This window comes from Medicago sativa, chromosome 8 (assembly GCF_051527215.1).
Source record: "Medicago sativa cultivar Bolivia chromosome 8, Bolivia_mono, whole genome shotgun sequence".
In the NCBI taxonomy this organism is placed as follows: Eukaryota; Viridiplantae; Streptophyta; class Magnoliopsida; order Fabales; family Fabaceae; genus Medicago; species Medicago sativa.
In genome coordinates, this window is record NC_140756.1 from 33,667,785 (window position 1) to 33,802,744 (window position 134,960).

The following is a 134,960-nucleotide window of genomic DNA, read 5'->3' on the forward strand; positions in this document are numbered from 1 at the left end:
CAGAAAATGTTGAGTCTACAACAGAAAAGGCCTCTGAAGCAACTCCAGAAGCAGCTGCTTCTGAAAATGTTGTTTCAGAAAACCCCCATCAACAAACACCTGAACCACAAAAACCCACAACACCCCCACAATCACCAATAGCCATCATTGACCCCCAACTCAACAATCAAACAACAACTTCACTACAACAACCACCAACTGAAACTGAATTTCAACCTTTACCTGAACACTCTCCAGAACCAACTCCCATGGATGTTGACATCTCTCAAGTCAATGTTCAAGACTCAACCTCCACCACACACATTGATTCTGACTAGCCTTCGTCTTCAAACACACAAACACACCTTACCTTTCCAATTCCTAACCCCATTCAAGATTTAGAAATCAGTGATTCTGATCTTGAAACCCTTGATCATCCACCCACAAACATCCTGGAATCTGGATATATTAATTCTGAGCTTCTCACAATCTTGAGTCAGATGCATAATCTGGTGGATCAAAGAAGGACAATTGATCTCACAGGTGCATATGAAGACTCCTGGGCATCTCTTCAAAACCGGGCAGCTGGGGTTATTGAAGAAATCAAGGCCAAATGCATCAGAGTCAAGCAAGCTTCAGTCAGAAGGCTAATGGAGCAAGTGAATCAGAGTCTTAGAGTAAGAAGTTCTACACTGCTCCTGGCAAACCAGCCTTTCTTCTTTGAAACGGATTACTTGACCAGAGAAGCAAGGCTGTGTAAGCTTCTGAAGAAACAGATGGCACAGCAGCAGCAAGAAGCTAGAGAAAGGGAACAAGCTCTTCTTCAGAGGCAACAACAACTTGAAGAACTGTTGAAGAAGAAGATTGAAGAAATGGAAGAGATGAAGAAACAACAACAAACCAACCCTTAGTTGCACACCCTTGTGTTTTTCTTTGTTTGTTGTCTGTTTTAAAATTTCTTAGTCCTTGCTTCTGAAACCATCTTGTCTTATTTCTCTTGCTTCTGAATGCTTACTGATTCTGACTGTTTAGCTGCTTCTGACAATTGATATACATGTTCATATATTTTGCTCTGACTTATTTAGTTCACTTTCTTTTATACTCTCTCCTGTTTGAGTTTTTCTCATATCTTTTTGTCTTTTATGCTTAAATTTATTTTAATTTTTTTTTGATAATGACAAAAGGGGGAGTATATGTGACAAGTATTTAAAGGCTCTGAGCCCCATTAATGGCATTTGAAATTTTTGAAAACCTTCTATAATTTTTTTTACCTTATTGGTATAAGCTATGAACGAACGAAGGAGTATCAAAATTCAAGTAAAATTAATTGAACCATTCTTCTTATCTATAAGTTAATTCTTTCAATGATTCAATTTTGTTTTTAAGCTCTGATAATATTATTGCGCGAAAAATGAATTTAATTAACCTGGATAGAACTTAGGGGGAGCTTACAAACCTCACCTTAAAGACTATCAGACTCAGGGGGAGTTTGAGCTTACAAACCTCAGATTCTGAGCTTACAAACCTCAGAACCCCAAAGTCAACTTGTTAATTAGATTAACAACAATTGATCAATTTTAAATACTTTTGTTTGTCATCATCAAAAAGGGGGAGATTGTTGGAACAAAATGTGTTTAACAATGAACCTTAAAGGGTTTTGATGATAACAAGGTATTAAAAATTGTAAATTGGACTAGCTAATATTTGTTCAAGTGTACAGGACCATAATTATAAAGTTACATCATCATTGGTTCTGAATGAGCAAATAAAGAGCTATGGAAACAACAAAAATTTGAAGCTTGGACGCTCCTGAAGGCAACTTGCTACTGAAGAGAAAAAGCGCTCCTGAAGTCAAGCTGCTCCTGAAGAAATAGCGCTCCTGAAGTAAGCTGCTCCTGAAGAATAGTGCTTCTGAAGACAAGAGGTCCAGAAGCCACATCATCAGAAGCTGCGTCATCAGAAGCTGCAGAAGTCATATCATCAGAAGCTGCATCATCAGAAGCTGCCTCATCAGAAGCCATTTCACCAGAAGCTGAATATCAACTGGATTTGCAAAGAATCAAGAATTGAAGAATTATCAATGCAAAAGCTGTCTATTGGATTCGAAAACACAAACAAAGGATTAGTGGAGTTTGCAACGGTCATTTCAAAGGTGTTTGAAGGCGTGTGTTTGCAATTTGGACGAAAGCGTTGACATTGTACTTTGTACGAATTGTACAACCACGTTCTCCACTACTCTGTTTTGTGTCCGCGCTACAGGACAAGAAAACAGCTCCAGAATACGGTTTCGCCTGCATAGATGTTCCTTTGGATAAGGAATGGATTTCAAATTTGTTCTTCATAGGACAACAGCCAAATCAGGCAAAAGATTATTGGTGAAAGATCAAGCTTCAACAACGACTCTTTGGTGTGCTGGCAATTTCACAACGTCTCTCTCACACCTCTATATAAAGGAGTGAAGACCTAGAGAATTGGTAATGCAAGAACGCTGAACGAAAGACTCACAAGATTTTCACAAGTACCAAACCTCTGCTGAAATTGTTCTGCATTCACTTAGAATTTCTGTGTCTCAAAGTCATATCTTAGAAATTCTTAAGTCCATTGAGTCTGTATCTGATTTGTATTGTGAGCACCTCTGATTGTATATCAAGTGTTCAACCTTAAACAATTTTCTGTGTAATTTTGTTTAGTAAGGAAGTCTCTTGCAGTTGTGCTTGAGCAGGAAGTCTCTTGATTGTGTTCTTGAGCAAAGGAAGTCTCTTGCTTGTGTGCTTGAGCATTGGAAGTCTCTTGCTTGTGTGCTTGAGCATTTGTAATCAGATATTACTCATACTGAAATCTCCTTGGAAGTGCAAGGGGGACTGGACTACTTCCGGATTGTGGAAGGAACCAGTATAATTGCTTTGTGTCGTTCTTCTTCTCTCTCTCTCTGTTTTATTCCGCTGCATTTAGATTCTGATTATCACTTCAGAAGCTGTCTCGCTTAGCTTCTGATCAGTGTGTTCAGTTTTTAGGAGAAACGAAGAATTTTTCTAAAACACAATTCAACCCCCCTTCTTGTGTTTTTCTCACCTTCAAACTACCGTTGGGGACAAAAACATATTTTCCATGTGTTTTAAGAAAAAACACATGCGAAAAAGGAATTTTCTAACAATAAAATGATAAAAATAAATAATTAATTGAACGGTAAAATTGAAAGAAAAACATTACACCAAAACTCACTTTTTTATAGAAGGTCAAAATGTAATTTTTTTTTCATGGTTTCTAATATCGATTTTATTGTTGTGGATTTTTTTTTTGGAAGAAGCTAAAATGGAATTTCATTACTCATAAAAACTTACAATTCAAGCACAAAGAGTGCTTGAAAAAAGGAAAGTCAAAACAATTACGTCAACAGTCTGATAAAGGAACAAAAGCAAAATGAAGCTCATTACAAAAAGATTCCCAGACAATTAAGAGGATTAAGACACAGTTAAAAGCAGTGTTGTAGTTTGCTTTCATCCACCAGAAAGTTTGAAGCTTAATTTTGTCAAGCAGTTGTTGTAAAGAGGTCTCTTGTTGATGAAAAACCCGAGCATTTCTTTCATTCCAGATTTCCCACACACAAGAGAGCCAAATGAGATTAAAAACAATGCGGACACTTTTAGAACAGCCGCCTAGAGTTTCAAATTGGTGGAAATAATCATCTTTGTGCTGGTTGAACCATTATGAAGCCAAGCCAATGCAAAAAGCCATCCCATATTTTCCCAAAATTGTTACAGGACAAGAATAAGTGAGCAAGGTCTTCCATCGAACCACACCCACCCACACAAGGTTGAGCGTTATGCTGAAGAATGTGTCTCCTTGATAAGTTGTCCATTGTTGGTAACCGATTCCGAAACAGACGGCAAGCAAACAAGCTGACCTTAAGAGGGACCTCCTTATTCCAAATTGATTCAGGATGATCCGCCTCCCCGATATTGAGCGTCGAAATCAAGTAATGATAGGCACTTATAACATTGTAAGATTGGGAAGCATGTAAATGTCAAAGCCACCTTTCAGGAATACTAGACTGCAGAATAATATTAGTTAGCAAATCAATGCACTCACATGCCTGCTCCTCTTCCCACGCTAATAACCTATGCCTCCATCGCCAAGCATTCCCCTCCTCCCCCCATCCAAGAGCATACATTCCAGCCACCGTTGTCATTTTATTAATGGATAAATAAAAAAGGCGGCTAAAAGTATTTTTCAGCATCACACCGTTAATCCAAGGATCCCACCAAAAAAGAGTATTATTATCATCGCCTACAACTCTACAAATGTTCGTCAATCCACCTACCCACTCCAACACTAGTCCCTCGCCTAATAGTGATCAAATTATTCCACCAAGATGAATTAAACCTCCCTCCTTCCGCTATACTACCTCCCACCTCTCCATACCTCGCAACTAGAACTTTATACCGCAAACTCCTATTCTCTACTTTCATCCTCCAGCACCATTTTTCAAGCAAAGCAAAATTAAATTCCCTTAATCTCTGAACCCCCAAACCACCATTCTCTATTTTAGAACATATAATGTCCCAATTAATCCAAGAGATTTTCCTAACCCCCCCCCCCCCCCCCCCCCCCCCCAAAAAAAAAAAATAAATAAATAAATAAATAAAGATTCAATAGAAGAAATGGCACATGCTAGAGCCTTGAAGAAGGAAAGAAAATTGATCGATAGAGAAGATAAGATAGACTTCAGAGGTACTAATCAATCACCAAAAGTTTATTGCATCTTTATTATATATATTTTCCACCGATGAATATTAGAGATCATAGCAAAACCGATTATAATGTTTTTGTCCATCTGTATAAAGAGGAGTTGATTGAACTACTCGTGATGACAAAATTATTCCACTCTCATATGTAATTATCACTGAAAGTGCTCAAGTTAAATGAGCAATGCTATTTATCTAGAGAGATTTTATCAAGAATTGATCAAGAAAAGGTCTCAGCCAATTAAATTTATTATTTGCCAGAAATCAAGGGATGTAATGGTGTGTAATTAAGAAAAGATGTTAGCAAATACACTGTCATGAAATTTTCTTGAAATTACACCCATGTATAACTTTTAGGATTGAGGTTAAAAAAGTTTGGACCTAAGATAAATCAAGGTGCCAAATTGTGTTTCAAGATAAAATAATGCAAGCATTCATCCTATCCTATCCTATACTATACAAGTTAATCTCATTGATAGATCGAAATCTCATAGGGCTGCAGCAAAAGCCCTTCTTGATTTTTCAATTTGGTTGGATCATTCAGGGAACAAATTTTTCAATGAAAAAAGTAATGAAGATTGAAGACAATTTGGAATAGGAAAAGCAGTCACCATGAAAGTGCACAATTTAAGTACGTAAAGCATTCTATGATATGTTGTATAAAAAAAAATAAAAAATTCCCAGAGCCAATGACAAAGTGACACATGTACAGGAGTCAACGTTTTTTTATTAAACATAACGGAAAGAACCAAAACGATACTAAAAAAAACTTAAGGGACTCAAACGGACTTTTTATTACTCAAGGGACCAAACCGATACTACAAAGCAAGTTAAGGGACCAAAACAGCATTTTAGCCTTGTTTTTTTTTTTTGGTACAGTAGAGAGAGATAGTATTTTACATTTGAAAAAAATGAAATTTTAATGAAAAAAACCAACACATTCTCAAATTTAAGCTTGTTATCTCAGTGTGAATATCAATTTGTTTATTTTTTCCAACCCTTCATTTTCTGGTGGCATTTCACATGGGAAAAATTTAAGCTTGTTATCTCAGTGTGAATATCAATTTGTTTATTTTTTCCAACCCTTCATTTTCTGGTGGCATTTCACATGGGAAAAGTGAAAATCTTCCCATGATAGACCACATGTGATTATAGGTTAGATTTTGGGTGGCATTTCACATGGGAAAGGTCAATCCTTTCCCACCATGGGAAAGACGGATTTTTACCTACAATTGCCAGTTTAACAGGTTGCAATTGGCTTTGTTTGGTATTTGTAGTTCAGACAAAAAAAAACATTAATGATTTATTATATTAAACTGTGAACTACACCCCCCCATTTAAAAATCGAGAAATGATATTTGTACAACCAATTTTTGACAACTGTTGTGACAACCCTCTCTCTCATGCTCACATGTGTTTTTATTCTCTCTCTTCTTCATTCTCTCTCTATTCTTTTTATCCAATAAAAAGAGAGAAAAAGGGTTGTCACACAAGTTGTACAACAATTGGTTGTACAAATATCACTCCTCTAAAAATCAGTACTATCCACACTCTTCTCTCCTCCTTGTTCTTCAACCACACGAGCAACATGAAGAGAAGCTTAAAAAACATGAAAGAAAATCTCACACCTTCACTTGTTTCCTAATTGCTTGTTGAAGAGAGGCTTCTTATCTATCTTCTTAAACTTAATAAAATGAATTCACAAACACACAACACTTGGTTGTTGTTTTTTAATTAATGTCATTGGTTTTGTTATATCAAATCTTAGAATTTTTTTCTCCCAAAATTAAAAACTTGTTCTTTCTCTTCATTGAAGTATATGTACCCAGAAATTATCGGAAAACATAAATTATCGAAACTGTGATTCCCCATTCATTTTCTCAAATCTAGAAATCAAAATCAATCTTGAACTTCAAATTACAGAGTTTGACAATTCAACGGCGGTGTTATGGATCTGGAACAACACCTTTGAAGCTTTGAATTACAGATACAGATCTGAAATGTGTTCATGGCAACAAATATCTTCTTCCATTCACCACATCCGTCTTCTCCATCAATAAAGAATGAAACATCAGAATCCATTCGAGATCAATATTTGGAAAAAGAAAATGATTTATTAAGTGATTTTGAGGATTTTGGTATCAATTAGGTGGAACTGAAAAAAAAATTATATACGATTTTGAGATACACATTACAATTTGGGGGTTTAAGAGTTCACAATAAAAATAAAAATTGTGATGTAAAAATCACCTAATGGTAGCTCGTTTGACAGAGAATGGATCAGAAGAATTTAAGAAAGAAAAAGATGAATAATAACTAACAAATGATATTGAAACACAGTAAGCATATGTATTGATCTAGGCGTGGGAAAAAGAAGCAACACAGATAAACAATTTGATAGATTTTTAATTAATTAAGTTATACAGAATACCTTATTTAAATAACTAATAAAATAAATCACAACAACCAGTAAAATAAAATATCATTAAACTTTTATTATGTGGGGTCACAATTTTTGTGCAATTTTTAAAAACAAAAAGTAAACAATGGGTTACAAGTAAACAATCTCAGCCATTGAATATTTTTATTAATATATCAAGGGTCATAATTCACCTTTTCCATGGTGGGAAAGGAATCACCCTTCCCATGTGAAATGCCACCTAGATTTTGAGGTTGTATTAAATTTTAGGCTAAAGTGCAACTTTGGCCCCCTATCTTTCAAAAAGTTGCGATTTTGGCCCCATACGTTTGAAAACTACAATTTTGGTCCCCTATGTTTTAGCCCCTTTGCATATTTGGTCCTTTTGGTCAATTTTGACCAAGTCAATGCATACGTGGCATGCCACGTGTGTAATTAATTAATTAAATAAATAAAAAATCGAAAAAATCAATTTTTAAATTAAATAAATGAAAAAAATAATAAAAAAATTCTGGAAAAATGAAAAATAATAAAAAAAATATTAAAAAAATTCTGGAAAAATGAAAAATAATGAAAAAATTTAAAAATTTTCCAGATTTTAAATTAAATAAATGAAAAAAAATCCAGAAAATCAATTTTTAAATTAAATAAACGAAAAAAAATAATAAAAAATTAAAAAATAAAGAAAAAATTCGAAAAAAATAATGTCAAATTTTCCAAATTTTTTAAAAAATTCGAAAAATATACGGAATTTTTTTTCAAAAATCTGGAAAATTTGACATTATTTTTTTCGAAATTTTTTCAGAATTTTTTTTCAAATTTTTTCCAGAATCTTTTACAGAATTTTCTAATGTTGAAAATTTGACATTTTAAAGGCGCAAGGAAATGAAAAAAGTATACGCAAAAACACCGACGAGAATACAACTTAGCCATAAATTTGGTACATATTTCTTCTTTAGGGAAATGAATGTTTCCATGACATTACTTTTTCGAATAAGTGATTCTTGGAATTTTCCATGAATTTTTGTTAAATTTTTTTCATTTTTTTAATCATTTTTATTAATATTTTTATTTTTCAAGAATTTATTTCATTTTTTGTAATATTTTTTCGTTTTTTAAATTTTTTTATTTTTTCATTATTTTTCAAAACCTTTTAATATTTTTTTTATTATTTTTTTCATTTATTTAATTTAAAAATTGATTTTTTCGATTTTTTATTTATTTAATTAATTAATTACACACGTGGCATGCCACGTATGCGTTGACTTGGTCAAAATTGACCAAAAAGACCAAATATGCAAAGGGGCTAAAACATAGGGGACCAAAATTGTAGTTTTCAAACTTATGGGGTCAAAATCGCAACTTTTTGAAAGATAGGGGGCCAAAGTTGCACTTTAGTCTAAATTTTATCATATGTTTCCCACACCATAGCGCTTCTCTTTCTTCTCTCCCTCGTTGCTCCCCAGTCCCCATCCAACATCATCATCATCAACCTCAAACACCTAGAATGAAGGTTGTATCAAATAAGCATCACATTCAATTTCTGGGTTTATATTTCATTCTTTTTTCCTTATTGTTTTTATTTATTTAACTTTTTTCCTTATTGTTTTTATTTATTTAACAAATGTTGTGCTGCAAATCTTCATTTCCTATGAGATTCAACCATGGTAGAAGAAAATTCATAAAACCAGCTCCATTTCAAATTTCCACAACTCGGTTTCATTTCAAAACCACCACCCTTCTCTCTTTCTCTTATTCAAAAAAAGTTTAACCCAATTAATTTTTTTTTAATTGAAAAACACAATTCTCACCATTTTTTTCTTCTTCTTTCGATTTCTCTCTTTACCACTGGAACTGTTGATCCAAGGGAAGGTTACTCTTTTTTTCCTCTCTAATCTCGTCCATGACTTTCTCAAAGAACACTCCAACAGCGACGACGGACTCAGTGGCTAACGAGCTTGACTCGGACCGAGTAAACTCAGTTTATGACTCATTAATATGAAGAGGTCAAACATTGTGTTCTCATTTTAAGAAATCTGTGAAACCAAAGCAATTCAACTTGTTATTACCCATTAAAAAACTTGGACCTTTAAGTGAAATGTAATTATTATAAGTTTTCATATGTGAGTGTTTGAGTTTGGTGATGATTTGTGTTTACATTTATTATTGTGATAGTGAGGATGGTAGTGTCTGATGTGGCTGGGAAGGAGAGAAGGTTGCTGGGAGGAGAGAAGGTTGGTGGAAGATGGTGTAGGAGAATATTATAGTGCCGATAGACTATGATAAATGTGTGTACTTTATTTGATCAAATGGTTAAAATTGGCTTTCCCATGGTGGGAAAGTTTTACCCTTTCCCATGTGAAATGCCACCTCATTTTCTTCACACTATTTCCTTGAAACTTCAAACGAACAATAATAAAAAGTAGATAGAAACCTTAGCAACAAAGTCTACACAAAAGGTCCCCTTCCCCTATTTGTTAATCTTCTTGCTTGATACTAGCAACAAACACTATTCCATTTCCATTTAATTAGTTAGAACTTGAAATATGGCTGAGGCTGTCATTGAAGTTGTCCTCAATAATTTGAGCTCCCTTGCTCAAAAGAAGCTTGACTTATTTCTCAGTTTTGATCAAGACTTGAAGAGTCTTGCCAGCATCCTCACCACAATCAAGGCTACACTTGAAGATGCCGAGGAGAAACAATTCACCGACAGAGCTATCAAAGATTGGCTGATTAAGCTCAAAGATGCTGCTCACATCCTTGATGACGTCTTGGATGAATGTTCCACTCAAGCCCTGGAGTTGGAGCATGGAGGATTCACATGTGGACCACCACACAAGGTACAAAGCTCTTGCTTATCCTCTTTTCATCCTAAGCATGTTGCTTTCCGTTACAATATTTCTAAGAAAATGACGAGGATACGAAAGAGGTTGGATGAAATTGCTGAAGAAAGGACTAAGTTTCATTTGACTGAGATAGTGAGAGAGAAGAGAAGTGGAGTATTTGACTGGCGCCAAACCACGTCAATCATTACTCAACCTCAAGTTTATGGAAGAGATGAAGATAGGGATAAAATTATAGACTTTCTTGTTGGTGATGTTTCTGGTTTTCAGAATTTATCTGTCTATCCAATAGTTGGTCTAGGTGGACTTGGAAAAACAACACTGACCCAACTCATCTTTAATCATGAGAAGATAGTCGACCACTTTGAGCTAAGAATTTGGGTATGTGTTTCTGAAGATTTCAGTTTGAAGCGAATGATAAGATCCATCATAGAATCAGCATCTGGACAAGCAACTGCTGATTTGGAACTTGAGCCACTACAAAGAAGACTTGTAGATTTATTACAAAGAAAAAGATATTTGCTTGTTTTGGACGATGTGTGGGATGATGAACAAGGAAACTGGCAGAGGTTGAAATCTGTATTGGCATGTGGGAGAGAAGGCGCTTCAGTTTTGGTCACCACTCGCCTTCCAAAGGTTGCAGCAATCATGGGAACAAGGCCACCTCATGATTTATCAATTCTATGTGACACTGATTGTTGGGAAATGTTTAGAGAACGAGCCTTTGGAACAGATGAGGATGAACATGCAGAGCTAGTGGTCATAGGGAAGGAGATAGTAAAAAAGTGTGGGGGTGTACCTCTTGCAGCAATAGCACTAGGAAGTCTCTTGCATTTTAAAAGAGAGGAAAAGGAGTGGCGCTATGTATTGGAAAGTAATCTATGGAGTTTACAAGGTGAGAACACAGTCATGCCTGCCTTGAGATTAAGTTACTTGAATTTGCCAATAAAATTGAGACAATGTTTTGCCTTTTGTGCACTTTTTCCAAAAGATGAATTAATAAAAAAGCAATTTCTAATTGATCTATGGATGGCTAATGGTTTTATTTCATCCAATGAAATTCTAGAAGCGGAGGATATTGGCAATGAGATATGGAATGAATTATATTGGAGATCATTTTTCCAAGATATTATGACAGATGAATTTGGAAAAATTATATATTTCAAGATGCATGATCTTGTACATGATCTTGCTCAATCTATATCAGAAGAGGTTTGTTGTGTTACAAATGACAATGGTATGCCTAGTATGTCTGAACGAACCCGCCATCTTTCAAATTATAGGTTGAAATCATTCAATGAAGTCGATTCAATGCAAGTTTGTTTCTGCATGCAAGCATTCCATAACATGTTTAAGGAGCCATGATGCCACAACAAATATTCAATGTATGTTTGATTCACGTCCAAGGATCCAAGACGCCAAAGCAAAGACACTATCAATCTGGTTACCTGCTGCCAAATCATTAAAGACTTGTATAATGCAAGTGAGTGCTGATGATGACCAACTGTCACCTTATATTTTGAAATGTTATTCTTTAAGAGCGCTTGATTTTGAGAGAAGGAAAAAGCTATCATCTTCAATTGGTCGTTTGAAATATCTAAGGTACTTGAATCTTTCAAACGGTGACTTCCAAACTCTTCCAGAATCCTTATGTAAGTTGAGAAATTTGCAGATAATTAACTTAGATTACTGTCAATACCTCCAAAAGTTGCCAAATAGTTTGGTACAATTGAAAGCCCTTATACGTTTATCGCTAAGGGCTTGTCGCTCACTCTCAAACTTGCCCCCCCATATTGGAAAGATGGCTTCCCTGAGGACTTTAAGCATGTATGTTGTTGGAAAGAAAAGAGGGTTACTTTTGGCAGAATTAAAACAATTGAACCTTAAAGGAGATCTTTACATCAAGCACCTAGAGAGAGTAAAATGTGTCATGGATGCCAAAGATGCCAACATGTCGAGTAAACACTTGAACCAATTGTTGTTGTCGTGGGAGAGAAATGAAGAGTCTGTATCACAAGAAAATGTTGAGGAGATTCTTGAAGCGCTTCAACCTCTTACTCAGAAACTTCAAAGTTTTGGTGTGGGAGGATATACCGGTGAACAATTCCCACAATGGATGTCTAGTCCGTCTCTCAAATATTTAAATTCCTTGGAGCTTGTGGATTGTAAGAACTGTGTACACCTTCCACATGTAGGGAAACTACCATCTCTGAAGAAGCTAACGATATCCAACATGATGCATATAATGTATGTACAAGAGAATTCAAACGATGATGGAATTGTTGGATGTTTCATGGCACTAGAATTTTTGTTGCTGGAGAAGCTGCCCAACCTGAAAAGGTTATCATGGGAGGATAGAGAAAACATGTTTCCACGTCTTTCCACACTTCAAATAACTAAATGTCCTAAATTGTCGGGCTTGCCTTGCCTTCCATCTTTGAATGATATGCGTGTACGAGGAAAATGCAATCAAGGTTTACTAAGTTCAATTCATAAACATCAAAGTCTTGAAACCATTCGATTTGCTGATAATGAAGAGCTAGTTTACTTTCCAGATAGGATGCTACAAAACCTCACTTCTCTGAAGGTATTGGACATTTTTGAGCTCTCCAAACTTGAGAAGCTCCCAACTGAAATCGTTAGTCTTAATTCTATCCAAGAAATATATATTTACGGTAGTAATAGCCTCAAGTCATTACCAGATGAAGCTTTACAAGGATTGAACTCTCTTAAGATATTAGATATTGTGAGGTGCCCAAAGTTCAATTTGTCAGCAAGTTTCCAGTACCTAACCTGTCTTGAGAAATTGATGATTGAGAGCTCCTCAGAAATAGAAGGTTTGCACGAGGCTTTGCAACATATGACTTCCCTTCAATCGTTAATATTGTGCGATCTTCCAAACCTAGCATCCCTGCCTGACTGGTTAGGAAACCTAGGTTTGCTGCACGAATTAATTATTTCTAAGTGTCCGAAGTTGAGCTGTCTTCCAATGAGCATTCAACGCCTTACTCGTCTTAAAAGTTTGAAAATTTACGGGTGCACTGAGTTAGGGAAATGCTGTCAAAAGGAAACAGGTGAGGATTGGCAAAAAATAGCTCATGTGCAGGATATTGAAATACAGAACTGGGTAGTGCACATAATCAAAGGAGGAGGAGGAGGATATTCTTCTGCAAATTTGTTTTAGATCTTTAACAGGTACATTAATTGTATCTTTATAAATAAGGTTCATACTTACATCTAATTCATTTTACCATTTTAACATATCTTACTATTATTACTACTTAATTTAGCCCTTTTCAATATTTTGTTAATAACCAAACCGAGTTGGAAAATTAATTCACAATCTTCTGTTCGATGTAATATACCACATATTGACGATGATTTTCATGTTCAAAGTGTTTATACAAACTCAGTGATCTTGGAATTGGATGAAGTTTGTTGATTATCCTTGCCAACTGTACGCTACCGTATTGTATGATATCAATTAGGAAAAATTTCCCTATTTCATAAAAAAAATATTTAGATGAATATAGTATATATGAGATGAACATTTGTTAACTACTTTTTCATGACTCTATTGTTTTCCATGTTATTCTATGTCATTCTGATTGTTGTGACATATTATTTTGCAGCTGCATTGTGTGTACTGTCACACTTTCCATTTCCATTACCTTACTATGCTCTAAGTTGGCTCCGATCAGCGATGCTTTATATGGTTATGTAGCAAAATATTGCTATGATTAATGGTTTAAAGTTGTATTTCATTTAGTGTAAGTGTGTAACTACTCTTTCAAAATTGATGTCATTTCCCAAAATTCTTGGGGGTAGAATAAGACCAGACTCGGAATCCATCTTGATGTAAACTGAACTTTCTATACTCAGACCAGTTGAATAGATAGTTTCATGTTATAGACTAAGCTGAATATGACTAATCTTGTGATAATGATTGATCATGAATCATGATATCAGGTTTGGTATTTCTCATGTTTGAATAATGGTATAAAAAGAAATTCCTACATATTTTTGTTTTTTTGTCTACTTGCAGAATTTCAATTCCCTTATATATTAAATTGCGTGCAACTTCCCAATCGGGTTGATTTGTAAATGACGAAAGATAAAAAAAAAACATAGGAAAAACTGATCAACCACCTTAAATAGTTAAAATGATTTTAAAAGAAACATGCAAAAACATGCAAAAAAAATAAAATATTTATCTCAGTTATGTCTTTTACTTATCAGGTTGTCTTTTACTTAATTATTTATCTTCAAAAAAGTATGAATTCACAAAAGCATGCAAAAACTGTCAGTTCTGCCCAGGATTGTCTATACTGTGTCAGTTCGGATTATACATTCCAAACGTGTTCGGATTACATTTTCCGAAGGGTATTTTCAGAATAAAATAGGGCGTGTGAGTAGCCAATAGGGTGGAAAAAGTAATAGTCTAATAATGTATTAAGCATACAATAAAAGATGTCACCAACTGATGTTTGAAATCGACATATAAACACTACATATAAGAGAGTAATTTCTGCAAGTTAAGAATGTAAAAGTATTTTAAACAAGTAATCTCTGCATGCTAAGAATAATCCACTCAATTTTTTTCTATAAAAAAATATAGTATTACGAAATTAGTTCTTCCATAGATGTATGTTGGGTTCAATTTTTTTATTTTATTGAGTAGGGGGTAAAAATACTAGTCAACACAAACCCGTCTATAGAACTGATCAAAATACTGGATTATACTAATAAGTGCAGTTTTCCAATGTAAGCTGACTTTGTACATTTGAAGTTTACTCATGCCTTCAGTTTAGTTGAAGGAATTGATGATTTTGAAAACTAGTTATGTGCAAGTGAAGTGCTCAATACATTCTTCAACACTATGATTGATTGAATTTCATGTAATAGGAAACATAACTCCCAAGAACTAGTTGGACAATCAATGTTGAAAAAAGAATATTGAAATGTGTTGCAAGTGCTTCTCGATATTTAATATAGGGCATGTTTGTTTTGGATTTTTTTTGAAAAAAATCTATTTTTTTGAGTAAAAAATCACTTTTTTAGTTTTTGTTGTGTTTGTTTGAGATTTTTAAAAAATCCATTTTGCTAAAAAAATCATTTTTAGCCTCAAAATGAAAATCTATTTCAAGTAGCTTTTCCAAAATCTATTTTTTTCCTTAATGCAAGGAACTCAAGTGTAAGTGTTTCAAATCTAAAAAAAATGATTTTTATGATAGTAGACAAACAGAAATAACTTTAGATTATTTTAAAAATCTCTAAAAAAAACTCTAAGAGCCCGTTTGTTATAGCTTTTTTAAGAAAAAAATCACTTATTTTAAAAAAATAATCACTTTTAAGAGTTTTGCATCCGTTTGTTACAGCTTTTTAAAAAAATCAGAATCTAAAAAAAATCTAAAAACAGCTTCAAATGAGAAGCTGTTAAGAGCAGCTTCTCAAAAAATAGATTTTTTTTAGAGGAGAGAGAAAATATTGTTTAAAAGATTGAGCTAATTTTGTAACAAAAAATCCCTTTTATATAGTTGTATCCAAACAAACTAGATTATTTGTTTAAAAAAAGTGATTTTTATTACGGTAAACAAACGCAAAATAGATTCTGATTTTTCATAAAATCTCTAAAATATAATCTCTAAATTATTTTATGTCAAAATCACTTTTATTTTAATCCATAACAAACGGACCCTAAATTCTTTTAACTCAAAATCTATTTTTTTTAAAGTCGAAACAAACGCACCCATATACATGCCTTGGGAGGGATTCAGATTATATGCAGTAAGAAAATCCATGCAATAACACAATTTACAAGTATGGACTGTTCAATCTTGATTGCACATTTCAATTACAATCTTAGTCACGCATACTTGCTATGTATTTTGAGCCGTCACATTGTCCGACTTGTCGACTGCAAGATCAAAGTGTGAGATGCGCAATCAAGATTGGATTGCCCTGAAGTCGTAACTAAAGTTCTAACTTGCCAACCGTGTAACTGCATAAAATCACATTCCTTTACCTTTGGAGAAAGTGCATTAGACTGAGAAGCAGATAAAAACATTCTTAATTTTAGTTGTGCGTCTTTAGGAAAAATATATCTTGCACAGATGTGTATAGGTTAGAGTCAATGGGTGCTTAGAGTAACAAGAGAAGTTATCAACAGCAAAAACAAAAAGCAAAACCGAAGAGAAGCTATTACATGTGCGGTCCAACCACATTTACACGTATAAATATAATGCGAAAAGGAAAAGGAAAAGGTAAAAATTACAAGGCTTAAGATTACCATATGTTACCACCACCACAGAGTAAAAACCTACCAGACTCGATTCTACTTTTTAGCATCACCCTATCAACCAACAAGCTCTCAGCTGATGACTGGAAACTGTAGTCACGCATCTCGCCATAATTTGATCTCATAGTTGGCAACTTTGAAACACTTTTTTCAAACTTTTTTATATATTGTTGGATATCTTGTTGAACTGTAGTGGATTCAAATGGCTTCTGTGCAAAGGAGAAGCAGGGTTTAGATTCGGTTTCCTTGCTATCAGCAGTTGAACTGACTTGTCCATGACTAGCTTCCTCAGAATCAATGCTGGTTAGTGGCTGCAATGTGTCATAATGGTTATCATGGAATTGTTCTCGAGTGCCTGATTCCTGTAAAAATGTAAAAAAATTATTTTAAAAATTCATTATGGATGCCATTCAAAAAAAAAAAACATTATGGAACAAGTTTACATAAACATGCATGATTAGTTTAGAAGTTAATGGATTCAAAAACATATACATTGTTCAAGAATAACAAGATGCACTTGTTAAGTAGTAAGTAAATTACTGGCAAAATTAGAAACTGCAGGCAGAAGCATTTGAACTTGCCTCGGTTAAACGAGATGGAGTAGGTGGGCCGACCATACTAAGTGGAGGATCCTCTTGGGATGAAAAGTCCGAACTATCGAATGTCGATAGCGATACACACTCATCAAAATAAGCTTTGGCATCTTCTGCAAGACGTTTTGACATCCTTTTTCTTTCAATGCTTGACTGCAAACATGTTTTTGGTTCATTAATAATAGAATAAAAGCAAATAGAACAAAAGCATGCACCCCAGCACAGATTGTAAGAAATTGTTTACTAACTGTAACAACTACAATTCACCTGAGAGATGTGAGATAAATGAGTTAAAATATATATGATGCATACGGTCAAGTTCTGTGCATGTCTGAAAACAACAAGGATTCATTGAGAGTTAGAGGGGGAGGGGAAGGGGAAGGACAACTGGACAAGGGAGAATGCAAGACATTAACAGGTCTTTGCCCAAGTAAAGCACCGATGACATAATTACTGGCATCGCACATCAGCTTAATTGCTTATCCCAATCAGGAGCAACAATCACAGGTGCAAATATTAAGGCCTTCTTCGAAGTTTCAAAAGTTTCCATTCATTCATCGGTAATTCAAATGATCTATCATGCTGCATCAGTTGACATAGAGGCTTTGTTAAGTCCACCTTGCGTTTTTTTTTTTAATTGGGCTAAAATCCCATACGGGGAAACTCAAAAGATGAATTGGTGAACTTTGTACAGCTTTGAGAAATTCCCCAAATTCTTTCCCTATTCTCATAATACTCTCAAACATTAAATATTAATCATAAAGTGTCTTCTTACGCCCCTCCGAAAACACTTTTGGGAGAGATAATTCTCCGGTCTGCTTCCCTTTTCTCCGCAAACCCCCCTCCCAAACAAACCCCAAGGGAAACATTGACATCGACAACACTTAAAATGACATGTGACATTTGCTTTTAAATATTTTCAGATTTGTATGCTTTTAAATAATATTTTATTTATAATTTATAATACCACAAAAGTGTGTTAATTTTCTACCCGTCCATGGAAAGTTCACGTACGAACACATATTTTTTGCAAGCTATACCCCATTCTTTTTGGTTATTAACCAAGAGCCCTCCTAGGAGAATCTTTCCTCCCTACACATGTCAAGTGTAAAGAATATGATTCACGCACAACATAGAAAACACACATGCTATACATGTTGTGGAGGCATAGTATGTAAGATAGTCACCCAAAAAGTTGGAAAAGAACCATTTAAGTGAATAAAACGTGAAATTAACCTACTTTTCTTGATGGACGAGACTTTGGTATATTAGGGGTCTTGGGATATGGAAGAACTTCTCTCAAAATTCTATCCAGTTCTCGTACTCGATGTTCTTCAACTGCCAGATCTGCTCGAAGACGTCTAGCTCGCTCTTCGGCCTGTAAGTATCATAAGTTCTACTCAATAGAAAGCAATATAAAAGAACGAGAAGTCAACCATACTTCATCTACAAGTATAAATGGGAATATTACCTCTTCAAGCTTTTTGGTATACTCTCTTCTAATCTCAAATGCTAATTCTACTGTTCCAGGGTTCAGCAAGTCAGGATGAATATCAGCCATGTCGGTAACAGTAATGGCTGCAGCATTACTCTTTTGAACAGCCTATAATTTCAGAAAGCCAGAAACAAGTTGGAGAATAGCAATTGAATTTCGTTTTACAATTATTATAGAAACATTATAAAACTAGATATACATGCATAAACAAACAATAGCACCAAACTATGTGGACCTTGTGATGAGGAACTAGAAATTTTGAATACAAAAGAAGGCAAAAAACAAGACATATAATGAGTAAATGACCTGAAGTATGCATATTTCACAAATGGGTAAAAAATCAAATGATATTCATAACAAATGCACATATTGCTAAATTCATGTAAAATGCAAAGTTGTATCTAACTAATAGGCCTAGATCTGTGATATTTTCAACCATGAATATACATTGAAACCTGAATAGTTTTTTATCCGTTGATTATTAGCTAAAAGTTGGATGATTCATTCCCTGAAATCAACTGCCATGCTGCTTTTTAGGCTGATTTGTTATACTGAAAAGCCCAAGTCTAAACCATAGTTCTAAATTACAATCGGTCTTCGTGATACTAGGAATTTATATTTGCACCAAAAAATGAGATTGTTGCAGTGTGATGCAGTCTGTTGTGATCAGCTTTATTTTGATGTGCCTGTCGAGGCCATACGTTACAGGCTACAGCCCATACTTGTGATTTAAAATTATTCCACAGTAATGTGATACAGTTGCGGCATTCTACATCAGTTGATGTGATTTACAAATTACAGTTCAGAAATCAGAACCATGTGCACGAACCTACTTGATAGAAACCTAAGTATGAGAGATAAGGGGAAAAGGGGCTATTATGTAATAAAGAGTATGGTGAGGTTGTATGGTAAATGAAGAGTGGGATAGGATGCTTAGTTGGCAAGTTTGTTATGCCTAGTAGTATAAATTGTAATGGATATCGAAGATTATTACTGGGACCATTATGGTTAGGCAAAGGGAGAGTGTTCTCTTTCTTTGAAGGAGCTTTGCTCTGTGGGCATTAGAATGTTCATCCTTTTGCAGTTATCTTTTAATTACAGAAATAATACTCTGTTATTCTATTATTTGTGCATTTTAATTCCCTATTCTATATTCTGTGCATTTACCTATTATATAGGATTAAGTGGTTCTCTTTGTATTCTTTTTGTGCATAATGTGATAATCACCATCAATGTTGTCAATTGCAGATCCCAGAAAATAACGGTTTGTTCAAATTCTGCTACGCAAAAGTGCTATAGCACCGCTATAGCCCGTACATAACAATATTTTGTATTAAATAGCGTATCACGGGACAATAGAGATTTGTTCATATTCCGCTATGCAATAGTGCCACTATTTAACAACACTGATCATCAATGGTCATAACTTATATCAATTCAAATAGAGCCCGTTAACTTCAAGCTGGCAAGAAGAAAGCCATGATCTCATGAAACTTACACTTTCGAGGTCAATCTGAATCTCAGAAATAGCTCGCCTCACTTCAGAACGAACTGTTTCATATATATCACCGGCTCCTGGCTGATCCCTTTGTACTGACTGCAAAAGTGAAGACCCAAGTTCATACAAAACATTATCTACATATCATCAAGAACACTGGCTAATTTTTGGCGTATTGAGTGTAGAAGCATTAAATTTTCACCCTGTGGAATAACTTATTACGAATTCAAGCTTCCTGAATTTAGGATACTGTGATCTACATCAAAATATCACAGCAACAAGTACTTTGTCCATTTCAAACAATTGTGATTTAAAGTTTTGCATAAGAAATAAGAAGTCACCAGATACCTAGTTTTAGAGAAATACAAGTCTTTTTATGAAATTACCCTTTTCCTCCATTAATGATTCCACTTCACGGAAATTCCAGGAGGCATGGATTAAATTGATAATCCTTTTAGGTTTTTAAAGTGACATAAAGTTTTTTGAAACGAAGTGAATGTCATTTTCAAGCAAACATGGATAAGAGTATGATAACAATAAAGACTAGAAGATTTCCTATAGGGCTATAACTTACCTTCTGTTCACAAACTGCTTTGATAGTTTTCTCATTACAAGCAAATTCAGAACTTGGTGAAGAAACCGCATCATCATAGTTTTGAGTTTGCAAACCAGACTGTGAGACAAACATGAATTGAATTAAACAATCAAGTAATCATTTCATTCCTCATCTCAATCATTTTAATATTCTTCAAATACAAACTGGAAAAGCAAGGAACATACTGAAGTGGAAGTGAAACAATCTGAGACCTCAACGGCTGAATGCTGACTAGACCATCTGCGCAGATCTTTCTCTTGATCCATCACATCTTTATCAGTTCTTCCAAACAAACCACCTTTTCTATTACTTCCACCTAACTTCAGACCACTTCTATCTTTACAATCAGCTTCACTCTGCTCAAACATCAAAATTGCAAAGTAAGTAGAATTCTTTACATACTCTTGTTTCCATGTTCCTCGTGGAAACAACAAACAAGAGTGAACTTGGTTAGTGGAACTGGAAATATTTTCTACTTTTAGAGACGATCACAGCATGTTCGTTCTTTCCTTTCACTTTATTCACAGTTTGAACAAATATTCATGTACAAATATTTTAAAAAGGAAAATAAAAAAAAAATCATAAGATATTTTATCATTCTTCGAGAAAGAAAAAATAAAACCGTGAAATCTTTTCATAAAACAAACAGCCTTGAGAACTTGTTCGATTAGAGAAAATATTTCGATTTGGATCCAACTCATTAATCTTATTTTCACTCACAATTACAAAGTCATAATCTTAATTTCATTTTTTTTTTCAAGATAAAGAAAAATTGAAAATATCTTGGTGTTATAACTATATCTTTTCTAAATTTTAAAAAGAGCATAATTGGTATGCAGTGATAGTGTAAAAAAGTTGTACCCATGCATCGTATCACATCAACTTATTGGATGACCGTGTACACAAATTAAATTGTTTTAAAAAGATGAAAAAAAAACAAATTTGTCCTTTTTTCTAATTATGAGCAGATAGTCAGAGACAATAAATAAAATACAGAAAATCATGACCTCAAATGGTCTGAACTAACATTTAAAATCCCTTAAAACATAAACAAACAAAAAAAAAAATAGAAGCTAAAATCTCAGGTGGATCACACTATATACCCTGACATTTCCTCCATTTATCAACTTCATACATATATGCTACGTAGCATCGACAGTTTAGAACAAAGGTAGGTATGTCCGGAGTCTGACACATGTCAGTAACATTCAATCACTTATTTTCTTAAATTAATACCAGAGCGTTTAGAAACATTTGATACCAAATCGAAAGAAAAACATTTAAGCTTACATCACTTAGCAACTTGCTGCTTGAATCCAACCAACAAATCATTGAATTGAAAATTGTTATGAAATGGATAAAATTTATAAAATCTCATTGAAATCGAAAATCATTTCATACATAAAATCTCATATTTTTTCTTTTAAGATATAACGTGTCGCAACTCGCAAGATCTACGAAGTACCGCCTTCGTGGACCAGTACTTGAAAACCACCTGAAACCCCAATTATGATTGATGCCACCCCTCAAAAGTAGAAACTTGTTATCCTCCTTATTGTAACGTCTAAAAAAAACAACAGAAAGCATATATCTTTGTTTCAAAACCAACTTCATATTTATTTTCCCTTTATTCTGTCCAACCGGCACCAATCATATCACCATCTCAGTTGTTCAGATAAAGAGACCACGAGCTTCTACTTATAAACAACGGCCGGTGTTTGCGATAATTTTTAAGTACTGGTTCACAGTCATTTATTTACAACATTGTCTCATGTAGAAATTTTATATAAATGTCCATTTTTAAATAGGGATTCATTTTTTATTTTTTCTGTTTTTGGCATACAAAAGGGTGATAGCCCGGAAAAGAAAGAACTACAAACTAAGCTAGGAAGCAACATCCGCGCTATCACATTATGTTAAATTGTTGAGTTCGACTTTAGACGGACTTTAGTTACCTCTCGACCGAACTCTGGATTAATACCCCTCTGACAATGCTCATTAATTTGTATACAACAATTTATGGAATCAAAAATCACAATGTAATGCCACGTTTTAAAGACTAATTGAACAGAAAAAGGATGTAGTAGTACCTCAGAAGTGGAATAGTTAAAGCTCCGCCGGGAAACCGGACACTGAGAAGCAGACCGGGTCGTTCGTCGACCGGTATCAACTCGAGAAAGACTCCGACCCGGTTTATTTCGACCGGGTTCAACATTTCGCGCCACGGAACGTCCTCTGGAGCTAGAAGAAGGCGCGGAAGTTTCTAGAAACGGAACCGTTTGATTGGATTTGGAAATTTGGTCAAAGAGAGGGTTATCCCTTTTGTTAAGAAACTCAGTGTCGAAAGTGGTTGTTGTTGTTCTTGAAAACGCGCTAACGCTTCTTGACCGTCGGATTGGAGGAGCTTTTGTGGTTGAGGATCTAGTGGGAGTGGTGGTGGTGGAGGATGATGATTGGTTGTTGTTTCCTCTTCGTGAAGAGGATTTGAAGGCTGAAACAGCCATCTCACGAGAAAATGAAGGAAAATGTGGGAGAATAATGATAATAAATGTTTTTGTAGGAAATGGGTTGTAATAATGAGTTTGTTTGCATCTTCGATTCAATCGTATATCCAGCCAACCTGTTGTCTCTTGTCCAGGAAATAAATACCTAAAGTAAACTATGACATTTTTATATAGGAAAAATTTTATTCTTTTCGTAGATTTTTGACTAGAAATTTTTTTATTCACTTATTTTTAATATAAAAACTAGGGTCAGTAATGTAAATGATCTCTATAAATATTTAAAATTTCGTTTTTAATCCTTGCAATAGAAAATGGTAGTTTTTATAAAAAAATTCGTCAATATTTTTAGTTCCTGTAACATTTTCCGTCAATATTTTTAATCCTTGTAAAAAATTTATGTTTGCATTTTTTGTCCATAAATGCTAAAGGAAAAATGTTACAAGGATTAAAAAGTGTGATTTTTATTTGTAGGGATTAAAAACAAAATTCTAAAGATTTATAGAGACCATTTATTTATTTAATCATAAACAATAATTCATCTCCTACATGAAAATATGAAGAAGTTATTTGTTTTATTTTTTAACTGAAATATGTCTCAATAAACTTTTGAGGGACAACATAACATTGGCCCTTATTATTATTTAATATTATTGTATTGTTTTTATTTCGAATTATTTTAGTTGTTTTTGTGTCACCTTTTGGATTTCGATTTGGTTTAGAAATGTTTATCATTTATCATCGTGATCACATAGCAAAGGGTTAAATAACTGTTTGATTGAGTGAGATTTTGCAAGATTCTTTCTATGTAAGCAAGAAAGCTTGGTTTTGTATGACTATAAATTTACTTATTAAATATTGGTAATTAAATATATGTGTTTGTCATAATTATTTTTTTAGAAAAATGATAGAACTTTTTCCAATTTATATTTTTATGATATACTACCTCCGTCCTTAAACATAATATACTTTTGAGAAAAATAAAGAAATTAAAATACTTTTGAGAACCAAGGGCTTTAAACAACTTGGTCATATATATGCATTTTCAGTGCAAAACAATAAACAACTTGTTTCCCATTTATTATTGGAGAATTAGTTTATGACTACTTTATATTGAGTTTTTGTTTGAAAATGTTTAGTATTTTAAGATAAGTAATAGTAGTTAGTTTTTTTTTGTTGTAAATCGAGCATCGTCCACGTGCGCAACTGTCCTTAAGAGTTTTAACGTTGTTGCATGTGTAAGTAATAATAGTTAGTAAAGTACTCGTGTATGTCTCACGTGAACATCAAAATTAAAATGGCTATTATCAAATGAAGATTAGATGTTAGTCTCCCTTTCCTAGAATATTAAGTGATTTTACTAACATTAACAATGTATCTGGTTAGATAGATTGTGTTTATATTAGCATGTCTAGAGCATAGAAACATATATGATACAACTAAACTAGTTTAAGAAGTAAGAAGTAACAATACTTGAGCTTATAATTTCACAAGTTGTACCACTACCAAACTCTATGACAAACACAATTTTGAGTATTCTCATGAACACATTGATAGAAACATATATGAATAACATAGTAAATTATTGATCTAACCTCTGGACAAAGGGATTCTCAATCAGAATTTCATACAAATACAATGTTTACAGAATTTCATACAAATACAATGTTTACATAGACATTGTTACAAAGGAAAAACAGAACAGAAGACACAGTTGAAAATGACCACTTAATTAACTTCCTAATAACCACTTAATTAACTTCCCAAAACATAAACACAAGCATAACTGGTGGTTCTTTTCAAGTTTACTCAAATACAATGTTTACTCAAATCATTGTTATCTAAATAATCCTCCCTAAGCCACTTCCTCCAATTTGTTATTAACCTTTTCAAGTTTGAATGACTTAAGCTCCTCAATAAGTTCTTTCACCTTAGTGCAGGGACGGATCCAGACTTTAAATATACGTGGAGCTAAATTTTTTTTTTTGTTACGTGTAAGACACACCACCAACTTGGATGTTTGGGTAAACGAAATTGCTAGGTTGATAACGACCTTTTTTAAGGTAAGCTTTACGTACCTCATCTTGGATGTTAGGATGATAGCTTGAATTTGGAGACCTAAGTCCTGGATCCGTTTCCAACAGTTTGTAATCAACAACTTGAATACCCTCATTGGCCGAGTTAGGCGTAACTTCATTTTGTGGCTCACTATAAAAAAAAAAATCACAATCATTGGTACAAGTAAAGAACTAGCTTTAGTCATTAAATAAAGAACACTTAGCCACACCATACAGGGAGGAAAAAACAGAAACCAAAAACCCCCAGCAACAGGTTACAGGACAGCAGCACACCGGACAGCAGCTAAAAAACCCAACACTCCAAACAGTCCAGCAACAGGTTACAGGACAGCAGCACAGATACAAAGAAATCGGACACTCGGACAGCAGTGAGGCTGTCATATACTCCTAGCCCACAGAGCAAAACATTTTAAAGATTGTTTGTAATGCAATTTATGCAATCCTCACATTCGAAACTCTGTTTTATTCTATGTTTACATCTCTCAGTCTCAGTGAACTAATACTAATGTCGATAACATTTTTAATTCTCTAGATGAGAAGCAAATTTTTAGAGAAAATAAAGAAACACAAGGATCAACATTAGCGTTGGTCAATTCAGGACAAATTTTCATTGATTTGATTCAGCCAAAACCCAAAAAAAATAAACAAAAGCCCTCCCTTAAAGCCATACAAAACATGACCAAACCTGCTACAACAGCAACAGCTAGGAGCCGAAACAACACAAACTCATAATATATAATCAAAAAGATGCAGATTCAGATTATAGTATACAATGAAAAAGAAATTAGGGTTTGAAATAAAATATGAGGTTTATGATTTCCTACTCAAAATCAATATAAGGATCAAATTAAACATTCTTAGTAATTGATTGAAACCCTAACAATTTTAAAACCCCAATTTTAAAAACCTAAAACAATCAATTGGAGAATGAGGGGGGAAATTGCTTACCTTAGAGTGAGAGGTGAGAGTTGAGAAGTAGGAGAAATTTGAAATTGAGAGAGATGGAGAGCTGAGATTGAGAGAGATTACAATTTGAGAGAGGAAGGGGCGTGAGAAAGAGAGTAATACAGGAAATTGGAATAGAAAATAATGAAAGAGAGTGAGGCGTGAGCTGCTTTTGTTTAATATTAAAAAAAAAAAAAAAAAAAATGGGAAAACCATGTGGAGCTATAGTCCCACATGGCTCTCAAGTGGATCCGCCCCTGCCTTAGTGTAAGAAGAACCACCAACCTCTATAGCTTTCTTTGCAGCACCACAAAGTGCTTTCACTCTTTTCCTCATTTCTAAACACTCATCACCACCTCCCATCAATAAACCTATTGCCTTTCCTATCTCCTCCCTCTTCACCACATCATCCCCAAACTCATTCCAATTTCTCCATTCTTTTGCCCCAACTGCCACACCAATCTTCAACACATCAACCAACAACCTCTCATTGAAAAACTGTTCAGCAAACAATGGCCAAGTAGCCAATGGCAAACCTGCATTTACACTTTCCATAATAGTGTTCCACCCACAATGAGTCACCACAGCTCCAATTGCAGCATGCTCTAGTATCAGAAGCTGTGGTGCCCAACCCCATATCAAATAGCCTTTGTTGCTTTCCTTCATTCTCTTCTCAAACTCCCTCAAAAAACCACCATCACCGTCTTCGGCATCTTCGATTTTTCTAACAACCCAAATGAAATCATGGCCAGAATCTTCAAGTGCATGAGCTATTTCAACAAGTTGAAGAGTAGGGAACTTGTTCATGCTCCCAAAACTAACATACAGAACAGAATCATCTTTCTTAGAATCAAGCCACTTAAGCACCCCTTCTTCTTCTTCATCTTCTTCTTTACCATGTCCTCTACCAGCTTTATCTGAATCATCTTTGTTCATCCACAAAGAAACTGGTCCCACACTCCAACTCTTACTTCCCATGGCTATCTTGTAATAGTCCTCATAAGTACCTTCAATCTCATAATAGGTATCAAACAATGATCCATAGCTTTTTCTCTCTGAATCTTTAATCATCTTCATCAGATAAGTATAACCATTCGGTGCTCTAAGCCAATCCGGAAGTTGCAAACGCGTCATTTCCACGTTGTGAGGCAGCCCGGGAAGCAGAAAACTTTCGCTATTCGATTTAACTTTCGAATGAGGTTCAAATTGTTGAACAGAGTTCATTGCAGAATGAGCAAAGTAACTTCCACCAATACAAACCAACCTTGGAATTCCCAATTCATCAGCAACATCAACACTCCAAGGATAAAACATGTCAGTGACTATGAAATCAGGTTTCATGTCACGAAATAGTTGTGTGAATTGCTCTTGGAGAATGGAAAGTCCTTGGGAGATTTTGGAAATTATGTCTTTAGGAGTGTCGGCGTTGAAACTTTCCATTCCTTGTGGCAAACCAGGTACTTGTGGAAACTTGACAACGTGAGTTCTAATGGCCCGACCGCGACTTGAATCGCGGTCGATGGAGGTTTGAAAAATGGCTGCATTTGCTGGTGTTGTGATTATGGTTACATCCACACTATGCATAGCAAAAAGCCTTGCTATGTCTACTACGAAAATGAGGTGACTTTTTGATATAAAGGGGAGAAAAACAGCTTTTAACATTGTTTCTTCTTCAACTTTGACACCAAAGGATTCCATTAGAATCTAGTTTTTGTTTTGAGGTAGTGATAATGTTATTTTTTCCTACTAATGATGTTCGAGCCTTTTGCTACTAAAAAACAAGAGAAAGAGAATAAGAGAAATGGTCATTGGTACATTGGTTGTGCTATATATGTATATCTCCATTTGGTTGAAAAATAGTGTACCAAAACGAAGCATTACTCAATGGAACAATATAATGGAATAAGAAACAGGGTCCACGTGCAACGTGCATGAATAATTAATATTATTCTCATGGAGCCACGAGAGAAAATTATTGGTGTCATTTGGACCACGTTCATTTTGGTTGCACTATGAATCAGCATTGCACGTAATATAATAGATTATTAGAGTCCCCGTGAGCTTAACTCAGTTTGGTTGGTAAGGACATTGCATAATATATGCAGGGGTCGGGGTTCGAACCCCAGACACCCCACTTCTTCACAATTAATTGTGCGAGCTCTAGCCACTAGGCTACTAGACCAAAAAAGAAAAAAGATTATTGGACAAATAACACATGAGCGGACGAGATATTGGGTGCCTTTGTTTTAGTTTTAAAAGGATATTTTTTAGAGATTTAAAAAAAAAAAATGAAGTTATTTGTATTTGTTTACTATTTGAAAAAGTGATTTTTTTTTTTAATTAGTTCATGTGTTACCTCTTTGTATTTGAAAAAAAAATAGATTTGAGGAAAAGCAAATCTCAATAGTTTTTTATTTTAGAGTCAAAATAATATTTTTTGATAAAATGATTTTTCTAAAAATCCTAAGCAAACACTTCAAAATGACCATGTTTTTTTTTAAATAGTTTTTTTTTTAACAAAATCTGAAACAATCATTAAAAGAAATGTAAAATATCTCATGAACTTAGTTTAACCGATAGAGACAATGTATTATGATACGTAGGGTTGAAGTTTGAAACTCGAACACTCCACTTATTCACCACAATTTTTTATTTTTTTTTTACAAATTCACCACGTAAATTTTTAATCACTAAACTATTTGACCAAACAAAAAATGTAATAAATGATATATTTAGCAATTAAAATATATCCGGTCAAAGCAAATTGATGTATATAGATCAAATACATCAATTTTATTTAACTCATTTTTTCTAATATTTTGTAACGGAGTGTGTGTGTAAAGAGAGAGGATCACCGGCACTAAAACTTTAGTTTAACACCAAATCTTAATCATCTGTATTTTTAATCCAAAGGTCCATAATTTTTTGTTAAATTTCTTTGCCTGGTCTTTTCTCACTTGATTCCCAAATCGTTTCTGCCAAGAATGAAACTATGTGTATTCTCAAATGTAAAGGGTTTTCTATTCTACCAAAACCATGAAATTAATTTATATATCCATTTTATTTTTCACGATATGCTTTGGGGATATTTTAATCAACTGTTCAATCATAGTTCATGGTGAAACACCTAAAATTCAATCAATAGACATTTAATCGAAGGGGACTGCTATGGTGCAGTTGTTTTTATGACTTTTCTGGAAAAGTCGCTTATGTGGCTTAATGGAAGAGTGCCACGTGGATGTCTTTTTAAATCGGTTATTTGGAAAAACGATTTTAAAAAGCTTTTGTTTTATATAAAAAATATTTTTTAATTTCTTTTTTATTTTTATTTTCATGTTTATCCCTTAGGATTATGTTTCCGGCTCTGATACCAGATTTGGAGTGGGGTTTTCTGCGGAATTTTCTCGAACTTCTATTAACATTTGTTCGATTTTAAATAATCCTTGAAAAGGTTTTAAGAGTGTTTTAGCTCTTTGTTTTTGTATCTGAGTAAGATTTTCTAAATCTTCTGTATCTCTTAATAGATCTTCAATATATTCTATATGATATATAACAAATTCTCTAGAATTGTAAAGAGTTTGTTTAAAAACAATTCTTTCATAATACAATTCTATTTCAGAGACTATGTCTTCTAGCCTTTTCTTGAAGAGTCTTAATTCTGTTATAAGATCTAATCCAGGCATATCTAATTGTTGATTCTCCAGCGGAGGTTTTCTTGTTCTAACATTTGATCAGTTTTTATTTGTTTTAACATTTTTTCGATTTTTTCTAAACCTTGAAAGGGTTCTAAAAGTCTTTTTGCTTTTTCTTGCTGAATACTTGTAAGAGTATTCGAGTCTTCTATTTCTTCTAATAAATTAGAAATATAACCTACATGGTAGATTATTAAATCTTGTGAAGCAAAAAGAATTTGTTTTAATATAATTCTTGTATTTTGATAATTTATTTCAGAAATTATTTCTTCTAGTCTTTGCTTATAGAGTTGTAACTCTGTTTTTAGATTTAATCCAGGCATTTTGACTTTTTATAGTCTTTGATTAATCTTATTAACCTGTATTGATAGAGTTTTTATAGAATCATGCAGATCCTTAAGCTCTTTTTCTCTGCTTATTTCGAAATCCTTCCTAGGGGGTTCGAATGAAGTGTTATTTGAGGATGAGACATCATCTTCAAGTATAGTTCGAGAACTTAATGATTTATTAAAATCCTTTTGATCTTTGTTTGGTGATGTTATTCGAAGACTTTGGCTTCTAAACAATGGTTTTTCTGTTTCTTCAAACATATTCTTTTCTGCTTCTATCAAAGAAAAACTATTTCTTGTGATATCTTTAAATATTGGTGTTTCCAAAGTAATTAATGGTGTAAATAATTCATCAATATGAATTGTTTCTTTCCCTATGAATTCTATGCTATGATGTGAATTACTCAAAGCATAATTAATTCTGTAGTAAATTGTAAAAGGATGATTACCTTCCTTCATAAATGTTGAATCTTTTAGTTTATAATGAAAAACTATAGATTTATTTAAATCTATATCTTTTAGGGATAATCCCATCTGTAAATTTATATCAAATTTTATCTTTCCATATTTTAGATTACAATTTCCTTTTGCAATTACTGCTTGTTTCTTATTTCTAATTCTAGAATCTTCTAAAGCTATTTCTAACGGTGAATCAATACCTTTCATGAAGGTACTTTTGATTAGAATTTGAATGGTTGATATATGAATATAACCAATCTTTTTTCTCTCGTTCTCAGAAAATTTTCCAAGTCTTTTATCGATTTGTTGTTTATCTATAGTTGATATAACTATTTTTCCATTAGTTGTTTCAATAGGAATTGCTTCCTCTCCTACCATTATTCCGAATTTTAGAATATTTTTTCTTGACAGAAATTCCTTAAGTTTACTAAACTTTCTTTTAAAATTTTCTTCAGCAGTTAAAGACAAATCTGCTTCTTCAATTTTATTATCTATTATGCTATCAGCATGATAACTAGATGTTCCTTCAAAATATGAAACTTCAGACATATTTTATAATAATTCTTGATAAATTCATACCTGATTTTTCTTCAGAAATATGGGTTGTTTTGCTTCAGCAATCTGATCTTCTTCAGCAGTTTTTTCTGCTTGTGTTGAGTTTATCCCAACTCAGGGCGAATTCCTCCAGAGTATTACCTCAAGAATTCTCAGCTATAGTGTTTTACCACTATAGGACCACTAGTTCTAAAAACTAAGAGGCAAGCTCATATCAAACGATATAACTTATATTGCTTCAAAACATGGTGAATACAAATGAGCTTCAAGGCTCTTATTTATAGGCATAGAGACTTACAGATAGGTACTACGTCTCCATCCTTACAGCTGGCTACAGCTTACTATACGACAAAAGAAATAAAGAAAATACAGAAAAGTAGATTACATAATTGCCTTAGAGATAAGGCTTATCTCTAAATGGGTCCCATGCCCACTAACTTTCTACATTTTCTTCGTTATTTGGTGATATGTCACTATCATACAACGATTCTTTGTCGGCCACGTTTTTCATGTCCTTTGCGCACCACTTGCATTGGTGTCCTTTGTATTTTTGAAAGTGTCGGCAGCACTCCTGTTGGATTGGGTCGGGTAGACGGCCCAAGTCTGCTTCAAGCCCGCTAAAGTTTTCTTCGAACTTTAGAATTTGCTGAAGGTGTTCTTCTCTTGCTTGCTTCCTTGAGTCACTATAGACTAGAAAGCTTTCCTTTGCAGTAATTACCCTGAAGTTTGGTAATTTTACTCCAAATCTAATGAGAGTATCATAGAATTTTTCCATTTGATGCAGAAAACACTCTTGTCTTGGATCTACATCTCTTCCATCATTTGTTGGATATGAATGATTTGAAATGCCAATCTTGATTAAGTGTCTGGCTTTAATAACTTCATCGTCTTCAAACCATGGATAAGTTGAAGTAAAAGATAAAAAGAACTCTTTACCTTTTGCGAAGCTATTGTTGAACTTATAAGCGATTTCGCCTATATCTTTTGGAAGAAGTTCTAGTTCATGAATTTTTCTTCCTGCATCTTCTTGAAGATACATTGTTTTAATCATTCCACAATCATAGAATGATCTGACTAATTCTTTTCCTACGCCTGGGACTGTTACAGCTTTTACTTCTATCCCGTTGTTGCTAGGATAAAAACATTCTGTTTTTAACTCTTCTGAGTAGTTGGTTAACCATCTCCAGTTTTTGTAGTAGTCTCCAATGGTGACTTCTTTAACAAATTTGCTTTCTCCATAGATAATTCTATCTACAGATATTTTCTTCTTAGTCTCCATTTTTGATGGCTGGACTATATTGTTTGCTGTTGCAACTTCCTTGTAAACAGCGTTGTAGGCTGTTTTTGCTTCTTCAAGGGTCTCATACCCTTTGTATCTGACATTTTTGCCGTTTGTATGTAACTTTGTGGTTTCCCAGTTTTGGTAGATACCTTTCATAGGTCCATCAAAAATTACATAAGCTTTCTTTCTGCCTCCAAGTTGACTGTCAATCTTTTGGCTTGTTTGTTGATCAATGGGTTCTTTTTCTTTTCCATTTTTTCTTTCATCTTCTTCGACTTTATCAGCCCAAGATGTTTTTGGTAAATCTGCAAGGACAGTTGTTGGGGATTTCCATCCTTTTGGTTCTATTGACTCAATTGGGATGTTTGACTCTTTTGGAGCTGAGTATTTTACATAGTAGTTGAATTTTCCAGAATCTTGCCCTAGCAGATCCCAATTTTCAGTATTTTTGGATTCTGAAACTGTTGATGTTTCTTTTTTGCATAGTTTTTCAAGGTTTTGAATTGTTAATATCATCTCCCCCTCTTCAGAAAGAAGAGTTTCTAGACGATTTTTTGCAGAGGCAATTTGCTCCTGCTTTTGTCTGAGAGAATTCTGTAATGTCTTTATAGCTGCTTCCATTCTCTTGTCAATGCATCTGCAAAGCAATTCTTTTCAGATTTTATATATTCAATATATGGGTGAAACGGTTGGAGTTTCATCTGCCATCTTACAAGTCTTCCATATTTATAATTGACTCGAAGGTCATATTTCCAAAATCCAGTTACATATTTGGAATCTGTTCTTAATAAAAATCTGGTTGGAATTAATTCCATTTGCCATTTTGTTAAAACTTTAACACAACTTAATGTTTCTAATTCATGAATTGGATATCTTGTTTCGGTATCTGTAAATGATCCTGAAACATATTTACAAAGTAAAAGATCTTCATCTTTTATCTTATTTTTAATATTTTCATAAGAATAATCAATCTTAGTATCTTTTGATACTAATTTTTCTAATGAATCAGAGAGTTTGTCCAATTTCTCTTTCGAGCTACTAGACTTAGCGTACTGGGTTGCTCCAGTATCTTTCATTCCTTGTTGATGGGTTACATCACCAACATAGTTTCCCGAATCATCAAGATTCAGTATCGCTTTACCATTAGGTAGAGCTCTCATACAACCTGCCCAGGTTGTTTTATCAGCATCAATCTCAACAATTAAAAAATCATTTTCTGTTGGATTGTATAAGCTGGGTAAAACTTTAATTTTTCTTTTAATAGTTTTTACAGTTAGAGTATCTTGTTCAGTCCATGACCATGGAACTTTCTCAGATATCTTTTTCTGTAAAATCTTTCTTTCAGTTGCCAAATTTTTGAAAAATCCTTCATTGGCAATATAATTCAAACATCCTAAAAATCTTTGAATTTGTTTTCGGTCTTTCAATTCATCAGGGAAAACTTGAATCTTTTCCTGAACATGTGGAGATAAATCGAGGGTGCCATTTTCTTTAAAAATAAGGCCTAAATACTCGATTTCCTTTTTGGCTAATTGTGATTTCTTTTTTGAAATAACAATTCCCTTTTCTGAAATTCTGTTTAAAACAATTTCTACATCTTTAAGATGTTGTTCTTTAGTTCCTTTTGTAAAAACTAAAATATCATCAATATATGCCAAACATATATGTTCTAATCCTCTAAGAGCATTATCCATAAATCTTTGGTATATAGATGGTGCTTGTTTTAGTCCAAATGGAAGAACATTCCATTGATAGTGTCCTTGTGGACATGAAAAAGCTGTTAAAGGCTTAGTTCCTTCTGAAAGTCTGATTTGATAGTATCCTGATTTTGCATCAAAAGATGAAAACCAATCACATCCTTTTATTTTTTGCAAAATATAATCCTTTCGTGGTAATTTATAAGAATCTCCGATTGTAGCATCATTGAGTTTCTTATAATTTATCACCATTCTAGCTTTTCCTCTTTTTATTTCATTGTGATTTGTCACATAAAAAGCGGGTGCTGAATGTGGACTTGCAGATGGAGTAATTAACTTCTTTTCTTGAAGTTCTTTTATATCCTTTTGAAATTTTAATTTATCTTGTACTGAATAAGGCATTTTATACTTTACATTAATCTCCTTATTAGGATCTCGTAATTTGATGGTAACAAGTTCATGATTTGTATTTTTCAGATTATCCAAAGGATCTTCTGAACATACAGCATCAAGTTTTTGTTCTATTTCTTCAAGATTTAAAAATAATTTACCTTCTTTCCAAATACTCTTTAGGTTTATAAGATTTTCAGAAATTAATTGAATAATCTCATTTCTAGTTATAATTTTTGTTGTTATAACTTTTGTCTTTTCTTTGGGGTTTGCTAAATTTTTCCAAAGTAAAGAAATAGTTTTAACATTTTGCACAAACGGTGCATATAACTTTAAAAAGTTATTTCCAATGATTAAATCTAATCCTGAATCATGGAGATAAATTGTTGGTATGAAGAATTCATGACCTTCTATAGTAATTGAGATATTTTTCAAAACAAACCATATTTGATGTTTTGACTTATCTGCAACAATTATTTCTTTGGGTTTTCCTAATCTTTCCCAATTTCTTGATATGTTTCGTTTTCCAAAACATAATGTTGCGCCTGTATCTAAATAGGCTAAAATCTCCTTCTTACGAAGTTTTATTTTGATAAAGGTAGCACTAGGGTTTCCTTTACTCAAAATCTTGGTTTTGCTCATCTTCGGAATCTGTACAAAGTTCATAGAAGCTTTGTTGCTCCCAATCAGAATCTGAGTCTGATTCTACGGGTTCATAACCTATTCTATAGATCATGTTTAAAACTTGTTTCTTTTCTTTAGAAACTTTCTTTGGACATTCATTAGCATAATGTCCTGTTTCATGGCATAGCCAACATGTGCAAGATTTTTTACCTTTAGGACAGGTTTTATTTTTTCTAGGGTACTCCCTTTTTCTTCTATAGAATCTTTTCTTCCTATGTTTCTTTTTATCATAGGAAAATCTTTTAAATTTCTTTCTTCTAGGATATTTTCTTCTTTTCCTAGTTTTTTCACAACCATATGCTCCAATTTTTCCTTGGATTCTATCGCAGCACAAACCTATTCGTGCATCTCGTTTTGATTGTTTCTTTAGGCATTGTTCTTGCATCCAATTTCTAAGGATAGAAATTCTAGCTCCTAAAGTATCTTTAACCGTTCCTGAGGATACTGCACTGTTAAATTCGTTTTGAATTATTTGGGACATAGACATAGGTAATTTTTGGTAAAATAATTCGACAACCTTTTGGTTTTCTCTAGTGTCTTTATTTAAATCATAATATAATTGTGAAAATTCACAAATATAATTTTCTATGTAACAAGGATTACATATGGATAAATTCATTATTCTCCATAATTTTTCAGTGTTAAAGGCGGTATTTGAGTCTACCGTATCTTGCCATCCTTTGAATTCATTTAAAAGCCATTCAAAGATTTTATTGATCATTCCCATACTGTTTTCTGCAGTTTGTTCTTCTTCAGGTTTTTCGGCCAGAAATTTATATGCATTACCTTCTGTTCTACACAAAAGATAATTAAAAATTTGTTTTGGGCTTAGACCTTTTAAGTCACTATCTAACTGTATCTGGATAGTATTTTTATTATACCAACTTCTTATGGCTTGGACAAGATTGTCAACACAATCAATATTTAAAATTCCACTTCCATCGTTTACACTATGTTTGGGAATATAACTCATAGGAATTTTTTGGTATTTAGCTTGGGCAAATTCCCTATGGAATTCTGCATTCCAATTATAAGAGGGTCCTCTTTTTGTTCCTGAGCTTTCGCCCATTTCTAATTGTTCTATTTTTACGAAATTTCCATCGTCTTTTGAATCATCATCAGAACTAAAGTCGTAGACAAAATCTTCTAGATCTTTAGGTTCAGGTTCTTCCTTAATGGAATCTTTTTCACTTATGTCTAAAGTAGCCATAAGTTGATCTAATTTTTCGAGTTGATACTCTATGTTTTCTTCTATACTCATCTTTTATAATTAGCAAATAAGGTTTTTTCTTCGATTTTGATTTTTTCCTTATTCTTCCCCCCTTCTTGAAGAGAAAGATGTTGTTTACAACAGTTTTTTATTAGATAATTAATCATATCAGTAATATTGTTTAACTGAGGATTAAAAGAATGATATATATGAGGATATTTATGGTTCTCATTTTTATTGTAACACGGAAAATCTTTTTCCATATTTACCCAAGTTTCATGGGGTCTTTCTAATCCTTGCTCATAATCTTTTGTAAACAAATTATTTTGTTTATAGATTTGAGGTAAAGTTTCAAGAAAAGAAATTTGTCTTTCAAATCTCTCATTTAATTTCTTGGTTTCGTCAAGCAAAGCTTTGACTCTGGTTGTGAGGGTATTATTTTCTTCACTCATCTAGCTAATTCTTTAAGTTTATTTCTTAAATCTTGAGCTAATCCTTTATATTCATTATATAAAAAATGATCTATATTTTCATGGCTTTCATATAAATATTTGTCTAAAAAATATTCAGCCGTTGTATCACACCACCTAATTTGTGCTTTAACTAGTGTAATATCTTGATAGTTTGGACATAGGATAAAGGGTTGTAAAATACACTTCCCTGTTGGTCCTTTAATAAATTCCATTTCTATTTAGACTTTTAAAGCCGGTTTTCCACAAACTGATTTAAAATTTTTGACTTTATTGGAAAAGTCATTTGAGTGACTGTACCGTAGAATTCACCTTAATCGAAAATACTCCTATATTCACTACGTCATCTTCAATTGGGATCTTCATCACAAATTGTTTTAGAGTGTGTGTTTGGATGATGTAATTGGGAAAATTTAAAGAATTTATAATTTTAGGCAATTTAACTCCATCAATTAAATTGGCATCATTTCTAAATTTTCTTGTTTGGATGGAGTAATAAAAAATTTCATTATCATATTTTTGGGAAACTTTTATAAATTTTAATTTTTTTGGCCAAATTTCAAAATTGAAAATAGGATCAATTTGCAAATTTCAAAATTTTTAGGGGTAAATTTGTAATTTGCAAAAAAAAGGGGTCAATTTGCAATTTTTTGGAAATTTATTGGGGTCAACTTGAAAATTTTGGAAAATTTGAGGACCAAAATGCAAAATTTGAAAAATTATAAGAATGAAGAAATTTGAAATTCTTAACTTTTAGGTATCATTTGAAATTATCTAAATTTAACTTGAACAAAATACTTCATAAAATTCTCCATATTATTATTATCCAAACAATGAAATTCATTTAAAAATATTTGAATTCCCTTATCCAAACGCACTCATGTACTCCAATCCATACAAGAAATTAACCAAGATGAAAAGGACTAAAGGAGATACATACAAGAATAACATCAAAGGGTGTGTGGAGATAATTAATCTACAAATTTTCGAGATGGAAATGAGGAGTATCACGATGCCAATCATGGTTTTCAATTTGAGTTTTCAATGATCGAAAACAATACTAGTGTGCGACTCACAAAAAGGATCCCCAAGAAATACAAATGTGGATTAGATTTAAAATATAGACGGTTAAGATTTGGTATCAAGTTTGACACTTGGTCTTTCTATCCCATTCTCAAACCACCCACGCTAAAGCTCACTCACACCCTCTTGAATGTCACGTAAATCTCTGAACCAACACGACGCCTTTGCACCCCACCCCACCTCCCCCCTTTGTCCCCGTACTTGCTCATATTTTGCCGCCAAAACTTTGTACCATAACCCTCCCCAAACCACCAACTTCATTCTCAATTCTCATAACAAATTATGTCCTAACAAATCTAATTAATTTTGCGAGCATCTTCACTCCCACGGTTTTTTTAAAGAGATTCGATATGATACTTGTGGGTGCCTTGAAGAAGGAAAACAAATAATCCAAAAGAGACAACAAGACAAATTTGATTAAAACAAGACGACCACCCATTGAAAGATTTATTTGAATTTTTTACTATTTACTTTTTATTTATTTGAGTTTATCTACTAAAAAAAAGGTTTTGTGAGACTTTTAGAGATAATTTATAAAAATTGGTTCATGACATTTTTTTCTTAAGCTTTTTTCAGCTTATTTTTATATATTTTCTAAGATGAGTAGTGTTAGCAACACTCTCTCTAAGACTCACTCTCTTATTAGATTAACTCATTGTTGATCTACACATTAGAAATAGAACCCACACAAAGTAGTGAAATATACATTAATTTCATCCAATAAAAAGTGAGTGTTGCTACTTGCTAGCATTCCTTGTCTTAAGATAGCTTATGAAAATACCTATCATATAAAAAAGGGTTAAATATGTTTTTGGTCCCTATAAAATTGGGACTTTTTAAGTTTAGTCCTTACTTAATTTTAATAGTTCTTTTAGTCCCTAAAAAAAGTTATGCACTCAATATTAGTCCCTACTAAATTTAAATATGTTTAATTTATGCTTAAACTTTTAAGTTTTTGAATACTTTTTTGCATGCGTGTTAAGAATGTTACTAAAAGTTCCTCCACAAAAAATTATCGCAAAATTTGATTTCTATGTCCAAATTTTGTTACTTTTATCTTTAACTTTTGCCGTTTTAAAAAATTCGTATTAAATTCCTTTCACGTTGAAAAATTCTAAATTTTAGTGAATGAATCTTTCATATTGTTCTAAACTTGTCTCAAAAAAATCGTTAAAAAATTCAAGAGTTTAAGAATAAATAAACAAACTTTGTTTTAGCAAGGACTAAAATTATAAGTAATTTTTTTTTTTGTAGGAACTAAAAGACCTATTAAAATTAAGTAAGGATTAAGTTTAGAAATTACCAATTTTATAGGGATCAAAAACATATTTAACCCTATAAAAAATCTAAATTTATTATATCAGTGTAAAAAGTTGTTCTTACTCCCTCCGTTCCTTTTTAAGTGTCACTTTTGGAGAATTTTTTTGTTCCTATTTAAGTGTCACTTTACATAGTTCAATGCAACATTAAATGTTATTTTACTAATATTACCCTTATTTATTATCGTGGAGAGAGAAATATATGTAATGAGACATTAAATAAATAAGGTTATTATAGTAAAAATAGAAATTATTGTATCAAAAGTAGCAACATTTATTGATTGTCTTGATTTGTGTAAAATGTCAAAATGTGACAATTAAAAAGGAACGGAGGTAGTACTAGTTTATAAGCTTGTTTGTTTGAAAGGGTCACTTAAATTCAACTCCAACTAAATTACTAAAACCTTCAAAACGACGTCGAAGCTCTGAACTTCTCCGATGGCCGGAAACTCCTTACCGCCGGTGAACCTCACCGACAATGGCCGACCAGTACTCTTACCGAACGAAATCGAATGCTTCTTCCTCTCCGGCGTAGACCTTCTCTGTGAAGACGAACCCAATTCATGGTTTCCTCATCTCAAATCCGGTCTCCTCATTCTCACCACTCACCGCCTCCTCTGGCTCCCCGACACCGCCGTAGCATCCTCCTCCTCCGCCTCCGCAGTCCATCTTTCTTCGATCTCCCACATTTTCCCTAACAAGAAGTCTCTGAAATCCGTATTCGCCTCGAGAAGGATCCGTTTTCAGGTGTCACCGGAGACGGGATCGAGATCAGTGGTTGTGACGATTGTGGTGAGGGGGAAAGGGGATTGTGATGCTTTTGTGGCGAAGTTTTGGGAGAATTGGAGAGGTAGAGCGTGGGAGGAGTCGGAGAAGGTTGCCAGTTCGAGTTCGAATGCGGTGGCCGGGGGAGGTTCGGCGTCGAGCGGGATTTATTCGAGTGATGGGACGGTGAGGATGGTGGGGGTGTCGGGGATTTTGAGGAAAGAGCAGGAAATGTGGGAGAGTACTGATAAAAGTTTGCAGGATGCTTTTCAGGATTTGAATGCTCTTATGGTAATGTTTTTGTGTCTATTTTTTTTCTTTTTCTGGTAATAGATTTTGTTAATTTGATGCTTATTTTTAAACCATCCAATTCAAGCTGGGTGCTTGAAATGCAAAGGCTCGTGTGTTTTATGTGATATGAAAGTAGCACTTAAGTTGAAGCATAGCAGAGTTGAGAATGTTGTGTTGGATGTGTGGTAAGACTAGGCCGGATAGGATTAAAAATGACAACATTAGCGATAGAGTTGGAGTAGTACCTAAAGTAGAAAAGATGGTGCAAACTAGGCTTAGGTGGTTTGGGCATGTCGAGAGAAGGGTTGTAGATTCTGTAGTAAGGAGAGTAGATCAGATTGAGGATAGTCAAATCACTAGAGGCAGAAGAAGACCTAGAAAATCTATAGGTGAAACTATCAAGGAAGATTTAGAGATTAATGAGTTGGATAGAAATATGGTATATGATAGAACATTATGACTGCTTTTGATCCATTTAGCCGTCTCCACTTAGTGGGATAAGACTTGGTTGTTGTTTTGTTAATTTGTTGGTCCTTTCGCAAAAAATGAAGTTTATGTTTGAGGTTTTGGTGGAAGGAGAAAATTTTGATGTACTGAATTGAGATCAATTGTATGTAGCACAAACACTTCAGATTGTAAACATGTTTGAGTGTGTGACACGAAAGATGTGGTTTCACTCAATCATTTTTATTTTCTCAAATTATTACGGATTTCTATGTGTTAGAGTGGTCGTATTGTGTTTGATGTTCATGTTTGTGTTAGTGCTACATAGGCTAAATTGCATTGTTTTTATCAAAAGTCTAGTTGGCTTTGTGATTGATAGAGCTGTAACTTGTAAGCATGGATTTAATTTTATAGGAATTTGTTCAGAATTGACTATTGCACCATAGTTTGATGAGAATCATATTCCAAATCTTTATGTTTATGGATCATGATAGAAATAATGACTAATTTTGATCCATGTATCTGACTTCACTTTGGGGAAATGATTTGATTGCTACTGTTATATATGACTCGTTGTGGCCATAAGTTACAAGGAAATACTAGGTCGCTGTTTACAAAACATATCTAGCATTTTTCAAATATTTAAAAATGTCAAAACACTGTTTTCATTGTTTTTGAAAATGCATTCTTCCTAACTTTCCTTCTATCTTCTCTCTATCACAATCGTTCACAACATTAGCCATCTATCTCCATGTTAGGAATTTTAAATGAACATGAATTATAGAAAATTAAAATTGAAAATGATTTTAGAAAGTGAACAGGGCCTTATTTTTTATTGTCTTGATGTTTACACTTTTAATTTGTGTTCATGGAGTAATTTGTGGAAAATGTGTTTTCTTCTCATTTTAGGCTTAGTTACACAAAAGTTGAACATCACCTGATTTGATTTTGATCAATAAGGATTAGTCAGGCAAATGAAATCTTATTTAATAAATTTTGAAAGTTTAATGTTAATTTTATAGGTGTACTTGTGACCTGAGTTTCATCTTTATGATGTGCAAACAGATTTGATCGTAACAATTGTAGTTAGGTCTAGAAGTTCAACAACAACAACCAAGCCTTTTCCCACTAAGTGGGGTCGGCTTAGTTAGGTCTAGAAGTTATTTTGTAATATTTTATCTAGTTTTCTTTTTGGTTTGTTTTAAGCTTAAAAGCTGGTTTAAGTTTTGGGTTAATGATGGATTTGCAGAGCAAGGCTAAAGAGATGGTGATGCTAGCAGAAAAAATGAGGCTAAAACTTTTGTCAGGCTCAAATTCTCAAACAAATACAACTAATGATGAGGAGATGGGTTCAAAGGAAGAGATGCAAGAATTGTTATTGAGTGTTGGTATAATATCCCCCGTTACAAAAGAGTCTGCGGGTGCTTTGTATCATCAACAGTTATCTCGCCAGGTACTCTTTTCTCTGCTCTGCCTATGACTGTTTATCTAATCTAAAGAATTCACAGTTGAGGCTTTTTTATGGTGGATCCTTCAATTTTTGCCATTTTTAATTTGGGGGTAAGGGGATTCTCATGTCTTATGCTGTTACTAAAAAAGTGGTATGAAATAAGGTATCATTCATAAATATGATTTTTAGTATTGAACCATATGTTGAACATGTTGAAGACGAATTTTTCTTTGCCATTGGTGATGACAACAACTAAGGACTTACATGGAGCTAATATTAAGGGCAGATGGTGTTGAAGAGGAAAATATAAATAATAGAAACCAGGCCAAAAAGGATACACGAGAATAGTCAATAGAAGGTTAGAATTATCAAGATGTATATGTATATAAATAAAACAATCATCGAATTTCTCCGCATATAAATAATAGAATTAGAACCCAAGATGCATGCTGAGCATATTAAAACAGGGTGTCGCTTTCTTTGCAGTGCATAATTGTTTCATCCTGGTTTATTGTTATAGCCTAGGAAATGCTTTCTTATTCATGCTCTCATTCCTAGGCAGAAAATATTAGTGGTTGATTAACTGTAAGATATTTTGCTAACTCTTCTGCTCTCAAGTTTTGTTGCTTATCATTTGATGTTTTTATCACTTGTTTAGAAGCAATGGAAAAATCAGTGGTCTGTATTTCTTAAGCTATAGAGTTAATAATGGCCGCTTGACTTATTACCATTTGTTAGTTTTCTGTTTGTTTATAATATTCTAATATATCCTTGCTAATACTTAGTTGGCAGATTTCGTTAAAGTTCCACTAGAGAGATCCGGAGGAATTATCAATCTAATTGACATTTACTGTCTCTTCAATCGTGCTCGTGGGACAGGTTTCAATACTCTTTCATCTGTGTTCCCTTAGAAATGATTAATTTTCAAGTTGTAGATTGTTTGAATTAATACTGCCCTTTTTTCGGTTGTCTAATAAACAGAGTTGATCTCGCCTGATGATTTGTTGCAAGCATGCTCTCTGTGGGAGAAGTTTGATGTGTATGTATGGCATTATCTTTTACTTTAATTATTTCTGCCTATGCATTGTTGTAAATTGTGGTCATAGCATGGAACCTACAAGTTGATGACTTCAATTCATAATCTGGGATTCTAACTTGTTTAATCCTTTAATGCAACCCCCGTTTGGATTTGTTATACTTACATGCATTGACTATGTTATTCGATTGTTTCAGCCCAATTGTTCTTCGGAAGTTTGATAGCGGCGTCATGGTAATACAAAATAAGTCCCACAGTGATGAGGAGGTATGTTTGTTTATTTTTTCACCTTATGTAGCTTTTTTTTTTGGGTGAAATATGTTAGGTCTTGTTACTTATTTATTGACTGGGCAAAGCATCTGTCTCGTGGTCGTCCATAATATGATTTGGTGCTATACCCTAATTGTGAAGTTGTAAACTTTGTAGAATAGCTTGTATTTATTCTAGTTATGTTTTCTTAGAAGCTCTAATATCTGGACTTTTGCTCGGGTTCTTCCCAGACAGTGTAATAGGCCTGGTGGGTCCCACAAGTGAGGGGGGACTGTCATCGCCTGGTACTGTGATAAAGAGGAGTTGTAACTTGTAATCATGGTTGTCAAAAATCGAGATCCCACTAACGATTGTTCGGGTATTGAAAAGCCTAGATTGTAGGATTGTAACACGGATCGTAAGATCCCACCAAATAGACAAATTATAAAAATAACTAAGAAAAATAACCTTGTAGGCCTGGTGGGTCCCAAAAGGGAACGGTCATCGCCTGGTACTGTGATAAAGAGCACTTGTAATTGAAAGATTTCATGTGACCTCAATTCTGGCCGGCTTCAAGTTGTGTTATGCTTGCACATTTGGGATATGGTTGCTCTTCTTTTTCAGAAAAAAATAAATAAATAACTTGAGTGAGAGGACAGCTGTCAGTTCCTCCTGCATAAATTTGGTTGTTTTCTATTTGTTGTTTGGTTAGACTACCGAACCAGTGACCTGGCCTTTTGACTCGTTCGATCTCTGGTCTATAGATTATGCAAGGCTCTTTAACTTTTTTCAATTGTTTATGCATAAAGTAATTCGATTAATTTACCAAATATCCAAAACTATTTTTATAAGCTAATACTTAGTCGTTACGAGACTTTTTCCGTCCCCACTTCACCATTTTGAAAAGCCTGCTTTAGCAGGCGAGCGGAGGTTAATATTCAAATTTCAAAGTCGAATGTTAGATCTCCCATTTGTGGTCTTGAGAAGATTTTTATATCTGCAACGGACTACACAATATTTGCCAAATTTTATTGATTACCATGAACTGATTCTTCCCTCTGCCATATAAATTGCTTCGGGTATGTTGTGTATATAACGAATCTAATTGTTTGCAACATGGACATGAAATTCAATTTTAGATTATTTATTTCTTCTCTCTGCCATTTAAATTTCTTGGGGTACGATGTTTGTACAATGAATTTACCTTCAATTGTTTGCAACATAGACACAAATTCATATTTTAGATCAACGCCTTGTATCTTCTCTAATGTTAACTGTGTTAATATTATGATGTATCTGATCCATATAGCCGACCGTACTTAGTGGGATAAAGCTTGGTTGTTGTAAATGTGTGAATCTTCATATACGTTTTTTCTCTTTGGTGTAGGTTTTCACTAAAATTAAGGCGCTTGTTATGAAGCCTGATGCTCTTCGAGCTGGGATAAGTCCTAGTGATGCTGCAAGGACACTAGGAGTCGCCCCAGCAATGGCAAAGGAACATCTCTTATCTGCTGAGAGCAAGGGTACAATGCTGTACTACTTTCTTCAATACTATTAGCAACATATCTTTATTCTTAATTTTTTTTCTTCCAATCTTTCCCAGGTATACTTTGCAGAGATGTAAGCCCTGATGGATTTCGCTTTTATATTAACTTGTTCCCAGAAATTGATCGAGATGATGTGTATTTGTAAGTGAACTTTCTTTACTTGATACGTAGTTTTGGCTTCTTTTTTTTTTTTTTTTTTTTTGTGTGAAGAAAATAATTTTGCTTATTGATGTTCTGGTCAAATATGTTCCTCGTTGAGCTAAAATTAATTGCTCTATTCAGCGTTTGTTTCCTTGTTCAGTTGCCCTATGTTCTGTTTTATCTTTCCCATGAATTGTTTATTTGTAAATGAGATGATCATCGAATGCTTCCACATCAAAAAATTTATTTTTACTTTGGTCCCATCCTCTTTGCAGCTTATATTTCATGATTAATTTGAGTTAAAAAAAAAAAGTTTCATGATCAGTAAAATTATTTTTAGATAATATGGTAAAAAAATTTCTACTCAAAACATACAAATAGAATGTGTTATTGTTTCCATTTTAAAATAGGTGCTTCACTTTTTAAATCCATATCATTGGCATTGCAGTCGAGCTCTCTGCTTTGTAGTTAGTTTTTTGATTGGTATCCCTATTTCTACATCTTATTGGTTTCTAATTTGATTACGTTTCAATGATGGAAGAAATTTTTTGTTCATTGATCGATGTTTTATTTGTGTTTGTGATGAAGTGTTGCATCTGCTATTTTTGCAGGGTAAAAGATCAGGGTATTTATCCCTCATGGGTAAGAGCAATCCCTGCTCATGGTTAAAGTGGCAAGCTTGCTCAATCCAAGGTATAACAGACAAATTTTCAGTGCCAAGAACTGGCCTGACTTGGCAAGTTTGTGTATATTTTGCTCATTAATATTAGAGGAGCAAAAAAATTACACACGTGTTTCATTAATATTAGATTTACATTGTAAAGAACATTTGACAAAATCACCATATAGAATGATTATAGTGATTGAAAGAAGGTACATCGAAATAACATTTTATTCATACGAATTTGCCCCTTTGTTGGCAAATGGAAGCAAGAACTTTGCTTAAAGTTACATTACCTTCACTCAGATCAATGATTGTCCTTGTTGCGATTTTTAATCTTTAAGTTTAACACACACACACACGCACACATAGATATGTGATACAAGCAAATAAAAAGTGTTGCAACTTTGCAAGAATCTGAGAAATTGAATTGAAGTGTTATTAGAACTCGAACTGCATGTTTGATGTGTATCCAAGTGCTGCAAGATGAGTTGCTATGGCTTTATTCATGGGTGGTGGACCACATCTAAGTATCTGCAAAATGAAACCATTTTTGTTTTTAAATTATTACTAGGTGGTGGTGATTTTTCTTGGTATTGTATATGTCAATATGAAAAGGAAAGAAAATTGATTATTGTTAATTGGCAATTAAACCTGGATATCAGGGGCAGGTGCTGGACAATGAGATTCAATCATCTCCTTTGATATGTACCCAACACCACCATTCCATTTATTAGGAGGCTGTCAAATGTGTTCAAAATATATCAAACATTTAATTCTACAAACAACTAAAATTTATTTAGTACTTCCCAGAAAATGTGTGTCCAAGATAAAATTAGTTTTGCACTTATTTAATAAAATGGATTAGCGGTCAAATTGTTAGTTTAATATAACTATTTTTTCTTTTTACATTCGTATTTGGAGGTATGTAATTAAGAGCAAAATTTTAAATAATAGAGTATTTATTTGTATAGATTAGATGGAGCAACAAACCTTATTAAGAACGTGAAAGACATGGAATCTGTGAGGAAATTTGTCTGCAAAGCGATCTAGTTCTTCCTGCATCACCAAACATATATAGATGTAACAAATATGATTGTAATATAGTAATAGATACAACAAATCTTCTGAAATCTAATTAATCTCATGAGTAAATTTATGTTGAATTTAATTCTCTTCTACATGAGGACACAACAACAGACATAGCTAATAATTGAAAGTCAAATTTAGTTCTCTTACCAACTATATTCCTATGGTAATAGCAGTTCTATATTCCTCACAAGCAAGAAAGTACTACTCTAAGGACATGATTTCTTAATTATGTAGGTTACCTTTAGTAGGATATCATCCACTGTCACATTGGCGTAAATAAGGTACACCTTTGTTTTGTCCTTTGGGTTTTCTAGTATGGCTCTTATGATCTGCAACAAAAGATAATAACAGGAAAAAAAATGTCATTTTCTATCTACTTTCAAACAATTATAACATGGTTTTTTTAAGCAAATAATTATAATATGAATTCGGCCGAGAGTTAAATAAAGTTTGATCAAGAATTATTTCATCCAAGAATCAAACCTAGGTTTTCTTGAACGATTCTTCTTTAAATGAAACTCATTAACCATTTGAGTTAAAATTAAATGTACATTTAGTACATTTTTTTTAACAAGTACACCTTTTCAAGTGCCTAAATGGCAGATTCATTTGTACCTGAAACATTGGGGTAATGCCTGAACCTCCAGCAATCATTCCAAATGCCCTAACTTGACCAGGTTTGTAACTGAAACGTCCCTACAAGCTCCAGCAATCCATTGTTATACTTACATTTTCAAGTAGATAAAAATATGAAAATTTAAACTATGCATTGTTTAGAGCTTCAATTTCTTGGGAGTTAATAATTTGTTTACTCAATTTTTATTTTGCCTAAGATGGTAGAAAGTACCTTAGGGCCCTTCACGGCCAAGTTGTCACCTTCCTTCATTTGTCTAAAATGGTGGGACATTTTTCCATTTGGGTACATCTGCTTGCACAAAGTTGATGTAAATGATTATTTTCACAAATAAAGTTTGATAATATATATAAGTATGTATAAGTGTGTGAAAGATAAATTCATTTATTCTTTTGCCAAAATTTGTCCACAAAAATTTTGTACCTTCACAACTAATTCAAAATAGCCAATATCTGAATCCAATGTGATTGGAGTATATGATCTCATAACTTCTTCTCCTTGACTATCTCTTCCTCTGCTCAACATTTATACAAAATGTTACACAATTAATTAATTTTGCCTTTTTTTTCAAATATTTATTAAGGAAAATGATACTCACTAATTTAAGATATGTCCACTTGACAAATACATTATATCTGTTTTTTTAAGACATTGAGCTATCTTTTGCTACACTCACCTCCAAGATCCTTTCTAGAAGTAGAGAGATGTGTCATTCAAATAGACCTTATGGGATTTGAGTGCAATTTTTTCAACCAATAATTGTGGTGGGTAGGTGTTTGCTTAAAAATAAAGGGAATGTATGCATATTTAAGTATAGCTTAGAATAGTTGGTAACAAATTTTCCTTATTGACAAATTTAGATTTGTTCGTAGATTAATTAGTTAAATGATACAACTAGAGCAATACATGGGGAATCTTTTTCAAACCTGGCAAGTATGTTTTTTCCAACAGGAAGTCCCAATATCGAATTAGGAGTAGGAAGGGCAAATTTGAATCTTGCAGCATTGGGGCTGATCATGGTCTTCTTTACAAGTTTAAATTCTTTGAAATTTTTGGGATCCAAGCTACCTGAAAATTTTGTCGTTTAGATGGTCACTTTGTATTCAAAGATGACTACATAATGATATTTTATTTTTGTATGAATCAAATATTTTCATGGTCAACCTTTAAGGACTAAATTTTCAAGCTAAATAGACTACATATTAGAAAAAACTCTCACTACAAGCTGAACATCGAGCTCGAGCCCACAAGTTAAGTCGAATGTAATCTTTAAAAAATCAAGCGGAACTAGATGGTTCAGCCGTTTGAACATAGAATTGACATTGTCTACAATTCAATTATTTGAGCTATTCAATTGCAGTTTTACCTTGATTCAAACGGTGTAAAACATATGAACCATGATACGTGGTCTTGATGATTCAATGTGTAATTCGATTTTAAAAACATTGGTTAAAAGAGATATTTACCATCTCATCTTATAAGTGCTCTTAGTAACAATTTAAAATTATTGACATAAAATGATGACTTTGAAAATGATCATATAAGTTAACAAAATCTAGTAACAATCAAATAATAATAACTACACCTTTGGGGTTTTTGCGATAGTAAATATAAGCAACCGTTAGGCCAACAGCAACAAGAGCAATTGCACCATTTAGAATTTCAGGCTCCAAATTCTGAGCAAAAGGTAAGGACTTGAAAAATGCAGGGAAGCTAAGTGTCATGTTGAATGGTAACTCCAACATTATGTACAAAAATTAGCTAATTAATCAACAACACCTTGGTTTATAAATACACATTTGTATATGAATGAACACTGGAAAATATATATACTCCTTTAACTAGTTATTCTTCACTCCTTCTAGATACTATAGAATGAAGCAAAGAATAAATCCCAAACGTCTCAAGAAGGACAGCATATTCAACTATATTTGTACACTGTTTCTCAAATTAAATTATGTATACAAACTAAACAATTGAACTTAAGTGATTAATGAGGTCTACTAAAGGACAAATTGTTCAGGAAAACCCGAGTTTGATTCTTAGATGAAACAATACTTGGGAAGACTATACTTATCCTATGACCGAATTTTAGATTACCATTGCATTCTTTTTCTGTGAACCGGAGGGTGAACGGCTTAACGTAAAAAAAAAAAATGTATCATCTACCGAAACAGTTTATATGTAGTTGGCAGTGTTGGTAGATGAGTAAGCACTATTAAAGCTCTTTTCCCCATTATATAGCACTTTTAAAACGACCTTGTCTTTTTCGCCGTTTGGATTAATCTTATTTTAAGCTTATTTATTATGCAAATAAATAAGTTTTTATGTTAATTTATAAGTTCTCACTAACGAAAATTGTTTCTTTGTGAACTGTTTTTTCTTCATAAACTATATTTACAAACTAATGAATAATACATTAAAGTTAATTTTTATTTTTTGAATGACAAAATATATATACATATATAAATAAAAAGCGAAAAGAGTTTGTACAAAATACACCAAAAGAGTCGCCCAGCGACCCACCAACAAACCACCACCATGGAGAGCATCCCAAGCCCCACAGGCGGGGTTGGAGGACCAACCAAAAACCCCTAAATGGAGAAAAAACGACCAAAGAAAACAAAGGAAAGCACCAAAAGGCCAAGCGCCAACAACAGCAGCAAACCCAGCAAGCACCTGCGGCAATAAAAAACAACAAGAAAAGCCTGAACGCCACACTGGGAAGGAAGGGGAGATACGACCCCACATTAAAGTTTATTTATTCGCATAAGTTGTTTTACATAAGTTCAAAATAAGTCTAATCCAAACGGATCCTCATCACATAAAAAATAATAATGGTCTATTGAAGTGATTCGTAGAGAATGCAATATTTTGCTTCTCTTTTATAACCCAAAAGAAAGACAATGCAATATTTTTAGTAGTTGTTTTAAGTTTATTTATACATATTAAGAAAATTAGTAAGTTTTGTTATTTTTGATATTATTTGTTTTTTTCTTTATAATACCCTCATCAATTTATGATCTTGGACGACTTCTCTATCGTATATATGAAATTTGCTCTCCTATTTTCTAAGATGAATTCATATCGTCGAGGAATATATTGTTCACCAGAAGAAATGTCGCGAGTAAGTTCCGATTAAATGGTACTGAAGTTTTACTTCCAGGAATACGATCAGCCAGTGTTAGAATTGATAATGGGTCATGTTAACTTGTGCCCTTAGGGCACAAGATAAGGAACCTAAAAGTAGAAATATTTCTTCAAATTTTGTGCATTTTATTTATTATAAATTCAAAAATTAAATTGAATGCACACATTCCAACAAAAAGTTACTATGTTGGGTTCCTTATCTTGTGCCTTAAGGGCACAAGTTAACATTTTCCATGGATAATATATAGCTGAAAAATGGGTGACACTTGGATTAAATACTCGAATCAAATAAAAAAATGAGATGTCAAATTAGCAATTACAATGTCGGATATAGCTCAATTACACCAAGATGACACTATCTCTACAAATATCTACATGTGAGATATGATTGGATGCATGTGTAAAAAGGTTAACATTTTTATTATCAGTAGGAATCAAACTCGATGCCATGAAGTTTACAACACGCACACACCCTGCTCACCAATCACAGACAGTGCATACAAATAATTCCAAGAAATTAATCTATGTTTTTCCAAATTTAAAAAGTCATTACAGCATTAAGTATGTCGGATTATTTCAAATATATTCAATTGAGAAAATATTATTTTAACACTAAGCAAGATAGAGGCAACAAAGAACATAAGTTGTACTACCTCAATGAGGATAAGTATATCCTTTTACGTCTAAGTCTTCGAAGAACTAAGGTATTTCATTATACATGCGTTAAAGGCTACATAATGAAATGAGAACTATATCTTGATATTTCAAACTCTAGTATCTATAATATGTCAGTTTGATTAGCTCTCCTTCTAGCCTTAATCTCACATTTGCGACCAAACCTATAATTTCAATTGCAAAAGCAACTTGTTACTCATCATTCCCTTTACAAAGAACACACAAAATTAAGAACCACGTTTAAGTTTTGAAAAGAGGAAAAAAAAAATGTACATTAACTACTACTTATGCTGAAGCAACAAGAGCATGTTGCCGTCAATGAGTCAAGCAATGTACATAATATGCCTAAGGACAATTTTGAAGAATCAAAGTTTGTTAACCATTTCACTCTCCACGCGAAATAGATTGGTATGATCCTATTCCACTTGACCAGAATGCAGATGCACATTCTTTAAAAATTGATATCTAAATTTTAAGGGTGCCTGACAAATTTCATCTTGATGATTAACAAATTAACTCCAGATTTGTGGAAATTTTTCAGAATCACAAATCAATATTGATTCTTTTGTTTTTGAACATCAAAAGCTTTAAAAGCATGTGGTTGGACAAGTTAATCCATGATGACAGTTTTGGTTTTTCAACTTCAAAACACTTAGGTAACATAATGTTGATTTGGTGGTTGGGTTGAGGGAGTTAAGGAGTGGAGTGATAAAGGGGTCAAGGGTACTATCCCTGACCCACAACATAACACTAATGACTTGGGGATGAGGTCCATCAGCGGATAGGGCTTTGCCCAGTCCGGAACACTAATAATTGTCATTTCAAAGAAAAACGTACAAGTTCGAACCACTAATATGGTGCGGAAAATAAAAGTTATTTTCTTCATTATCTCTCTTTTCTTTTAAAAAATCAATCCATAGTTTTTTTCTTAAGCATCTTGCAAACTTAAATATATATTGTAAATATAAACTCATAAAATTTCATTGAAATTGTGTACCAACTTGGCCACAGTTGAGCTTATCATCAATTGCGCGCCAACATAAGCATATACTAAGCATTTTTTTACATTGAAAAATGCTTGAGAAAAAAACTATCAACTTGTTTTTCAAAAGAAACACGACAGGTATTATGATGAACCAAAAACCTTGTCACATGCACCAACTTAGAATTTAAATACTATTGTAAAAAGTGTTTAAAGTTGAAAAATCGATAATATCAATGATAGAGCGACTTGTCCAACCACGCGTGTTAGAGAGTTAATTTCCACTAAGACCAAAAGAGAATCCATTAAACCAAAGTGGACCAAGGACTTCATTCTCAAGTAGAAATTTTGGTAATTGGGCCCTTATGGCAATTGGGCTTTAGCCTTTAGTTTACAATTCCTTCAAGTGGCCTACGGCCCAGTTGTGTTAGGTCAAGCTGCAGACCTAGTTATATAAACTGTAGCAGCCTCCCATTGAAGGGCATGAATAAAGTATCCCTTTTTTATCTTTGTTATCTTTTCAGTTTTGTTTTTTTTCTTTCGTCTTCCTGCACAATTTTGAATATTGTTTGATACCCGAACCACAATCTATCACTGGTGCTTTCATCACACTGCCTCAATGCCTCCCAAACCTCCAAATCCCCCAAACCGTGAAATCGATGAAGTTCTCATCGCCGCCCAACACCGATTGGAGGAATCACTCCAGGCAACAAACCAACACTTCACAGAACAAATGGGAATCATGAATACCAAGATGGATAATCAGCAACAACTGATGGACACTAGAGACGCAAATCTCCATCAACAGATCGCCGAACATCACAGCTCTCTCACATCACTCCTAACTGAAGCTCTCAACAATCGCGCCACCTCTTCCAACATCATCACCTCCATGACTTCAGGTATACCGAGTTCTCCTTCAGTATCTCCCTCTGTTCCTCCTGGTTTTGAGTTTCCCATTCCCATTTTAAACCCTATCTCAGATCTGGCCATACCCAGTCTTCCTCACCACACCCAAATCACAACCCAACCCCTAAACCCAACCACCCACTCCAACACCAACCCCGTCTCTGTTCCGCTACTCACAAGTTCCTATCGACCCCTCTATACCCAACCCGTAATACACCCTTTGGGGTACCCACCACCTCCTCATTTTCCACAACAACTATTTCCCACTTCATATACAAACCCCATGTTCCAACAACAGCCCCAATCCACTCATACACCGCAGCAACAACACCCCTTATACCCACCATTTCCCCAAAGCCCCTTCTCACCACAATTTTCCACCTTTTCACAACAACCACAACAACCGTTTCGTAATCCCAAAATCGAAATGGCATTTTTGATGGTTCTGAACCATTGGAATGGCTATTTCAAGCAGACCAGTTCTTTGCCTTTTACAACATTGGACCAGAACACCGTTTAGCTATGGCCTCCTTCTATATGAAAGGCGATGCTCTAAGCTGGTACAAATGGATGTACCAAAATAACCAGCTGGTGGATTGGCACTCTTTCTCCCGAGCTCTTGAACTAAGATTTGGCCCCTCCACTTATGAAAATCACCAGGCCCAGTTATTTAAACTCCGCCAGCAAGGATCTGTCTCTGAGTATCAAGCTAGTTTTGAGAAACTAGGCAACCGTGTTTTGGGCCTACCGGCCGAAGCCCTTTTAAATTGCTTCATATCAGGCCTCATCCCAGAAATCAGGCATGAAATTGCTATTCAACAACCCCAATCTATCTCACAAGCCATTGGCTTAGCAAAACTGGTGGAAGCTAAGCTTAAAGACTCTAAGCCAAAGTTTCCCAGACCCCTCCCACAACTACAGCATACATCTCACAACACCACTACTTCCATTACAAAACTCGTTCCTTCCCCCACAATCCAACTTAAACCTGCCACTACTATACAGCCTACATCTTCAACAGCATCAAAACTCCCCATACGCCGCCTATCTACAGCACAGATGCAGGACCGTCGCGCCCAAGGGCTCTGTTACAACTGCGACGAGAAATATGTTGCTGGCCACAGATGCGCAACAGGCCGTTACCTATTGTTGATCCTTGAACCTGATGACCCACCTGAGGATGACAATACGGAGACACTAGAACATGAATCCCTACCCGACCACCCAGACACGTTCTTTCAATTATCGCCCCAAGCCTTAACAGGCCAGTTTTCCCCAAGGACCCTCAAATTTCAAGCTCTCATCCTTGGACTACATGTCACCGTCCTCATCGACACTGGGAGTACCCATAACATTTTACAACCCCGCATCGCAACACACTTAAATCGACCACAAACTACTAGTCCTAAATTTTCTGTCATGGTGGGAAATGGTTCACACATACACTGTTCTGGTTTGTGCCCCAACACTCCCATAAACCTGCAAAGCCACACATTTAAAATTCCTTTCTACCTCTTCCCCATTCAAGGTGCCGACGTAGTGCTGGGAATGGCATGGTTGCGAACCTTGGGCCCCATCCTAGCCGATTTCTCCATTCCAACCATCACTTTCACCCACCAAGACCAACAAATAACCCTTCAGGGCGATACACTCACGCCAGCAGCACCTTCATCCTACCACCAAATACGCCACTACCTACACATGGATTCCATTGCCTCAATGCACCTTCTTACCTATAAACCCACCACAGATACCACACCCACAGCTGAATGTTTCCCAATTTCTCCGACTACTGACCTCCCTCCCAACATACCACCCGAAATTGCCAAAGTACTCCAAGACTATCCAGCTATCTTTCACGAACCACACAGCCTCCCAACACCTCGCCCTCATGACCACAAAATCCCTCTTTACCCCAATACCCCACCTATTAACGTTAAGCCCTACCGTTACCCTCACTCTCAAAAGGAGGCCATGTCAACCATCATTCATGATATGCTCAAAGATGGTATCATAGTGCCCAGCAACAGCCCCTATTCCTCCCCTGTCCTCCTAGTTCGAAAAAAGGATGGCAGTTGGCGTTTTTGTGTTGATTATCGTGCACTAAATGCTGTTACAGTGCGTGATAGATTCCCTATCCCTACAATCGATGAACTTTTCGATGAGTTGGGCTCTGCGAATGTTTTCACCAAGATGGATTTACGATCGGGATATCACCAAATTCGGGTTGTGCCGGAAGACACTTACAAAACTGCCTTTAGGACTTTTGATGGTCATTATGAGTTCCTAGTTATGCCTTTTGGCTTAACAAACGCACCTTCTACTTTTCAATCAGCCATGAATGATCTTTTTCGCCCCTACTTACGGAAGTTTGTTTTGGTTTTTTTTGATGATATACTTATCTATAGTAAATCCATGGCTGATCATTTAATTCATTTGCGCATAATTTTAGATTTACTTTCAGCTAACCAGTTTTTTGCCAAGTTATCAAAATGTGTCTTTGCAGTTCCCAAAGTAGATTATTTGGGCCATGTTATTTCACAACAAGGAGTCACCCCTGATCCGGAGAAAATCAAAGCTATTTTGGATTGGCCTACACCGCAGTCACTCACAGCTCTCCGGGGATTTCTCGGCCTCACCGGGTTTTATCGCCGTTTTGTTCAACACTATGCTACTCTCGCCGCTCCGCTCACGGATTTATTAAAGTCCAGCAAATTTACATGGAATGTCCAGGCCGCAGCCGCTTTTACAGACTTAAAAAATAAAATGACAACTACTCCAGTGTTGCAGCTGCCAGATTTCTCACAGCCCTTCTGTCTCGAAACTGATGCTTCCTCCATTGCAGTTGGCGCTGTCCTCTCTCAATCTGGGCACCCACTAGCCTTCTTCAGCCGAAAAATGTGCAACCGCCTCCAAAGATCCTCAGTTTATGTCCGCGAAATGTTTTCCATCACTGAAGCAATCAAAAAATGGCGTCAATATCTTGTCGGCAGACATTTTGTAATCTATACGGATCAAAAAAGCTTGAAAGAACTCATGGTGCAAACAATCCAAACCCCAGAACAACAAAAATGGGCTGCAAAATTACAAGGGTTCTCTTTTGAGATTTTCTACAAACCTGGTAAACGCAACATAGTGGCTGATGCCCTCAGTCGTAAACACTCAGACCAGCAACCAGAAGATCTCCTCTTGTCCCTCTCCTCAGCTGTTCCTTCAATCATCTCCCACCTTCAGGAATACTACAAGAACAATTCCGCAGGTCAGGCAGAAGTCTCTAAACTTACACAACAACGAGAGTTATCTCACCTCTATCAGTTCAAAGAGGGCTTACTCTATTTCAAGGACAGAATTTACCTTCCAAACGACTCCACTCTTCGCCAGTCCATCATCACTGAATTCCATGCCACACCTCTTGCAGGCCATTCCGGGTTCAGACCTACTCTGGCTCGTATCTCAGCATCCTTTCTCTGGCCAGGAATTTATAATGATGTCCAGCGATTCGTCCGTATGTGTGCAACCTGCCAACAAAATAAATACATGCCAACAAAAAAACAAGGGTTATTAAAACCTTTGAGCATTCCAGACAAGGTATGGGATGAACTTACTATGGACTTTGTTACTCACTTACCCAATTCTTTTGGCCACACCGTTGTTTGGGTCATTTGTGACCGTCTAACTAAGTACGTTCATTTCCTCGCCCTACCCACCAAATTTCAAGACAAAGACCTTGCTGCTCGTTTTTCTACTGAAGTGTGTCGGTTGCATGGAATCCCAAAATCTATAGTCTCGGATCGGGACCCATTATTTCTGAGCAAGTTCTGGACTGAGCTGTTTAAAATCCAGGGAACAACACTTCACTACAGCACAGCTTACCACCCTGAATCGGATGGTCAAACTGAGGTGGTAAATAGGAGTTTGGAGACATACCTGCGGTGTTTTGCCGGTGAAAATCCTAAACGATGGTTCAAATTTCTGCACTTGGCAGAGTACTGGTTTAACTCCTGTTTTCATTCGGCCATTGGGATGTCCCCCTTTGAAGCCCTCTATGGTCGTTCTCCACCATCCATTATAGATTACACTCCTCAGCAGTCTCCGAATCTCCAGGTGGATCAAACTCTGCAGCAGAGACAGACAATTCTCCAAAATCTCAAACATCACTTGCAAAGAAGTAGGAAGAAAATGGAGGATCAAGCCAACAAAAAAAGAAAAGATTGTGTGTTCAAACCTGGTGATTTGGTTCTTCTCAAGCTTCAACCTTATCGCCAGAACTCCGTCAGCAACCGCACCTCTCCTAAGCTGACCAAGAGATACTTCGGCCCTTTTCCGATCCTCCGCCGTATCGGCTCACTGGCCTACGAGCTACAACTTCCACCGGAATCCAAGATCCATCCGGTCATCAACGTTACACAGCTGAGAGCTTTTCATGGCGATCCCTCGTCCTCTCAAATTGCTCCCATTCCATCAGAGCTTGAAGACACCATCTTAGCTGAAGATGTAACTCCAGATCTATTTCCCTCTACAGAGAGAACAGAACATGCCAAACACTCTGGGTTGAATGACAATGCAAGTGCCACACCAAATCCTTCTTTAGATACTGCGCCAGAGGTTTTAATATCTCGGGACCCCCCACATCAAAAGCAACCCTTGGATCCCACTCAAAATCTCCCAGTTCCCAACGGCGACTCTGCTCCATACGATCTACCTACTTCCTCATCTGGACCGTCTGATGCAAACCTTGAGGACAAGGTTTTTGGTGGGCCGGATAGTAATGTTAGAGAGTTAATTTCCACTAAGATCAAAAGAGAATCCATTAAACCAAAGTGGACCAAGGACTTCATTCTCAAGTAGAAATTTTGGTAATTGGGCCCTTATGGCAATTGGGCTTTAGCCTTTAGTTTACAATTCCTTCAAGTGGCCTACGGCCCAGTTGTGTTAGGTCAAGCTGCAGACCTAGTTATATAAACTGTAGCAGCCTCCCATTGAAGGGCATGAATAAAGTATCCCTTTTTTATCTTTGTTATCTTTTCAGTTTTGTTTTTTTTCTTTCGTCTTCCTACAATATTGTTTGATACCCGAACCACAATCTATCAACGCGCTTTCAAAGTTTTAAGAATTTGAAAAAACATCCACAAACTTGGAGTTATTATGTTAATCATTAAGATGAAATTCGTGGGGCTAATTTAAAGTTGGGACCTTATCAATGTTTAAGAAAGCATTATTGGCATTGTTTAAGGAAAGACATAAAGTTTACCACGGTTTTAATTGACTTGATGTCAAGACCACGAACATGGTAGGTGCCAGATTTAAATTTCTGTAAAATATCCATACTAGAAGATTGATCCTTATCACCATGCAGGGCAGCAACTTTAAAGCCTCTCTGACCCAATTGTGCTTCAACTTCATCCACAGTGGCCTTTTTGGAAGCAAAAACTAATGTATCACCTTGATCAATCATTTCAGGCAATTTCTCCAGAAGCCACGGCAATTTCTCAGAATCAGAAGGAATTACTTGAACAACTTGAGTAATATCTTTGTTTGTCATCCCCACCTCTCCCACTGTCACTCTGATAGGATCGGAAAGGATTTCCCTGGCTAACTTTTCAACTTTGCGAGGCATTGGTGCAGAGAAGAGCAAGGTTTGGTGGTCCGGCCTAATCTGACCAACAATGGACCTTACATGGGGCTCAAATCCAAGATCAAACATTTGATCAGCCTCACAAGCACCAGATAAGTTGCTCTGAGCATTGTCAACGCCTTCATTTTTAGCATGTCTATCAATCTTCCATGCGTAGCAACAACTATCTCACAGCCTGCCTTGAGTGCTTTGAACTGTTCAAGTTTTGACATTCCACCATAGACAACAGAGACACGTACTCCATAATATGCTTTAGCAAATTTCTTGGCCTCAAGATATATCTGATGTCCCAATTCTCTGGTAGGTGCACATATCACTCCTATAGGACCTTCCTCCTTCTGAAGTTCAGGATGAAGAGAAAGAAGGTGAATCAATGGAAAAGATGGTGGAGTGGTTGTTGTTGTTGATTCTGTTGTGGTGGTTGTTGGAAAGAGGCGGTGGTACGGTGGGCAGATTGGGATAGGAGGTGATGATGGTGCGGTTGTTGTTTTTTTACATTGAGGAAGAAGCTTAAACAAAAGCTTGATGATGGTGCTCACATGCTTCTCACCTTTCCCTTATCTTTATTTTTATTTTATTTTTTAATTTAGAAATACACGTGGCATTTATAATTATTTTTTATTTAAGCCAACCTTGTCCACCAATGATATAACCATGAAACGAAATATAAAACAAAAAGCATAAAACAACAAAGCAGATAAACGAAAAAAAAAACTATTATTTATTATTATTATACAACATACAACTAAGTTGGAGAATTGATGTGTGGTAGACATTTGAAGGAGAATGTTGACTGAAAACGCGCCCGTTATTGATGACGATGTTGTCCAAACCTATCATCAGAAAGTTGCTTAACCGAAACCTTAGGTAGCTCGCGAGATTGCTGACGGGGTTGAGAAGATGGGCGGAAACAATCAACGATAGAGGAGAAAATCGCAGTGACACGATTCATCGACTTAAACTTGTTTTTTGATTTGGAATGAGTGATATTGGAAAATCATTCGTAGGTATTTATAACACGGTCCGGATTGTCAGTTGGAATTGTGAACATTAGAAATATTTTATCAACGGTGAATAAACTCAATCTGTGCGGATTGCCAATTGGAACTGTGAACCGTTAGATATATTTTATCAACGGTAAATAAACTCGATGCGTGCGGATTGCCAATTGAAACTATGAACGTTTGGTTCATATTAGTTTGAGTAGATTTTGAACTAATTCAGCCTAATTTATTTGTGATTTATATAATAGGTTTTCAATTTTCAAACCATGAACACGTGAAAAGAAAAATGTGAATTTTTTAATTTTGTGGACGTAGTTGAGGACTTCTAAACATTTTTTTAATGGTCCTTCTAATGTTATCGGCCAACATTATTTATCTTTGCTTTCCTATAAAAAAAAAACATTATTTATCTTTGCTTTTAAGTTAGATCATGTATTTTTCATATTTTTTGAATGAGTTTTTACAGATATGTTTAGTATATTAATAGAATTTTTTCCACAAAATTTTACAAAGATTAATTGAATATAAATTATTAGGCGTTAAAAACTTAAAAGTTCATATTTAAATCATCACTTGTTAAAATAAAATTGCATCAAACATTTCTACAATGTTTTAAACATAAGTAGTGTATTTACCAGGCGTTACCCGGGTTAGACATATGATTAAAGATGACCAATATTTTTTATGCATGATAACTGGTATTCGAAAATAAAATTCACACGAGTATCATAATGGAAACACACATGAATACAATAAAATAAATCATATTTTAACTACCGGTAAATTAATAGATGCACATGCTGATTAAATTAATTGGATTTTTTAAAATTATTAACATATATAGAATAAAATAAGTCATATTGTAAGTGCCCATAAATGAATAGATGGACAGGCGGGTGAAATTAACTGGATTTCGTAAAATTATTAACACTTATAGAAAAAATAAACACATTTTAAGTACCCGGACTTGCAGAAATCTGTACCTGTTATTAAATTAGTAAAATTATACAATTGTCGCATTACTTAAATAAAAATCTTCTCTCATTATGAAATAAAATATAACTGGATGAGTTTGTTGAGATATTATTGCAAAAATAAAATCAAAAAAATAAAATTAGATTTGGTTTGTTGAGATATATATGCAAAATAAAGTAAGCGGAAAATTGAATGCATATGGTGATGCCACCTGTAAATTGTTCTAATAAGAATAACCTTACTTTAATATATATATATATATATATATATATATATATATATATATATATATATATATATATATATAATAGATAGTAGATAGTAGATTGTAAAAAAAAGTTTTAAAATTTAAAAGGTATCATACGAGTTGAGTTAAAAGGTATGACAAAAAAATGTTAACTAAAAATATTTGAAGGATCATTGTTTGAAGAAAACTTTTAAATTAACTAAAAACAAAATATAATATATTTATAGGAAACACAAAATTATTCAACTCTTAAATTAATAAGTATTTTACTTTAGTTTAAGTAGTTATTTTTAAGCTATGGAGTTTTGTCCAAGTGTTGAAATTTTTAGAGGATATAGCATTATTTTTCTTTTTAATTTTACATTTTGAATTTTTATAATATATCTTATCTGATGAGTTGACCCTACCAACTCGTTTGTCTTAATTTGATTTATAAATCAAGGGTAAAGTGGATCATGACCCTCTCTTAAACATATACTAGTGTATTTTCCCGGCGTTACCCGGGTTATATACATAGTATTAATGTTTGTGTTTTATGTTTATTATTTATTAAAAGTTCATATAACTCAAGAGTTATAAGAGAAAAAAGATTACTCATGTTATGATCTATATTTTATTAATAAACTATTAATATCTGATTAAAGTATAAAATAAATAAATTCTCGTTTTTTTGACCAAAAAATTTATATCGTAGTTTTCTAAATTGAAAAAATTATCAATAATATTAGTGTTGTGTTATATGTATAATATTTGTTGAAAATATATATAATTTAAAAGTACTGAAAAAAAAACAAATTGCTAATATTATAACATTTCTTTTGTGGTTATATTACCCTTAACTTTTTAAATAAACTTTTTTTTATATGAACTTTTTAAATAAACTATTAACATTTACCTAAAATATAGATTTAAATGGGGTCTCGCAAATGGACGACAGGATTGGACCCCTCGAATTAGTCGTTCCTTGGACCATATATCGAGTTTTAGAAAAAATCTACTTAAAATATAAAATAAATAAATCCTAGTCATCTAAGTTGAATAATATATTTTTTTTTTTGCTAAGCAGGGAGAAAGACAGACATCAGGAGGCATCATCGACACCCCAACTAGGTTGGCATCCCGGGATGCCTCCGTCCTATACCTGCCAATCTCTAAAATTTATTAATAAGGGAATATAGGCAAATATAGAGTGTGTGTGTGTGTGTGTGTGTGTGTGTTTACAATGAAAATAATGAGCAAATATAGGCAAAAATAAATTACTTTATTATAAATATATGAAATTGATTGAAATGAATAATTTAATCAAAATTCCCTAAAAAAAAATGTAATCAAATAATAATCTAAAACATTCACTATCAATTTATTATTTAAAAATGAAAGGACAATCTATTAAATTTGACAAAATCTATGCTAAATAAAATCTAATTTAAAATGAAATTTAATGAAGGAGAAAACTTTAAACGCATAAATAGTTTGAAATAGGGACAAAACTCATGTGAATTTCTTCACATGTTTTTCATATGATTCTTAACTAAAAATACACTTTTCATGAGTAGTTTATTTAGGAACCATATGAAAAGCACCTAAGAAAATACACATAAGTTTTCTGCTAGAATTAAAATAAGGATAAAACCTAGGTGCATTTTTTTATATGCTTTTCGTGTGGTACTTCATATAAAATACTCACAATTTGTTTTAAAAAAAAAATACACTCACAACTAACTATGATTTCTCAAATCCATAATTTTTTGAAAGTTTGTTATAACCACAAAAAGTAAATTTTAATTATGTGAAGATTCATGTGAAAAGCATGTACGGAATAGGCACCAAAGTTTTGTCCTCAGAATAAAGGATATTTTTAATGAGAAATATTAACAGTTAGTTGTTAAAAAAGAACACAAAGTATATAAATGAATAAAAAAGATCAAATGAATATAATAGTAATAATAGACTTATGAAGGGAAAAAATAATAGTAACAGTAGCAGTAATTAGGGATGCCAAAAAATTTATATGCATGATATCCATGGATAAAATCGACCATTGATGTGAAGTGAATAGCTTAATAGGTACACACAAATAAAATAAATTGATATTTCGAGTACTTTAAAGTAATGAATACATATGTAGAAGTAATGGTATCTCTACAGACAATTTATAATGATAATTAAGACGTGCAAACCAAACAATTGAGCTCAAGTGGTTAATGACGTCAACTAAAAGACGAATCGTTCAAGAGAACCTAAGTTCGATTCTTAGATGAAACAATACTTAGGAAGACTATACTTATCCTACGACCGAATTACAGATTACCATTGCATTCTTTTTCTGTGAACCGGAGGGTGAATGGCTTAACGCAAAAAAAAAAAATTATTATGTATCATCTACCGAAACAGTTTATATGTAGTTTGCAATGTTCGTAGATGAGTAACCACTATTAAAGCTCTTTTCCCCATTAGATAGCACTTTAAAAACGACCTTATATAAAACAAGTTGTCTTTTTCGCCGTTTGGATTAAACTTATTTTGAGCTTATGCAAAACAACTTATACAAATAAATAAGCTTTTATGTTAATTTATAAGTTCTCACTAACAGAAGTAGTTTCTTTTCAAACTGTTTTTTTCTTCATAAACTATATTTACAAACTAATGAATAATACATTAAAGTTTATTTATTTGCATGAGTTGTTTTACATAAGTTCAAAATAAGCCTAATTCAAACGGGTCCTCATCACATAAAAAAAATAATGGTCAATTGAAGTGATTTGTAGAAAATGCAATAATTTGCTTCTCTTTTATAACCCAAAAGAAAGACAACGCAATATTTTTAGTAGTTATTTTAAGTTTATTTGTGCATACTAAGAAAATTAGTAAGTTTTGTTATTTTTTATATTATTTGTTTTTTTCTTTATAATACCCTCGTAAATTTATGATCTTGGTCGACTTCTCTCTCGTATATATAGAATTTGCTAGGATGCACTTAATAGTTTATGAAACAGTATTTTAGCCTCGTAAATTTATGATCTTGGTCGACTTCTCTCTCGTATATATAGAATTTGCTAGGATGCACTTAATAGTTTATGAAAGAGTATTTTAGCAAAATGCACATTAGAGTGTATTTAATAATTTTTTAGCAATCACTTGCTAAAATGCTCTTTCTAAAACAAACAAGTGGGTGTATTCTAGCAAATACATATAGGAGTTGTTATAACGGGACTCCACTTGTGTACCATTCAGGCGGGGAATGTCACTGACCAATCCAATTATGACACGTAAACCAATTAAACTACTCTCTCTCTCTCTCTCTCTCTCTCTCTCACACACACACACACACACACACACATCAACATGCACTCAAGGTGTATTTAACTACTTTAGTTATAACTTGCTAAAATATCCCTTCTAAATATTCAGTGCATGGACGTTAGTTAATAAAACACACGCGCGCACACGTTCAACACTTGTCCATCTCTCTTATGGCTTATCAACTTGTTTTCCATCTTTTTGACAAACTGTAGGATCCATAATTTAGCCTACGTAGTATTAGGGTTTTTTTTCTGTCAAACCTAGAAATTGCTGTTAATCTAAGTTTCTATTTGTTTAATTATCGAAGACTGATTTGTGACAATACTAAGTGTGCTTAATATGACGTCCATGATGTTATGCGTACTAAATTATGTGTGAAATAAATATGTTTTCTAATGTAAAATTATCTATTAGTTGTTGAAAAGATTTGTCAATTAATTAGATTGTTTGTCGACTGTAAAATTGATATGATCGTGTGCTCATTACCGTTTGAATTTCTATTTGTTAAGTGTGTATGATCACTTAAATCGTGAATTGAGTGTTTGGTGGTTCTAGAGCTTTAAAAATTATTTTATGTTAAAATCTAATAAAACACAAATTATTCTAGCTGTTTAATTTTTTTTTTTTTACTCTGATTGCTGCCAAAATTTAAACAAGGATTTTACATATTTATGCTATATATAAAGAGAATATGGAACTTTGTGTTGACTTTTCATTATTCGAATTATACCCTTAACCAAATTTTTCTATAACAATGTTATGGTATTATTCTAAAAAAGATAAGAATTTATATCATATTTTCTATAGTGTTAGTGTCACTGACAAAAAACAAACATGATTTTTTGGATTTGCTATAATTTGAATGTCACAAACATATACACCTATACTTTTAAATTTTGATCAAAATCGAGTGAGGTTCAACAATTCTAATTTCCAATGGAAGTCTTCTATTTCAAGAGTTATGGCTGATGTTTATTTGAATGGAAATAAAACAAAAAGTGCTTCTTTTCATCTATCTTTGATCTTATTTTTCTGAATAATTTTAAGTTGTTACCAATCCTACAAGAACTTCATTTATAAATAAATAGGTTTATTTGGAAACCTCCTCTCCTCGATTGGGGAAGTGCAACACATATGGTTTTGTTGTTGGTACTCCTGCTTTTGTTTCTTGTGGATGAATTTTAAGGAATAACTCAACTGATCATTTAGGGAGTTTTGCATCCAACATTGCTTCAGGAAATGCTCTTATTGCTAAGCTATATTCCCCCTAGGGTTGCATTACTTTATATTTGTAAATTAAGAGGGGTTTAGCTTTATTCTCCCTATTCCCTTTTGTATCTTGCTTTTTTCTTTAATATATTTCTAGGGCAGCTTATTGCTCCCTTTTTCGCTAAAAAAAATATATAACACTTAGGAAAGAAATTTGAAAGTCAAACATTTGCTAAAAAGTTTAAGTGGCTCAATGATGAATGAAATTGACAAGTGCGCCAAATCGTAACAATTAATATAGTAAGTTTATCGTTCTCCACAGGGAGTGTCGTTCAACTTAGCAATTAGTAACACTTATTTCAGAGGGTGAATGTAAGATAAATCTGAATAGAGTTGCAGGGTTGAATTGCCCTGCCCAATGGAACATTAGGTTTGTGATTCAGATTATTAATGACGATTAGAGAATACTTGAATCACCCCTTCGTCTTTGTTGGAATTAACTTAAGAAGCAAACAACTATGTGGTACCTAATTAATATATTTCTAGGGCAGCTTTTTTCTTTCGTATCTTGCTTTTTTCTTTAATATATTTCTAGGGCAGCTTATTGCTCCCTTCTTCAGTAAAAAAAAATATAACACTTAGGAAAGAAATTTGAAAGTCAAACATTTGCTAAAAAGTTTAAGTGGCTCAATGATGAATGAAATTGACAAGTGCACCAAATCGTAGCAATTAATAAAGTAGTAAGTTTTTCGTTCTCCACAGGGAGTGTCGTTCAACTTAGCAATTAGTAAAACTTATTTCAAAGGGTGAATGTAAGATAAAACCGAATAGAGTTGCAGGGTTGAATTGCCCTGCCCAATGCAAGATTAGGTTTGTGATTCATATTATTAACGGCGATTAGAGAATACTTGAATCACCCTTTCGTCTTTGTTGGAATTAACTTAAGAAGCAAAAAACTATGTGGTACCTAATTATGATTTAGTGAAATCAACGGATAAAACTCATACAAAGCTTCTCACAACAACTATATGTCGGACTAACCTAGGTTACGTACGACGTTGTTCAAAGAAGAGAGTGGTAACAGTTAGGTTTCAAACTTTAATTTTATTAACCAATTTAAGAAACAAGTAATTAGAACAACCAATGAACTGATATAATTTTGGGTTGTCAGTCCTACTTTTAATCTACAGATCAAATTTCAAGATTATCTCAATTGAAAAAGCATTACTGAACAAACACGAACTAATTTAAATCAGGCACAATAAAAGCATAAACTAAATGAAAACTTTATTAATAGAATCCAACAAATAAGAAGGGGTTCATTGTAACGCCCTACTTTTATTATTTACTATTTTATTGAGATTAGATGTCTTTTTATAATTTAGTCGAGTTATTTTGATGAGTGATATTTTGTTAAGTTATATGTTGGTATTTACTAGTATAATATATTCGTTATTTTGTGTGGAAATATATATGTTATTTGGTGTAGAAATATATTTGTTATTTTGTGTAGAAATATATATGTTATCTGGTGTAGAAATATATTTGTTATTTGGGGTATTATATATTTAGTGGGAGACTATATTTAGTAGAGAAATATAATTATTAGAATAAGTAGATTTGGGGGTTGAAATAGAAAGATGAGAGTTATTGGGTCTAATTAGATTTAAGAAGAGAAGTTAGTATTATAAATAGAGGAGATATTAGGTTGAAAGACTAACATATGCAAAAACAAGGATTTGGAGAAAACAAGGTTTAGAGAGAAGAGAACAAGAGGAGAGAAGAACCAAGAAAAGGGCTGTCAATCGATAATTCTAAGGTAAGGGTGAGACTATCATTCAGTAATATTAAGTTTGTAATTCTGAATTTGCAATTAACATGTTCTAGGATTAGTTTGTGAGAATTTGCGAATTAGGGTTCTGAGAGAGGATTGATGATTAGATGATGAGAAGTTGTTAGATTGATGTAGAAATTGTGTACAGACCTTAGATAATCCATGGGTAATCATAATCATAGAGCTTGAATTGAATTTATGTTGTTCTTGAAGGTTTTCATGAAAAATGGGTCAAATGGTGATTTTTGTTGAAAGGGTGTTTTAGTTCAAGTTTTATATGGATTTGGGTGTCTTTTCATGTTTAGAAACGTTTAAACAAACTTTGGGCTTAGGGGATTCAAAATTGGGATTTTGGGATGAAAAATGGAGTTTTCCCGAAAGCTATCTCTGACAGCATTCTCTGTTTCATGTTTTTGTATCTTTTTCACACATTTCAGTTTTGAATTGGCTTTAGATGTAAACACGAAAGCTGTAGGTATGGATGTTAGCTTTCTAATGCCGTTGGGTTGACTTCAAAAAGATTTATAGAACTTGAGATGACGATGAAGACTTATGCCCTAGATTGGTACCACATGCATTTGCATTTCATGATGATTCGAGATGGTTTAAGACGTTAATAGTTGCATAGTCGAGTCTAGATGCATTGTCAAGTCAAGTTTTTAAGTTGTGATGTTTTAACGAATTACCTTGTGATGATGTTATGATTATTAATGATGATATGTGATGTTGTTATGATTATTAATGATGATATGTGATGTTATTATGATTATTAATGATGATATGTGATGGTGTCATGATTATTAATGATGATATGTGATGATGTTATGATTAATAATGATGATATGTGATGATGAAGAAGAAGAAGAAGAAGAAGAAGAAGAAGAAGGAGCAGAAGAAGGAGAAGGAGGAGGAGGAGGAGGAGGAGGAGGAGGAGGAGGAGGAGGAGGAGGAGAAAGGAGAGCTCAAGGAGAAGAAGAAGAAGGAGAAAGGAGAACAATAAGGGAAAGGAGAAGAAGAAGGAGAAATGTACTTTTAAATTTCAATAGACCTAAATTTCCTTTAAACAAGAGTACTTTTAAATTCATTAATTATGATTCATTTTCTAAAAACAATCTCCAAATTAACTTACTTTAGTCCTTTCTCTTTTTTTTTAGTCCCGATTTAGTCCTTTATGTTAAAAAATGTCAACAATGTTATCCATTTTTATCAAAAAAATAATCAAAAACTCCAATTTTTTTTTTATCAAAAACTCATAAAAAAAAACTCATCAAACTCATAAACAAACCCAAATCTTCATCATACAAATTAAGAAACTCAAATTACATTGAAAAGATTTCATTAAAAATGATAAAATATTGTCATTTTAAAACATAAAGGACTAAATTGGGACAAAAAAAGATAAAGGACGAAAGTGTTACTAGAAATTAAGTTAAGGGACAAATTGTGTAATTTTGCCTAATTTTAAACACTATATTTATTTTTTCCCTTTTTACTACAATCTTAATATTTTAAAAAATAATATAAAGCTTGATATATTTTATTATTTTTATTGATAAAAGCGGAAATCTTGACGATATATAACATAATTAAGAGTAAGTCTTACATAGACACAAGCCTGAATAAAATTTATTTCGACAAAAATACATGAATGATAAATTTTAAAATGCATGAATTTTGAGGGAAGGGTTTCTAAAGAAGTGGTTCCAGCAAAGGAGGTGGGAAGAGTAAACAGCCACATCAGGTTCAGACTCGAAGACTCTGATTTATCGGATTTTAGTGACTCTGTGGCCGATATTGCAGAGGAACATGATCAGAAGGCTTGGCAGAAAGCTAAGAGGAAGCAGAAGAAGAAGATGACTAAAGGTAATGCTCCTTCCTTAAGTGTGACAAATTTTCCTTATTTGGAGGAGAGTATCGGTAGAGGGAAGAGAAGTTCAAAGATGCGTCCCTCCTCTCTTCAAGAGGGAGCTGCAGCGAGAGAGAGATTGGAGGTTGGTGGTTCGCCTCAAATTAGTAGGGTGTCGGGGACGATTTTTACGCCTCCTTCGGGCCTAAGACTTGTGTTACAAGAAGAAGGGGAGGTAGCTTTAGAAAATCCTTTGGTGAACGAAGGAGGTGACCCTTTGAAGAAAATAGAGGCTTCTTCGTTGTATGGAATTCAAAATGGGTTGGGAGTCTCATTCACTACACCGGATGTTGAGAATAAGGATAGGTTGGAAGGTATGGAAGTTGTAGATGTTAAGGAGAAAGTTCTTAGGGAGAATGCAATGGTTAATCAATGATAATTTCAACCTTTAATATTAGAGGTTTGGGGGGTGTTTCTAAGCGGAACAAGATTAAAGAGTTGGTGAGACATAATAAGGTGGAGTTTTTGGCGATTCAAGAAACGAAAATGGAGACGATTACATCGAATTTTTGTCACAATCTTTGGGGTAGTGAGGATTATGATTGGGCTTTTTTGCCGTCCGAGGGGAATAATGGAGGTATTCTTTCTCTTTGGAGTAAAACAAATAATGTTATTAATTCTATTTTTGTTGGTGAAGGGTGTAACACCCCGTTTTCCCAACATAAAAATTTCATTTAAAATCAGAGTATTTAATTCATAACGGAATGTCACACACTACTTTAACATCTCAAAACAGATAATAATAATTATTCTTCAAATTCAACATCATGAAATCTTAAACTGTTGCAGCGGAAAATAGTTCAACATTTAAAAGTCTTGGCACGCAGGCCTTATTGGAAAATCTCATAATTTAGTTCATAAAAGAGACACGTAAGGAATAGTAATAAGAGCAAGCCCCCATCCCGTTACGTATCAGAGCACCTAGACACCAAGTGAGGAATCCACTCATGAACGCCTCTAATCTTTATTACCTGCACATTACCCACGGTCGAGGCAACATATACGCAGAAGGGGTGAGATTTCTCAAACAATAATATTAAGCTTATAAATCATCAAAATGCATTTAACAACATAGAACATTATTAACATATCAAACATTTATCATTCAGCATCATATCAAATCATAGACAACCATCATCTTTTTAAATCATCATTAGACATCATGTTCAACTTAACACTTGACTCGACAACACGACTCAACTTGACAAATGCAACTCTTATCAACTTAACAACTTAAACCATCGTGAAACTTCTTGATATGCAAATGCATGTGGTACCAATCAACAACATAAATGAGCGTAATTAGGCTCTTCAACGTGTGAGCACAAAGGCTGCCGGGCCTAAAGCCCCCAACTTTAATGAGCACAAAGGCTGCCGGGCCTAAAGCCCCCAACTTTAATGAGCATGCAATGGACTCAACTCCTACAACTTAGACATCTTGAACTTCTTAAACAACTTATATGATTCCAATAATTTGGACAACTTCTTACGACTTCACAACTTAGACCGACACTTACATCTTAAATAAGACTCAGCAGTATATGCAGCATATAAATAATTCATCTCATATCAGCATCATAGTATAACAGCTTCAAATGATAATCAACATCTTAAACATCGCATCATCATAAGCATCATAATCAATACATATAGTGCATAAATAACAAAGGTCACATCTTTAAATAATATCATCATCAAACACAACATCGTTAAATAGCACTTAAATTACACATCGTTAAATAACACATCAATACACATCATCGAATAATTCATCTTTAAAACTTATTATATTAACATATTATAATTATGTTGTAGTAATATTCGTATACTATGTATACACTTATAATAATAAAATATCTTCATTATAATTACTATAGTTCATATAGTAGTTCACATTATAACCTATGTGCTTTAGTCTTCAAGTGATTTTGTACTAGCATAAATACATTGTTATTGCTTCTGCCTCTGCCATCCATTAAATTTGCTCTTCGTGATTAATTCCTAGAGGTATCCAATCGGTCTTACTGCTATTAGTTATAGCTTTCATTTTGGTTAGATTGGTACATGCTAAAAGAGGAATTGCACGCACCTATTTTAATTGTTTAAGTCTCTAATTGACTCATCATATTTGAAACCAATGACTTCCCCGAAATAATAAAACAACAATATCAGATTCCAAAATTATCACTATTATCTATCTTAGTCGATCACTTTTCTCTCAATTATTAAAATATTTCACTGCCAACTAATAAAGAATTAATCAAATTGGGCTACCAAACATAAAGGATACTCATCTTACGTCAAAATTCTAGCTTATAGGATAATGAGTTACACTTTAAGAATAAGCCACTCTCAAATACAGATAATTATAAGGCTCTTGCGATGAATTAAGAAAGCACCGAATAAATCAAATAGGATTCACAAAGAAAAATTAAGGTAAAACTTAAAACCTGAACACGGTATAATTCAAGCAATCCTAATAAATCAAATATATCATCACAACAACATAAAGGGACACGAAAGTAATAGAGATTTGCCAAAAGAATAAGAAAACAACGAAAATTAACGACCTTTCACTATCCACATGATCATACAACCCTTATGATGAATAAAACTCCCCTTACAAACTCATCCTAAAGCATGTTAGATGCAATCTATTGATTCACAGACCTAATATTAGTGAAAGATAGTCTCACCCTTACCTTAGATTATTTTTCTGAAATCAAAAGCAGCGTTCTTCGTTCCTAGGGTTCTCTCTCCGAGTTCTCCCCTTTCTCCTCTTTCTCCAAAAAGCGGTTTAACGTAAAAACTCTTTCTAACCTAAGCTTCCTTATTTATAATACTAATCACTCTTCCTAAATCTATTTAGGCCCAATAACTTATTCTTCTTTCTATTCTAACCTCCAATTCTACTTACACTAATAATTCTCATATTCTAATAAATAATAGAATAATGTCACGTAATAAAATACTAACACCTCATATATATAAATAAATCACATAAATAGATTCTAACTTAATAAAAATAATTAAATAAAAAGGAGGGCGTTACAAAGGGTATGTTGGGGTTTGTTTGGATTGGGGAGTCTTGAAGCATAGATGCTATATTGTGAATGTTTATTCTAAGTGTGATTTACCGGCTAAGAAGAGGTTGTGGGAGAAGCTAGCGGAGTTGAGAAGAACTATGGGTGAGGGGGCGTGGTGCTTTTTAGGAGACTTTAACTCGGTGTGTAGTAGTGATGAAAGAAGAGGTGTGAATGATGAGGTAGGACCAACTCAACGGGAGGAAATTTTGCTCTTCAATAATTTCGTGAGGGATGCGGATTTAGAAGATTTAAATGTGTTGGGTAGAAGATTCACGTGGTATCATCCTAACGGGAGTGCTATGAGTCGCATTGATAGGGTCCTTATTTCCGAAGAGTGGAGGAATTTATGGGGTGAAGCTTCTCTTTGGGTGTTACCCCGAGATGTTTCCGATCATTGCCCTTTAATTTTAAAAGAGGCCGGTTGGGATTGGGGTGCAAGACCTTTCCAATTTAACAACTATTGGTTGGAGAATCATGATTTCAAGAGGGTGGTAGAGGAGGCTTGGAGAGGGTTGAATAGACAAGGATGGATGAGTTTTGTCTTGAAAGAAAAACTTAAGGGTTTGAAGTGTATTATTAAGGAGTGGCACAAGGATGTTTATGGCAACTTAGAGGCTAGGGTGAGTAAGGGGGTGGAAGACATTCGTGCTCTTGATGTTAGAGGTGAGGAAGTGGGTTTGAGTGAGGAAGAGGTGGAGTTGCGTAAATCGTTGTTTAGAGATTTATGGAGACTTCTAAAAGCTAAAGACTCTAATATGGTTCAACGGGCTATGTCGAAATGGATTAAAGAAGGAGATACGAATTCAAAGTATTTCCATAAGTGTGTAAAATTGCGAAGTAGTAGGAATTCTATTAAAGCTCTTCGGGTGGGAGAGGAGTGGGTGCAATCTCCGTCGGATGTTAGAAGAGTGGTGGTAGATTATTTTACCAATCATGTTGCAAATCAAATGTGGGAGAGGCCGAAGCTTGATGGTGTGCCTTTCGATATGTTGTCGGAGGAGGATAATTTGAGTTTGGTGGTTCCTTTCTCAATGGAAGAAATTGAAGGGGTGGTGAAGGATAGTGAAGTGGATAAAAACCCGGGCCCGGATGGTTTTAATTTTGCTTTTGTGAAAATTTTTTGGTATTTGATCAAAGGGGAGGTGAGAATTATGTTCGACCAATTTCATGGTAATGAAGTGTTGCCTAAGGCGATGTTGGCGTACTTTGTGGCGTTGATTCCAAAGATTAATTCCCCTTTGGAATTAAAAGATTATAGACCTATTTCCTTATTGGGATGCCTTTATAAGCTTTTGGCTAAGGTTCTAGCTAGGAGGCTTGCGAAGGTCATGCATAAAATCATCTCGTTGAATCAATCGGCGTTTTTTAAGGGTAGAAATTTGGTGGATAGGGTGTTGGTAATTAATGAGATTGTGGATTATGCTCGGAAATTTAAGAAGGAGTGTTTAATTCTTAAAGTGGATTTTGAAAAGGCTTACGACTCAATAGATTGGAGTTTCTTGGTATATATGATGAAGAGAGTGGGGTTATGTTCGAAGTGGATAACGTGGATGAAGGCGTGTGTGTGTGGTGGGAGTATGTCCATTCTTGTCAATGGGTGTCCGACGGAAGAAATTAATATTCATAGAGGATTAAAGCAAGGAGATCCCTTAGCTCCTTTTCTCTTTCTTTTGGTGGCGGAAAGGTTTAGCGGTTTGATGAGGAATGCGGTTAATCTTAATTTTTTTGAAGGTTTTAAGATGAAGGAAGATGGGAAGGTGTATTCGCATCTTCAATATGCCAATGACACTATTTGTATGGGGAAGGCAACGGTGGAGAATCTTTGGACGTTGAAAGCTTTACTTAGAGGTTTTGAAATGGTTTCCGGACTAAAGGTGAATTTTTATAAAAGTTGCTTGATGGGTATTAATGTGAATCCGGATTTTATGGAAATGGCGTGTAATTTTTTGAATTGTAGTCAAGGGAGTTTTTCGTTTCGATATTTGGGGTTGCCGGTGGGAGGTAATCCGGGTAGAGTGGCAACGTGGGATCAGCTTTTGGACCAACTATCTAAGAGATTGTTTTCTTGGGGGAATACGTTTATTAGCCTCGGTGGAAGAATTGTTCTTCTAAATTCCATCTTGAATTCTATTCCTATTTTTCATCTCTCCTTTTTTAAATTACCGGTGAAAGTTTGGAAGAAAATAGTGAGATTACAAAGGGAGTTTCTTTGGGGTGGTGTGTGGGTTGGTAGGAAAATTAATTGGGTTAAGTGGGAGGTGGTGTGTCAACCAAAGGAGTATGGAGGTCTTGGTGTTAGGGATATCCGGCTAATGAATTTGAGTTTGCTTGCCAAGTGGAGGTGGACGTTGTTATTTGGGGAGAAGGCCCTTTGGAAGGAGGTCCTTGTGGAGAGGTATGGTAATAATGTTTGTGCTAAATTGGAGGTGGGGGAGGAGGTTGTTCCGAGAGATGCTTCAAAGTGGTGGAAGGATTTAGTGAACCTTGATAAGGGGGGAGGAACTTTGGTTTAATGAGGAGATTGATAGGCGTGTGGGGGATGGTATTACTACAATCTTTTGGAAGGTGGCTTGGAGAGGTGATGTCCCTTTCAAGATTAAATATAATAGACTTTTTACTATCTCTACCCAACAAGAGGCTATGGTGGATGCGATGTGGGAGGATAATGCTATCGGAGGAAGTTGGGTCTTTACTTGGAGACGTCGTTTGTTTGTTTGGGAAGAGAATCTTCTTAATGATTTATTGGGAGAGTTGGATGGTGTCGTTTTAAGTAATGAGAAAGATGTGTGGTGGTGGAGGTTGAGTGGGGAAGAGGAGTTTACGGTGAAGTCTTTGTATTTGAAGTTGGAAGAGGAGAGGAGGATGGAGGGTATTTTATCGGATGATGAGAGGTTTGTTTTCCGGAATATTTGGAAGGTGAGGGCTCCATCAAAGGTGACGGCGTTTGTTTGGAAGGCTCTTCTTGATCATATCCCAACAAGGCGTAACTTGGAAGTGAGGCATTGTTTGCCTCCGGACATTGATTCTAATTGTGTTTGGTGTGTGTCGACGTCGGAGAGCACTAACCATTTATTTCTTCATTGTGATAAAGCTAGGAACATTTGGATGAATTTAATGGGTTGGTTGGATTTAAATTTTATAATGCCGCCTAATTTGTTTATACATTGGGAGTGTTGGAGTGGTGGAGTGAGGAATTCTAAAATCCGGAAGGGGTTGCGATTGATTTGGCAAGCAGCTATTTGGGGTATTTGGAGGGCTAGAAATGAGTGTATTTTTAATGATGTGGTGATGAGATGTGATGAGGTGGTGGAAGATATTAAGTTGTTGTCTTGGAAATGGGTTTTGGGAAGTCTTAATTCTCAGTCGTGCTTATATTATGAATGGTTGTGGAGTCCGCATGAATGCTTGTTGCGGGGATAAGTCTTTCTTTGTGGCTGAGGTAGGTGTGGAGCTGTTGGTTTTCTTTGTGGTGCAGTGGCTGTCCAGTTGGTTGGCAAGTTTGGTGTTGTATCTCCTTGGTTTTTCTAGCGCTGATTCCCTCTCTGTGATTGGCGGGTTCTGTTTGCTTTTGCTGGTGTGGGAGGCTCCAGTAGCAGTTTTAGCGCTAGGAGTGGCTGCTATTAGTTTGGTTTTGCTGTTTTTGGTTTTGACGCAGACGTATGCAGCTGGCTGTCATATGTATATGTCGGCGTCATTACTAGTTCGCTTTGGGCTTTTTCTTTTTTGGGTGGTTTTTTAAGGGGTTTTTGTTCAAGCCTTTGTTTATTTGGCAACCGATTTCCCCTTGTGTGTATTTTTTTTTCTCCACCTCAGCTTATTAGTGCTTCTTGCACGGGTTGTTGGCTAATAATATTTTGCCGTTTCAAAAAAAAAAAGATAAATTTTAAAAGAGAAATGATATTAAGTGATATAACTAAATTATTTCTCTTTTAAATTTTATCATTTATGCATGTATGCCTAAATCTTTTTAATTTAAAGTTATGTGTAACTAAACATTTTTCCTTACTTAAATTTGAAACTATAGGTGTGACTACTTTGTAGTTTATGATAACTAGTATACTTTTTTTTTAAGAGTGTGTTTGAATGGAGGGTTTGGGAGGGGAAGGGAGGGGAGGGGAGTGTTCACTTTTCATTTTTAAATTATGGACACTATAAAATGTTTTCTAAAAAGTTAACATATTAACATGATAAACAATTATCATTCACACTTAATTTATTTTAGAAAAACATGTTATATAGTTCGTAATTGAAAAAAAAGAAAAGTAAATCATCCTCTCCCTTCCCCTTCTAAACACTCAATCCAAACACACCCTAAATTTATCTCGTACATAATTGGTTGTCATCTTCAACAGTTCCTAAAAAAGGTGTAGAGTATCTTCACTTCTAAGATAACAAAATAAAAAAAATTCTTCACATGTAAGTAAGATGTTTCAATGAATTTGATTAATATTCATAAAAACATTAACATAACAATAGTAACCCATTAAGTAATAAACACAATTCCTTCAAAAAAATGTAATAAACACAACAGCAGTGACATTATTACAATTTACAAGTTTAATTATTGAAATTAATTTTCAATATCAATTTTTCGTAAAAAACTTTTAACACAAAAAAGTTTAAATATGTAAGTTTTTTTTAAAGATGTTTCATATGTAATCAAAAGTGTTTAATTAATGAATAAAATATTATAAAGTATTACAATAATTAATCAATGATTTATACACATAAACAATAAACCATAAGCTTGAATGCTATTAACCATCTACTAAATATAGTTAACCATAAACCCATAAGCTTGAATGCCATTAACAATCTACTAAATATAATTAACCATAAGTTTAAAAGGTGTTAATCATAAGTTAAAGTTGATATTTAATTTCATATTCATACTTAAAAATTACAAATTCGTACTTAAATTCACACACAATTTTAAATTCAAATTCAACTCAATATCTAATCTAACAATATCAATTTTATCAGTTGAACTAGATTTTACGGACTTAACTCGTGTGATCCATCTTACTAATTTTTTTCTTTTATTTTCCTTCCAAACTGCCGTCCTTTCTCTCTCTTCTCTTCTCTCTCTACACACAGTGCCATTGACCATTGTGCTGTCCAAATTCACAAGCATCTCTCACCAACTTGCTTCTACTTCTTCTTTATCTTCATCAACTCAAACAAAGCAACCATTTCTCCAAAGCTACCCTTTTCTTCTACCACCTTTCACTTCACATCTGCAACATTTTCCAGATTTGAACTTCTGGGTTTGTTTCTTTTCCAGTTTTTTTTTCTTTTTTCACTCTGTCTTTGGTTTCTATAGAAACAAACTTGTGTGTGAAACAAACAACGTTGGTGTTGGTGTTTCATGTTTTTATGTCTTTTTGATGATTGGATCATGTAATTTAATGCTGTTATTATGTTCTGATCCCATATTTAAAACAACCTTAATAAATGTTTTAGTACTAGAACAAATTATGGTTTTTTCAAGATCTAGTTAAGTCAAAAAGTCAAATTATGATGGATACAAAAAACCCATCTGAGAATTCTTCAAAGTTTGAAACTTTCATGCATAATTCATCATCAAGAAGAAGTTCTGGTAGAAATTCAACTAGGGAAGTCACTTTTGGTCACTCTGAGTCCAAACCTGTGAGATATGGATCAAAGGGTGTTGCTGATTCTGAAGCATTCAGCATGTCTCAGAAAGAAATCAGTGATGAAGATGCTAGGTTGATTTATGTTGATGATCCTGATAGAACAAATGAGAGATTTGAATTTGCTGGGAATTCGGTTCGGACCGGAAAATACTCTTTTATAACTTTTCTTCCTAGGAATTTGTTTGAACAGTTTCATAGAGTTGCTTATATTTATTTCCTTATAATTGCTATACTTAATCAGTTACCTCAACTAGCTGTTTTTGGTAGAGGTGTATCAATTTTGCCATTGGCTTTTGTTCTTCTTGTTACTGCTGTGAAAGATGCATATGAGGATTGGAGGAGACATAGATCAGATAAAGTTGAGAACAATAGGTTAGGATTGGTTTTGGTTAATGGTCATTTCATTGAGAAGAAATGGAAAGATATTAGAGTTGGCGAGATCATTAAAATCAATGCAAATGAACCGATTCCGTGTGATTTTGTTTTGTTGTCGGCGAGTGATCCTACCGGTGTTGCTTATGTTCAAACTCTTAATCTAGATGGTGAGTCTAATTTAAAGACTAGGTATGCAAAACAAGAGACTCAATTTAAGTTTCATGAAAAGGAGAGGTTTAGTGGTTTGATTAAGTGCGAGAAACCGAATAGGAATATATATGGATTTCAAGCTACAATGGAGGTTGATGGAAAGAGATTGTCACTTGGTTCCTCGAATATTGTACTTAGAGGATGTGAACTTAAGAATACTAATTGTGTGGTTGGTGTTGCCGTGTATTGTGGTCGTGAGACGAAAGCTATGCTCAACAACTCAGGAGCTCCGTCTAAGAGGAGCCGTCTTGAGACACAAATGAACTCTGAGATCATCATGCTTTCGTTCTTTCTTGTAGTTTTGTGTTCAGTTACTTCAGTTTGTGCTGCTGTTTGGTTAAAGCGAAACAAGAATGAATTGAATCGATTACCTTATTATAGGAAATTGGATTTTTCAAAGGGAAAAGAGGAAAGTTATCAATATTATGGATGGGGAGTGGAAATCCTTTTCACATTCCTCATGTCGGTTATAGTTTACCAGGTTATGATCCCGATATCCTTGTACATTTCTATGGAGCTTGTTCGTGTTGGTCAGGCCTACTTCATGATCAAAGATTCTAGATTGTATGATGAGGCAACAAATTCAAGGTTTCAGTGTAGGGCCTTGAATATCAATGAAGATTTAGGGCAAATTAAATATGTCTTTTCGGACAAAACTGGCACTCTGACTGAGAACAAGATGGAGTTTCAATGCGCTAGTATTTGGGGTGTCGATTACAGTTCTGCAAAAGCCAGCCTTGAGAATGAGCAAGTTGAATACTCTCTTCAAGGTGCAATTTCTTCGTCAAATATGCTTGTCTGTTGTTCTAACATACTTTTAGCTTTAAGTTTATTGCATTTGTTCTTTTTTACTTCGCATGTTTATTTTTGTGTTGTTATTTGGTCTCAGTGAATGGAAAGGTCTTGAAGCCAAAGATGAAGGTGAAAGTTAATCAAGAGCTTATGCAATTAGCAAAAAGTGGATTTGCAAGCAAAGATGGAAAACGGATATACGATTTCTTTCTTGCACTGGCAGCATGCAATACTATTGTGCCTCTTGTTGTTGACACATCCGACCCTACAGTCAAGCTGATAGATTATCAAGGGGAATCACCAGATGAACAAGCGTTGACATATGCTGCCGCTGCCTATGGTTTTATGCTTATAGAGCGAACCTCAGGTCACATAATGATTGATATTCATGGAGAACAACAAAGGTAAATTAATTTTTTTAATAAATTACTTTTTGCTTCTTTTTCTTCCCCAAACATACATTTTTATGTTGAAAATTGACAATTTAGAATGATTTGCTGTTAATGGTTTTGTATTAATGATGTTTAAGCAGTTTGTAAGAGTATTTGCAAATATTATTTGAACCCCAGCTCCTTAACTCCTTCAACTGCTTTAGCCCTTGAATTAGGTCCCAAAGTAGTCCTTTTTTTATGAATGCTCTCATTTTGGGCTATGCAGGTTCAATGTCTTGGGGTTGCATGAATTTGATAGTGATCGGAAAAGAATGTCTGTTATATTGGGGTGCAATGACAATTCGGTGAAACTTTTCGTCAAAGGGGCGGATACATCAATGTTCAGTGTGATCAATAAATCATTGAATACAGACATAATACAGGATACTGAAACCCATCTTCACTCTTATTCTTCTGTGGGTTTGAGGACGCTTGTTATTGGGATGCGGGACTTAAATGCTTCAGAATTTGATCAATGGCATTTTGCCTTTGAGGCAGCAAGTACTTCTATGATTGGTAGGGCTGCTTTGCTTCGCAAGGTTGCTGCAAATGTAGAAAATAACCTATGCATATTGGGCGCTACCGCTATTGAAGATAAACTGCAGCAAGGTGTACCGGAAGCTATTGAGTCTCTAAGGAAAGCCGGTATTAAAGTATGGGTGTTGACTGGGGACAAACAAGAAACTGCCATATCAATTGGCTACTCGTCAAAGCTACTAACAAGCGGCATGACTCAATTTAGAATTAAGAGCAATAATCGAGAGTCGTGCAGAAGACGTTTACAGGATGCACTTCTCATGTCTAGAAAAAACGTAGCTGCGTCTGAGGTTGGCAACTATCTTGAAGGAAGTTCTGATGGAGTTGTTTCAACTCCTATGGCGTTGATTATTGATGGTACCAGCCTTGTATATATTCTTGATAGTGAACTTGAAGAAGAGGTATGTGCTGATAGATCTCAGATGGTGTTTACAATGCATTTCATGCTTATTTCTTATTTGCTGACTTTGACCAATGCTGTTGATTCCAGCTCTTTGAACTTGCACGAAGATGTTCCGTTGTTCTTTGTTGTCGAGTAGCTCCGTTGCAAAAGGCTGGGATTGTCTCTCTCGTAAAGAATAGGACGGCCGACATGACTCTAGCCATCGGAGATGGTATGGTATCTTCATTTTACTTGTTTCAGATTATCATTTCCCTTCAAATAATGATAACACAATACTAGGATAACAAAGATAAAAAATTCTTATACATGATTTATTGTTGTGTAAATGATCTTTCTCCTTCATGTGTTATAGGTGCTAACGATGTATCAATGATCCAAATGGCTGATGTTGGGGTTGGCATCAGTGGTCAGGAGGGTAGGCAAGCTGTAATGGCTTCAGATTTTGCAATGGGGCAGTTTCGGTTTTTAGTTCCTCTCTTATTTGTACACGGACACTGGAATTACCAACGACTAGGCTACATGGTGCTATACAATTTTTACAGAAATGCTGTCTTTGTGCTAATTCTGTTTTGGTAAGTTAAAATTCAGCTTATGTTTATATGTAGATGTTGTCATCATGCAGTTCGTCATTGAGTATGCTACAAACATCAATTTACCAATTTATTTCTATATGTGCCTATGTGCACGCTTGCATGCGTGTCTTTGCATCACTTTAACAAGTTTATAAAAACTCTTGTGCAAAAACTGTGACCATTGCTCTTTGTGGCTTTTAAGATGCATGGTTTCAAATTTTGATATCTTACTATCTTGTCGTGTGTCTTTGTCTACCAGGTATGTTCTCTTCACTGCTTTCACTTTGACAACAGCTATAAATGAATGGAGCAGCATGTTGTATTCAATAATCTACACTGCAGTGCCAACTATTGTTGTTGCCATTTTTGACAAGGATCTTAGTAAAAGGACTCTCCTACAGAGTCCTCAGCTTTATGGGGCTGGACAAAGACAAGAGGCCTACAACAAAAAATTGTTTTGGTTGACAATAGCCGATACGTTATGGCAAAGCATTGTTGTCTTTTTTGTTCCTCTCTTTGCATATTGGGGAAGCACTGTAGATATAGCAAGTATTGGGGATCTTTGGACTATTTCGATAGTTATTTTGGTCAATTTGCACTTGGCCATGGATGTAATCAGGTGGACTTGGATTTCTCATGCATCCATTTGGGGGTCTATCATCGCAACTTTCATATGTGTCATGGTTGTTGATGCTATACCGTCACTTCATGGTTACTGGTACGTTCTATCTTTATGCAAATGAATCCAACGATGTAAAACACAAGGAGATGACATGTTTATTTTTAAAACATTGCCAATTAGTCATGTCATGCATGCATGTGAATATGTTTATTTTTATAGTCATTATAAAATAAGTCATTTTATTATGTTTTAAAATGGCTCAGAGTCACCAACATGTGATAGGTCAGAGTGGTAACGATCAGGCAGCTTAAGCAAGTAGTCATCAATGTTTCAATTCCTAACTCGTGTGTGGAGAAAACTCTGTTGGGGTGAGGGTGGGAGGACCCACCTTGTGCATCCAACAGGTTCCCCTTTATGGATTGCAAAATCAATCCTCTTAAATAAGTCTACGTTGGATAGTGGTATACTCTGAATTCGAGTTGTAAGTCGAGAAAAATCCTTATCTTACAAGTCAACTTTGTAGGGTTGAGTTAGACTCAACTCAAATTCTAAGATGATATTTGTTTCTATCCTAGTCTTATTGGACCACCTAGGTCATGTTCCAAATGTTCAATCCTAGGCTTGAGAAGGGCGTGTTGAGAGTTCCACATTGGATGGCTTAAATAGTTTTTATATGCGAGAATTTCTACATTATTTTGTAATCGTGTAACATAAAATCTGACTATTACATGTGTACAAAACTTTGCAGGGCTATCTTTGATGTGGCAAGCACCACATTATTCTGGTTATGTTTGTTTGGAATACTGATAGCAGCATTGCTTCCACGTTTTGTTGTAAAGTTTATTTATCAATATTATTGTCCCGACGATATTCAGATTTCAAGAGAAATCGAGAAGTTTGAGAATAGAAGGGTCAATGGAGATAGACAGATAGAAATGCTTCACATCTCAAATCCACAAAGATAGCACTAGTGTTCATCTTGTACCTTTGTTGTATTATTTCTTTTTGTAAAGTTATTCATTCTTTAGGCTACGTCAGAATATTATTGATGTTGGTTGCCATGATTTCATTGTTTTCTATCCAAAGGGTAGATAGAGTTTTTGTTTCATACAAAATGTTGTATTTTTGTTCTTGTATTTATAAAATTAGGTTGTTGTAAATTTACATTGATTATAGCAGAAAATGAGAAAATTGATTATATGTTACTGATCAAATTTTAATATGAAGAGTTGTTTTCATTGCCTCCTTTGATGATAATCATGTTTTTACCTCATATAAGCCTACTTAGTTCAATTCTACTTTACTAAACTGTAAAAAAGAGAGTGAATTGATTTTAACTGATTCACCAAGAGTCATTCAAAAATATGGCAATATTAATTATACTATATCATTATTACATTTGATATACTTGATATAATATACTTTAATTTGAATAATAAATTAAAAATAAATGTTCACTTGCACAGTATCTGTAAATTCAACTGACCTAGAAGGGAAGATACATACATCCTTTAAGATATGCATGCATGAATGAATGATACATAAAACATGATTGCATTGCAACTAAATAAATTTTTAAAAAAAAATCAATTCCCTTTAAAAACTACTCCCTCCGTCCCTATATATAAGCACCATTTGTCTCTAATAAAAGGGTGCTTATATATAAAGACGGAGGGTGTAAATAAGTTTATCAAAGTAGCATGCAATGGCAGTAAAGTAATAATGCAGATGACAACATTAGGACTCCATGGAATTAATTCCCTATGTCACCTGACAAGGGTCAGTGTGACTTTGTTGTTCATATATGGAAAAAGAAAAAGACTATGGAAACACCACAAATGTCACAAGTCGGTCCGTCCTTTTATTTTTGCCAGCATCACAAGTGGACTCTTCAAAAGGAGCAGAAAGTGGCTTTGTCTTTTCTTTATATTTTGTGGACCCTAATGCCTTATCACTCATTTATTTTTTGCTTAAACCTAATTACTTGTTTAGGTTAATTAAAATGTATCTTAGAACATCCTTGTAAGTTGTAAGTATAATTTAGATGATAAAAAATTGTGTGAACATATGATGCATTAATAGAGTGCACATAGGGATGGACTCAAAAATAAATTTTCAGAGAGGCTAGAAGTAAATTTGAATTTAATTAGTATATACATGTTTTCTACATAAACATCTATGAATATCTCACAATATAAATACTCCTGCCAATAATGTTTGCACGCTCTCACTCATGAAGGTAGTCTCCCATCTGTATATGTTTGTTCTATCCCTTCTTCATGTTGAGGTTATTGAAATCAGAAGGAACAATATGATACCGCAAAGAATATTCACTTTTAACTATAAAAATGGTGGATATTGGTCCCAACACACCCAATTGTGTAACGACTGCTAGATATGTAGGAGTTAGAAGGGTTTGAACTTGACTAAGTGTGAGTATGGTGAAAGACAAAATCACGGTACAAAGTAGCATTGAGAGAGAAGCTACAAATAGTAGCTTTACAAATTCACGGTGAAATGAGTTGCAAATGTGAGGCAGCGGTGACCCACAGGGTAACCAATCACAAGTTAAAAGTGTCAAATGACAAATTGTTTGTAAGAAAATCACGGTCCCAAGCGCTCGAAGGACTCCGAATATCCATAACCAAAAGATACCAATCAAGGCTTTCCAAAGAGATCATTATTACACCTATATTTCATGTGGAAAAAATTGACACCAAAGGTCGTCAGAATTGTCTATAAAATTCCAAATCATCTTCATGAGAAAAGCCTAATTCACATGTGAAGCTGAACTTTTATCCGCTCCACTCTAACCCATACTTATGAGACATAAACTTAAACTATAAACCACTCTAATTCGCTCTTAACCTTCAACATCACTTTCATAACAAAGCAATATTGAATTTTAGCACCCTACATCCATCTAACCCTTCTTTTCGTGATAAAGACACATCTTATCTCACTTAATCCAACGAATCTTACACACCCAAACCCTAAATGAAAGTTTTATAGCTAAATTAAATTTGACTACAGATTTTTAAAAATATGAGAATTAATTTAAAATTTATAACAAATCAAATATAGTTTTATCACAAGAGTATTTACATACAATATGTAACATCATTCTATAAAATAAATATATTATACATATCTATTGTTCAAAAGTATATTATACATATCTATTTTCTTATTACGTGTACTGCAACTGACCCTAACATCTTAAAGATTATTTAATTTTTACTTTTTTGCATTGTGTCTTACTTAACTCGAGATTAAAAATCAATAATTAAATTGAAATATAAATGAACTATCTTGTGCATAAGACTTAATTTTATTTTATTTTATTTTACTCACTAATGATATTTAATTTCATTTGACTCAATCAAGTGGTAGTAAGGGTGCGTTTGGCCCTACTTTTATTAGATCTAAAAGTCACTTTTAGAATAAAGTTGAAAATTAAAACTTTGAAGTTGAAGTTAAAGTTGTTTGGTATTTGTTGTTTTTTTCAACTTAATTAGTACTTTTCAGTTAAAATCTGTTTGGCAAAATATTTTTAAAAAAGCTTTGAGATTTTATTATAAATTATCATAAATAAAATAAAAGGCATTTTTTTTAAAAAAAAATTAAATTTTGTAAAGACCTGTGAAGTTAAAATCAGGAGGCCTCACAATTTCTTTTGCTAGTAAACATAAACTTTCTAAAACTTCATTAAACTTCCTATTTACGGTCTCTCCTGATTTCTAAATTTATTTTGAATATTTCTATTAGTCTCGCTATGCGCACAACTCCAAATAAACATAACAAGTGCCTCTAAGGATGTCATTTCGTTTGATGGGTGCAACCATCCCTTACTCACTAATAACTTTTTAAGTTTTAATACAGCATGAGTTTCCATTCTAAACATATTATAACTTTTACCCAGAGTGTTAAGAGTTTCTCGAACCCAAGTCTATCCATGAGAATAAAGAAATCTATTACCTTGCTTTAGTAAGTACTTCATGTGACAGTCATATGCAATCATCGCTGCCCCATAACATATTTTATAAAACATGCATTTTCTTTTTTTAATTTTTCTTGAATGCTCATTGATCTGATTAGAAGACATCTGTAAATAATGTCATTACCAAATGAAAATAAATATAAAGTAAAGTTGCTCAAATATTAATATTAAAAGTATCTAAATGCATAAAATTATAATATTAAAAGTATCTAACCAACTCATTTGATCAATACTCTATGATCATTATAACAAATGGCCTAGATGAATATCATTTCAAATGAAAATAAAAGAAAAGATTCAACGAAATAAAGATCCATATGATAACATATATAGAAGTAATGAAACTATATAATAAACAAAGTAGAATGCTAGTAGTAGTAATAAACAAATGGATCTGATATCTTATTGAATGACAGGGTTAATAAACAAAACACAAACTAAAATATAATATAAGCTTTTAACAAAGTAGCAAGATTATTACTGAAGAACAAATGGACAAAATTTGATCAATGAACAGAAGTATATAAACTGAAAGATCGTATAAGGGATAAGAAAAAGTAACAAAAGGACAAAAGAAATAAACAAGATTTATAGGAATCAAAAGATAAAATATAAACATGATGTACCTGCACCACACCAATTGTCAGCGGCGGCAGCAGCCAGCTGGATAGGTGTAGCAGAAACCTGAAATAGAAAAAATATATATAACTAGGGTTGTGAAGTTTTGGCGGTTTCCTGAAAATGAAGAAAAAATGATGGCGCCAACTATGCAAAAAATAATAATAAATTAAAGAATATATGGGTTTGCACGGGAATCGAAGGTGCACAAGGGAATACAGTGGCGAGAAGTTGCTTCAAAGTTCATTTTCCCATCTTATTTTCAAAGTCACTTTTATTAGATTTTCTTCTTTGCAAAAAAGTCACTTCTTTTATTAAGAACTTTATTAAAATTGTGTTTGGCCCCACTTCTTCTTAGAAGTTGAAGTTAAGTTGAAATTAAGCAGAGCCAAACATGCTCTAAGTATAAGTGAAAAACTCTTAAAAAAAAAAGGTTTCCGAGTGTCGAACATTCTTTAAGAATTCGTATTTAAGAAACTATTTATAGTTCTTAAAAAGTGCCATAAACATTCATTAACATTTTCTTAAAAAAAAAAAAAAATCAATGAAATTCACAGATACATCGGCAATATCCCAAATTCAAAAATGAATGAAAATATTGAATTCAACAATTTCATTTGACTTTATTATATCTACATTCTATATATTAAATAAAAAGTTTATTACACATTCCCATGGTTTTGGGTTTCTTTGTTTGTTTGTTTCTAAGTTGCGCCATCTTTTCTTCTTTAGTTACTTTTTTGAGTCATTTTCCACTTTCTTTCTTTGTTTCTTTTTCCATCCTAAGTAACTTACAAAGTTGTTCCATTTGAGGCATGTTCCATATTAAACAAGAACAACAACAACAACAAGATCCTTCATTCAATCAAGCTTTTTGGAAGTGATATTCAAATTCATACTCCCACCACAGATTCACAGATTCACTCTCTTCCACATCAACAATCCATCATGGTCATGCTTTTCATTTTCCTTTTCATCTTTTTTGCACCTTTTTATCTTTCTTATATATTTTTTGGCTTGCACTTTACTTAATGCTAAAGTTTGCATTTTTATACTAAAAAATTAAAAACCCAGATTTTTTTTTTTCCTTTCATACTGAATGGATATAGAGGCTATTTATTATTATTCGTATATATATAGTTCTAGGTTGTATATACTTGTATAATAATGAATATTTTGATTTTGTTATTAATATCTATAACTCAAAAATGTTTATATTATAGCTAGGTATATGATGTTGTTTGATAATTTGTTTTGAAGGTAGTGAGACTTGACTTTTGAGTGTTACTATAGAAAATAAGTGGTAGGGTTCAATTTGAATTATTTTTGTTTGAATCTGGTTTTTTAAGTTGGACTGAACTGTTTCACCAGTAATTGACATGAAAAATGTTAAATTGGACCAAATTAATTGAGGTGTGTTCTGGTTACTGTATCATTGGAATATGTCTGGTTGACCGAGTAATTGGACTCGAATTATTAATGAACTCCACTAAGTACGAATTGTTCGTGGGAATCTGAGTTCGATTCCTGAGTGGGATAATTCTTGGTCAGACTTTACTTACGTTTTGGCCGAACTCCGGATTACTGGAACGCCTTCCCTTAGGAACCAGAGGATTAACACAAAATTAAAATGAAATATGTTAGGCGAAAGAATTTTTTTGACCTTTTGTTATGTTAAGTTCAAAATCGATTGCATTTTAACTTGATTCTTGTTGTCATATTCTTTAACTGTTTGATTACTTTGCTCGAGTAAAACCACGAGTTTTTGGTATTGTTTAATTTGTGGGTATTTCATGTATAGTTTTGATGTGTAGAAATCAACGTTGTTAAATAGTGGCTATAGCGTAGCAGATTTTGACCAAATTAGTGTTGTTCCACGATACATTATCTAGTACAAAATGTTGTCAAATAGCAGTGCCATAGAACTGTTATGCCGCTAATTTGAAAAAGTCATTATTTTCGGCGATCCGTGATTGAAAGCACCGATAGAAATGCATACTATCAATGAGTTATAACTTTTGGTCCTAATGCAAGTTGTCTTTTTAATGTGTGTCGACTGACACAGTTTGGTACTCAATTGCAGAATGGACTTGAAGAATCAGCTAATGCTGATGTTGATGTTCGTACGAATGAGCTTTCCAGCAAACAAGCTAATCCACAAGAAGATGCTAATACTATTCCAAACATGTACAATACCGGTACTTTGAAACCGGTGACCAAAGCAGTTCATAGAACTAATGAACACAAGACTGCCAAAAGAGATACTGACAATCAAGAGAAAGTTTTCAAGAAGCCAGACAAGGTTCTGCCGTGTCCTCGCTGCAATAGTTTGGAGACAAAGTTTTGCTATTTCAACAATTACAATGTTAACCAACCAAGGCATTTCTGCAAAAATTGCCAGAGGTATTGGACAGCTGGTGGAGTAATTAGGAATGTTCCTATTGGAGCCGGTAAGCGTAGAAATAAGCAATCGCCTTTGCAGAATTGTCAAGTTCCTGTTACCCTTGATGCAGTACCTGTCATACACATAGATTCCAAGGAGGAAGTTCCTCTTAGTGAATCGGTAGAAACTGTGTTAAATCTCAAGGGCAATAGAAAAATTGAAACGGACTCTTCTACTGTCAAAGAGGAAATTGAGAACTCTTCCAGCTCTTATGTGAGAGCTTCTGAATCCAAGGAAATGGAGTATTCTGAAAGTGGAATAGAGCATATTGGTTTGACTTTGACACCACAATGCAATGGCTTAATTCCTTTACATTCACTTCATTATTACTCTGCTCCTCCATGGACCTATCCATGTTGGAATCCGGTGGCATTTAAGCCTGATAACATAACTTCAAGTCCTGCAACCATGATGGCAGTAGAAGTACCGATGACACCTTCATATTGGGGTTGTATGCCAAATTGGGTTGGCCAAATGGAAGAATTATCGTTAGTCGGCATTCCATCCCCTTCATCTTCGGCTAGCAGTGGTACTTGTTCCGGTAATAGGTCACCAACTTTAGGAAAACATTGTAGAGATGGAAGTACACAAGAAGAAGATACAGTGAAGCAGAATATTTGGGTGCCTAAAACTATCAGAATTAATGATCCAGAAGAGGCTGCTAAGAGTTCTATATGGTCAACTTTGAGAACTAAATCTGAACAGAACAAACCTATTATGAAAGGAAGTGTTTTTAAATCATTTGAACCTAAGTCAAATGCAAGTTCTCGTGATTTAGACGATAATCAAATTCTACGAGCAAACCCTGCTGCTTTCTCTCGCTCCGGATCCTTTCAGGAAAGCGTGTAATATCCTAACCAAGTCCTAGTAACATTTGTTGTTGGATGAGGCATTGAGGATTTCTTCAAGTACATTACTGTCATGGCTAATTCCATGTATTCAATGTTTAAGAAGATAGCTATGTTATGAACCGCGAGGGAATGTTAAGCTTATTTGTTCTCTGATCAGTAAGAATTTCAATTTTGCGCCAATAATAGTTTCATGGTAAGATAGACTTGAGGGTTTGTGCTTCAAGTTCATTAGAATAAAGAGTCATGGAAGTTGATAAATCCTGACTTTGAGGTATGATATTTAGGATTCCAAGCAGTTGCAATCAAGATATTAACTCATTTGAGTTTGAGTTTGAGTTCGTGCGTCACACTCACTTCTTTGTGCATTGTTTTTCATAATTTTTAGGAATGTATTTCATTGTTTTCTGTTTCTTTTTCCAAAAGTAGTGTATACTGATTCTTGAGTTAGTTATAACATAAAGGAAAATGCTCTGGCTTATTTCTGTAGCAAATTTCTGTGTTTTATACACAGGTGAAGTCAAACATTGGTCTTTATCAAAATCAGGTTATGTACAAACTTATTTAAGACATTCATGAATATTTTAGAGCATCATAGACAGTGTTTTTTTTTTGTTTATTCAATCAGGGATAGGATCAAATGACATACTTGTTGACTTACAAAAAAAGTTACAAAAAAAAAGTTAATCATATACTCCCTCTGTCCCAAAATATAAGCAAAAATTGGTCAACAAAAGTTAATGTATTTGGTTAAAAATTTGTACCAAATACATTAACTTTCGTTGACCAATTTTTGCTTATATTTTAGGACGGAGGGAGTATGTTATTACCGAGGAATTCTAATATGGACCGCCTTCATAAGTGATCCATCATGGTCTAGGACTAAAAATTGTTTAAAACTCCAACGATGACATACTCGTTTCTTAGTGATAAATGTTAATGATCCTTCTCATTTTTACGATTAAAATATTGACTTAATTGAAACCGGTTTGATTAAAACAACAGAAAATAAATATGTAGTTCCTATTGAACCGACATCAATCAAGTCATCATCTTAACCGTAAATATGAAAAGGATCATACGTTTTTATTTTTGAATAGTATCGATGACTATCCTCAGAATTCCTGATAATTTTAAACATTGGTCCACGGTGATCCACTTATGAAGATGGTTCATCGAAGAACTGACGTCATATTACTATCAGCAACCTGAGTGCAGCAAAAAGTTCTTTTAGCATGGTGAACGTAACATATACTTTTGGGCCAACCTTTTTTCAGTAACAACTGGAGTAGATTTTTGTACTCTCACTGTCACTCGAGTGGTATTGACTTTAAAGGTAAGCAAATTTTATATGTTTCCAAAGAGTAAAACTATAGCAATTCAAAAGTAATAAATAAGTCCAAATTATTTCCTGTGAATTATTAATTCAGAATGTCAAGTGCAACTCATGATACTTTAGAAACCTTCAGATTTTACTTTCCACAGCTTCTTTCTTTACCTTGAGTGTGCATGGATTTTCATTTAGCCAAGGTTTTACAGATGTGGAATGATAATTATATCCTCTCTGTTGTTAGTCAAATGGTAGCATCACTACCTTGGCATATTTTTTATATTAAATCCTTAAGTTGGTAGAGATATGTCATATTAAGACAAATATTTTGTACTTATATCTATAGAGACTGAAAAATTTGATTGCAAATATATGTTATGAATATTATTCACCGGTTACTCATCGAACTTCTCCATTCCAGATCATTGACTATAGAAGGAGGAGAATCACTTTATTGATAATTATGTTGAAATGAATTAAAGTGTAGCACATAAATAATTCTCAAGGGACTCACAAAAAAGGCTTGATTTTGGCTTCTGCATTCAGAAATTGAACGATAGCCAGAAAATGAAATCAACAAATATAAATAAAAGGATTATCCAAAAAAGATATATAAATAAAAGGAAAAATTGATGAACACGTATTTAATGAATTCTGGTAACAAAGATGATTTTAAAACTGTGATAATTAATCATGCTGATACAATATGTATATATAAAATGAAACATTTTGTACAAAGTAGCATACACCCTATTAATTTCATAGTAACCTTATATCTCCCTTGAGGATGATATAGGTGAATCTCTATGATCACTTGTTTCTCTTTTCCATGAATTCTGAACTTGTGCTGCAAACTGTAAATTCCAAAGAATATCTTCCACAGAAGGCCTTTCATTTGGTTCACTAGAAAGACACCTTACACATATCTCCATCATTTTCATTAATGATTCATCTGAACATTCCTTATGAACAAATGGATCAACAATACTCCTTCTTGCTATATCATCGGTTTTTATGCTTACATGTAACTGCATTGAAACAACATATAAAACATTGTTAGGATTAGGAGATGTTTGGATATACAACTAAATTAAGCACTTATAGGGTAAAGCTTATATGATATGCGCTTGTATATAATCTATAAATTGTTTTCATTAGCTATCGCAGAGAGATTATAGAAATTAGATGAAAACAGCTTCTGAACATGTCAGAAGTTGTTTTTATAAGTTCTCTAAAATATATCCTGTCACGTGCTTATACTAGTAGATAAGGTCAGATAAGTCGTTCATAACACAATCCGAATGCAGCCCTATTGTATAACCATTTTCATATAAGTTACTTCTACCATCGAAAGCTGAAAATAGCGTATGACAATAAGCTATTTAGAGAAGCTAAAGAAAACAAGTTAAGTTAAATTTTTAGATATGTCTCATACTATTTTCATACGCTCTTTCAAACAGTTATAGAAATGCTTAGGTTATAATATAAGTCCAAATAAGCTCTGTCAAACACTCCCTAGGTGGTAGTTTACTTACTTTTGTGGTTAATAAAACAGAAAAGTTGGGTTTTATAACTTGGCTCATGTTTAGATAAATTTCACAAAGTTGCTTAGTTGCAAATGAGAAACTTGAAAGTAATACTCACAAGATCTTTCAATGTTCCAACTTCATTGTGGAACATTATTGGTCTTCCTAGAATGATTTCTAGCAAGATTACCCCAATATCATAGACATCATTCTTGTCTCCGTCGTTTATCCTGCACAAATAATAAGTGTAATCATCTTGTTAAACGCAACAAACTCAACTTTAACGTAAACAAATAAATAAACTCACACTAGAACATAACAATTGATCACATAGTTTGGATAGTTATGCCTATGTCTTCGACAAGAGTGTCTACTGTAGTTTTTCTAGTATACACTTGGGTTTGAAAAGTACAAAAATTTGTTTATACACTATGGTCTAGATTACAAATTTACCCTTCCTAACCATAACTTGTAACCCAACAAGTTTACCCCTCCTAACCGGCTTGTGTGTGAAGGGGTGGTTTAGTCCCTCATTACCTAGAGATACGACATGCGTAGTGTTTATAAAGTTAGGGAAGCCCTCACCTTACAAGGCGGTGTTGTAAGGATGAGTTAGGCCCAACCTAAAATTCTAAGATGAGCCATACTCAGCACATCTCAACTAATGTCAAGAAAAAACAACTATATAACCATATGAAATCATCAAGGCATCCTTTGCACAAGGTTTTGGAAAAAGGTTATGTGACATGTCCACATAGTTGTTGATATTGAAACCTAAACCTATCCAAAGTAGTGTGAACAAGTTATGCCATTAAAGGTAGCAAATCAAGTCATTCTGTGTTCAATTTTCTATACTTTCATTCTCGCTAAGTAGATATGATTACTAGATTTGGTAACATTGTAATATCAAAGGAAGCACAATTTTTTACCTTGCTTGGAGATTTCCTTTTACTGCAGGAGAAGTTCCATTGCTGACCTGAATATTTTGAAGAAAACAGTTATACCGATAAATATCATATATTAGTGAAGATATATCAGTAGGAAGATGAGAGTATATAGAAACTGATATTTTATCCATTTACCATTCTTTTGTTTTCAGCATAGAGTGGCAGATTATAACTGCTTATTTTAACATTATGATTGTTATCCAAAAGAATATCAGTTATCTTGAGATTATTTGAATACAGTCCAGGCACTATCCCTGTATGCAAAAATTGAACGCCTTTGACTACTCCAATTGTCGCTGCTATTCTCTGTGTCCAACTAAGCTTTTCTCCATTTGATCCTATTGAAACAAAATGTTATTAGAAAACACATTCTTTGAAGTTTACGGTACTCAAGATATATTAGAAGGAAGATTGTAGTGGAAACTTTTCATTACCTGAGACGCGGCTTCTTAAACTTTTGTCTTGAACAAACTCAAATATGAGAAAAATAGTGTTGACACTTGAATCTTCCTGGTTGCATTCAAAAGAATGACCAAGTGAACTAACCAAATGTGAATGCCTGAGTTTTGAAATCAACTCAACATGGTGCATATAGGCCTGAGGGCTGTGCCTCTTTCTTATTTTCATTCCTCTAATAGTAATATGCATCCCATCAGAGAGCACCCCTTTATATATCTGATATCATAGTACAGGAAATTGAGTTATAAAGATTCTAAGAATTATATGCACAATTGTTGGGAAAACTATACATTAAAAAAAAATACAAAACTATGAAGTTCGATTACTACTAACATTATTCTTTTCTGTCCGTGCATATTATTGACATATTTGATTCTAGTATGCAGTTTCTAAATTTAAGTTTGTAGTTAACACAATTATATTCTTGTAGGTAATGGTGCAAAATATTTGGTAGACAAATATGATTCTATATAAACCTTTATAACTTCAAATACATACCTGACCAAGTGGACCTTCACTTATGAGACTTGATGCATCAAAATTATTTGTAGCTTCCTTAAGTTGGTCCAAAGGAAAGGTCCTATATGCAGGAAGGCCAGTCCCCATCTTCATTGTTTCAGATATACACCCTGTTAACAAATAATACAAAGTAACTATATGTAGCACAAAAACTCCAAATAAAAGGTGTCTTAGGTGTCCGACACGTGTTTTTTCATTCCAGTTCAATCCTCACAAATTATTATTGGTGTTGACGAGCCACTATCGTGTCTGGTGTACATATCTGTCTGTCGGTGTTTCATAGGTGATGTGTACATTTTTTATAATTGATCCCATCTACTGCAGCAGTATAACCAAAGTTTTCTTCAACTCAAGTTTAAAATATTTTTTATACATCGACATTCGACACATATATGTTCAGAAACAAAAAGTAGCACCAGAAACTCAGATTTCCCTAGAATCATATGAACAAAAACTAAAACACGTTTTTTCAGAATTAAAGTTATGTAGAAACAAAAGTAAAGGATTTGTGGATTTACTTGCATCAGTGAGTAGTTTTGCAGTATTTACTGATGATACATGTTCTATTATGGACCTCGAAGGCGCCCTCACAAGGCGTCTGTTATTGAATCGGCTCATGATATGTTCCTTTATGGATCTTGTCAGTGTTTTCATAGCATTTTTATCAGGAACCCTTCTTCTAAAATACTCCACTATAGACCTTGCAGTACTTTTCACTTTCTCTTCATTGTTTATCTGACTAATAATAACATGTTCCAATGTTGACAATGAAGTTTCTTTCGTAGCATTTTTTCGATGAACTTGATTAACAACCAAGATAACAACTCCAACAATCAATAATCCAACAACTCCTATGCATGATGACACAACTACTGCTTTACTAGTTGTTCCCTTATGCTTCTGTTGTCGCTGAGGCGTGATATTCACCGCCAAAGCTTCACTGCTGCAAAAATTGTAACTATGCTGATCTTGTTTCTCATTTGATAAACAATTTCTAGCATACAAAACAACTCTTGTCTTTGGTCTCAAACAACTAGGTAGTTCACCTTTCAAAAGATTTGAAGACAAATTCACAAACTGAAGATCACCATTGCATGAAAAATTCTTGAAAAGCATACCAGTAAACTTATTTGAAGAAACATCAAGGTAATTGATCGAAGGTAGCGACAATAAAGACGGAGGAAACGGCCCTACAAAACCATTCAAAGAGAGGTCCAATTTTTGAAGCTGATATAAAAAACTTATATTAGAAGGTATACCAAGCCTAAAGCTATTATTTCTAAGCACAAGTGAAACTATCTTTCTAGGAAGTGAAGGAAAATGAGGTCCTAATGTGTTATTTTCCAAATGAAGAACTTGAAGGTTAACCAAATTATGAAAATGAGGTAATTCACCAAATAACTGATTATTAGATAGATCCAAAACCCTAAGAGTAACAAGATCATTCATTGAATTTGGCAAACTTCCACTAAGGAAATTTTTCTTCATGCTAAGCACAACTAAACCATGAAGTGAGCCTAAAATATTTGGAATTTGACCATTGAAATGGTTATCATCAAGTACTAGTGATTGAAGATTGTTAAGATGTGAAAGTTGAGATGGTATTTCTCCACTAAAGTAATTTGAACTAATGTTTAGTATTTCTAGTGAAGATAATTCAGCTATAGTTTCAGGTAGTGGCCCCCATAAACCAAGAGAAACCAAAGAGAGTACTTTCAAGCTTGATAAAGTTGAAAGTGTTGAAAAGAGTGTGTATGAGTTGAGATTTTGAGGCAGTGAGGTATGCTCATTGTTGTTTCCAACAACATGCAACTGTGTTACATTTTCTTCATAGCACACTAGTGTTAAATATGGAGTAGGTTCAATGTTGCAGAAATCTGTGGTGGTGCTTAAGGTTTTTAGTGATGAAGGGTAGCCAAGAATTTCTTGAAGTTTGTAAAGTGTTTGAGACTGAGAAAATTGTAACTGTTGTGAAAGATGGATGGTGGAAAGGAAGAAGATGAAGAGGAGTAGGTGTTGTGAATGTGGAAATGGTTTTGCCATTATTTCTTCAAGTGGAGAAGAGAGATGGAGTTGGATAAGTAAGTACACTATAGAAGAGGTTTTGAACCTAGGTTATAGGAATAGGACCAAGCTGCAGTCTCTGCCATTCATTCAATACCAATGAATGAACTAACTATCTGTTCACACTTGGTTCTTTCTCATGCATATATTTTGTATGTATTATGATGATTTTTTTTTTGTTTGGATTCCTAGAAATCGTGGTTAGATCTAACACAATCTCACAAACCCGACTTGTGCGATGAACATTACCCTTACTTATATAACACATAAACAGTGGGCGACCCGATAGCGGAAATCTGATAGCGGATGATCCAATAGATCTTGGAGAGGATCTGATATCATCTTAGAAATTGTGGTTGAGCCTAACACAACCCCACAAAATCAGCTTGTGAGGTGAGGATTGTCCCTACTTATAAACACATGTTCATACAATCTTTTATTCCATGTGAGACTCTTTAACAAGGATATCTTTGATAGAAGTCCGAGAGTTATTAAGTATTAACACGGATACGATACTGACACGTCGATAAAATATTATATTGAAAACATATAATAATATGTAACCATATGTGTCATTATAAAATAAATACTCAACACGTCTTTAATCAGAAGTGTTAGTGAACATAATCACCGACTAATCATATGCATACTTTTAATCACATACTTAAAGGAAATTGATTATTTGTAAACTGTCCCACACTATATCAATAGTTTTGAGATGGGATTACATTGCATGTACTAGGGAATGAAAAGTCATAAACTTTAATGTTATTCTCATTCCAACCTGACCCTTTTTTTGCAATCTACTTTCTTTTGATATTAAAGCTTTTCAGTTAGTTTGGTAGCACATAGTTATGGCAACATATACAAATTTTATATTCTGTAAAATGGTGTATTCTTTCTTCCACCAAAATAAATAATTAAAAAATGGTCTGCTCATTTTGTTGTGTATCTCACTCACTGAAATTTGGGTTGCCTTGGTTTGTCATCCATTGCTCTCATGTCTTGTCTTCTTTAGAAACCCAATATTGTGGTCCTTCTTCATGATTAAATTTATCTATTTTAAGAAAAAAATTGCTTTGGTGTCTATTGCTTTGAATATATATATTCTATGGAAAATAATTGTTACCAATTTCAATACTAGGTGCTGAGAAATGTGGGGTCGAACATGCACCCCTTTACAAAGTTATCTTCACCATCCATTAGACATTAATCATTGTAAGTAAACACATAAAATGTAATGAACTTGAGAGTCATTAACATATGGAAAATGAAGTGAAAATTTAAATTTAATTTTTTAGTAGTTGAGTTTAACTTTCTAATACAAAGTTTCAATCCTATCGAAAACAGTTGTAATTTGAACGCTAGTGCCACTATTTTTAATAAATTTATCCATCCCCATTGTTTAAAAAATTGAAAAAATAGTGTAAGTGAAAAAGATGGAATAGTAGTAAAATACTTGAGATTCTGCATTCACGTTGTTAACTACTTTAATAAAAAAAAAATTTGAGAATTACTTTAATAAATAAATGTAGAATGCTAACCTGACCCCCACATAAAAGTTTTTTGTCAAGTACCTAAAAAGTGGCATACGTGATGCCAAAAGTGTCATTTTAATCGAGTCATAGTCGATTTTTTTATATGTTTTATACTTTCACTTATCAAACATAATTCATATTTGATTACTTTAAGTTATCATAATGCAAACAATTGACAGTAAATTAGTGAACATAACTAGGTTTTAAGAGTATATATTTGATATCATAACGAGTATGTCAGAATTACATTGATCCACCATAATTTTGTAGAAACTATAAAACATAACTTTTGACAAATCACAGACAATGGTCGTGATTCAAACATACTTGTGTTTTATCGTAATACTAAATATAGACCGTCGTGATTCAAACATACTTGTATTTTATAATAATATTCCCTCCGTCTCAGAATATCTGATCCAATTTGGTTTTTCACACAAATTAAGAAAAATGTATAAATAAAGGGGAAAGTGAAATATATTGTATTGAGAATGATGACAGTAGTATTAATTAGAGTTATATTGTATTGGGAATGATGAAAGTTGTATTGAAAATTAAAATAAGTTAGTTATTTTGGGACACTTTTTTTTAGTAAATGAGTCAGATATTCCGGGACGGAGGGAGTACTAAATATAGACTAAGTGGAATAGGATACCAATCTACTATCCAATGGACATGTTATGTGTAAACAAGATTTTTTTTTTTTTTTTATCTTAAATAAATTAAGAATTTGCGCATATACTAATATACTATTGGCTTGAAGTCCATAGCACCCACCCACGAGCCACACTATGAAAAGTACATAATAGTCGACAGAGGGTATGTTGTTAAGCTCGTGACACATTTGTGTGATGCCAAAATATGATGTAGTGTACTAGTGTCAACATTATGGCTGATGAATGAAAGGGACAAATGACAGTGGGACCTAACCTCACGGGTCTGCTTTGTATGTTCTCGTGAAAAACAATACTTACATAATAACAACAAAAATTTAAATTCATATAAAAAATAAACCAAGAGAAACAAGCCTATGTTTATGTGTTTTTATTTCTTTCTATATATATTAATGTGTTATTCAGTAAAAAAATAAAAATAAAAAGCAAACATAGATCCTCAAATTGAATAAAATGTTGAAATTGTTAAGGCGAATACTGTGATTGAAATTTAAACTCTGACTCATCAACTGTGCGTATGAGTTTTCAACTTGTTACGTGTAATGATCCGTTGACCTAATCCAAACCATCTCGGTCAACACCATATTTGGTTGGTGTAGGTTTGATATAAAATATACGAGGGTCTTCTACCCAACTCAAACCAATTAAGTTTGGTGCCATGAAAAGATTGATGTTTAAAGACTCAAACCAATTAAGTTTGGTGCCATGAAAATATTGATGTTTAAAGCAAACATATTTTATTGCACACATTATATCTTTACTAGTATTATTTTTCACATCAAAATCAAGCACAAAACCTAATTTGTTTATTTTAGCTCTTTTATGAGAATTCGTACAAAAACTAAAATATAAATTATATACTTGTCAAAAAAATATAAATGATATAAATAGTTCTTTTTGGAAGGAATATGAATAGATAGTTATATTCTGCTTAGTTTTTTAAATTAATTTTTAGCTAGCTATCATATTACATGTCCAAAACCAAAAACAAAAAGGAGACCCACGTCTCAATAATTGAGGAATCTTGGAATTCACAAGAACCTGATATTCTATGTTGTACATACAATTTTCTAGTTTGTTGTCACTGTAAATTTAACCCGTGACTTCTTTTTGGACCTTTTCTCAGTGAAACTGACTTGCATTCTCAAAATGTACTTTGCAACAATTAATCAAGATTTCTCTTCATTCATGCATTAGTTTATGGGTCATGCTAATTAGTGTTCAGGGGCACTAGTTAGTATTTTCCTTAGTTTATTTACGGAGTTGAAGTTAGTTTATTATAAAGAACGATGAAGCACAAACACAAGCACAAGCACTGGACACTAACAACGACATGTCGACACCAATGAATATTTTAGAAAACAAATTAATTGAATGTGATTACAAGTGTGAGTGTCATACCGGTGTCGGACACCAGACACGTCTTCCACGAGAAAAATAATAAAGAAAACCATAAAGGGGCCGACAAAAATTGAACATGTAACCTATTTTTATGCTGTTCAATCTTCAATAATGTACCGGTTCCTCCTTGCGCCAAATGCAAATCTCTGTATGATAACAGAAAAGAAGGCATTAAGTTCTGAACATGACAGAAATTGCTAGATTATGTTTTGGTCACTAACCCCATGATATAAGAAAATTTAAGACGTGCACGGGTACCGATAGTAGTATTTATTAGTGTCAAGTAAAAACTGGGGCGTGGCAAAGCGGTAAGGCAACGGGTTTTGGTCCCGTTATTCGGAGGTTCAAATCCTTCCGTCCCATATCATATCTATTCATGATATATGCCTATACTATTTGAATACAAATAGTATATCCGAATAAAGATTACCTTTTCTTTTTCTTAAAGAAATTCATTTTTTAGATTTACAAACTATGAAAATAGAATATTCAATTTATTGATAGAATATCGACTTAATTTTTACTTCTTTAATACTAATGTGACGATGCATGCAAGTATGAGATTTAGACTACTGAAGATTAGACTTTTACTTAACTGAAAATATTTGGGAATAGGCTTTCAAACCCGTGAGGAACCGGATGTATGTCGGCTTCATTGATCTGTTGGTAGGGATAGATCTAATGTTTGGAACTAAGTATTCTGCAACCTGCGAATCATCACAGATATGTTAGAAATGTAATAATGTTCCTTCATTCAACAGGTTAACATTTTGGAGGAGACTCAAGTAATCCGTGAAGAACTTCACTTCAAATATTTTACGGATCTATAGTCTATACCATTTTTCCACTTGAGTTTATTTTCATGAAGTTATTCACAAAAGCTACAAATTTATTAAACATGAATGAACAAATCATTTCCTATGTCTATCACCATTCCCTGCTATGAAAAACTTACCACTTCGGCTGGTTCAGCCAAGACATTAATGAAAAACTTTGCCTGCAAAGAAGAAAGAAGTCAAGTCAGTCCACAAAACTAAATGGAAGAAATAAGATAATTGCATATTTACCTGTTTTGTATTGGCGCCAGACATGAGAAGATCCGTTGTAACCATTCCTGGCTGTAACACCAAAAAAGAAGAGGGTAAAAAGAGAAAAACAGGTTCTAAGTTCTAACAGTTGAGATGAAATGAGTGCACATTAACCATCAAAGATTCACAGGAATTTCATCCAGATGTTTATTCTTAAGTCGTGTTTTCTTAAGGTGAAACATGAAATGATGAAAACAGCAGAACAAAGTAAATAACCATAAATAAATAAGAAAACCATGCAAGTAACATGGGTTTAAGAAATCTTTTCTGGCAATAATTCCAGTTAGAAGGATTTGGTTTTGATGACTGTGCACATTTTTGACATTCCACTAAGATCCACTATCATAATTCTCTTCGATGCAGCGAGCCCAAGTTTTTCTTCAAGCCTTTCTCCTTTTAAGAATTAAATCACTCAAGCTAGTGCACAAAAGGTATATTTCGTCATCTAAAATTCCTTTCTCTAACATTTCATTTAATTAGCTTGCATGACAAATTAAAGTTAATAATAATGACAGTAAGCCACTCAGCTTTTCAGGATGTCAAATTCATGTGTATTTTATCATATGATCTGCCTATACAGTGTGTTAATCTCAGGTATCATCTGACCTTTTATATTTGAATAAGACCTTCAAAACCACTTTATCGTTCAAGGGATGAAAATTCTGCAACAGGACCGGCACAGACCATCACGATATAAAGGGAAACCTAGTGTTACATAGCTCCCACAATGGTTGGATGTAGAGAAGGGTTGGCCACATTGTGAATCAATTCTAAATTTCTAACATACCAGTACAAAATTGAAGTATTAGGCTCTGATTTATGCCACTAAATAATCCAACTATTTCAGTGTTTCTTCCTGGATGGGCGGCCTTTCTATTGATTAGGCATCCAGTCGAATAACATCACTGTTTTCCACTACATCAATACATTTTGGTCAGAAGTATTAAGCTTAATTTTCTAGTTTTGCTTCCTCCAAAATGAGGTACGTACTTTAGAGGGTACAGTGGAGAGTTATGTCTGTTGATGGCATATCAATGGTTGAGATTTTAGCTTCATATTAGTTATATGTATGAATGTATTGTATCATAATATCAATCATTGGTTTTTCAGTCAACGGCTAAAACTCTGCACTTCGTCTCCAACGCTTTAATATAGATCAAATCGTAATCTGTATTACTAAGTGTTTCTCAACATTTGGGTCTGTTAGGTTTGAGAAAACGTTTCTTTTTTTTTTTCCCCACTTTCATCACAAACTATTATCCTGTTTTCACTTTGTTTCTTGTTTCCAAAGATTTGTTTTCATCCCTGGGGTGTTAGCTTAGTGGTAATATCCTGACCATGTAACCTCAAGGGATGGAGTTTGAATCTCCTAGGGGACAATTATAAAATGGCCAAAATTTTGAAATAAGGTGTCAACCTTGTAATTAAAAATGAAAACAGGAAAATCGAAAACAGAACATAGTATGATACCAAACAAGTCCTTTATTATATTTTAAATGGATGAGACAAACATCATTATTTCACCTAATTGGATAAGCATGATGATTTTTATCACTACTAAAGCTAACATAATTTTGTTTAAAGTTCCTTCACTAAAGTTCATTCAGAATATGTTTGTTACAAATTGGGCCTGTAACTCAGAAAATGTGGCTGTAAATGTGAAGGGGTTCATCATATCTAACACCGTAATTAATATGGACTGGAATCATTCCGAACAACAAAGACTATGCCAAATTACTAATTCTTTGCATCCAGATTTATTAAATTTATCATACGAATAAATAACTATAACAGCTTATATTATAGAAGACAGAAGTTTTATTCATCAAAGGATAAATAAGTCAAAACATACCGAAAGATTGTGAACCATGACATTTTTAACATCTTGCATCTGCAATTCTGCCTGTGAAATTTCAAGTTTACAAGATACTTTAAATTGGTATTACTGCACACCAAACATATCATATGTGAATCAAAAATTAAAGTTCTTTGATGAACTGCTAGAAATGTCAATCGTCTATCCAGTAAGCAGGAATTACTTTTCCTTTTGTGGAATAATGTAACTATACTATTGAAGAAACTGTATGGCATTGCAGGTCAACTAAGTAGGTTGCCCAACACACAACTCAATCCTAATTATTGATTAGGTTTATCATTAATCGTGTTATCCACCAGCTTTGCTAATGACTAATCTCCAATGAGAAAATTATATGGCCACCTTTAGTTTGGCCTCCCCTCCCAACCACGTTTTTCTTCTATCCACAGACTCATGGCCGGAACCTTCCTTAAATAATCCAAGTTTAGTTCCACTCAAACCAACGTAAATACGTAATATTGGAAGTTAGATTCTAGTTATATTGATTATTCAGGAATTTTATCTTAGAAACTAATTTCTCCCTGAACACCTAGAATTACATTTAGAGAATGACAACAATAAAGGAAAAAGATATATTTTTGTCGGATTAGATATGTCTTTTCTTTTCCATATACTAGTTCAAAAAGTAGCACTCTCTTAACATGATCAAGCTGATAACTGTGATGATGTCTCAATTATATCACAGGTAGGGGTCAAAAAAAGAAAGGATCAGTAAGAAACATCATAGAATTAGAAATCTGACTTGATTACCAAAAAGATTTGTTGAGATTTCCCTAACTTCCTTCTCTCATTGGTATATGCAGATTTGATCAGATATTAGATGAATATATGCAAATTAGGAAACGGATGCATAGCTAACATTTTACATCTAAAACACCAACCTGTAATGACTTTGTCAAGTGAACCACACTTCTCTTTGTTGCTCCATATGCAGCAAACCTAAGAAAAAGGGTAGAAATCAAGAATTTTCATGGCATGTATATGACTACTGATAAAGTTGCAATATATAGTGGAATCTAAAGTGCATTTTGGATATCATCCAAAATCTAACTTTCAATACACACCCATCACCCATAAAATACCAAGTCATAGGCTTGGCACATATTGGTAAAGAATATAAGAAATAAATAAACTGAAGAAAGAATTAATGATCTTTGATTTTCATCAAAATGCGAGTTAAATCATTTGGACCACAAAAGACCACAGCATGGTTAACCAAATGATCAACAAAAGACGATTCAGTATGGCATGTTTAATTTGGCTGTCTGTCCTAGAAGACAATAGCAGATAAACAGAAACAATCAAAAAACATAACCAGGAATATGTACCCAATCAACTAATTATGTAGTAGTTCAATAAAGTCAAAAAGTACCTAGGAGTTGGTCTTCCATCCGAACCTGCCCCGTCAATATTGAAAATATGACCTCCGCGAGGTTGGCCCACCATCATCTTTATTGCCTAAATAGAAACTAAACATCCATGCATAACAGAGCACCTACTTTATTTACAGTGCCTCTTACATGAGAATATATTTTACCTCTCGACAGCATATCATCAAGCCAAGTGTGTTTGTTGTAACCACCTCACTGCATGCACAGAATTAAGAATTTTAATAAAATAAAATGTAAAACATGACATTTAGGGTGAAAGGTCTCGTGTGACTCACATAAGATCCTCATCTGATGCTTCAGCAAGTGGCTTGTAGCTATATGCATTCGATCCAGCATTATTGATCTACACCATTCTCAGCGTAGGCCGGGAAAGAAAAGAATTAGTAAAGTATACTTTAACAAACACATTCAATAAAATTAGGGAGTTGAAACAAATGAAATATTGGTATAGCTTTGTGTTATCAAGTGCGGATGGCGGACAATGGCGGAAAGCCAAAAATTCATCATTCTAAGCGACCATATCTGCCATAAAACACCATGGTGCAGCAATCGGTAAAAATTTGGCCATGGCCGTTGTGAAAAAACCCTCCACCGCAATCCACCATGGCCAATAATTGACAACAATGATATAGCTACAAGACAATGTCAAATTATAAACTGTCGAAGAATTGAAACGAAAGGGGATAAGGAAGGAAAATGGTCGATGCTAAGCGTAAGTGATGATGATTGTGAATCTAACTGCGAAAATAAGATGGCCAGAATTTTGATAAGAACATCATCAGCTTGCATAGTAGATCAAACCATGAGTTTATCAAAGAGAACCAATTAAATCCTCGCAAAAATTTCTACGCATATATGCAAAATAAAAATTTCAATGGGAAAAAGAAATCAGACATTCGTACCCATATATCAATGTATTTCAGTTTTTCTTTAGCAAACGAAACTAGTTTCTTCACATCCTCTCCATTTTTCACATCACATGTAGTGCCCTGCAAGAAACAAAACGCAAACATGAGAACATAAAAACGATGAGTGATAAATTTATTGTAGATGGGTTCTACTAAGATAGAAGTTCAAGAGGAGGTACCCACACATGCTGCTCCCCAAATTCTTCTCTCAAGCTCTTGACTGCATTCTCTACCCTTTCATCTTTAAATGAATACCAAGGTATATAGAGAGAAAAAAAAAAAAGGTCATGGAAATGAGATAAATAAGACTGAAATCCCAACCACTCAGTCATAATTCACAAGGTAAATTGAAAAGAAAGCATAAATAAGAGGGATTGAGACAAACAATAACACAAAGGAAACAAAGTCTATGTATTCCTATAAATAGTGATGAGTGCTTATATTTTAATACCAAGTTAGTATCAAATCATTATCAATTGTATTACACCAAAATCGTATTTGTTTTCATTCTTCTCCCTTTTTTTCTAAAACACATAACTTCAATAGAAAGAAAATAAAACCAGCGTTTAATTTAGTCCCTAAACTGTAAAAAAAAAAGGTAGTTCATAGAGAATATAAAATTCATAAATTTACTTCCTAAAGTATACGGAAATGGGAACCCGTCAATTTAGCACCGAATATCTTAAGATCAAAGACTATTGATAGATTATATTTACTTTACGAACTATTTATCATATTTGGATAGTTTTAGAACTAAATTGAAGGTTTATCCAAAGGAACTAAGGGAAAGATTAACAGAAAAATCAATCATTGATGAATCAATAGCAGAGTGATATACATACAACTTGAAGTGATATTGAAGTATATAGCATGAGTGAAATAAACAAATATCATAGTTGAAACATAATGAAAATCCAACAATTTATCCACACCTGATCTTGAGCAAACTAAAACGTTATCCCCTGCTTTTAGAAACTCTTTCGCCAAAGCATACCCTATCCCTAAATCATAAAGTAAATATGATTCAAGCTAATTGTTGAAAATGAGCAACTAGAGTGAAAGCAAAACTTACAAGTTACAACAACAACGAAGCCTTATCCCACTAAATGGGGTTGGCTACATGGATCAAACTACAAACATATTTCAGTCAACTCACTAATCTCCATATCATTCTTAATAGTTTCTCTTATAGTTTTTCTAAGTCTTCCCGTGCCTCTTGTGATTTGACTACCCTTCATCTAATCTACTCTCCTTACAACAAAATCTACAGGTCTTCTGTCTAATGTATGTTTGGTTCTGCGGTGACAAGAATTGGTTCTGACTAAAAGTGAGTTGAAGGTAAAATGCTTTGTGTTTGGATACATTCATGTAAAAGTGATTTGAATAATAAATTTGTGTGTAAAAATCAATTCTAGAATCAAAAGTTACAAATTCTAACTTGAAGTAGAATCAATTCTGAAGGCAAAACCAACTCAACTCGATAGCAACCAAATCATGTCTAAATCCATTCTTCAACTTAAGAATGAATTTTGGGCTATGTAGAAGTGGAACGAAACATACACTAAGTGCCGGTTTGAATTGACTTATTTTTGAGTTTATTCAAAATAGCTTATGCAAATAAATAAACTTTTATGTTAATTCATAAGTTGTCAATAACGAAAACTGTATCTTCATAAGCTGTTTTTTCATAAACTAACTCGACAAACTTATGAATAATACATAAAAGCTTAAATATTTGCATAATTTGGTTTGCATACACTTCAAGTTTTTGCCATTAACTTGACACTTATTAAACAAGTGGATAAGTAAACTAAAACTTTGATTGAATCATGAAAGAATAATACAAATAACATTTTAACTAAAAATGAAAAGACCTTTGGTTGAGCCAGTAATCAAAACGTTGTAAGGAGGAAGCATGGTATTATTGTTGTTAGAATCAGAAGAAGCTGTTATGATGAGAAAGGATGAAGAAGTTGGTTTAGTGAGAGAAAGAGAGAAGCGGTTGTTATTGTTGGTGGTGGGGGTGCAGGAAGTAAACAATGTTGTGTTGAATTTAGGCAGACGAGAGAAAGGAGAGATGCAAAGATGATGAGAATGAAAAGAAGAAAGCAATTGAAAGGAAGCCATTGATGATGAAGATTGCTAATTCACTGCTACAGTCTCAACACTTCCAATTTTCTTCTATTTACGGATAAAATTATTCAAATTTTCAAGTGTAGTGCTTAAACACTCATTAATTTTCAAGGTGTTAAATGCATTAGACTTCTTAACAAATGTGATTAACATTTCCTTTGTTTATGCGGTCTTATCTTAAAAAAATATAAAAATTACTTTAAACTTTTTATTAAATGTCTTAAGAGCATTTGTTAGTATTTTCCTTGTTTATATTCAATACAACGGTAACTTGATTTTCTTTCAATTATACATTTTAAGATGACATTTATATTAACATTAACAAAGATGGATAGAAATTATCCATCTAAGTTGGCACCAATGAAAATCATTCATTTGTCTTCAATGTTTTACCGTATAACATAATAGTAAAAGACAAATGAATTATTTTGATTGAAGTTAATTCATATGTGTAATCTCCACTCAACTTTTGTTGATCTGTAAATAAGAATTTACCTTTATTTAAACTAGGGTTAAATAATATTTAGCCTCTTGTCATTTGGACGAGTTTTGATTTTACCTCTGTAAAAAATAAAGTTTTACAATTTTGTTTGTCATTTCAAGATTATTTAATTTTAGACCTAAGTTCATCTGACTAGACAAATTAGATGACATAGCATGTTGACTATACATAGTAAATAGTATGCCACGTTGATTCAACTTTGTTTTAATTAGGTGGTATTTTTAGCTCAAATTTTTTTAAAAGAATAGTTAAACATAACATATAATTATTATTATTTTTTTTAAATTCTTTTATCTTCCCCTTCATCACATTCATCATCAATCCCATTAAAACTCATTTCTCTTTCATCTTCCTCACCTTGATTTTTCTCTTCACATTCATAACTTCATCATCAAAGTTAAGATTTATCAAGAGGGTTAAGATTTATTCATATATCTAAACAAATGGGTTACAAAAGACGGGTGAGACTAATTAATTAAAGCAATAAATTGGGAGGATTTGCAAGTTTGATTTGATTGCGCAAATCAGTTGGATTGATTGCAAGTTTTCTATTTTACAAGCTCAACAAGATAGAGAGATATATAGATCGGAGATGAAGGAGAAGATTAGGGATTTTGAATAGTAAAAATGGAAATGAAATAAATTGAAGAATTGAATAGGGATTTGGAAATTTGGAAAGGAGATTTGAGTGAGAGAGAGGGGTTGTTTTTTTCTTTCAAAATTAATGTTAATTAATAAAAAATGAATGTCGAAAAAATAAATGAAAATGAAATAGAAAAAGCCAAGTCAGCACGCCACCTAATTAACCACTACACAACCAACGTGCCACATAAGCTTATTTGCACAATCATATGGCATTAGGGTCTAAAATCAAAGAATCATAAAATTGTAAGGGAAAATCTTAAACTTTTATTTTTACAGAAGGTAAAATCAAAACTCACCTAAATGACAGGGGACTAAACATTATTTAACTCTTTAAACTATTATATAAACAGACAAATTAAGTACAATAGAACAACAAATTAAGTACAATAGAACAACTTAATAAGTGGAATCCACTACGTGTTTGCAAGCAATTGCTTAGATTGTTTTTGTTGTTTCTTTCCGTCTTTTGTGTTTTTAGTTTGTTGTTGCAATTGTTAAAACTTTAACTAAGTTTTCCCAAGTTTTTGATTTAATTGCGCAAATAAGTTGGTTTGATTGCAAAAATAATAAAAGGGGGTTAATTTAGATTATTAGTGGCAATTAAGATTCTTTGAATCACCTCTACATCTTTGTTAGACCTAATGCAAATACATCTATCATTTATGAAATAAAGATTTTATCAAAGTAGTTAGTTCAAGGGAGAATTGTAACACCCTGTTTTCCCAACATAAAAATTTCATTTAAAATCAGAGTATTTAATTCATAACGGAATGCCACACACTACTTTAACATCTCAAAACAGATAATAATAATTATCCTTCAAATTCAACATCATGAAAAATCTTAAACTGTTGCAGCGGAAAATAGTTCAACATTTAAAAGTCTTGGCACGCAGGCCTTATTGAAAAATCTCATAAATTAGTTCATAAAAGAGACACGTAAGGAATAGAAGTAAAAGCAAGCCCCATCTCGTTACGTATCAGAGCACCTAGACACCAACTGAGAGTCCACTCATGAACGCCTCTAATCTTTATTACCTGCACATTACCCACGGTCGAGGCAACATATACGCAGAAGGGGTGAGATTTCATAATCAATACAATAAGCATATAATCCAATAAAATGCATTTAACAACTTAAACATTAATAACATATCAACAATTAACAATTAGCATATTTTTCATTTCATAACAAATACAATCATCAAATATCATTACTAATTTCATCACAAATCATAATCAACTTAACACTCAACTTGACGACACAACTCATCTTTGACCATGCAACTCTATTAACTCAACAACAACTTGACAACACAACTCATCTTAGACCATACAACTCTATCAACTCAACAACAACTTGACAACTTAAACATCATGAAACCTCTTGATATGCAAATGCATGTGGTACCAATCAACAACAAAATGAGCATAATAGGCTCTTCAACGTGTGAGCACAAAGGCTGCCGGGCCTAAAGTGTAACACCCCGTTTTCCCAACTTAAAAATTTCATAATAAATTATCAGAGTAATTCACATAAACGGAATGCTACATCTCTTTATCATAAAATCTTAACAAAATAGATAATAATTTATCCTTCAAAAACTCATCAACATAACATTTAAAAACTTCGCAGCGGATTTAGTTTAACAATAGAAATAGTCTTGGCACGCAGGCCTCATCAAAATTTCATAAGGTTGGTTCAATACTTATTCATAAAAAGTTCATAAAATGACACGTAAGGAATAGAAGTAAAAGCAATCCCCATCCCGTTACATATCAGAGCACCTAGACATAATGTGAGGAGTCTACTCACGAACACAGCTAGTCTTTATAACCTGCACATTACCCACGGTCGAGGCAACATATACGCAGAAGGGGTGAGATTTCTCAAACAATAATATTAAGCTTATAAATCATAAATTACATTTAACAACATAAACATCTTATAATTTAACAACTATAATTAAATACATAAACATCATCATTCATCTTAGCAAAATATCATCATATAGCAGTCACAGTCATCGTCACATATCATCATACTAAAAGACATCACAAGGTAATTCGTTAAAACATCACAACTTAACAACTTGACTTGACAATGCATCTAGACTCGACTATGCAACTCTTAACGTCTTAAACCATCTCGAATCATCATGAAATGCAAATGCATGTGGTACCATTTTAGGGCATAAGCCCTCATCGTCGTGGTTGAGCAAAAGCTCCATCGTCATGGTTGAGCAAAAGCTCCATCGTCGTGGTTGAGCATAAGCTCCATCGTCGTGGTTGAGCAAAAGCTCCAGGGCATGAGCCCTCATCTATAAATGAGTATGCATGGACTCAACATCTTACGTCTTAGAACTTCATGAACATCTATGACATCTTAACATCTTGACAACATGACTCTTAACAACTTGATGACTTCATAACGACTCGACGACTTAACAAACTCTTTGACTTAGACCGACATTTACATCTTAAATAAGATCAACAACAACATATGCAGCACAAATTAATTCATAGCATATCAACATCATAATACAACAGCATCAAATGATAATCAACATCTTAAACATCGCATCAACATAAGCATCATAAATAACACATCTTTATAGAACACATCTTTAAATCACACAACTTCAAATAGCACATCTTTATATAACTCATCTTTAAATTACACCTCTTCAAATAACACATCAATTACATCATTAAATAACACTTCAATACACGTCGTTAAATACATATCAATTAGTGTCTTACATCTTACAATAACAATAATCAGTTTATCATTATTATTAACTATTACTATTATTTTTAAAGTATTTTAAATATCAAAGCCAACTATATGCTCAACCTAAAAGTCTTCGATTTCAAAAGTGAAGATAAAAGTCTTGACACACCTATGAACTTGGTATTGAGTGAGTGAGATACCTTGTAAACTAACTAAGTCTTAAGAAGTGAAGGATTATGCTAAATGATAATAATAGTTCAAACCACACGGCTAGTAATTTTAAGAAGTTATTCTTAGGAGTTCATATAGGGACATGTGCATATACTACTTAACTAAATTAATTAAATATAGCTACGGTACACACCATAAGATTGGCACTACAACAGCTGAATGGGATTAAAACATCCCCGGCAAATAACCGAACGACACATGCATAAAAAGGGAAGTAAATCCCAAAAACGGTAGCCATGCAGCAAGAGGGGAATAATTAAAATAGGGTAATGCTAATTATAACTGAACTCAACAACAATGGTATTAATGAAAGGAAGGCAAGCACTATCCGAGAGTATAACTAAAGTAAAATTGGTGCATCACAGTTTGGTAGGTAGCTAGTTAGCTAGGCAATATTTTCAATTGACTCTTCCTGTTCTTTTCTTTCCATGAAATCAACATGATATACCCATGAGTAATTAATTAATACACCACACCTTGTTTTATTTTACTAAAACAAATACTGTTCTAAACATAGAGATCAACAACTAAGTAAAGGATGAGAATGGGTCGTAAGCTAGACTCATATTCTAGGCTAATTAATTTGGTACAACAATTTAGAAACCTTAACTATATTCCATCGGCACTGGTCCTATAGCTAGTGACCAAAACAAACACGCAACATATCAGCTCCTGTTAGCACGAATTGGTTTATTAAAATTATAAGGAACACCTAACGTAAAAGCAACACATTCAAACCCTAATTTTCGTAATCTTACAAAACTCATCCTAAAACACGTTAGATGCAATCTAATAATCTACAGACTTAATATTAGTGAAAGATAGTCTCACCCTTACCTTAGATTGTTTTTCTGAAATCAAAAGCAGCGTTCTTCGTTCCTAGGGTTCTCTCTCTCTCTGAGTTCTCCTCTTTCTCCTCTTTCTCCAAAAAGCGGTTTAACGTAAAAACTCTTTCTAACCTAAGCTTCTGTATTTATAATGCTAATCACTCTTCCTAAATCTATTTAGGCCCAATAATATTTTTTATTTCTATTCTAACCTCCAATTCTACTTACACTAATAATTCTCATATTCTAATAAATAATATAATAATGCCATATAATAAAATACTAATACCTCATATATATAAATAAATCACATAAATAGATTCTAACTTAATAAAAATAATTAAATAAAAGGAGGGCGTTACAACTCTCCCCAACTTAAAAGAATTTCGTCCTCGAAATTCAAAGCACAAGAAAAAAATAAATTTAGTCATTACTTCTTCAAACAAAACTCAAAAAACCATATCAAGTTAGTCAGTTAAACATGATCACATGAAGAAAAAAAATAACATAACTACTAACTAGATAACATGACGACACGACACAACGACTCATCTACTTGGCCGGACGGACCGACCTGCTCTGATACCAATTGTAACACCCCGTTTTCCCAACTTAAAAATTTCATAATAAATTATCAGAGTAATTCACATAAACGGAATGCTACATCTCTTTATCATAAAATCTTAACAAAATAGATAATAATTTATCCTTCAAAAACTCATCAACATAACATTTAAAAACTTCGCAGCGGATTTAGTTTAACAATAGAAATAGTCTTGGCACGCAGGCCTCATCAAAATTTCATAAGGTTGGTTCAATACTTATTCATAAAAAGTTCATAAAATGACACGTAAGGAATAGAAGTAAAAGCAATCCCCATCCCGTTACATATCAGAGCACCTAGACATAATGTGAGGAGTCTACTCACGAACACAGCTAGTCTTTATAACCTGCACATTACCCACGGTCGAGGCAACATATACGCAGAAGGGGTGAGATTTCTCAAACAATAATATTAAGCTTATAAATCATAAATTACATTTAACAACATAAACATCTTATAATTTAACAACTATAATTAAATACATAAACATCATCATTCATCTTAGCAAAATATCATCATATAGCAGTCACAGTCATCGTCACATATCATCATACTAAAAGACATCACAAGGTAATTCGTTAAAACATCACAACTTAACAACTTGACTTGACAATGCATCTAGACTCGACTATGCAACTCTTAACGTCTTAAACCATCTCGAATCATCATGAAATGCAAATGCATGTGGTACCATTTTAGGGCATAAGCCCTCATCGTCGTGGTTGAGCAAAAGCTCCATCGTCATGGTTGAGCAAAAGCTCCATCGTCGTGGTTGAGCATAAGCTCCATCGTCGTGGTTGAGCAAAAGCTCCAGGGCATGAGCCCTCATCTATAAATGAGTATGCATGGACTCAACATCTTACGTCTTAGAACTTCATGAACATCTATGACATCTTAACATCTTGACAACATGACTCTTAACAACTTGATGACTTCATAACGACTCGACGACTTAACAAACTCTTTGACTTAGACCGACATTTACATCTTAAATAAGATCAACAACAACATATGCAGCACAAATTAATTCATAGCATATCAACATCATAATACAACAGCATCAAATGATAATCAACATCTTAAACATCGCATCAACATAAGCATCATAAATAACACATCTTTATAGAACACATCTTTAAATCACACAACTTCAAATAGCACATCTTTATATAACTCATCTTTAAATTACACCTCTTCAAATAACACATCAATTACATCATTAAATAACACTTCAATACACGTCGTTAAATACATATCAATTAGTGTCTTACATCTTACAATAACAATAATCAGTTTATCATTATTATTAACTATTACTATTATTTTTAAAGTATTTTAAATATCAAAGCCAACTATATGCTCAACCTAAAAGTCTTCGATTTCAAAAGTGAAGATAAAAGTCTTGACACACCTATGAACTTGGTATTGAGTGAGTGAGATACCTTGTAAACTAACTAAGTCTTAAGAAGTGAAGGATTATGCTAAATGATAATAATAGTTCAAACCACACGGCTAGTAATTTTAAGAAGTTATTCTTAGGAGTTCATATAGGGACATGTGCATATACTACTTAACTAAATTAATTAAATATAGCTACGGTACACACCATAAGATTGGCACTACAACAGCTGAATGGGATTAAAACATCCCCGGCAAATAACCGAACGACACATGCATAAAAAGGGAAGTAAATCCCAAAAACGGTAGCCATGCAGCAAGAGGGGAATAATTAAAATAGGGTAATGCTAATTATAACTGAACTCAACAACAATGGTATTAATGAAAGGAAGGCAAGCACTATCCGAGAGTATAACTAAAGTAAAATTGGTGCATCACAGTTTGGTAGGTAGCTAGTTAGCTAGGCAATATTTTCAATTGACTCTTCCTGTTCTTTTCTTTCCATGAAATCAACATGATATACCCATGAGTAATTAATTAATACACCACACCTTGTTTTATTTTACTAAAACAAATACTGTTCTAAACATAGAGATCAACAACTAAGTAAAGGATGAGAATGGGTCGTAAGCTAGACTCATATTCTAGGCTAATTAATTTGGTACAACAATTTAGAAACCTTAACTATATTCCATCGGCACTGGTCCTATAGCTAGTGACCAAAACAAACACGCAACATATCAGCTCCTGTTAGCACGAATTGGTTTATTAAAATTATAAGGAACACCTAACGTAAAAGCAACACATTCAAACCCTAATTTTCGTAATCTTACAAAACTCATCCTAAAACACGTTAGATGCAATCTAATAATCTACAGACTTAATATTAGTGAAAGATAGTCTCACCCTTACCTTAGATTGTTTTTCTGAAATCAAAAGCAGCGTTCTTCGTTCCTAGGGTTCTCTCTCTCTCTGAGTTCTCCTCTTTCTCCTCTTTCTCCAAAAAGCGGTTTAACGTAAAAACTCTTTCTAACCTAAGCTTCTGTATTTATAATGCTAATCACTCTTCCTAAATCTATTTAGGCCCAATAATATTTTTTATTTCTATTCTAACCTCCAATTCTACTTACACTAATAATTCTCATATTCTAATAAATAATATAATAATGCCATATAATAAAATACTAATACCTCATATATATAAATAAATCACATAAATAGATTCTAACTTAATAAAAATAATTAAATAAAAGGAGGGCGTTACATAAAGCCCCCAACTTTAATGAGCACAAAGGCTGCCGGGCCTAAAGCCCCCAACTTTAATGAGCACAAAGGCTGCCGGGCCTAAAGCCCCCAACTTTAATGAGCATGCAATGAACATCAACTTCCAACAACTTAGACAACAACATAAACAACTCATACGACTCATAATCATGGACAACTTCTTAAACTCTTGCAACATAGACCGACTCATGCAATTTCAAGACTTTAAAGGTCAGCAACAATGAATAGCAACAGATTTGCAACATCTAACAGTGTTGGGATATCTCAACATCATTTAAGGAATGGATTACATCAACATAAATATCATAAAACATCATAACATTATTCATGCAACATTACTAATCATTTCAGTCATATAAACAGACTTCTGTAACATCTGGAAACATCCTAAACCTCCCTCATTCTTACTTCTAAGGTCAGCTCAAGACTATACGTGCGAAAGGATCGCATCGGGACAATTTTGGGCAACTGACAGCCTAACTCGCAGTGGCGAGTGATTCTACTCGCAGTGGCGAGCTCAAAGGTCTGGCTCGCAGTTGCGAGCGATGTTACTCGCAGTTACGAGTGTCTTAGGGTAGCTCGCAGTTGCGAGTGTTCTTGCTCGCAGGTGCGAGCGATGAATGTCAGTACGGCCAGAAACCTAAAAATTCCAACTTTTCACTTAATCTCCTAATTCTAACCTCAATTCAACATCTAATTATCATCTTATGGTATATCTAAGTTCTGTACACTAATTTAGCATCAACCTAACATCTTTTCATGATTCAATCATCAAATTCGGTCATAAACCTAATTCCCAATTCTCACCAAAACTTAATCTAATCATGCCAAATTCATCCTATAGAATCATACTCTTAATAATATTGAAAATTAGTCTCACCCTTACCTGGTAATAGCAGAAATCGATAGCCTCCTTTTGTTCTTCTCTCTTTCTGACTTTTCTCCCTTTTTCTCCAAAAACGTACGTATTCTGTTTTCTAACTTTTGTTGTCTATTTATCTCTCCTAATTACTCTTCTCACTACTAATTGCTCATCTCACAACAGAGCCCAATTTTTAATATTTTTATTTTATTTCTCATATCTTATTTTATTTAATAATAAAATAAGTCACCCCAACATAACAACTTCACAACATCAATATACTTCACGTCAATCTAGAAAATCACATAATTTATCTATAAATCATGCAAACTATTTAAATTCTTAAATCATATAATATATATATATATATATATATATATATATATATATATATATATAAATCCTCATTAAATTAAGTAAATAATTAAGACAGGCGTTACAAGAATCACTGTAGATATCATGTTGTTCTGCATCACCCTAAAAGTCATACATGCAATACAATAAATGATTGTCAGTCTTCTAGGTCTCCGTACACATTGTTAAATTTATTAAAGTGGAGAGTTACACGTTCACATGTACTTGAAACGAGACATACATTGAAGTCCCTAAATTGACATTTAAAGGAACCGTACCACACATGAATCTAAGAATTCAACCATATACCCTCATTATCCCTGATTAATTAAATACATTAGAATAAAGCTCATATGCAACGACTCTGATTTAGGCAAGTCATAAGCTTTCAAGCCTAGTCTAAGTTCAGCCATGCATGCTAAGCATGTCATTTTCCCGAGCACATGAAGACATTAAGCATGAAACATACGAAAATTAAATATAACTCATATCATAACTGAATAAATGATTTGCTTTAATAAAATTAAACAAATAAATAGAAGTTCATCTTAAAACCCTAATCAAAACGTGTTTAGATACTCATAGTAACAAGTATAATAAAAAAGAAATAAAACAAGGAAAATGTTATTTCTCTAGAAAACAAACTTAAGAACCAAAGTTAAGGAGATTCCTTTTTTGCACTATGCTTTTAAGATTCCTTTTTTGAACTATGTTTTTTAAAATACAATATCTTCACTCTAGAGATCAATTTCCTGAGAGCTTTGACAAACGATGCAATTACGATGGCCCAAGAGATCAAAGGGATGATAGATGTCCATGAAAAAAGACTAACTTCTCCAACCAAAGAAGAACATGCTAACATAAGTATGAATAAGATCCCAAAGATGCTGCATCGAATAGGGTGCATTGTCGTAATACAAAATAGCTCTAATTGAACAAATGTAACAAAATTGACGAGTGAGAGCTTGATGAGATGCTCATATTTTGCCATGAAGTTACCACCATATGATGATGTCTTTAGTGTAGGGATGATAACCAATATCAAGCATATTATTATTGAGAGCTTCACGACGTAATCTATGTACCTGTATGCATATTAACACATGTTCATGAGATTATATACATATATTTTTTTTTGACAAGATTATATACATACATTGGTTTGTGAGTTTACCATAAGTTTTCATAAGATTCTTTTCGCTTGTTATATAGCACATAAAAAACAGCTTATACCATATACAAAAAATTACTTAATTTTAATATATCATCTATTATACTACTCCCTCCGTTTCAAAATGAGTGTCATTTTAGGTGTTTACACACATATTAAGAAATGTAATGATTAAAAGAAAGAGAATGGTTATTTTACCAAATTATCCTTATTAACTATTGGTTAGTTTTAAAAGTAATACTTTGGAAGTGGCGTGATGAGTGTTAATTGGAGGGTACAATTGAAAGGAAAAAGTTATTATTGCATTGGAAACTGAAAGTGACATTCATTTTGAAACAAATTTTTTGGCTAAAGCGACACTCATTTTGAAACGGAGGGAGTATATTATAAGGAAAATAGCCCATTTTGGGAGGTTTTTTGGCTGATTTTTTTTTTATTTCAATTATATCATTAAAAAAATTCTTATAATAATGCTATATTGTTGGTGTTATTAAAAAAGATAAGAATTTTTATTATATTGGTTATATTATTGAAAAAGATAAATATGGTTCGTTGAGTTTGTTACGTCTTTTCGCTAGTTTACAATAAAAATAGTTTATGAAAACTTATGCATAAACCCTTATCATAATAACAAGGGCTTATACTAATAAGAGGCAAATGAGTTGTTTATCCAAATAGACCCTTTGTAAACTTTAAAAAATTAAAACCCTAAAAAAATAGTAGAATTGTGTGAGGGTATATTAAAGAGATTGAGTACCTTGGAGGAGATTCTTCCATCACTACCACTTTTTTCATGACTTTTTCACAATCGCTGTAAACAATGAATATATATATATATAGGGTGTATCAAATGAGAGGAGTAATTAAAATGAGAGATGAGAGGACTTCTTAATAGCCATTAGATTAAATTATGTGGTTGAGATTAAAAGCTCCATAATAAATTAATTACATGTGATTTTTTCCTTTTTCTCAACTTTACTCGTTTCCCCTTCCCCTTCCCCTTCCCCTTTCCCTTTCCCTTTCTCTATCGTAAACAACTCAGATGCAATCCAAAATTGCAAATACTTTCTCTTTCATAAACCAACTCCACTTGTTCTCTTTGTGCATTTTTTTTTTACGTATGTTAAACTCTTCTGCATTTTATGTTTCTCAAAATTAATTTAAAAGGTTATATAGCAAAGCCCAGAATTAAGTTTTTTTTGTTAATTCTAAAAACAACAGGTTTTCTAATTTATTAATTGTATATCACTTTGAAATTAGTAGAAATAAAATCCTCAAATGACCATGGATGCATCCTTTGAACACATCCTGTTGTATATCGCCTTCTAGAATCACTACCAACTGTGCATGAAGAAAAATGAATTCGAGAGAGAGAGAAATCAGGAGAATTCTTTTAATGAATTTGTTATACGGGAGAAAAATAAGCAATGGAGTTACACCCAATTCATTTTTCTTTAATTCAAGTTGGTCTGAGCAATGGAGTTCGGGAGAGAGAAAACTGATAGAAAAGGAGGAAGGAGGAAGGAGGAAGGAGAAAGGGTAACTAGAAAAGATGAATCATGTGTAATCAATTTATTATGGAGCTTTTAATCTCAGCCACATAATTTAATCTAATGGCTATTAAGAAGTCCTCTCATCTCTCATTTTAATTACTCCTCTCATTTGATACACCCTCATATATATATATATATATATATATATATATATATATATATATATATATATATATATATATATATATACAGTAGAAACTCTTTAATTTAATACTCGGTAAATTAATAAACTCTCTAAAATAATAAATTTGTCCGGTTCCGACTTGGGCCAATGTAAAAAATTGAAAAGCTCGATAAAATAATAAGATAATAATTTTTCTGGAGATTCCTTTATAATTTTCGGTCCCAAGAAAATCATAAATTAATAATTCATAGAAACTGAAAAAAAATATATTAAGAATACATTGAACACATTTGTTCCTCTTGTTTACGTTTACTGTACTTCAAAAGTCATTATAAATTTCCAATGCATATGAACACAGTAGTTACTAATTTACATTGAGTCCCAAGGTTCGCTGCAACGTAATTCTAAGAGGCAGAGACTAATTTGCCTTTTTGTTTGGTATGTACAGTATAATTACTTAAAAACTCTTTAAATTAATAATTATTAATTTATCGATAAATTAATAACTCTCTAAATTAATAAATTTCTTCGGTCCTGACATTATTAATTTATAGAGTTTTAACTATATATATATATATATATATATATATATATATATATATATATATATATATATATATATATATATATCTTAATATAAGAAGGGAAGATGTTGTGGAAAATTCATTATTACCCTAAGCTGGTTGTTTGCCAAATCACACAATTGAGGGTAAAAGTTGTCTAAAAATTACTTCATTGAACTAAATGACCACAATTAACTACGATGATGTCATGTAACTACTAAAAGCATTTGCTTTGGTTTATTTGCACTACAAAAACACCTTTTCCCTTACATTGCAACTAGATAATTCACTTTTGCTGGTATTATGTCAGCATTTATATGTCAAAATCGGATCCGGATTGCATAACTTTAGGGCGGGAAAAGTCATGTGACTTTGGCTCCATTTCCACCCTTGGATTAATCTCATGGTCCAGAGTTTGACATGTGTCTCAGTCTTTTTTTGTTAAAAATAAAAAACAAATCAAATTGAGACCCATTTCTAAATACCCATAACCCGAACATCAACAGGGTCACAACCCATTGCCCCTTCAACGAACACCGTATTCAGCTCGCCGTCGACTGCGGTACCACCCCTCGCGTCGCCGAACTGATCAACACTTTTAATGCTCATGACATTTTCGTTTAGTAACTTTAACAATTAGGATAACAAAGCCAAACACCATCAAAAACCATGAACATGAACCAATATTTTCAAATCTGAAAAGTTCTCTGCAATTTTTTTTGAAAGATTCAGGGTCAAAATATACAAAGCAGATTGTAGTGATGTTGCAAATAAGGAACCAATACATCCAAATCCAAATTCAATCTCCATCGAAGACATAATCCAGTAGATTCAACTCTACAATCTTAACCTAATCTAAAACCTCCTTCTTGATCTAAATTGCAGCAACAAAAATCCAGGCAACAAAAGCAGAGAAATAAAAATCTGGGAAATGGGTCAGCGACGGTACGACAAGTAACAGGTCCAGAGGAGGAAAACGACGCTATGAGCAATTCGACGGCGAAAGGGACGGCGGCCTGAAGGTGGAGATTTGTTGAAGGGGTGATGGGTATGGGCTGTGTGAAATGGGTACTGGGTCTGGATCTCAATCTATTTTTATTTTGTTTTTTAATGCAAATAAAGGTTGGAACATGTGTCAATATATGAGCCAAAGGATTAAACCAATGGTGGATATTGAGCAAAGTCACATGACTTTTCCCACCAAAAAGTTACTGAATCCGGGTCCGTCAAAATCAATGCTGCAAGTTGTACTCTTGGGGGCAAAAATTCAAAATTCAAATTTCAAAGATGAATTCAAAATTCAAAATTCAAAATTCAAAATTCAAAATTCAAATTCAAAATTCAAAATTCAAATTCAAATTCTATTTTATATATCATCCAACACTTCTTCACTATTATACCATTCTCACTTTTTCTTCTCTTTCTTCTCCTTAATTGGTTTTTATGTATACTTTTTTTTTTCTTCTCAATTTTTTCTAACCTCCATATTTTGTTCATCTCTATTTTGCAGCAAAATTCTTCAACAACACATCATGTAGGTAAATGAAACTCCTCTTATCTTCACAAAGGTATGAAGATGATAATGAACTGATTTTTTGGTTGTGCGTTGTCTTTATTTTTTTTTCCCTTCACATCAGATCTCTAACAAGCTATAACATGTTAAATGAAGCTCTTTTTTATGTAACATCCATACATGAATGCATAAGAAACAATATACATATATATTACTCATTTTATTTATAACATGTTTATTTTAATAATGATGAAGAAAACAAAAATGGAAAAGACCAATCTTATTAGAGAAAGTGCATCTAACAGGAAATAACATGGAGACACTCACCACTACTGGACTGAACTCCACTCTACAATTAGATTTACTTTATTTTTTATAAACTCAATAATTTTATTTTACACACACTCACATACATGTCTTTTAATATATCTACTTACAGAATCATAGCATCAAAAATGTAGAAGACGGGAAATGATCAAGATGAGAAGTTAAAGAAAACATACACATCCAAACAGAGTCCTAACACAATTTTACAATTATATCAACAGCAAAAAAGCAAATATACAAAATATCTCCATAAGAAAATGACTCAGTTGTGTCTTTTTTGTTTGTCTTGCAAACTTTTCAGCTAATCTAATGTTTATCCTTTCACTGGCAGGACGATTCCAGATCACAGATGAGCAAAAAGGGAAAAGAAAAAAATAAAATAAGAGAGTGCATAAATAAGAGATAGAGGATGAGCTGCTGATTCTCAGAGTATTGAGAATAAGGTTTAGTATCAGTTTTTTTTTTAGGCTGAAAAAAAAACTATGTTTTTAGTTAAATCATAACAAGTAATAACATAAACTGAATTTTTTTTAGAAAGAAATGAATATTATTTGAGTCATATTACAAGAAAATCTAAGTGAAATTTTTGTTAAATCATAACAAGTAATAACAGAAAGTGAATGTTGAAAAAGAAAAGAAAAAAATTAGAAGCAAAAAATATTTATTCATCTGTAAAAAAAAAAAAAAACTTCCTATTTTCTGAAATGAAAAGTCTTCATTTTGACTTACAAAAAATCTTCTATTTATATCATTTTTGCAAGAACAAAAGAAATCTTCAAAAAACAAATCTTCAAAGAATTCACAGAAATAAGAAATCAAAATTGTTTGATCAAAAAAAAAAAACCAAAAAAGATTCATGGAATAAAGGATTTTTGTTATCAATAGTATAAAAAATGGTTTTTTTATCAACAGTATTAGAACAAAAAAAGACAAAAAAAGATTCATCTACAAAAGAAACTTTTATCTCTTGAAAATAAAACAAAATCACATTCAATTTGTGTTTTTACTGCTGTTATTGTTGCTGCTTCATGTAATGGAAACAAAATATGTAAACAACTTAACCTTCATGAAGACAACAACCCAGGTTTGCGACCATAACATCAGTGTTTGTGTACAAATTCTGACCCAGATCTGGACCAAAACATACAAGATTGGGATGAAAACTTGGGATGAAAACATGTCAGCTCTTTTCCGGCGCGGTGGTTGCAAACTCCGGCTCGGTGGTAACCGGCTAAAGTGGTCTGATCCTGATTTTTTTTTTTAATGGGTTTTGTAGAGAAGATGAAGGGGACTATTTTTATGGTGAAGGTTTTTCAAAAACTTGTATGTGGTTGTCTAGATCTAGCCAAAAACCGTAGGGAAATTGAAAATCATCTTTGACATGAAAATAAATTTGATAGAGTAAAATTACTGATGAAAAGAAGAGGATGAAGATGGTGGAATAATGAAAGGCAGCCGCCGGAGACACACTGAAGGAGGGAGGCGGCGGCTAGGGTTTGTTTGTGAATGAGAGAGTTTTTCAGATTTTCTTTGGTGAAGAGAGAGAAAAATAACTATGAAATGAATATAGTGTGTTTGGGATAAAGTTAAATGAAAAAATAATAATAAAAAGAAAAATATAAAAAAAGACTCCTAAGGTCTGTACGGGATAGAAAGGGGATGTGTGTTTTTTTAATTGCAAAATTGACAAAGTAGTGTGACAAAAATTGACATAATAAATTTTTTTTTGGGTCAAAAAATAAATAAATTTTTTTTATCAAATAATAAAAATAATAGTAGTAGTTTAATTAACCTCTAAAAAAATAGTTAAATTAATGTTATTTTACACATATAGCTAACGACCTGTTGTCACATTAATTAATTAATATTGAATTTTTTTTATATTCATAAAAACATAAAATAAATAAATTTCATTGTTACATAATAAAATTAACGGTATCTCTCAAAAAAAAAAATTTAACGGTAAAACATTGATCATCTGATATGTACAAAGAGACATGTGACAAAGATTTCTTATTGATTTCTTAACGGTAAAAGATTTCTTATTAATAACTATTTAAAAATATGTGCGGTATTTTTCACGGTTGAATATAAAAACAAATATATAAGACAAATATTTTAAATTGATAGATAGAAATCCAGAATAAATATTTGTCTCTTTAAAAAAAAGAATATATATTTGTCGGTGATACATACAAATAAATATGGAAATAAAATTTGTCACAAAAGAAAAAGGACAAAGATTTGTGATTGGTAGATATAAGAAAGCAAGAGACAGATATTTGTCATTTTTTTTTTGCAGAGAAAATATTTGTCACTTATAAATTTTAAAAAAATGCCACACAAATATTTTTCGTTAACACATAAAAATTTGGAACAAATATTTGTCACTGATGTGGACAAATAAGCATGCGACAAAGATTTTTCATTGATAAATAAAACTATCTCACCACAAAAAAATTGTTATTAATAAGTTATTAATAACTATTTAAAAATATGTGCGATATTTATCACGGTTGAATATGAAAACAAATATATAAGACAAATATTTTTAATTGATAGATAGAAATCAAGAATAAATATTTGTCTCCTTAAAAAAAAATATTTGTCGGTGATACATACAAATAAATATGGATATAAAATTTGTCACAAAAGAAAAAGGACAAAGATTTGTGATTGGTAGATACTCCCTCCGGTCACTATTATAAGCAAAAATTGTTTTTTTAGGTACATTCAATAAATGATGTATGTGGTCTATATATAGACTACATACATCATTTATTGAATGAATCTAAAAAGTGAATTTTTGCTTATAATAGTGACTAGAGGGAGTATAAGAAAGCAAGAGACAAATATTTGCCACACAAATATTTTTCGTTAACACATAAAAATTTGGAACAAATGTTTGTCACTGATGTGTACAAATAAGCATGTGACAAAGATTATCATGCCCCCTAAAAAAAATAGAACTATCTCACCACCAAAAAAAAAAAACTATCATGCCCCCTAAAAAAAATAATGCACAAGAGACAATTATTTATTTATTTTGTTTGAAATGGGCACAAGAGACAAGTTGTCATTAATGAAATGCACAAGAGAAGTTCACATTGATTAAATTAAACTATCATGCACTGACAAGTTTTCGCTAATAAAATATCATAATTAACTCAAATGCATGAGATAAGTTGTCATTGACTAAACTAACTTTGATATACCAGACAAGTGGTTATTTATAAAAAAAAATTGTTTCTGCTAAAACATTTCTACTATTTAGAATATCACCTCCCTCTTCAACTCTACAATAATATTGAACTTTCATCGACTAATATAAATGAGATATGTGAACATTGACTAAAATTTTAGAAATAACCAAAATGAAAGTTAAGAAATTGACATTGATTAAATAGAAAAGTCATGCACGAGATAAGTTATCCATAATAAAATGCACAAGAGAAGATGACATTGATTAAATTGCAATATCATGTACTTGACAAATTTTCACTAATAAATGTTCAGAATTAACTAAAATAAATACGATAAGTTGTCATTGACTAAACTAACTTTAGTACACGAGACAAGTTGTCATTTATAAAAAATATGTTCTTGCAAAAACAATTATACTATTTAGAATATCACATAACTTTATTAAAAGTCTATCAGATCTGAAAATAAACTTAATAGGATGATGGAAGAGAAGAAATAGATGAAGATTGCGAGGGTAACAAGGCCAAAGGCAGTAGGAAATGGATTTAAAATGTCGTGAACAGTGTTGCAATGGCTAGGATTTGTTGGGAGAGGAGAGCTTCTCAAATATTTTTCGTTAACACAAAAATTTGGAACAAATGTTTGTCACTGATGTGTACAAATAAGCATGTAACAAAGATTTTTCATTGATAAATAGAACTATCTCACCACCAAAAAAAAAACTATCATGCCCCCTAAAAAAAATAATGCACAAGAGACAATTATTTATTTATTTTGTTTGAAATGGGCACAAGAGACAAGTTGTCATTAATGAAATGCACAAGAGAAGTTCACATTGATTAAATTAAACTATCATGCACTGACAAGTTTTCGCTAATAAAATATCATAATTAACTCAAATGCATGAGATAAGTTGTCATTGACTAAACTAACTTTGATATACCAGACAAGTCGTTATTTATAAAAAAAATTGTTTTTGCTAAAACATTTCTACTATTTAGAATATCACCTCCCTCTTCAACTCTACAATAATATTGAACCTTCATCGACTAATATAAATGAGATATGTGAACATTGACTAAAATTTTAGAAATAACCAAAATGAAAGTTAAGAAATTGACATTGAGTAAATAGAAAAGTCATGCACGAGATAAGTTATCCATAATAAAATGCACAAGAGAAGATGACATTGATTCAATTGCAATATCATGTACTTGACAAATTTTCACTAATAAATGTTCAGAATTAACTAAAATAAATACAATAAGTTGTCACTGACTAAACTAACTTTAGTACACGAGACAAGTTGTTATTTATAAAAAAATGTTCTTGCAAAAACAATTATACTATTTAGAATATCACATAACTTTATTAAAAGTCTATCAGATCTGAAAATAAACTTAATAGGATGATGGAAGAGAAGAAATAGATGAAGATTGAAAGGGTAACAAGGCCAAAGGCAGTCAGAAACGGATTTAAAATGTCGTGAACAGTGTTGCAATGGATAGAGTTTGTTGGGAGAGGAGAGCTTCTCAAATTTTCATTTTGTTGAAGAGAGAGAGAAAGAAAATACCAAATGAGTGAGCGTCTGTGGAAAATATGAGCATATCCTTAAAAAAAAGGCATATATGTAGTATAAAAGTTGATATAAATAAATAATATTTAGAAGTAAATTAAACATTACAAGATTAAATATACATGATTAAATATTTTTTTAGGTAAAAAAAATTGTCCCAAATAATATTTATTTTATTTTTCAATATAAGATTAAATATTTTTTGGATTATAATCCGCGTTAGTACTTCTTTAATCGCTCCTAATTCTATGATGTTTTACATTTATGATAATGAGAAGTGCAATAAAACTTAACAAGACACTAAAAACTATTTTTATCTCTCTTTTACTTATACATTTTTTTAATACGTGTAAAATGACAAAAAACTCACTTATAAGGAGACAGATGAAGTATGTGTACTCTTAATAATGGTCAAGATCACTTAATCAAAATTAAAATTTGTGATATACTATTTCACAAATTAATTACATATTTTCAATTGATTCAATATTAGACTGACAAAATTTAAAAGTCATTGACCACCATTTATTAAATATAAGTAAAGAAGATCTTTTGGATGAAGATGGTGATGATGGAATGGAGTGTGAGGCCATCGGAGCACTGCAAAATGTTATTATACACATGGAAGATTGTTCCTCCTAAATTGTTTCTAAAATTTAGAATATCACATTGTATCAATTATATAAATATACTATACCATATTCAATTAAAATATACTGGAGAGGTTAACATTGATTAAAAACGACTATCATAAATAAATCAAGTTGTCATTAATAGAATGCAAAAGAGATGTCGACATTGATCAAATTAAACTATCAAGCACTTGAAAAGTTATCACTAATAAAATTTTAAAATTAACTCAAACGCATGAGATAATAATAATAATAATAATAATAATAATAATAATAATAATAATAACAATAACAACAACAACAACAACAACATGTCTAAGTGTATCAACTTATAAAAATATGTAAATAGTCGTTATATTAGAAGCAAAATTATACAAAGAAGCTTGGTAAAATATGAGTAGTGATATTTGAACAACTTATTGTAGACAACTTATGTGACAACTTCTTTTTTCTCTCTTTTCATTGACCAAAAACAATGGAGAGAGAGAAAAAGGAAGAAAGATAATAAGAGTATAATTTGAGTATGAGAAAGAAAGTTGTCAAAAAGTTGTCACAAAGTGGTTGTACAAATAATAATAATAATAATAATAATAATAATAATAATAATAATAATAATAATAATAATAATATATAAAAATCAAAGTCCACCAATCTACTAACATCTACTTCTACTAATAATTACTTTTATACACGAGCGAAGTCGTCACTGATACAAATCTACTAACATCTACTTCTACTAACAATAATAACAATATATAAAAATCAAAGTCCACCAAAATTTCATAATCGTCCTTATTAAAACTCATTATTTTCTTAATTTCATGTGTTAACTTTAAAAGATTTTTTATGTGTTAACTTTAAAAGATTTTTTATACACGAAACAAGTGACATATTTTTTATACTCGAAACAAGTTGTCACTGCTAAACTATTACTATACACGGGCGAAGTCGTCACTGATACAAATCTACTAACATCTACTTCTACTAACAATATATAGAAATCAAAGTCTAGCAAATTGTCATAAACCACCTTATTAAAACTCACGATCTCCTTAATTTCATGTACATAATGGTCATTTTGCAAAATTTAATTAATTTGTTTTTTTATAAAAGTAATTACCAATAATGGTCAACACAAGTGTAACTTTGCAAATTTTCTAAAGCACCACATACGTGACAGCCTCATATTATATGGAGATAATGGAGAAAACCAAAATTTCAACATCATTGTCAATAATTATCGCAAATTAACTACACAAATTGAACAAAAGTGGAATAACTTCTCTCGAATCAATGAATTCCGACCAAGATGCACCGTCAGACTTAAATTTTCTATCAATAATTGTTATATTTGTCATGTATTTTGTATAAAATAGGACTATGTGGGTTATTTTCTATTAGTATATTTATGACTATTTATTCCTAAAATTGTACCAATGCATAGCATTGCATCTCAATTGTCTTTTTTATATTTTAATTGATTTTAAGTGTCTTATACTAATTCAAAAAAGTTTAAATTACCCGATCAATGCAATTTTACTTTATTATACCATCAAACATATAATACATAAATAATTCGACATTTACTTTACATTTTTTTAAGGCACTTTACATTTACATATAATTTAATTATATCAAAATTCTTATTAAAATTTAATGATTTTTTACAAACAACAAACGTTTACTGTACCCGTGCGTCAGCACGGGTTTATTACTAGTGTATATATATACACACACACACACGTACATAAGATACATAGGAATTGAAAAGGAAAAAGAAAAGAGAATTATAGGATGAAAATTTAAAAGGGACAAAGTACCTTGTGTTAATTGGATCAGAGCACTTAGATTCTTCCATTGGAGGAATAATTACTTGATCTTCAATTCCTTTTATAAATTTTACGGGAATTAGTCACTTTAGTCCCTGAATCGGAAGGGATTCGTCACTTTAGTCCCTGAATGCAGATAAATTGCAAAATAGTCCCTGAATGTAGACTTTGTTAGTCAATTTAGTCCCTGAATGCAAACTTCGTTAGTCAATTTAGTCCATGAATGTAGACTCCGTTAGTCACTTTAGTCCCTGAAATTGACAATGCAGGGACTGTTTTGCAATTTCTCTTCATTCAGGGACTAAAGTGACGAATCATCTCCCATTCAGGGACTAAAGTGACTAATTCCCCTAAATTCTAGTTCTAGAGAGTAGAGAGAGCTTTCGGTAGATAAATATTATTCAAGGGCTAACCTACGAGGACTTACTTATATAGTGTGTGCCGTAACAAACATCCCAAGTTAAGTGCCCACAAATTTGGATTATTCATTGCTTACGTCAAAAATAAATATAAGTAGCATTCACAATGTAACAAACTATATTTTGTTAAAAAAAATGTAACAAACTATATTTATATCTTTTTAACGACATCAATGATATAACAACTCTAATATAAATTTTATCTTTGTAACCGACACCAAGAATAATATAACATTCTTATAGGCAAACTATACTTATCTGCTCACTTCTCATTTACTTGATTTGGATTGGGTGAGTTAAAAATGGCATTATACTATTATTTGATGTTTTTTTTTAATTAGGAAAAAAGAATATTCTTCAAAAAAATAATTAGGAAAAAAATTATCATTACTAACAGAAATAAAGGTGTTCATGTGCTCGTCTTTCTGCTTTCTTTATTGCACTGACGCGTGTATTTTACAAACGGTATTTTATATGAATTTTTGAGTAAAATTATAAGTATAGATATTGTGATTTTCAAATTGTAACAAACCCAACAAATCATGTTTATCTTATTCAATGACACCAATAATATACAAAATATAATATAAATTCTTATCTTTTTGTAATGACCCCAACAATATAACATTATTATACACAAATTTGTTTAAGAATATAATTTGAAGAATGAAAAAGTCAGTCCAAAATTTCCTATTCTTAAATTTTGTGAAGAAAAGAGCCAAATGCTCAAGATAGACTAAACAACTCTAGGGTCATAATTGCTAGTTAGCTCATCTAGAAGGCAATAAAAAAGAAAGTCCAAAATTTCACGATAAACAAATAAACTAGGATCTAAACTAAGACCGTGTTTGGCCATAGTATCATCAACTTGGTTGACAATCTAGTTGGAAAGTCTTCACCTTTACCCTAATGTCTAACCTATCTCTTGACTTATAAAAAATAAAAAGAAAAAAAATTAATTTAAACTATAAAAATAAAAATAAAATGATGGTAAATTACATAATTTAAAAAACAATTAATCTTGCTAACTTTCACTCCCAAAACAATGCAAAATATGCTCCTTGAGATCCAACTGAAGTTGATGATGAATTCGTTTATTTTGAATTTATGCTCTTCATTGCAAGTACGGTGCAAGAATTGAATTTATATATGTCATTTGTTGAGACATCATTTTTATTCGTATGCATCAAATTCTTTTTTGGATAACAGATGCATCAAATTAGTTGTTAGTTAACAACCAAAAATCCCATGCAAACATACTCATAATAATGGGAGCCCCTAATATGGTCCTTAATTTTAAGGGTTCACCCATGGTCCTCTCCAAATGACCTTCAATAGCAGGTTTCACTAAAAAAAATTGTTTCATGGTCCCACACACCAAAAAATCATTTTTAAAGTGCAACAATGGATATAACTTTTGTGCCCTTACATGTAATCCTAAAATCCCTATGCAAAGAACCATTTTTCTGCTCATCTCTTTCTCTTTGTTCATCGCTACCCCTGCCCGCATTTAACCTATAAACTTCTATGCATATCTTGGTATAAAAATTTAAGAAATAAAGGGAAAATGGATGGATGAGCCCCTTTTATGTCGTATTTGGAACACACGTAACTTTAGAGCCCAAGAAAAATTCAATTTAAATGAATTGAATTAAAAAATGGGCAAAATGACATACTTTACTTTTGTATGAAATGTAGAACTAGAAGTATGTATTTTGAATGAATAGTAACATTGAATTCTGATCCAAACAAATTTCTTACAAGAATAACTTCTTTTTTGATTCAATGATAATATTAGAAGGATGGCAGTAGGTACTTGATTGTTAGGCAATAAAATTTAATCTAATATTTTTTCTTGGCTTTAGAGATAGAAGAAGAGGGGATAATTCTTGAGCAGTGAACAGAGCGATAGAGGAGGAAAATGAATTACTTTCTAAGATTTTGGATTTTGTGATGGTGAGAGGAAGAAGAAAAAGAATAGAGAATTTGGGGATTTAATGAATTGTTAAAGGTGAAGGAGAGATAGAAGAATGAATCTGGCGCTGAAGAGACAAGAGAGAGAGAAAGAGGAAGAAAATTATTTTGCACAAGAGATTTTGGTGTTATATGGAAGGGCACAAAAGTAACATCCACTAATGCACTTTAAAAATTCCTTTTTATTGTGTGGAACCATGAAACAATTTATTTTTGGTAAAACCTATTAGTGAAGGTCATTTTGAGGGGACCATGGATGGACCCTTAAAATTAAGGACCATATTAGGGGCTTCCCATATTAAAATATAAAATACAAATAAATATGGAGGGGCCTAACCTAAATTTGACCATCAAAAAGCAACAAAAAAAAATGATACAAATATTATTATCTAGAGGTATTTGCGGTGTGGTTTGGATTAGTTATGGACCAAAAAGCCGTTCGATCCAAATAATTTAAATAGTCATAGTGCGGTTCGGCTTGGATAACTTCTTAAAAACTCCTATCCAACCCAATTTTATGTGGTATAATTTTGATTGGTTTTTGAATATCCAAACTACAATTTTGTGAATACATCTATTGCAAATATCATTATAAAGACACGATAAAATCATTGGTTTGATGCAAAAATAACTTATAATATATTAAAAAAATAACAATTATGAAAGAATATATTAGATAATGTTTGAAATAGTAAAATAATAATAATTAACTTCTAAGTTTATATTAAAAGGAAAAACAAAAAAAAAATATATTAAAGCAATATATTATTGAATTTTTTTGAAGAAGCTAAAATGAATTATATTAACTGAGATCCTAGAATTTTTAGCACAAAAGTGCCGAAAACCAGGATGAAAAGATTTACATTACATCAAAAACGAAAACAAGGAAAAAGAAGAGGGCAAAGCAGACTCAATACAAAGTGATTCCCAAACAAGCTAACAGGTTAAGCCACCACAAGTGATAGTTAAAAACAAAATCAAGTTTATTTTGTTTCAGCCACCAATAAGAATGAAGCTTAATTTTGTCTTGAAGATGTTGTATCGATTCATATTATTGTAATTGAAAAATAAGTATTGATATTTATGTAAGCGATTCAGTTTGGTTCGATTTTGAAAAACAAATTCAAATTTGGAGCGACGTTGTTATAAATGTACATCCAATAAATTTCAGTTTTGTGTGTTTTTCGATAGATTTGTGATTTTGAATTCCCCTACTTTATTCTAATTACATATTAGGGTTAAATATGTTTTTATCACTATAAATATACAAATTTTTCGTTTTAGTCCCTATAAAATTTTCAATCACAACTTTTGGTCCCTATTTTTAAGTCAACTCATTTTTTTTATGAAATTGTGTAGAAATGTGTAGAATATTGTAAAAATATAGAATTTTTTTTAAAATGAAACATGAATTAAATATGAATTTTTAGCCATCAAAAATATCAAAATTCATATTTAATTCATGTTCTGTTCGAAAATTCAATTTTTTTTGAAAGATTCTTATAATATTATAAACTTTTTTGCAAAATGTAATTCAAAAATATGAATTCTACATATGAATTTACTTTAAACGATGGAACAAAAGTAATTATGGAAAAAAAATTGGAGGACTAAAAGTCGAAGAAATTATTATAGAGAGTAAAACAAAACGTTCATATATTTATAAGGAGTAAAATCCAACATACTATTGTCCTATAATGGACATGATTGATTTTTCAGCAAAATAGAAACAAGTTAAAGGAATCAACTCCATCCCAATTAAGATCATGGGTTCCAGGGTAAAATAGCATCTTGAAGTATGAAATTATCAACTAAACTAGTACTTCGATTCAATGATACATACCAGAATAATACACAAATAATTTTAACTTAAAACAAAAAAACTCAAGAAGGCTGTACATGCGTGTTACAATGCAATGTTTGAGTAGAAATATTAGAAGTCAAATGAAACGATGCCATGCGAATTGGAATTGGGAAAGCAATTGATATGCTTATGTACATTTTCTTTGTTTATAATTATTAAAAGCCCCACATCGATTATATTATTAGAAATAATAAGATTTATAAGGCATAATTCTACAACATAATCCGCCGGGCTAAGTAACGTAAGCCTATCACTCAAGTGAGGGCAATAAGGTGTTGGAACTGACGTGGATATTATATTATGTATCCACGTCAGTTCCATATCCACGTCAGTTCCAACATTATGTATCCACATATTATCTGTATCCACATATTATCCACATATTATGTATCCACGTCAGTTTCAACATTATGTATCCACGTCAGTTCCAACACCTTATGTGATGTGGATTAAAAGTACGTGGATTAAAAGTACCACGCCTCCTATTGGAGTGTCATCGGACTCTAGGGTTACATCATTAACCCTAGAGTCCGATGACACTCCAATAGGAGGCGTGGTACTTTTAATCCACGTACTTTTAATCCACATCACATAAGGTGTTGGAACTGACGTGGATACATAATGTTGAAACTGACGTGGATACATAATATGTGGATAATATGTGGATACATAATGTTGGAACGTGGATTAAAAGTACCACGCCTCCTATTGGAGTGTCATCGGACTCTAGGGTTACATCATTCTTTGATGTCAGAGCACAAGTTACTGTGGCTCGTGCTAGCTGACTTACCAGAGCAGCATAGATGTGATGTGGATTAAAAGCACCACGCCTCCTATTGGAGTGTCATCGGACTCTAGGGTTACATCATTCTTTGATGTCAGAGCACAAGTTATCGTGGCTCGTATTAGCTGACTTACCAAAGCAGCATAGCAAAAAATCCTTGTGAGGTCTGGTCACATTCGAAACAATTGGAGGGTTCACTAAAAATTGAACCAACATTTTTTTTTTCTATATTATGTGATGT

The 134,960-nt window shown here is 33.1% G+C and overlaps 7 protein-coding genes, 1 long non-coding RNA gene and 3 pseudogenes across 12 annotated transcripts; 4 read left to right on the top strand and 7 right to left on the bottom strand.

Moving 5' to 3' along the window:
• Window positions 1-9,558: 9,558 nt before the first annotated feature.
• On the top strand, window positions 9,559-13,903 carry LOC146898626 (disease resistance protein RGA2 pseudogene; annotated as a pseudogene). Its single transcript, XR_015023775.1, has 2 exons — window positions 9,559-13,181; window positions 13,619-13,903. The product of XR_015023775.1 is annotated as a disease resistance protein RGA2 pseudogene (transcript).
• Window positions 13,904-16,059: 2,156 nt separating this feature from the next.
• On the bottom strand, window positions 16,060-22,994 carry LOC146898627 (uncharacterized). 2 transcript variants are annotated; one of them, XM_085738282.1, is made up of 9 exons: window positions 22,556-22,994; window positions 20,651-20,821; window positions 20,445-20,543; window positions 19,871-19,969; window positions 18,349-18,480; window positions 18,118-18,255; window positions 17,869-17,969; window positions 16,866-17,030; window positions 16,060-16,646 (listed from the first exon to the last, which is right to left on the bottom strand). In XM_085738282.1, exons 1-8 carry the CDS (start codon window positions 22,967-22,969, stop codon window positions 16,871-16,873), a joined length of 1,314 nt encoding a protein of 437 aa, XP_085594408.1. In that variant the 5' UTR covers window positions 22,970-22,994; the 3' UTR covers window positions 16,060-16,646; window positions 16,866-16,870. The 2 variants fall into 2 exon arrangements, with proteins under 2 accessions (XP_085594408.1, XP_085594407.1); XM_085738281.1 differs by lacking the exon at window positions 17,869-17,969.
• A 1,582-nt stretch (window positions 22,995-24,576) lies between these two features.
• Window positions 24,577-27,853, bottom strand: LOC146898628 (soyasapogenol B glucuronide galactosyltransferase-like). 2 transcript variants are annotated; one of them, XR_015023776.1, is made up of 2 exons: window positions 25,993-27,853; window positions 24,577-25,174 (listed from the first exon to the last, which is right to left on the bottom strand). XR_015023776.1 is itself a non-coding variant. In XM_085738283.1 (2 exons), the coding sequence occupies exons 1-2, from the start codon at window positions 27,685-27,687 to the stop codon at window positions 24,822-24,824; spliced, it is 1,512 nt and encodes a 503-aa protein (XP_085594409.1). In that variant the 5' UTR covers window positions 27,688-27,847; the 3' UTR covers window positions 24,577-24,821. The 2 variants fall into 2 exon arrangements, 1 of the variants encoding a protein (XP_085594409.1); XM_085738283.1 differs by having other exon boundaries at window positions 24,577-24,896; window positions 26,251-27,847.
• Window positions 27,854-39,534: 11,681 nt separating this feature from the next.
• On the top strand, window positions 39,535-46,048 carry LOC146898629 (EAP30/Vps36 family protein). Its single transcript, XM_085738284.1, has 8 exons — window positions 39,535-40,215; window positions 41,909-42,112; window positions 42,895-42,988; window positions 43,091-43,148; window positions 43,343-43,412; window positions 44,782-44,917; window positions 44,998-45,082; window positions 45,694-46,048. Exons 1-8 carry the CDS (start codon window positions 39,598-39,600, stop codon window positions 45,749-45,751), a joined length of 1,323 nt encoding a protein of 440 aa, XP_085594410.1. The 5' UTR covers window positions 39,535-39,597; the 3' UTR covers window positions 45,752-46,048.
• Window positions 45,866-49,270, bottom strand: LOC146898630 (NADH--cytochrome b5 reductase 1-like). The gene is made up of 9 exons (XM_085738286.1): window positions 49,055-49,270; window positions 48,396-48,537; window positions 47,893-47,983; window positions 47,683-47,760; window positions 47,451-47,531; window positions 47,075-47,164; window positions 46,737-46,802; window positions 46,398-46,484; window positions 45,866-46,277 (listed from the first exon to the last, which is right to left on the bottom strand). Exons 1-9 carry the CDS (start codon window positions 49,212-49,214, stop codon window positions 46,185-46,187), a joined length of 888 nt encoding a protein of 295 aa, XP_085594412.1. The 5' UTR covers window positions 49,215-49,270; the 3' UTR covers window positions 45,866-46,184.
• A 9,130-nt stretch (window positions 49,271-58,400) lies between these two features.
• LOC146898631 (DEAD-box ATP-dependent RNA helicase 24 pseudogene) lies at window positions 58,401-59,772 on the bottom strand (annotated as a pseudogene).
• Window positions 59,773-77,473: 17,701 nt separating this feature from the next.
• On the top strand, window positions 77,474-83,197 carry ALA1 (aminophospholipid ATPase 1). The gene is made up of 7 exons (XM_085739287.1): window positions 77,474-79,396; window positions 79,516-79,822; window positions 80,076-80,787; window positions 80,877-81,000; window positions 81,142-81,361; window positions 81,621-82,079; window positions 82,732-83,197. Exons 1-7 carry the CDS (start codon window positions 77,902-77,904, stop codon window positions 82,946-82,948), a joined length of 3,534 nt encoding a protein of 1,177 aa, XP_085595413.1. The 5' UTR covers window positions 77,474-77,901; the 3' UTR covers window positions 82,949-83,197.
• Window positions 83,198-87,296: 4,099 nt separating this feature from the next.
• LOC146898633 (cyclic dof factor 1-like) lies at window positions 87,297-90,435 on the top strand (annotated as a pseudogene). Its single transcript, XR_015022984.1, has 2 exons — window positions 87,297-87,552; window positions 88,685-90,435. The product of XR_015022984.1 is annotated as a cyclic dof factor 1-like (transcript).
• Window positions 90,436-91,865: 1,430 nt separating this feature from the next.
• Window positions 91,866-96,855, bottom strand: LOC146898634 (putative inactive leucine-rich repeat receptor-like protein kinase At3g03770). The gene is made up of 7 exons (XM_085735999.1): window positions 95,192-96,855; window positions 94,653-94,783; window positions 94,130-94,370; window positions 93,831-94,033; window positions 93,678-93,724; window positions 92,867-92,978; window positions 91,866-92,250 (listed from the first exon to the last, which is right to left on the bottom strand). The coding sequence occupies exons 1-7, from the start codon at window positions 96,714-96,716 to the stop codon at window positions 91,993-91,995; spliced, it is 2,517 nt and encodes an 838-aa protein (XP_085592125.1). The 5' UTR covers window positions 96,717-96,855; the 3' UTR covers window positions 91,866-91,992.
• Window positions 96,856-100,285: 3,430 nt separating this feature from the next.
• On the bottom strand, window positions 100,286-107,770 carry NOL (NYC1-like protein). The gene is made up of 13 exons (XM_085736000.1): window positions 107,488-107,770; window positions 106,546-106,614; window positions 105,793-105,854; window positions 105,608-105,694; window positions 104,981-105,048; window positions 104,852-104,900; window positions 104,687-104,772; window positions 104,196-104,253; window positions 103,291-103,341; window positions 101,418-101,468; window positions 101,306-101,347; window positions 100,947-101,057; window positions 100,286-100,496 (listed from the first exon to the last, which is right to left on the bottom strand). The coding sequence occupies exons 1-13, from the start codon at window positions 107,738-107,740 to the stop codon at window positions 100,449-100,451; spliced, it is 1,035 nt and encodes a 344-aa protein (XP_085592126.1). The 5' UTR covers window positions 107,741-107,770; the 3' UTR covers window positions 100,286-100,448.
• A 9,964-nt stretch (window positions 107,771-117,734) lies between these two features.
• Window positions 117,735-129,751, bottom strand: LOC146898636 (uncharacterized). Its single transcript, XR_015022986.1, has 2 exons — window positions 129,670-129,751; window positions 117,735-118,271 (listed from the first exon to the last, which is right to left on the bottom strand). It is a non-coding gene; the product is annotated as an uncharacterized LOC146898636 (long non-coding RNA).
• Window positions 129,752-134,960: the final 5,209 nt, after the last annotated feature.

Excerpts from the sequence above, each read along its gene's own strand:
- LOC146898629 (XM_085738284.1), top strand. The coding sequence starts at position 39,598 with ATGGCCGGAAACTCCTTACCGCCGGTGAACCTCACCGACAATGGCCGA. Across the intron at positions 43,413-44,781 it reads AGTCCCACAGTGATGAGGAG|GTTTTCACTAAAATTAAGGC; the intron begins GTATGTTTGTTT and ends TCTTTGGTGTAG. Across the intron at positions 45,083-45,693 it reads GATCGAGATGATGTGTATTT|GGTAAAAGATCAGGGTATTT; the intron begins GTAAGTGAACTT and ends CTATTTTTGCAG.
- LOC146898634 (XM_085735999.1), bottom strand. The coding sequence starts at position 96,716 with ATGGCAAAACCATTTCCACATTCACAACACCTACTCCTCTTCATCTTC. Across the intron at positions 94,784-95,191 it reads AAAACTACTCACTGATGCAA|GGTGTATATCTGAAACAATG; the intron begins GTAAATCCACAA and ends ATTTGTTAACAG. Across the intron at positions 94,034-94,129 it reads TTTAAGAAGCCGCGTCTCAG|GATCAAATGGAGAAAAGCTT; the intron begins GTAATGAAAAGT and ends TTGTTTCAATAG.
- LOC146898628 (XM_085738283.1), bottom strand. The coding sequence starts at position 27,687 with ATGGAATCCTTTGGTGTCAAAGTTGAAGAAGAAACAATGTTAAAAGCT. Across the intron at positions 24,897-26,250 it reads GTGGTTCTTCTTACACTAAG|GTGAAAGAACTTATTGAGGA; the intron begins GCAGGGGCGGAT and ends CCCTGCACTAAG.
- ALA1 (XM_085739287.1), top strand. The coding sequence starts at position 77,902 with ATGATGGATACAAAAAACCCATCTGAGAATTCTTCAAAGTTTGAAACT. Across the intron at positions 80,788-80,876 it reads ATAGTGAACTTGAAGAAGAG|CTCTTTGAACTTGCACGAAG; the intron begins GTATGTGCTGAT and ends TGTTGATTCCAG. Across the intron at positions 82,080-82,731 it reads CCGTCACTTCATGGTTACTG|GGCTATCTTTGATGTGGCAA; the intron begins GTACGTTCTATC and ends AAAACTTTGCAG.
- LOC146898627 (XM_085738281.1), bottom strand. The coding sequence starts at position 22,969 with ATGGCTGTTTCAGCCTTCAAATCCTCTTCACGAAGAGGAAACAACAAC. Across the intron at positions 20,822-22,555 it reads TTAACTATTCCACTTCTGAG|AGTGAAGCTGATTGTAAAGA; the intron begins GTACTACTACAT and ends ATGTTTGAGCAG. Across the intron at positions 20,544-20,650 it reads ATTGTTTCACTTCCACTTCA|TCTGGTTTGCAAACTCAAAA; the intron begins GTATGTTCCTTG and ends TTTGTCTCACAG.
- NOL (XM_085736000.1), bottom strand. The coding sequence starts at position 107,740 with ATGGCTTCCTTTCAATTGCTTTCTTCTTTTCATTCTCATCATCTTTGC. Across the intron at positions 101,469-103,290 it reads TCATGGTTCACAATCTTTCG|CCAGGAATGGTTACAACGGA; the intron begins GTATGTTTTGAC and ends TTGGTGTTACAG. Across the intron at positions 100,497-100,946 it reads CCTATTCCCAAATATTTTCA|AGATTTGCATTTGGCGCAAG; the intron begins GTTAAGTAAAAG and ends GTTATCATACAG.
- LOC146898630 (XM_085738286.1), bottom strand. The coding sequence starts at position 49,214 with ATGTTGGAGTTACCATTCAACATGACACTTAGCTTCCCTGCATTTTTC. Across the intron at positions 48,538-49,054 it reads CTATCGCAAAAACCCCAAAG|GTAGCTTGGATCCCAAAAAT; the intron begins GTGTAGTTATTA and ends CAAAATTTTCAG. Across the intron at positions 47,165-47,450 it reads GCATTACCCCAATGTTTCAG|ATCATAAGAGCCATACTAGA; the intron begins GTACAAATGAAT and ends CTTTTGTTGCAG.